The 144179-nt window shown below is 43.1% G+C and overlaps 2 protein-coding genes and 1 long non-coding RNA gene across 4 annotated transcripts in view; 2 read left to right on the top strand and 1 right to left on the bottom strand.

The window, feature by feature from the left end:
• Positions 1-38659, top strand: part of IGFBP2 (insulin like growth factor binding protein 2) — a 211979-nt gene extending 173320 nt beyond the window's left edge. The window contains exons 2-4 of the mRNA XM_063933955.1: positions 26583-26794; positions 31740-31880; positions 33350-38659. Of these exons, the coding sequence (XP_063790025.1) occupies positions 26583-26794; positions 31740-31880; positions 33350-33505 (509 nt within the window). The 3' untranslated portion in view covers positions 33506-38659. The remainder of the gene's footprint in view (positions 1-26582; positions 26795-31739; positions 31881-33349) is intronic.
• A 23001-nt stretch (positions 38660-61660) lies between these two features.
• IGFBP5 (insulin like growth factor binding protein 5) lies at positions 61661-95925 on the bottom strand. The gene is made up of 4 exons (XM_063933954.1): positions 94863-95925; positions 75247-75452; positions 75022-75141; positions 61661-66629 (listed from the first exon to the last, which is right to left on the bottom strand). Exons 1-4 carry the CDS (start codon positions 95191-95193, stop codon positions 66498-66500), a joined length of 789 nt encoding a protein of 262 aa, XP_063790024.1. The 5' UTR covers positions 95194-95925; the 3' UTR covers positions 61661-66497.
• LOC134944983 (uncharacterized) lies at positions 82330-122850 on the top strand. 2 transcript variants are annotated; one of them, XR_010182010.1, is made up of 5 exons: positions 82330-82478; positions 98537-98624; positions 115767-115812; positions 119904-120130; positions 121833-122850. It is a non-coding gene; the product is annotated as an uncharacterized LOC134944983 (long non-coding RNA). The 2 variants fall into 2 exon arrangements; XR_010182009.1 differs by having other exon boundaries at positions 82330-82498.
• The last annotated feature ends 21329 nt before the right edge of the window (positions 122851-144179 follow it).

The following is a 144179-nucleotide window of genomic DNA, read 5'->3' as shown; positions in this document are numbered from 1 at the left end:
GCTATAGTATGTACCAAGTATGTTTAGTGGGGTTATTTAGTAGAGGTGGAAGTTGTTGGACTTTTCTCACTTTTCTAAAATTCATTTGCCTGATTTATGAGTTGGATTTGACAGTAATGTAGCTTTGGTTCACTAAGTTTGCATATGAGAATGAGGAACTCCCCCATAATTGTCATTATTCTGTTTGTCTGCTGTGTGCCCAGAGGGCATACTTATGTGGGTGATGATTTTATGAGAAAAAAAAATTTTTTTGCTTCACTTGCCAAAGGGATTCCAGCCCTGGGGGTGAGATTTATAAACTACCAACATGTCCTAACAGTGAAAGCTGGGAAAACGGTTACGCCTCAAATTAGTGTTGCTTTCAACTCTCTCCTCAATGACAGATTGGTCTTGAAGGAACTTGCAGAGTGGGATCTGTGTTCCTGGAAGATGGGGTTAATTCGTGTATTCCTCACCATGATCATAAATATACATCACAGTTAATCATATGTCTTATTTAATAACCTTCAAAGACAGCAAATCAAACTTACAATTAACATTGTAGGTTGAATGAATACCCTAAACTTCTGTCTTCCATGATTCAGTCAGTTCAACTCAACATTTGCAAATCTTGGCTTGCAAATGTAATCCTGCAAATTACAAATACACTGCTCTGATTTGTGGGTTATTAGCTCTGATTTTCCTATAAGTTCCCAAAAAAGACTATGGCACCTTCTCCTAGATCAGGGAATGCTGTATCCGAGCTTTGTTATCTGCTGACCCTGTGCGCAGTCACAGCCCACTATACCACCGCCATGTAATCTACGTCACTCCAAAAATTCCAAGCCAGCGATTTTCTTCTGAAGTAGTGACTGGAAACTTGCATAACATATGGCTTTTCATTTTTGCATGATATATTTTTGTGCTGGATGGTAAGCAATGTAGATGGCTGCATGATGTGACGCTATAGCATTCACTAAACCAATGTTAAATAAAACTTTCATTATCAGTTTAGTAGGATAGGATGTGTTACTGATATTTGGTTGGACAATTTTGTATAGCAGTTATGTACTTGCTGAATGGCAGCTGTATCTACAGATGTATCCTCACTAAATTATACCTACAGACAAACATTACTTAGAGCGACATGATACATGTGATAAGGTGTAACAAGCTGTTATTGTATACCTCTATTGTGTAGCTTGTTATATGGTAGACATCTTGTCAGTGGATATCACAAAAATCCTCACATAACTGCAAATACAGTTATGTGAGGACACATCTGTATTTGCATAACTCTATAATAGTTTGCCAAATGTAATTTCATTTGATGAGGGTATGTCCCCAAAATCTGCAACACAGATTGCTTTGTATTAAAATTACCAATGTTTGCAACCGGTTAGATTTTTGTATTCTAAATAAGTTGGTTGAGATCTATCAGAACATTTATTTTTTTCATTACTGCATTGTTTCTTCTCTTGTTAAGTGTAGTTAGAAATGTAAGGTTCTCATACCATCATACCCCTCACACATGCCATCATAGCCAACACACATGCCATCATAGCCAACACACATGCCATCAGAGCCCACCCACATGCCATTAGAGCCCACATACATGCCATCAGAGCCCACGCACATGCTATTAGCGGGCTCACACATGCCATCTGAGCCCATACGCATGCTACCAGACCCCTCAAACATGCTATCAGAGCCTACACACATACTTTCAGATCCCTCACACATGCTAGCGGACCCCTCATACATGCCATCAGAGCCTACACATATGCTTTCAGACCCCTCACATGCCATCGAAGCTTACACACATGTTATCAGTCTTTTTTCACATGCCATCAACCACACCTGATGCAGTGGCTTCGGGCCCGACCACTGTTTTCATCATTCTGGGGGTCGCCGAGATGCTGTGCTGGCTGCGGAGACTGTCTGTCTGCAGTGCCAGCTCCTACACTGTGGCAGGAGCCAAGTGCTGCACGTAATGTTACAGTGCATCCCCCAGCTTCTGTCAGTGAGGAGGAGACAGCATTTTGCTTTCACCCCTCAGCAGGTGACTCCCGGGTGCGGCCTGCAGCCCCAAAGTGACACCACTGCATGATCTCCACAGGTCAGATAAGCATGTCCAATCAGAACTCAGCACATGCTCCTCTTATTGGCAGAACCTAAGGTGTTGATAGGTGTCAGTTGTGTGCGATGGAGGTCAGTTCACATGGCAGAAAATTTAACCAGGCTTACTAGTTTATTATCTGGTAGATAACATGATACAGTTTAACAGTGGGTTAATGCAGGTATGCACACATAACTGTACCAGCAGATCCAGCCAGTAGTTTATGGGGTTAATGCAACTGATGTAAGTTTTAGGGTTGCACACATCTATATATACACTCAGTGGTGGCAGTCAGGGCTGCCATCAGAAATTGTGGGGACCAAGACTGACAAAATAGTCAGGGCCCCACTACCCCCTCCAGGAAAAAAAAAAAGTTATATAAAAATAAATATATATTTAAAAAAATAAAAAATAAAACTTATATGCACACACGGAGCAACACCATATTATGCCCCTTGCACCATATTAAGTCCCCACAGTAATGCCTGTCACCATATTATACACCCACATTAATGGCCATACATGTACCTGCTCGTTGTCAGGGGCTTCCCCCCCCCCCTTCGCCCTCCCTTCCCATTACTGCCGCTGTTGGGAAGGTATGGGATGCTCATGACGCAAAAGTGCGGTCACAGTGAGATTTTAATCGCAAAGTGAGTGACAGGGAGTCAGCATTTGGGGGTAACAGGGAGTGGTCAAGCATATGCATGTGTGTCATGGCCATTCAGATGGTGTTTTGTGGGTGTGCATACATTATCATCTGCAATCACATATTCTACTGGAGAACCTTGTGCGTCACTGGGAGAGTAGCTGAGCGTTTACAGAGGTACTCAGGCTCTGCATGGTGGCCCAATGTGCGACGTTGTAAGCGATGTTTCTGCAGTTATGCGGCACCGTATGCAAATGATATGAGTACAGTGATCATTCTTTTGCACGGGTTAGCTTCTGCCCATATTAGCATACAATCATTGCAACAGGGGTAGGAAGAACAACCTGAATGACCCCCAGTATGTCTGAGCTGCAGATAGAACCTTTCCTACTGATCTCTGTAATGTAGCAGCCGTAATTGTGTTAACCTTTGTTTTACTTCAGTTATACACAGCGCCAACACCCTCCTGCTCTCTATTCCCAATGTAGTAGCTGCTATCCCCCCCCCCCCCCCCCACACACACACACAGTGCCCAATTGGTCAATCTGATCCTGGTACCATTTACCCCAGCAGTCCCCACGCCCTCGCCCACCTAGTTTTGCCACTGTAAAAACGCAAACGCATGTGGTTTAGAAAATACACAATGTCCCTAATGCACTGTCAAAGCAGCCAGAAAGGGGTTGTCAGCCCCAAAAGTGCAGAGCAAATTAATAGGTACAAAATCAGCACTGTGTTCTAATTAGTTAAAAAGTTAAATTCAATACATAGGTTGAATGAGATAAAAATAATTTTTAATATTATATAATAAAATATTAATAGAATGTATTAATATCTAAAATACACAGAGAGTGAGAATTATCACAGATTAATACAATTCTGCCACCTAGGATAAACTCCACATTTGGGATCCCAGACTAGGAAATGGGGCTAAGGGCAGTGCTGCAAGTATGGCGGTATGGGGCGGTACTGTGTACCGGTAAGAAATTCCCAGCCTGTACGCCACCTTGCAGACACCAGGTGTCGGAGAGAGGAGAGCGCAGAACGTGGCTCTCCACTCCTGCCCCTCTATTGCCTGCCCAGTAACTCCCCCTTAGTCTGGCGGCGGCGTGTATCACTGAAACGCCGGTTCGTGAGCCAATCAGAGCTTGCAGATCGGCAACTAATCAGGAGCCACCGCTACTGGACAGTGAGCTCTGATTGGCTCACGGAGCGGCGCCAGATCTGATATACAGACTGAGGGCAGGAGAGGGGCAGGAGGGGCGCGTGCTGCGCTCTCCTCTCCCTGACAGCAGCAGACAGTGCCGGCCCCAGGCAGAAGCAGCAACAATGGTGAGTTGCACTGCTGGGGGCATATCTGGCACTGTGGGGGCATGTGTATCTGGCAAAGTGGGGGCATATATGGCACTGTTTGGGCATGTCTGGCACTGTGGGGGCGTATCTGGCACTGTGGGGCATGTGTATCTGGCAAAGTGGGGGTATATCTGGCACTGTTTGGGCATATATAGCACTGTTTGAGCATATCTGGCACTGTGGGGGCATGTGACTCTGGCAAAGTGGGGGCATATCTGGCACTGTTTGGACATATCTGGCACTGTGGGGGCATATCTAGCATGTGGGGGCATGTGTATCTGGCACTGTGGGGGCATATTTGTATCTGGCACTATTGGGGGCATATTTGTATCTGGTACTATTGGGGGCATGTGTGTATCTGGCACTATTGGGGGAATATGTGTATCTGGCACGGCACTATTGGGGGCATATGTGTATCACACCCCCATTTTCATTGACCACACCCCATGTGGCATGTGGCCACACCCATTTTGAGGTCAGGCGCACACAGTACCACTAAGAATTTTTTTTTCTACTTGCACCACTGGCTAAGGGGCATATTCATCATCCATTAAATGACACAATTTCTACGTTCCACAGGGAATGTAGAAATTGTGTCATACATAAAACTCAGAAAAAATCATTTTTTCGGGAGTTTGAAAGGGAAACTGTTTGCCATCATGAGATGGCGAACAGCTTCCCGAATCTCTGCACAAGCTGCTGGCAGCTTGTGTAAAGCATGTAGCGGGGGACCTATTCAGATCCCTCACTGCTGTGCTCTCCATGGGGGGGTAGCCGGGAACACAGGGTGTCGGCAACAGGGGGTGCAGGGCGGCCATGCAGCAGCCTGCACGGCCATCCCCGAGTCACATAATGGTGCTGGCAACGGGGTTACGGGGCGGCCATGCAGCATACTTGCCTACTTTTGAAAAAGCATTTCAAGGAGATTGTGAAAGTAACACCTATCAGCGTGAACGCCGACTGCTACATTTGAGAGGCATGTCATGAAAACGGCATACATTCCAAACGTGAATTAACCCCAAATAGTAAGATCTACTTTTTAAAGAAAAGACACTAAAACTTTGTAGGATTTGTTTGTGTATTGTGTTTTACATAAGCTTCCATATACTGTAAGAAACCTTATTTAAAATGCATGTAGCCATAGGGATCATTGTGCCTTATACCAATGCAGGGAAATAGCACTGATGTTCCCATTTGAATGTATACATCTCTGATTTATTTTTTCTTCCAAAGAATATAACAGCTGCATAATGGGGATAAGGTTCAATCAGGGAGATTGCTGGACTATTCAATGGCTTTTTCGGAGTTTGATGAATGTCACAATTTGTACATTCTCTGGGGAACGTAGAAATTGTGACATTTAAAGGATGATGAATATGCCCCAAAGACTCAGTGTGCCTATACGTTAAGATAGCCCTGCAGACTTGCAATACAGTGCCTTATTTTCATCCTGTGCTTTTCAGTTAGCTTTATATCATCAATTGCCATTTTTCAGTGTCCTGGGATAGTCCTCAAAACTGCTCTCATGGTGCAGTGTGCATAGAGCAGACATTTGTTATATCCCTGGGCAATAAATCCATAAACATTTATAATATATTTATAAATAAAAACATATTATCTAAGATTGCAAACAGGCATGTGCAAGCCAATAATTGAGAGCTGCTTTTTGCAGTCTCTAATTGTCCCACCCATTAGCCTGTTTAATTGGGTTACACAGTTTTAGAATCCTCTCTAGTAGGTCTTATTATTGGACATATTTGGCACTGTAGGGGCATATCTAGCACTGTGGGGGCATGTGTATCTGGCACTGTGGGGGCATATTTTGTATCTGGCACTATTGGGGGCATATTTGTATCTGGCACTATTGGGGGCATATGTGTATCTGGAACTATTGGGGGAATATGTGTATCTGGCACGGCACTATTGGGGGGCATATTAATAATAATAATAATGATGATAATAACTTGGCTGGTCACACTGTAATATGGAGATCCGCAGCTTTGGGACCCAAGGTGAAACTAGCCTCAGCCTGGTCAGGATGAGGCAGAATTCCGTAGAAGAATTAGCCCAGCAACAAATGTGTATGGGCTACAAAGGACATAGTGAATAGCATACATGCCTAGTCTCCTTGAACATCTGGGAGTCTCTGCAAGTCTCTCAGCGCCTCCCACCGTCAGCCGCCCACTTCCTAAGTGAAGGGGAAGGTCAAAGTGGTTGAGGACATGTTGAATTGCGTCATTGTGACCCTGTCTCTGCTTCACAGTACTGGTAATCATGTCATTGTGTAGCGGGGGCAGGGACATCATGATGCGTTTGCATTGTCATGCCTACCGTGCTGCCTACTTTGCCATGCCACACCCCTCGCAGAGCAGGCCATGCTGCCTTCTCCCAGAATGGGGAGCCAGTAAGTCTGCAGATATGCACATGGCTACCATAGCATGCAGGCATTTGTGGGACTACAAGCTCCATCATACCTTGACAGTTTGAGCCCATTGGAACATGCAGCTCAAAAATTTTTGTAATAGTAATTAAAGAAAATCTTGACACTAATTGTAAAATGTAATGATGTAATTAAAAACTTCCCATATGTATCTTTATTAGTTTCCTACACGCATAAAACAGTCCAATATATTACACAAGACGTTCTCCTTGATCAGTCACAATGTTGACATTTTTGGCTTTAAAGGAGTTTTACACCTTAATATGTTTTTATTTAATGGCTTGTACTCACCATCATGGTGTACTTCTGTTTCCTTTACTCTTGTTTTATATTAGGCAAATGTTTTAATTAAAATTGATAATGTTGTATACATTACAGAGAACACAGCAGTGCAACATTAATAATCAACCTATTCCTGATAATATACATACATTATTGAAAAATACAGAGTTAACTCAGTATGGTAATACAATGTTTTATCAATGGTTACCAGGGCACATCTACAAGCCAATAAAAGAAACTGATTGGATGGTAGAAATCCCCTCTGTATTTATTGGCCTCACTCAGGAAATCATGTTGGTGGAGGGGGCTAGTGTAAAAACGATGTCACTAGCTCCTAGTAATAAGAGCTGCTTCCTCCACTGCTTATAGGCTTGGACAACAATTATGTATGGGTTCTACACATGTAAAGCAAATCTAAATAACATAGACAATATTTCCCCCTAATCTTAGTGGGTTTGTTTTTTAAATTCTGAATATTTTTAACAATTACCATAAAGGGTAATTTTGGGGGGATAAGTGACACATATCTTAAACCAGTGAAATACTTTATGCAGGTCATCTGCCATCTCTAACATCTGTGGACACTGATACGGTTAAACCAAGAACCAAAAGTTTGCTCATAAACAAGAAGTCACATGCCCGAGTTCTCTCTCTTAAAATGAAGAGTATGCTCCTTAGTGGGAGCTGGGGCTTAGTATGTCGCTTTTGCACAGGAATGTTAAATGTGCTGATGGCCATGGATGCATGCCATATTCTGTAATCACTGTGTAAACAACGGATAATCCAAGGATTGTATTGGCACTGAGCGGTGATTAGCTGTCCTTTCAGAAACTCACGAGATGTTGTGTAGGGCTGGCTGTGAGATAGGACCGAGCAGGTTCCTACAGGCTTGGCTCTTATAGATACACTCTCTAAAGAATGCAGCTATAGCGGAAGACTAGGCAGCATATACCATTACATGACACTTATTATACCATGACACTGCTCTTATATTGACTGGTCTACTGAGCAATTGCAGCTAGGGGTTCTATAGGCAAAGGTTAACTTACCACTTCATTGGGCCAGTCTTTGTAAATGTTCACATGTGCAGATGGAGCTATCTTCCAAATTGAAATCCATCCAAATAAGTTCCACGTAAAAAAAGAATAAACATTTTTAAAATAGTTAAAAATTATTATGAAAAAGGATTAAAGGTAAACCAACCAGATACTGTCTATTATTTTCTAGAATACAGTCGAGAAATAAGAGCTAGATCCTCATTGGTTGCTATGGGCAACACCACCACTTCTCATTTTTAGAAGTAGTAAAACTACCCCCTAGTTTTTTTTTATTTGACATTATACTAACAATAAAGCATTTTTTATTACTTTAATCTGTCATCACCATCCTTATTTGCCAATAATATCAGGGCCATTTTAACATTTAGGCCCACTGGGCAGATGCCTAGGGCCCTACGATTCTAGAAACCTTTTGTACAGGGATGGGCTGGGCCAGAGGACATCTGACTGCCTGGCTACTATTGGGAAGCAGGTTGAGAAAGCAGCAGCAAGACACCAAATGGCTTTCTGCTTGCTAATTGTTGGATGGTTGGAACTATCCTCCAGTTAGAGTGCAGCATTTTCTACCTGCCTCCAGCTTGCAGCCAGACAGCGAATGGCTATCAGCTTGCTGATTGGTGGATGGTTGGAGCTATCCAGCAATGAGAGTGCTGACAGTCATTCCCTGTATGGAAGCATGTGGAGAGACTGTGAAGTAAAGCAGGATGGCTAAACTATGATTTTTTTTCTCCATGAATGGGTGAGTAGGGACCCCAGTGCCTTGTTTTGCCCAGGGCCTTTAAAACTGTTAAGACAGCCCTGAATGACAGAGAGGTATTGCAGCAGTTCAAGTACCTTTTAAATGCGCTTCCCATTGAAAAGGAAAAACACTTTGTTGTTTTGAGTGAAATGCTAACATTTCTTTCACCGCCAAAAACAATTTTAAATGAAGATAGGGCTTTGAACTAGAGATGTGCGGCTGGCACTTTTCGTGTTTTGTGTAATTTTGCTCCTACAGTATTATTAACCTCAATAACAATCATTTCCACTCATTTCCAGTCTATTCTGAACACCTCACACCTCACAATATTGTTTTTAGGCCTAAAAGTTGCACCGAGGTGGCTGTATGACTAAGCTAAGCGACACAAGTGTGCGGCACAAACACCTGGCTCATCTAGGAGTGGCACTGCAGTTACAGACAGTATGGCACTATTCAAAAACTAGTCCCCAAACAGCACATAATGCAAAGAAGAAAAATAATTGCAATGAGGTAGTTGTATGAGTAAGCCAAGCAACACAAACAATTAGGCCCATCTAGGAGTGGCACTGCATGGCAGACAGGAGGGCAGATATAAAAAAAAAAAGGCCCCAAACAGCACATGATGCAAAGTAGAAAAAGAGGTGCAATTAGGTAGCTGGATGGCCAAGCTAAATGACACAAGTGTGCGGCACAAACACCTGGCCCATCTAGGAGTGGCACAGCAGTTATAGACAGGATGGCACAAAAAAAAACTAGTCCTCAAACAGCACATGATGCAAAGAAGAAAAAGAGGTGCAATGAGGTAGCTGGATGGCCAAGCTAAGCGACACAAGTGTGCGGCACAAACACCTGGCCCATCTAGGAGTGGCACAGCAGTTACAGACAGGATGGCACACAAAAAAACTAGTCCCCAAACAGCACATGATGCAAAGAAGAAAAAGAGGTGCAATGAGGTAGCTGGATGGCCAAGCTAAGCGACACAAGTGTGCGGCACAAACACCTGGCCCATTTAGGAGTGGCACTGCAGTTACAGACAGGATGGCACAAAAAAAAACAACTAGTCCCCAAACAGCACATGATGCAAAGAAGAAAAAGAGGTGCAAGATGGAATTGTCCTTGAGCCCTCCCACCCACCCTTATGTTGTACAAACAGGACATTCACACTTTAACAAACCGATCATTTCAGCGACAGGGTCTGCCACACGACTGTGGCTGAAATAACTGGTTTGTTTGGGCCCCCACCAAAAAAGAAGCAATCTCTCCTTGCACAAACTGGCTCTACAGAGGCAAGATGTACACCTCATCATCATCCTCCGATTCCTCACCCCTTTCACCGTGTACATCCTCCTCGCTGAGTATTAATTCGTCCCCACTGGAATCCCCCATCACAGGTTCCTGTGTACGTTCTGGAGGCAATTGCTGGTAAAGGTCTTCCCGGAAGACTTTATAATTCATTTTGATGAACATCATCTTCTCCACATTTTGTGGAAGTAACCTCCTACGCCGATCGTTGACAAGGTTACCGGCTGCACTAAACACTCTATCGGAGTACACACTGGAGGAGGGGCAACTTAGGTAAAATAAAGCCAGTTTGTGCAAGGGCCACCAAATTGCCTCTTTTTCCTGCTAGTATTCATACGGACTGTCTGACATGCCTACTTGGATGCTGTCACTCATATAATCCTCCACCATTCTTTCAATGGTGACAGAATCATATGCAGAGACAGTAGACATGTCAGTAATCGTTGGCAGGTCCTTCAGGCTGGACCAGATGTCAGCTTTCGCTCTTGACTGCCCTGCATCACCGCCAGCGGGTGGGCTAGGAAATGTTATCCTTTTCCTTGCAGCCCCAGTGGTGGGAGAAATTGAAGGAGGAGCTGTTGACGGGTCACGTTCCACTTGAGTTGACAATTTACTAACCAGCAGGTCTTTGCACCTCTGCAGACTTGTGTCTGCTGGAAAGAGATACAACGTAGGCTTTAAACCTAGGATCGAGGACGGTGGCCAAAATGTAGTGCTCTGATTTCAACAGATTGACCACCCTTGAATCCTGGCAAAGCGAATGAAGGGCTCCATCCACAAGTCCCACATACTTTGCGGAATCGCCCCATCTTAGCTCCTCCTTCAATTTATCCAGCTGCTTCTGCAAAAGCCTGATGAGGGGAATGACCTGACTCAAGCTTGCAGTGTCTGAACTGACTTCACGTGTGGCAAGTTCAAAGGGTTGGAGAACCTTGCACAAGACGGAAATCATTCTCCACTGCGCTTGAGTCAGGTGCATTCCCCCTCCTTTGCCTATATCGTAGGTGGATGTATAGGCTTGAATGGCCTTTTGCTGCTCCTCCATCCTCTGAAGCATATAGAGTGTTGAATTCCACCTTGTTACCACTTCTTGCTTCAGTTGATGGCGGAGCAGGTTCAGCAGTGTTTGCTGGCGCTCCAGTCTTTGGCACGCAGTGGAAGAATGCTGAAAGTGGCCCGCAATTTTTCGGGCCACCGATAGCATCTCCTGCATACCCCTCTTATTTTTAAAAAAAATTCTGAACCACCAAATTAATTGTATGTGCAATACATGGGACGTGCTGGAATTTGCCCAGTTGTAATGCACGCACAATATTGGTGGCGTTGTCCGATATCACAAATCCCCAGGAGAGTCCAATTGGGGTAAGCCATTCTGTGATGATGTTCCTCAGTTTCCGTAAGAGGTTGTCAACTGTGTGCCTCTTATGAAAAGCGGTGATACATAGCGTAGCCTGCCTAAGAACGAGTTGGCGTTTGCAAGATGCTGCTACTGGTGTCACTGCGGGAGGCCATATATCTACCCAGTGGCCTGTTACAGTCATATAGTCCTTAGTCTGCCCTGTTCCACTTGTCCACATGTCCGTGGTTAAGTGGACACTGGATACAACCGCATTTTTTAGGACCATGGTGACTCTTTTTCTGACGTCTGTGTACATTCTCGGTATCGCCTACCTAGAGAAGTGGAACCTAGATGGGAATTGATACCGGGGACACAGTAACTCAAACAGATCTTTAAGTGACTCTAAACTAATGGTGGATACCGGACACACCTCTAACACCAACATAGCTGTCAAGGCCTCAGTTATCTTCTTTGCAAAAGGATGCCTGCTGTCATATTTCATCTTCCTCACAAAGGACTGTTGGACAGTCAATTGCTTACTGGAAGTAGTACAAGTGGTCTTCCGACTTCCCCTCTGGGATGACGATAGACTCCCAGCAGCAACAACAGCAGTAGCAGTGGCAGCAACAGCAAGTGTACCACTCAAGGATCCAGGGCCGGTGCAAGGTGTCTTGGCACCCTAGGCAAAACTTCTGCCTACTGCACCTTCCCCATACCCACCCTTCAGGTGAAAGGCATGCTGCTGCTCTCCCCCACCCCCAGTCTGTGTGGGTGCCGGCTGCTCTCACCTTCCCCACCACCGTTAAATGTCTGCTGTTCTATCCCGCTCCATCTGTGTGCATGCTGCTGCTTATCCCACCTAAGACTGTGTGCATGCCTGCAGCTCAACTCCCCCCCTCCCCCCTGCACACACACACACACACACACACACACACACACACACACACACACCCAGACTGCTACTCTCCCTCTCTTTCCTTATCAAATGCAGAGAGTGCACAGTGCAGCCACCTTTACCTGCAGGCTGCATCGCAGAGTCTGTGAAAGAGCCTGGAATGAAGAGTAGCACCGTATGTCACCCCTGGCCAGGACTCCAGGAGATATCAAAGTTACTGCCTGTGGCGGGTGAAGGCGGAGCTTGTCAGTCGCGGCTACTGTAAGATGAGTGCTGGGGGGATTGCGGCAGCTGTAAGAGGTAGAACCACGGTACCTTTTTCAGGTAGCTGTAGTAGGCCGCCCATTCAGGTCACGGTGCCCCTAGGCAACTGCCTAAAGCTGCCTAGTGGAAGCTCCGACCCTGCAAGGATCCTACGGAGGAATCCCGGTTAGGAGAGGACTCCTCAGTCTTGACAGTGACATGGCCTGCAGGACTACGGACGTTCCTAACTGAGGAGGAAGTTGACGTTGAGGGAGTTGGTGGTGTGTCTTGCAGGAGCTTGGGTACAGGAGGAAGAAGGGATTTAGGTGTCAGTTGGCTGCTTACGCTCTTACCCAAAGTTTCTGAACTTGACAGTAACTTCCGATGAATGTGCAGCAGGTGACGTATAAGGGAGGATGTTCCTAGGTGGTTAACATCCTTACCCCTACTTATTACAGATTGACAGAGGCCAACAGATGGCTTGACACCTGTTGTCTGGATTTGAGGAGAAATAATTCCACTTCGAAGAGGTGGCTTTTTTGGTAGTTTGCCCAGGCATCACAATGGGCTTCTTCGTCCCAAGGACAACAGGTGTCTCCCCCGGTGCCTGACTTAAACAAACCACATCACCATCAGAATCCTCATCGTCAACTTCCTCCTCAGCACCAGCAACACCCATATCCTCATCCTGATGTACTTCAACAGTGACATCTTCAATTTGAATATCAGGAACTGGACTGTGAGTGCTCCTTCCAGCACTTGCAGGGGGCGTGCAAATGGTGGAAGGAGCCAACTCTTCTCATCCATTGTTGGGAAGGTCAGGCCTCGCAACCGCCAACACAATTGGACTCTCTTTGGGGATTTGTGATGCCATCTTAGAGCACACAGTTCTTTTCTGTGCTCTTTTCAGCTTAACTCTCTTTTAATTTTTCTAGTGGGAGGATGAGGGCTTCCATCGTCATGTGAAGCTGAACCACTAGCCATGAACATAGGCCAGGGCCTCAGCCATTCCTTGCCACTCCGTGTCGTAAATGGCATATTGGCAAGTTTACGTCTCTCCTCAGACGATTTAAATTTCTTTTTTTGGTTCTTTTTACTGAACTTTGGCTTTTTGGATTTTACACGCCTTTTACTATCACATTGGGCATCGGCCTTGGCAGACGACGTTGATGGTATTTCATCGTCTATGTCATGGCTAGTGGCAGCAGCTTCAGCACTAGGAGGAAGTGGTTCTTCTTGATCTTTCCCTATTTTTTCCTCAAAATTTTTGTTCTCCATTATTTTTTGGGAGTTATAAGAGACAATATTCGTCACAGGAATGACTGGAATTACTGATGACACAGGACACTACCAATGGTCTGACGCAGCCTAACAGGTTGTTAGAATTGTTATACTGCAGCAGTAGATATATAGCAGCAGCGTATATCGCCACTGGAATTACTGATGACACAGGACACACACTACCACTGGTCTGATGCAGCCCAACAGCTTTTTAATAATAATATAATTGTAAGTAATTTGTTATACTGCAGCAGTGGATATATATAGCAGCAGCGTATATCGTCACTGGAATTACTGATGACACAGGACACACACTACCACTGGTCTAATGCAGCCCAACAGCTTTTTAATAATAATATAATTGTAAGTAATTTGTTATACTGCAGCAGTGGATATATATAACAGCAGCATATATCATCACTGGAATTACTGATGACACAGGACACACACTACCACTGGTCTGATGCAGCCCAACAGCTTTTTAATAATAATATAATTGTAATTTGTTATACTGCCGCAGTGGATATATATACATAGGAGCAACGTATATCGTCACTGGAATTACTGATGACACAGGACACTGGATATATGGCAGCAGAGAACTACACTGCCTATATGGACTGGACTGATGCAGCACAACACACTTTCCCGCCCGAATAAACAGAGACTGAGCACACTGAATAGTACACGTCCTCTCACTCTCCGAGACTGGAGTGAAAATAGCCGCGACGCGCGGCTCCTTATATGGTATCCAAATCCCGCGAGAATCCGACAGTGGGATGATGACGTTTTGCCGAGTTCAGGTTTCCGAGTCAAGAGGGAAGATCCGAGCCTGGCTTGGATCCAGACTCGGAAGCCAAAGTTCGGGGGGGTTCGGTTCTCTGAGAACTGAACCCGCTCATCTCTACTTTGAACCTTTTGGTAAATTGACCATGAACCCTGTCTGAGCAACCTATGAATTAGACCTTGGTGTTTAAAAACAGATTGACTGCCTTCAACCTAAACAGAGCTGTCTAGCTGCCAGGTAAGGTTACAAGTGTTACAAGGTATGTGTAACCCTACAATGTTCTTTCTGGCATTTATAATTACCTTCTATCACCAGTGGCAGAACTATAGTAATATGGGTGTCAGGACTATGGGTGAAAAGGGCCTGTGAATTCCAGGTCCCATCTTTACTTTGACCAAACCAGTTATAGCATTTTGACCATGTGCTCATTAAATAAGAATAACTTTTTTATGTGTTGGAGTATTCAAGTAAATTTGACATTTATTTTTTATTTTTGGTGTAAATGCATTTTTATATAGTCTTGTTACTAAATTGGACCAAAAATATTAAGTACACTTTTCATGATTTTCAGATTTTGTCCTCTGCCTTTCCCATTTATTATAACGAATGTGTAGTCTATTGATGTAGTTCAGGGAAAGTTGTCAAGATAGAAATACAGGCGTTACCTACAGTCCTTTTTTTAACACTTTTTGACTTTGTTACAAATATTTTTTGTACCAATTTTTTTATTTTATTTTTTATTTTAAATCAGTATACTACTCTGTAGCTCCGAATCAATTATTGGTAACTTTGCAGATACATAACTGTTACAGCACCTGCTTGGTTGTAATTTCAGCTACAGATAGAGCATAAATCACTGAATTGTTGTTGTTTTTTTAAGTAGAGTAGAGGTAATCTGTTTTAACTCAGATCAGTTGTCCTAACTCCGGCAGTGGGAGCCTGGATGCTGACACACTGCAGTTGCCATATGCTGCACAGTATTCTATTGAACACCATGCAACATTAAGTGTGTGGCCAGGAAGCATTAATATTGGTCCCTGCCTTCTCTCTGGAGTCCTGGGCAATAAAAGCCAGTCTCCTAATGTGTAGCTGCTATTGTGTGTGACTACTATATATAGCCATCATAAAATACATTGCAGCAGTCCTGCCATACAGCTTAATGATACTAAAACAAAACCGGAAGGTACAAAACTCACATGCATCCATGCACTTACCATCATAGTAATACAATAAAATATATTTAACCTAGTAAAATAAAGCTCTACTTTTCCATAAAAAAATTAAGGGGGGAATTATTAAAGTGTTTTTTTTTTTTAAAGTTGAGTTTATTTTGAAAGATTTGACAGAAAGTAACAGAAACAAAATAGATGCAACAAAAGATATATAAAGTGTCACCCGTAGATCGGGATGCAGTCAAAAGGTTGACAATGACAATGTTGACCTTCATAATGTGACACCACAATTCTGACTTTTATGATGTTGACATTGTGATAATGTCGACATTAGCGGTAGGCTGCGGGTGGGAGGGTTAGAGCTAGGCTGTGGAGGTAGGATAGGGTTAAGCTGCAATGGGGGGATTTAGGGGTAGGCACTGGAGGGTTAGGGGTCAAAAAAAGACATGCATCCTACATGCTAAAAAAAATGCAGGGGGCTTCAGTGACAAATATATGCAAATCTATGATGTAACCATGCTCAGGTGGTCCTAAACTACATAATAATAGCCGGTACATCCACTGTAAGAGGACAGGCGATGAGGTCAGCTGAATCTTAAAGAATGTGGGATTTATCCTAGTTTTTTCCAATTGGAAAATATTAGGGAAGACTCAGAATCAGGCAGGAAGCGCAACGTGTCATCCGCATAGTGCAACGTTGTATGCTCTCTAACCAAGGTGGAGGCCTATAATGTTTTAAAACCCCAGGACAGGGGTTTGAATCAGGCTGAAATTGGGTAACCCAACAGTAATTAATATCATAAAGATAGGCATCAAATTGGTGTGATGTTTTTCACAATTTAGGTTCTGGAGAAGACCCAGTACAGACTGCAGACTGATGGAGGGTGTGTCCATAAAAACATGATATTAAATAAGATATACCAACACAACCTTGCACGTAGTCTGACATGGATGCGGTTAGTTTACCGGCAGTCGGGGTCCCGGCGGTCAGGATACCGATGCCGGAATCCCAACAGCCTGTGAAATGTTGGCGGTTGGAATCCCAACAGAAGCCCTGTATTCCCACTCAGCTGTTGGGGTTCCGGCGTCGGTCTCCTGAGCGCCGGGATCCACGAACACCTGGCTCTCATACCGAATCCATCTGACAAGGTTGTGTTTATATATTTTATTTAATATCCTTGAAATCCTTAATTTTCTACCAGTTTCATTTTTGTCTCCGAGGATGGGTGATAGTGGTTTGGGGTTTGCAGTAGAATTTCTATACTTAAGCTATAAAATAAAAACACAAGAGCTATTAATTATATTGAGAAATATATGGGAAATGTTAACAGCATATTACAGCACTAAACATTTTCTATCAAATATTTCAGATATCTCATAATTTGTATCTTACAGCAACATAGGAGCATAGACACACTGTTACTGCTATCTGTGTGGCATTGTTTATTCAGCTGAATCTGGATTCACTCCAATGGGACAGAAACTGATGGTAATGAATGACACATATATTCTGTCAAGCACTGTGTAATATCGGGACACTATATAAATAAAATATAATAATAGAAAAAATAATATTAATACTATGTATAATACTGAATATGGTTAATAGTATCAGAGTCTTCACTACAGGATGATTTGATGAAGGTATGTCGCCCAGCTGTCAGGACAGTGCCAGTTTTAGGGGACTGTCCTGCTATCCCAAGCCAGCCGGTTTGTCGTGTTTAGGAGAAGGCAGTTGGGGTAATTCAGACCTGATCACTCGCTGTTTTTTGCAGTCCTGCATTCGCCTAGTCGCCGCATATAGGGGAGTGTATTTTAGCTGTGCAAGTGTGCAATCGCATGTGCAGCCCAGCGGTACAAAAAAGATCTTAGATCTTCTGCAGTTTCTGAGCAGCCCAGAACTTACTCAGCCGCTGATTTCACTTCAGCCTGTCCGGGACCGGAATTGATGTCAGACACCCGCCCTGCATACACTTGGGGACCCCTGCGTTTTTCTAAACACTCCCAGAAAACGGTCAGTTGACACCCACAAACGCCTTCTTCCTGTCAATCACCTTGCGATCGCCCATGCGAATGGATTCTTCGCACAAACCCATAGCTTAGTGGCGATCTGCTTTGTACCCGTGCGATATGCCTGCGCATTGTGGTGCAGACGCAGTTCTGACCTTATCGCAGTGCTGCAAAAAACGCTAGCGAGCGATCTGGTCTGAATTACCCCCTGTGAGCGGGTGGCTGGGGCATGATAGTCTGCTCCTGCATAAATGCTGCCAGTCTGTTCCAATACATTACGGTATACAGCACAACCAAAGAGAATTCTGCAGCTCGCCCTTATCCAATTTATATATCAACTTTAGGAGAACAGAAATAGTTAAGACAATCTGGGGCAGGAAGAAAAGAACCATAGCATTTGGGAAACTTGCAACTAGTGAGACATTGTGAAAGAGTTTATATAACCTTATGTGACTGGGACAACAGTGTAATAACAAGTTACATGACCCCCTCTGGGACTGACATGTAAGATTTCTTGTTGCTAAATAATTTTGCCATCAATAAAACAAATACTATATAAATAAATAAATAAATAAATTATATTTCACTCTTACGTGACAACCAGGGACTTGATAGTTATCATTTGTTTGGGAAGCTGCTTACGTAAGCACAGATATGTACTCCGCCCTCATATTCCTCTGCAGCAGTTATGAAATGAGATCACAGATTTAGGATAGACAATATTATACAGTATATACATTTAAGATGCTTACCCCTGTACTATCCGTACCCTTTTTTTTAGGTTTTCAGTGATCAACATTTAGGGACAGGCTATCATTTATGATGATAAATTATCTGAGACCTGAAAATTGTTCTCTACTGAGACAGAATCCATACTAGGTTGGAATATCCACTTCTGTGTCACCCATTTTTTAAAATCTCATTGAACACGGCAAAGGATTAGCTTCCCATATCCTGGCAGCTGCAAAGTGCCTTATTGCTAAGCATAAGAATAACCTCCTACAACATTATCACTTAATCATCTCATCCGGTACTATGCTGCCGTAAATAAAATCCCTATTATCTTTGCAAAAATCACAGGACAAGCCTTTGGGTAGTTCTAGAAGCATTGGATCTTAAAAGAAAGCCAGAACCACATTCCTCATAGCTGACACAAGACTAAATCAACCCCAACATGTATTGCATGTTATGCTTCAGATAATATCACACCATACCAAGATAAGACCTACCTAATTAACACTGAGTAGACTGTGACTAACACTTATACTCAACCCAGGCCCATCAACATTTTCTACTGCGCATTCGTAAATCATCAGGAAAATGGCCGCTGCGCCACTTTCCCGATGATTTGAGCAGTGCAACCACTGCTGACATTGGATGCCAGAGGCATAAGTATTAAAGCAATTTTGGAGGGTTACCACCTGCGCACTGAGGTAATGTCAACCCCCTATTGGGTGTGGCGAGCTGCTGATGTTTGTAGGTGATCTAACCTACTGGAAAAGTTTGCAGAGTATAAAACAACACAGCGCTCAACCCCTGATAAGAACTAATGCAGTGTCGGTGTTCACTTTATCTATGTGTTCTTATTCATGATAATAATAATAATAAATCACAAGTGTAAATCATACTCTGTATTGATGTTGAAAAAATGCTGATATCAGTTTGATGTAACAATTAAACTTTTATTTCCGGAGTCACAGTGCTCCTTGTAGATACTTAGTAAATATAAGGTTAACTTTATAACTAATTGGGGTTATTTCAGTCCATGCAATTGCGTGAAATTTCTCCTGTAAAATAATTATCAGGAGTACTTGACCTCTTTCAAAGGTCCAAATTAATGTGTCCAGATTAACTAGCCGAAAAAAGCATGAAAACAACATAAAAATAAAATTAAAAATAATGAAAAAATAAAAACGAAAAATAGAAATAAAAAGGGTCCAATTGCTGATCGCAAAAGTCAATATTAAATGTGTTATCACTGCCCTAATTAGGGCCGTCTTTTAGTCCTGCTGATCGCAGTAAATTTCCTGGTATAAATGTCAATGGAGATGTGAGTTGGGGGATATATGTTCTGGGGGTGCGGCGTCCCGTAACCCTCAGGTGCATATACTTACCCTTCTTCCTCTTGTCGTCTTAGCCTCTCGTCCCCCGCTGTGTCCGTTCGTCTGTCCCTCCGTCTCTCTCCCCGCGGCCGGCGCAGAGCCCCTGTGTGCAGCCTGCACACCGAGGCACGGACCTTCGGGGCGACGGAATCACCGGCGGCTACGGCACTTCCGGGCACTGTCAGCACTGCTCCCAGAGGAAGGCCAATTAAGGCTGAAACGCGTTGGAGAAAAACGACACATCTAACACATCTAACACCTAGCATCATTCGAACACCCGCTGTAAAGATCAGCCGCTTCCAGATCCCACAGTCTCCTTCACTGGCCAGTGAAGTAGAGCCGCCGTCGGTGCTGCAGCGCGCCGGGGACCGAACGCCCGTAACAGGCTGACAGTGCCCGGAAGTGCCGTAGCCGCCGGTGATTCCGTCGCCCCGAAGGTCCGTGCCTCGGTGTGCAGGCTGCACACAGGGGCTCTGCGCCGGCCGCGGGGAGAGAGACGGAGGGACAGACGAACGGACACAGCGGGGGACGAGAGGCTAAGACGACAAGAGGAAGAAGGGTAAGTATATGCACCTGAGGGTTACGGGACGCCGCACCCCCAGAACATATATCCCCCAACTCACATCTCCATTGACATTTATACCAGGAAATTTACTGCGATCAGCAGGACTAAAAGACGGCCCTAATTAGGGCAGTGATAACACATTTAATATTGACTTTTGCGATCAGCAATTGGACCCTTTTTATTTCTATTTTTCGTTTTTATTTTTTCATTATTTTTAATTTTATTTTTATGTTGTTTTCATGCTTTTTTCGGCTAGTTAATCTGGACACATTAATTTGGACCTTTGAAAGAGGTCAAGTACTCCTGATAATTATTTTACAGGAGAAATTTCACGCAATTGCATGGACTGAAATAACCCCAATTAGTTATAAAGTTAACCTTATATTTACTAAGTATCTACAAGGAGCACTGTGACTCCGGAAATAAAAGTTTAATTGTTACATCAAACTGATATCAGCATTTTTTCAACATCAATACAGAGTATGATTTACACTTGTGATTTATTATTATTATTATCATGAATAAGAACACATAGATAAAGTGAACACCGACACTGCATTAGTTCTTATCAGGGGTTGAGCGCTGTGTTGTTTAATACTCTATAAGTATTAAAGCACATAGGTGCATGGTGTGAGCCTCCTTGGACCCAAAGACCCTTGTGTACTGCACCCATTATAGATACGCCCCTGGATTCAAGGTACCAATGAAAGTACAGTTTATGGACAATCTCACTTATTTTAATACATGTACATTTAGAGAGATCAAGCCTAATTTTAATCCATTCTTAAAGATCGAGGGTACAAACAAGGATGTATTAAGAAAGGAGGGTGCCCATGTGTAGTCTCTGTCAAGGCCCCCTCCTCTCTAGCAGGCAGTGCAAGGCAGTATGCTCTGGTACTGTGCATACACAGGTCTCTGTGAAAATGGTGTGGTGGCCATTGTTTCAGTTATTTGCAAATTCACATAGAAAATTCACTGGGAAAATGGCTGCCGTGCCATTTTCCCAGAGACCTGCGGATGCACAGTAGACTCTGGCCCAGGACCAGAATTCATCCCCTTGGAGCACATCTTTGTCTTTAATACTAAGCTCAAACATATCCACTCCTGATGGACCCCACACCCCCTTCCCTCCCCGTTAATTCTCTTTTATCCCCTTAGCATCCTCATTTATCACACATTTCACAATATACTGCTTTTTTTTCCTGACACATATGTTTATATGTAAATGTTTCTAGAAAAGGAAGGTTTGATAGCCTGTAGTTGGTCATGTAGTCTTGGTCTACATTAGATTTTTAAGTAGTGGTCTGACAATTGCTTCCTTTAGTGGCTCCAGCAAAATGCCTGAAAAAGGCCTGTCTGCAAAGAGCATTGAACTATTTTTGCAAATACAGGGTCAATTATTTCCATACACCCAAATACTGTAAACAGGTTGAGGCAGGGTCCAGATCACAGGCAGTGGGATGCTACATTTATGTAATTTTAGCACTGTCATTTACTTCCATTTGGTCAAAGCTGTTCCATAAAGACAGGAAGCCTATATTGGTAGGACTGGAAACTTGGTACTCCTTTTATGGCACTGTGGGGATCCCAGCCCGGATGGTGGATACTTTATTTGCAAAGAATTTTGCAAGCTCATTGCATCTTAACTGGTAGAGGGTTTCATCACGCTGCAGGCATGCTGGTTTGCAAAGCATCTCTACTATATGGAAATGCTGAGCTGGCCTATTGTTTGCTGTCATGATCTCATTTGAGAGTAATTCTGTTTTCTTGCAGGTGATTGTTGATTGTTATTTGATATATATGTTTGATTAGCTTTAACTTATCCTCTACCAGGTTCGTCTTCATCCATCGTCTTTCAATTATACGACCACTTTTCTTGAGTTCACTAATACTGTTGTCAATCAAAGGGGCTTGGCAGTGTGATTTGTGGATCGTATATGCACAGGGGAGATAATATCCATTGCGGCTTTTACATCCCTGCTATATTAACAGACTATTGAACAAGGTTCTTCACAGGCCCCCATTACCGCAGAGAGGTCCAGGTTTGCTTCAAGAGCCTGGGGAGTCATACGCCTCCTTGGACAATACCTGGAGAATTCCATGGGCAAACTTCTATTTGGAGGGGTTGCAACTGAGAACTGTATTGAGTGGTGGTCTAACCATGTGACTGGGTTTATATTTAGGTCAGAGACTTCTAATCAAATCTGTAAGACAAGATCAAGAGTGTGACCACTTTTATGTTTAGCAGAGGGAATAAGCGCTCATCATCAACCCATGCATTGATATTCCCAAGGGTCAGCAATCTTTGATGCTCCAGAATGTTTGCAATATATAACATGATATACACTTCATCAACATCCCTATTTACCTTATGTGCCCCTTCAATTTATATATGTGATAAAAATAAATAAAAAGATTCTAAACCTCCCCCCTCCCCCCAAAAACAAAAAAACATACATATTGTGATTGTGAATTACATTTCTAAGTTCACATCCCGGCTTTAATGAATGAGTCGGCTACATCTGTGCTCTTAGGAGATGTAACGGTCCATCATTTGTAGAGCATAAAATTACATAGCTGAATAGTGTAGAATTGTGATTGATTGATTGACAGACACCATCACTTATACCACATGGTCACAAATGAAACTGGGCGCTTTCTCAAATCTTCAATCAGTCCCAGCACTAGACAGTATGTTCTGGCTTTCACTATCAGAATCAGAATCAGCTTTATTGGCCAGGTGTACTCACGTACACTAGGAGTTTATTGCGGTACAGTGCATTGCCAAGCAACAACATGAAGGGGGAACACATAGCATAAGAAGGGGGAAAAACGTAGCATACATTACAAACATTACACGTATGAGTTCATACTGCACATTGCAATTTTACGATAGACTTGACATATTATGCATTTTAGACTTTTTATATATTGTTCAGCTGGTGGACAGCTAGTGGGAAGAAGCTTGTAATGGATCTGGTCAACTTCGCAGGAATGGACCTGTAGCGTCTGCCTGATGGAAGCAGTTCAAACACTTTGTGACCTGGGTGCTGCATATCTTCCACGATTTTCTCCGCTCGCTTCCTGACCCTTGACTGGTATAATTCCTGGACGGGAGGGAGGTCAGCCCCAACAATCTTTTCAGCTGTCCACAGACTCCACACCACCCTTTGCAGCCTCTGACTGTCACTCTCATTGACAGCTCCATACCAGACTGTGATCGAGGAACATAGGACCGATTATACGATCACTGTGTAGAAGATGAGCAGCAGCTTCTGCTGGATGTTGAATTTCCTGAGTTGCCTCAGAAAGAACATCCGCTGCTGCGCCTTCTTTATGACAGTGCTTATGTTGGGTCCCAATTTGAGGGCTAGGGAAATTTTTGACCCTAGGAATTTGAAGGAGTCGACCCACAAAACCACGCTGTCGGCTGTTACGAGTGGTTGCATGGCATTGGGTTTCCTTCTGAAGTACACCACCATCTCAACTGTTTTGAGGGGATTTAGGTCAAGGTTGTTCCTGCTGCACCACTGCGATAGCCATTCCACTTCGCATCTGTATGCAGATTTGTCTTCGTCCTTGATTAAGCCGATGGCGGTGTTGTCGTCTGTGAATTTTATAATTTGTACTGATTGCTTGGTCGAGGTGCAGTTGTTGGTATAGAGAGAGAAGCGCAAGGGAGAGCGGACACATCCTTGAGGGGCCCCCGTGCTGATCGTGCGCCCCCTAGATGTGAATGACCCGGCTTTCACCACCTGTTTCCTTGCTGTCAGGAAGTCGACGATCCAGAAGCATGTTGATTCTGGGACCCCTAAGGAGAGGAGTTTGGCTTGCAGGATACTGGGGACGATTGTGTTGAATGCCGAACTGAAGTTGACAAATAGGACCCTCGCATAAGAGCCCGGTTGGTCTAGGTGCTGTAGGATGTAGTGCAGCCCCAAGTTAACTGCGTCCTCGACACTCCTGTTCACTCGGTATGCGAACTGAAAGTGATCTAGGTGGGTGTTAGTCACTTCTCTCAGGTGTTTTAGCACCAGCCATTCTAACACTTTCATTGCCACAGATGTTAGTGAGATCGGCCTTTAGTCATTTAGTTCTTTTGCAGCTGCGCTCTTTGGAACTGGGGCGATTGTTGAACATTTAAAGCAGGAGGGAACCTTGCACGTCTCCAGTGAGGTGTTGAAGATCTTGCAGTCTTTTTCAATGTCCTCTCTGAGGCATCTTGGAGAGGACGTCCAAGTGGGTTGTGCAGGGGGCTGCGGGGCCATGAATCATGTCATTGTGGCAATGCCCCCTGCAGAACAATGGAGCAATTTGCAGCATAGACCAGTGTTGTGTTATCCAGCTTCATGACCACAGACATTACTAGGGAAGTGGACGGAATCTGGGAGGCTGGTCTACTTTCCCAGGATTATGTAAAATGTCCCTGAAAATCGTCTGTCTCTGGGACAGCAGCCAAGTATAACTTTAAATGGGAGATAATCTACCATTGTGAAAACCAGCCACTCATTGCCAATTTTTTAGGAGTTTATACTCTAAGAAATAAGTACTATTTACACCACATCAGGGGCGGATCCAGAACAAAACGACAGGGGGGGCACCACGATAGGGAAAGGCGGGTGGGGGGGGGGTTGGTCTTTTGTGCGAACTCCTGGGATGGTGGGTGTGGCCTCACAGGGAATTCTGTACTCACAAGCCACAACCTTATTTCATTACGCTGGGGGCATGGAGTACAGGCTTCTCCCTGTCACTGTGCCAGCAGAGCCGGATTAAGACCATGGGGGGCCCAGGGCACTTGCGACAATATGGCCCCTAATAAAGAGAAGGTGTATATATATATATATATATATATATATACACACACACATATATATATATATATATATATACATACATATATATATATATATATATATATATATCCCTCCAACGGCGGCACTCCGAACGGATAAATAAAGCTCATAAAAACTGCATGACTGTGCAACGTTTCAGCTCATTTATTGAGCTTTTTTCAAGCAGGTAACATGATATAAAATAACTCACCTCGTTTAAATACCCTCCACCAGTGCACTAATGGGACGCCGGTCCCTGTTTCCGGTCAAACCATACAGCAGCTTAATAAAACTAAACTTCCTCCCCAAGCAGCACACGCGGACCTGCTGCCCTGCACTCCCATCCCCACTGCAGCACAGCGGCCACACAGACAGGACAGCTGAGCTGAGCGACGGCTCAGCTGTCCAATAATGTATGAATGAAGCAGCCTGCCGCTCAGTCATTGGCTGGGCACGCAGGCTGCTTTATTCATACATTATTGGACAGCTGAGCCGTCGCTCAGCTCAGCTGTCCTGTCTGTGCGGCTGCCGCTGTAGTGGGAACGGGAGCCGGGGAGCGCAGCACCGCAGATCGGATCGGAAGAGAGATCCGATCTGTGGTGTGGCAGGGGGAATCGGGGTACATAGTGATTCTAAATGACAGGGGGGGGCACGTGCCTGGGTGCCCCCCCCCCCCTTCCTGAATCCGCCACTGCACCACATTTCTAGTGACAGCACTTAAGGTTTATTGATACCTGGGAAGTCCGTGGCAATGAATGGGTCTTGATTGCATTCCCTAAAGCAATGATGTTTTTGAAATCATTAAAGTGAAGCTGTCATTGCCACATAAGACCACAACATTGACTTTAAGATATCATATGCTCCAATAATGAATTAAAATTACAATAATTGTGTATATGTTGTATTGACATCTGCGTTTCTATAATGTGTGCAATGTGTGCAGTGCACACGGGCCCCTGGGTCCAGGAGGGGCCCCACCGTACATACTGCACACATTATTTAATACTCCCCTTTTCTGGAGACCAGCCTTGGGCGCTGCTCTGACGATTAAAATCACAGCCAAAATGGCCACCGCGCATGCGCTGTATCCAAATTGGACTCTGGAACATGGCAGGTGCCATGTTTCTGGAGACCTGCGCATGCGCAGTAGACTCCGGCACAGGGTTATCTATCTTCTCTCTCAGTACTTGTTTAATACTTGTGTACAAACCCTTGGGAGCACCACTGACCGTCACTATTTTTTACCTTAAAAGATAATATTTACCTAGGTGTATAAGGGATAAATTAGTGGGGTATACCCCAATAAGTGTCAGTCATTTCCAGAAGTCATTATCTATATCAAACGATCCTGTGCGGCTTTCCCAAACCACAACCCTATATGCACTGTGTAATACAGAAGTAGCCATAAGGGAGACTCATCCAGATTTCTTCTTGCACCTAGACATTGCAGAGGAGCGCTCAGATGGCACGCTTGCAGACAATAACTTGGATGCGGGACCAATGACAAATGGTGATATCCTCCCAAGGAAACCTATACGACTTCCAATAAAAGAACAAGCTGTTAACCGTGAAAGAGCCAATGAGCAACACAGATCCAAAACCAACAAGAACCTTCATGATGAGAAGAAGAACACAAGACATCCAGCTCCCAGGGTGAGCTGAAGATATAAAGACATTTCCAGCACAATATACTGTATAACATCATGTCTGCTTATTGTAACAAAGGTTCACAGGCCATCAGCCAGGTACAGGGAGTTCAATGAGTACATACAGATGTGTCTCCATACATTTAGCCTCAATACACCATGAGTACAAGATGCCTGGTGTCAGTAAGCCAAAAGGTCCTGTGCAACTCTGCTAGCTCCAAGCGTCTTTTTTTGCAACACCAGGAGACTACTGATTACATATATGACACTTGTATATTGTGTGTGACTGAGTCAGTATGCAGAACACAACAGATACTTTTATTGGATTAAAGCTGCAGCTGCTACATTGTGTCACGTCATGTACAGATTCAAAAACTTAGGGGTATGTTACTAAAGTGCGGGTTTTAGAAGTGGAGATGTTGCCCATAGCAACCAATCAGATTCTTGCTATTATCTTCTACTGTAGAAGATGCTAGTAGATAAGTAGAATCTGATTGGTTGCTACAGTCAACATCTCCACTTTTAAAACCCTCACTTTATTAAACATACCACTAAGTCTTTGAATCTGTATATGACGTGACATGATGTAGCAGCTGCAGCTTTATTCCAATTAAAGTTCTGTTGTGCTCTGCATACAGACTCAGTCACACACAATATACAGTGTGATATATCTAATCAGCAGTCTCCTGGTGTTACAAAAAAAAGATGCGTTTTCAGCAACAACAAAAAAAAGATGCTCAACGTTAGCAGAGTTGCAGTTTAGAAAATATACCCCTTAGTCACACACAGATATAAGTTTCCGCGTCAAATTAATCAGCAAAGTCTACTGGTGGACCTAGCCACATCCCGTTTCGACTAAGACGCATTTTCCAGCATAAAGAGATGCCCGATGCTGGCAGAGTCTCACGGAACCTGGCACATAGAGAGGGGCTGTTCGGCAGCAATTATGTAGGAGGACACATCTGCAGGTATGCAGGAGTATATACTTCAGTGATGTAATAAGATTATAGTACAGTGATGTCAGAAATGTATATACTGTAACTTCAGTGATATCATAGCATATAACTATGCAGTGATAACGGAGGTTTATATGTATATGTAACTGCAGTGATATCAGAGGGGTATATAACTGCAGTGATATTGGTGGTGTATGCAGTATAACAGTGCAGTGATGTCAGAGGGTATATAATTGCAATGTCAGAGGAGTATACACTGTAATTGTGTAGTGATGTCAGAGGAGTATATAATTGTGCAGAGCTATTATAAAGTATATAAGTGTAGTGATATCAGATGAGTACATACTAGCTGTGCAGTATATAACTGTGATGTCAGAGTGTATATCATTGTGTAGTAATGTCACATAAATATATAACTTCAGCAATGTCAGAGGAATATACAACTAAAAAGTTGTCAGAGGAGTACATATCTGTGCAGTGATATTGGAGGAGTATATAGCTGTGCAGTGATATGAGGAGAGTATATAAATGTGCAGTGATATCAGAGACGTATATAGCTGTGCATTGATATTGGAGGAGCATGTAACTCTGCAGTGATTTTGGAGAAGCATCTAACTGTGCACTGATATCAGATGAGTAACCAACAAACCGTGCAGTGATATCGGAGTAGTATATAACTAAGCAGTAATATTGGGGGGGTTGTATAAATGTGCAGTGATATTGGAAAGGTAAGTAAAAGGAACTCTGCAGAACCATATCACTCTTCCCAAAATGGGCGACGGGTCAATTACTTGTTCATAAGTAAACCCCCCCCCCCACCTCACCCCCACCCCCCCCAATGCCATCAGTCTCCAGCTGGAGTATAAAACTGCAGTGATGTCAAAAGAGTATATAAAATATGGTATGTACAGTATATAATAGCCATTATGTACTGTATATAGTTGTATAGACGTGTCCTTATGCAACTAGTATCTATATGACATATGGCATATGCCCGGTGTGACTGTGTAGCTCTGAGAGGAGTAGCATACTGTATTTTCCTATCAATTTTGCATCTTATTTGCATTGCAGAATCAGCGAAAAGCCACTCACAGTGTGTCAAGATTCCATCCTGCACTCAGATACTGCAATCTAAGACAGCTGGGTCATGATGGTTGCGCACTGTGGTCACTTATGATAAATACACAATTTCACTGCCACCACAAAAGAAATTACTTAAGTCTTTATCTTCTCCACACAATGATTAATATGCCACACTTAGGCCCTCATTACGAGTTGTTCGCTCGCTAGCTGCTTTTAGCAGCATTGCACATGCTAGGCCTCCGCCCTCTGGGAGTGTATCTTAGTTTAGCAGATTAGCGTACGAAAGATTAGCAGAACTGCTACTAAATAATTCTTTGCAGTTTCTGAGTAGCTCCAGACCTACTCACAGATTGCGATCAGCTCAGTCCGTTTAGTGCCTGGTTTGACGTCACAAACACACCCTGCGTTCGGCCAGCCACTCCCCCGTTTCTCCAGACACTCCCGCGTTTTTCCCTGACACGCCTGCTTTTTTTAGCACACTCCCGGAAAACGCTCAGTTACCTCCCAGAAATGCCCCTTTACTGTCAATCGTTTACCGATCAGCAGTGCGACTGAAAAGCGTCGTACGAACACCAGCAAAACTGCTAAATTTTTAGTTAAATAACTAAGCGCATGCGCACTGCGTACCATGCGCATGCGCATTTAGCAGCAAATCGCAGCATAGCGAAAATCGACAACAAGCGAACAACTTGGAATGACCCCCTTATTTACACAAAGGTACATAGCATCGGGCCTCCTAGGCTCACAAGTTCAATAAGAAACACAGAGAATACACTAGATTAAAATGTATTTAATCCGGAAAAAAAATATTTCCAAGGTTTGGTTACAGAAAAAGAATATTCCAAACATGGACAAACAGATTATACTGCATTAGAGTCAAGAAAATAAACAGAGAAATAAATTAAAAAATCAACCATTTTGATACCCAACCTTAAGTTACATTTAGGTCCATAGAATATAATTGTTTATACTGTATGTGAACTTACATAAAATAACATTTCTGCTGATTACTTCTGATTCTAACTGCTACACAGTGTATTAGAGACATTAGGCTGCGACTTTAACTGCACAGGAATTGGACTCGGGAATTCACTTTTTCCACATTTTGTTATGTTACAGCCTTATTCCAAACTGGAATAAATTAACTTTTTCCCTCAAAATTCTACACACAATACCCCATAATGACAATGTGAAAAAGTTTTTTTTTAGATTTTTGCAAATTTATTAAAAATAAGGAACTAAGAAATCACATGTACATAAGTATTCACAGCCTTTGCTCAATACTTTGTTGATGCACCTTTGGCAGCAATTACAGCATCAAGTCTTTTTGAATATGATGCCACAAGCTTGGCACACTTATCTTTGGGCAGTTTCGCCCATTCCTCTTTGCAGCACCTCTCAAGCTCCATCAGGTTGGATGGGAAGTGTCAGTGCACAGCCATTTTCTGAACTCTTCAGAGATGTTGAACCCAAGCTGGGCTCTAGCTGGGCCACTCAAGGACATTCACAGAGTTGTCCTGAAGCCACTTCTTTGATATCTTGGCTCTGTGCTTAGGGTCATTGCCCTACTGAAAGATGAACTGTCGTCCCAGTCTGAGGTCAAGAGCGCTCTGAAGCAGGTTTTCATCCAGGATGTCTCTGTACATTGCTGCATTCATCTTTCCCTCTAGCCTGACAAGTTTCCCAGTTCCTGCCACTGAAAAACATCCCCACAGCAGGATGCTGCCACCACCATGCTTCACTGTAGGGATGGTATTGGCCTGGTGATGAACGGTGGCTGGTTTCCTCCAAACATGACACCTGGCATTCACGCCAAAGAGTTCAATCTTTGTCTCATCAGACCAGAGAATTTTGTTTCTCATGGTCTTAGAGTCCTTCAGGTGAATTTTGTCAAACTCCAGGTGGGCTGCCATGTGCTTTATACCAAGGAGTGGCTTCCATCTGGCCACTCTACCATACAGGCCTGTTTGGTGGATTGCTGCAGAGATGGTTGTCCTTCTGAAAGGCTCTCCTCTCTCCACGGAGGAATGCTGTAGCTCTGACAGAGTGACCATCGGGTTCTTGGTCACCTCCCTGACTAGGGCCCTTCTCCCCCGATTGCTCAGTTTAGATGGCCAGCCAGCTCTAGGAAGAGTCCTGGTGGTTCCGAACTTCTTCCATTTACAGATGATGGAGGCCAATGTGCTTATTGGTACCTTCAAAGCAGCAAATATTTTTCTGTACCCTTCCCCAGATTTGTGCCTCGAGACAATCCTGTCTCGGAGGTCTACAGACAATTCCTTTGACTTCATGCTTGGTTTGTGCTCAGACATGCACTGTCAAGTGTGGGACCTTATATAGACAGGTGTGTGCCTTTCCAAATCATGTCCAATCAACTGAATTGGAGGTGGACTCTAATTAAGCTGTAGGAACATCACAAGGATGATCAGTGGAAACAGAATGCACTTGAGCTTAGTTTTGAGCTTCATGGTAAAGGCTGTGAATACTTATGTACACGTGATTTCTTAATTTTGTATGTTTAATAAATTTGCAAAAATCTCAAAAAAAACTTTTTTCACGTTGTCATAATGGGGTATTGTGTGTAGAATTTTGAGGGGAAAAATGAATTTATTCCATTTTGGAATAAGGCTGTAACTTAACAAAATGTGGAAAAAGTGAAGCGCTGTTAATACTTTCCGGATGTACTGTATACCTGTGCAGTGATATTGGGGAAGTATATAACTGTGCAGTGATATTGGATGAATATACATTACTGTGTAGGGATATTGGGGAAGTATATAACTGTGCAGTGATATTGGAAGAATATACATTACTGTGTAGGGATGTGTATGCAGTATGTATAATTTTGCAGTTATGTCACAGGAGTAAATATAATTTTGCAATGATATCACTTGTTACTCCTGCATTTTACAGAGTCTTTGCCAGCAACAACTTGACCAGGTGTTGGAGAGGATTTCTTCCATGAATCTTCCTGACGAGAGAGGACCCCTTGAGCATTTGTATGCTCTGCACATCCCAAACTGTGACAAGAGCGGGAACTTTAACCTTAAACAAGTTAGTGATATATAGAGATGGATAACGCTTAAACCAGAACAAATTGTTTTGTGTTTGTGCATTCACAGGGAACTCAACACAATGTGCATGCTATTAAATAACAGTAATACATACAATAAATCATGCGTAATAAATCATGGCTGTAGGTTTCTGTTCCTGTAAGATGATGTTAGCCTCCTATTCCTCCTCTCCATCGCCATAGATCTGCAGGTCCCCTATCTCCCCCATTTACCCTATATTAAAAAGCAAGTGTATGAATCATATTTTTCTGACATCAATTGATCACTGTTTTCTATTCAGGGGAATGATAATTGACCCTGAACATCACTTTCCATGTGACTCAGATAGGTACCCAGGCCATAATATGTCTAATAAACAAGAACTACTCCAAAACATTAAGATATCTAACAAACTATAGTATTAAGATAAAAACAAAAGTTATACTTACTTTTGCTGACTGGACATATCTCCGAATTTAGGGAGTATCGCCACTGGACCATTGAAGCTAAATAAAGTGTTGTTTTCCCGAAATAGCACTTATTTCTAATGTTGTAAGTTTGCTTTACTTGAATCATTGCCAATAGCTTCCTATGTCATCTACACATAGGAGAGAAGACATTTTGAGAGAGAAGCAAATATTCATGAGAATGCAAAATAGGTGTGTAACCTTGCAGTGGAAAGGAACAGCTAAACTATCTTTCCTGTGTTACCAAACTGGACGTATATACAATCACATACCGTAAACAGGAATAGAAACAATGCACTCCGCTGTTGGAATAAATTACTTATATCAGAAATTTTGTTCAGTCCTTGATGTAGGACAGTCAAACAGAACCTTATTCCTTAAGGGCTTTTGATGTCAGACGTTTTCAAATCCACTCAGATCGGTTCTTATACATAAATATGAGAAAATAAACTGATAGTGTATTATGGTCTTAAAAATTCTTATAGAGGGTAGGTAGAATCTATTCATGTCTCAGTCTGACATTGGTGACCACACCGCTATGTGCATGAGAAATTTGTGAGAGCCATAAGTTGGGAAATACGTCACATTGCAAATTGTTTCACATTTAGGGGGCTATTCAGTCACAGTCGGAAGTTCCGACAGGGTGGAAAGACGGCACTTTGCGCCAATAATCGGAACTTTCCAATACTTCAATATTCAATTGAAGTGCCATTTTTCCACCCTGACGGAACTTCCGATAAGTCGAAAAACACATGGATGAGCGGAATCCATGTGTTTTCGACCCCACCGCTGTCGAAAACGGTCTGTTTTCGACCATTTATTTTCGCCCATAAGAGAGGGATAGGAGTGGGAGGAATGGGAGGGGAAACGGCCCGCTACAGAATACTGAAGTGTCAGATCCTCTCCATCGGAGAGGATCCGACTGTGATTGAATATCCCCCTTACTGTATGGTTATATGTAGATTATCCCCAATTCATCTCTATTCCACTCTCTCTCTTACAGTGTAAGATGTCCGTGAATGGTCAACGTGGTGAGTGCTGGTGTGTTAATCCCACTAGTGGGAAGACTATCGTTGGAGCACCCATGATAAGAGGAGACCCAGAATGCCACCTGTACTACATAAACACAGAAGAAGAACGCAAGTCCCGTGCCCAGTAATTAGCTGCCTGGGTGGTCACCTGCACGCTTCCAGCTAATATCACAGTGTCTGTATTTATACATATAGGGTTGACATGACAGGATGGTTTTGAAAGTGGGCTGGTTGACTTCTTTGCCAAATCTTGTATCAGAACCTGGGCCACTTGTGCTAGAACAAAGCAGGACACCATGCCTGGAATTATTTGGAAGGTTCAATTTTCACAAAACCATCCCAATTTTAAAACTTCACCCCACTTCAGTGGGTAAATACACATAGTAAATTTGGCACCTTTATCTGCATGTCCAGAGGACCGAGCTGCTGCTGGGTTTCCAGATGTTGTTTTATTTTTAAAATTTAAAGTACTTATCCAGCAGAACTCAAATCATTATAACAACATGTTATAAAAAGAAATGAGGTGTCTTGGTAAAAGTGTCAATTGCATGGCCAAATTGTTTATTTCAGGATTGGAGGAAGAATGTGGAGGGGCTTATTAACCAAGTTTGTCAATCATAGATCAGAAACAGACATTTCATTCATGTTGCTCTTGGCATACTTGCAAGCTATATTATTCTGGATTTACTTTCATTTTAAATTATTTTTGCAAAATGAATTGCCAGTTTGGACCCAATTAACCCTCTGATGTGTTCATTTCATTACATGGAAATCAGCATGTGCTTAACACTGTCATAGCAAGTGACCCCATCATATTGCAACCTAAGGTTTACTGAACCTTCCACAAGATGCAGGGTTAATAAACTCAGCAATCCTTTAAGGGGTGAGGGGTATATGATTTAAAGTTTTCTTTTAGTTTACCAAGAAAATGATACCGCTGTTAACTTTATTTTCTTTTATCAAGCGCTGAGGTATCAGTCTCTGGTGTGCGTGTGTACGTGTATATTATTTTCCTTTCTATTTGGTGTTACGACTCCTCTTAATAACTACACCACTTGTTATACTATAACACTGCAATACAGTTACAACATGTACTACACCAGTTTTTAGGCTATGTACAGCACTTTTCAGCAATCTCTATGACAAGGTGTTAAGCAAATAGTATTAAACTGCATGCCCATTCTGGGGTGAAAGGGAAAATGATTCAGGGAATAGCTAATCCCCTAGCCGAGCACCTTTGTAAATGCTGCTTTTCATTTTCATGTAAACTACAGTTAGTGGTCAGAATCAGACAAAGACAAGTTTTCATTAAACTGCAAGCATGTTTAATTCATTCTTTTGAATTTGTAAGGTGACATATAATACAGATATATGATGTATCTTACCATAACAGGTTCTGTTAAAAACTGCAGTATAAGTATATACCTCTATATTTTAAAGTGTTAAACACAAAGCAGGGCTGCAATGATTAGTCAGTACTCAGAATGCAGTCTGGACCACTATGCCAGTTGTCAGTATATCAGCTATACTTTTCTTTTTACTTGTAGACAAGCTTGCTACAGTATACCTGCAGATCACTCGAAGAACAGTTACACGATTAGAATATGATTCAGTTATTTGCAGGACTACATATTATAGGGTTGATAATGACCCTCAGCTGTCTGTATATTTACAATGCACTTTGGTGGACTTACGTTAAAATAAAATGATTCAACAGACCAAAAATGGCTTGAGTAGCACAGACCACCATCTGCATAGCCCTTGTATACTAAATCATATTGTGTGTTCTAACAAGTCATTCTGTTGAACAAGGTCATTGTCAGAACCTATATATAATGGAATATCAAAAGGAAACCTGATGAATCTATATTCATTATTCTGATTCACATAAAATCAGAATGGTTCCCCCCCTTTTTTTTCTTCCAAAATTGCAACAGACATTCATTTACAGTATGTATGAAAGCTCTCATAAAGCAAAAATAGTTAATAATTTTGATCTTGTATTAAAATGTGTCATATTACATGCAAACCATTGCCCTCCGTTATAATAAGGTTTCCCTGCAGTGGGGTTTCATTAGCTTACTGGCAGGAAGTTTGAAGTGCCAAATATAAGCCTTCTCATCGTTATCTTACATATTTTTTGTGCTAATAAACATCTTACATTTATATATTTAGCATTGAATTGCTGCTTATTAATGATCATTCCAAAGATCTTTTATTATCTGTTTAAATATATTCTGTTAATGTTATGTTTGTGTGCCTGTCCTGTGTGCATCTCTTCTGTTAAATTTACTAGTACAGTCCCCTAGATGATAGGGATCCTGCCCATTCTAATTAGTCCTAGAAAATCACAATATTTAAAGGGACACTTTTCTGTGCATATCTATTTTGTTTTTGATTTATTTTGTGTTTGCGGTTGTACACATTATCTCCATGATACAACTCACTTGTATAATAGCTAAAATGTGCTTCTTATATTATGCTATCATTTGTATTATACCTACCGCTGCGTATTATTGAACCATAATGTAATGTACGATGCATTTTAGATATTAACCACTAGATGGCGTATATCTTGCTGCAGATTATTTCCCATTTTCTTATGTACAGTAGCTCATATACAGTAGTTCACAAAGTGAAAAGAAAAAGGTATGTTCATTCTTTAAGGGTGTATTGTGTTTGGAATTGGGGGGTATTTCCCTATGTTGCATTTCACATTTAAATAAAGAAATAAATATTTGCATGCTAACACAATTTGCTAATAATAATAATAATAATAATAATAATTATTATTATTATTATTAATAATATTATTTTTAATGATTCATAATATTAATAACAAGGCAATAGATGATTCTTTTTACTTATAATGTGTTGAAATAAATGTTTCCATACAGTAGAGGCAGTCATATTGTTGGCTGAACCAATTTGTAGCCTATCAATCCAGAAGGAACTAGTGACATCACTGACACATGAAGCACAAAGTGCCCTATAATTTAAAAAAGCATTGTATAAGCACATATGCAAGATAAAACATTCTACCAAATATGTAAATATGCATACATCTGAGTTTATAATATTAGCGACTCACAAAAAACAACAGAAAACACACTTACTTTAAAGCACATCATTAATTGAAGAAAATGTATTACAGGTTGAGTATCCCTTATCCAAAATGCTTGGGACCAGAGGTATTTTGGATATGGGATTTTTCCGTATTTTGGAATAATTGCATACCACAATGAGATATCATGGTGATGGGACCTAAATCTAAGCACAGAATGCATTTATGTTACATATACATCTTATACACACAGCCTGAAGGTCATTTTAGCAAATATTTTTTATAACTTTGTGCATTAAACAAAGTGTGTCTACATTCACACAATTAATTTATGTTTCATATACAACTTATACACACAGTCTGAAGGTCATTTAATACAATATTTTTAATAACTTTGTGTATTAAACAAAGTTTGTATACATTGAGCCATCAGAAAACAAAGGTTTCACTATCTCACTCTTACTCAAAAAAGTCCGTATTTCGGAATATTCCGTATTTCGGAATATTTGGATATGGGATACTCAACCTGTACTTAAATGTATCAATTACTATATCTTTCACACAAAAAAATCCCGAACATAACAACACATAAATGGCTCAGCCTAGAGGTTACACCAACGGCTTTCTTTAAATGCTCCAAGTAAACCTAAACGGATACATATCTAATATTGTACCAAGTCAAGATAAATAGATACACACATATCTGCCAGTTACGGTACCTCCAACATTGAACAATTCCTGCACACCTCTATGGAGTACAAGCCAAAACCTGCAATGTTAATGGAACGGCACATTGGGAACATCATGTTGAATTGAATCTCCTGCATAGACACACATATTATACTGCAACAAATAAACATAAATATTATCATTATTAACAGATTCTTGTATAGTGCAGCAAACTCCATTATGCTTTACAATTGTAAACAACACTGATAAAACTATGAAATAACAGACAGTCCTAAAGGTAGGAAGGCCCTGCTCGCAAGTTTACTATAAATACATACACATACAGTAAAATACTATAACAAATTAACATTAATACATACACATATAATACTGTAACAAATACACATAAATACATATACAGTACATATAATACTGTAAACAACTAACAACATAGACAAATGCAAATACTATACAATATTGTAACAATCCCACTAAGTCATATTAAATATACAGCTGTTTTATGTTTGTGGAAAACAATTAGGTTCAGGGTGCAGAATGACTGCCAATACTGTGTATAGATAACATTCTGTGTATATAAGACAGTTCTGGCAAAAAAACAATACCATATTTGTTGCTTCAGACCCACCAGAACTTTAAGGTGCAAAAATTGAAAAGATCCTCCCTCCCCCCCCCACCCCCCCCCCCCCCCCCCCCCCACCACACACACACACACACACACACACACACACACACACACACACACACACACACACACTCCCCCCATCATCTGCCCCTCTCCTTCTCCCAAGAGCAAAATTGTTGCTGTTACTAACATCTGGCCAGGATCTTGTTGCTGTTACTAACATCTGGCCAGGATCGCCCTCCATGTATCACATAATACTTCTATATGATCTACTGTAGCTGAGGGGCTTGTTGAGATGCTTAATGAGCTCATGTGCTGTTTCAGCTGGACTATCATACAGATATTGGGACCATTTATCCTGAATGGTTCTGATGTTGAGATGATCAGCTCTGTCAGTGTACCATGACGTATGACATTTCAGCATTGGCTGGTGATCTGCAGGTTCTCCCACTTCTCAGTCACACAGTAGAGATGCGATAGAGTCGCACTTTGTTTCATATCCCACACTAGATATGGAAATTCTTGCAGGCGTACATTAAACGCTCATCTGAATCAGCCACTTACAGTACTCAGCTCCCACTTTTATTACTCTTTCTTTCTCAAAATGCCTCAATGATTTTTTTTATATTCAAATGATTAAATGTACTATCTTGTGTTTTATTTGCTATGTACCATCTTTTTGTATTGTTTGAATCAATATATATTATGAGCGTTGCAGCATTCACAAGCGTTGAGTAACTCAACCAGGTCACCAAACAAAAGGGATTGTTTTCCACCTGCTCCTCTCTGTACCAAACAGTGTCTGGTGAAGGATGATTTATGTGGACCTAACACATGTATAAGTATAAAAGGAAACTTTGTCACAATTGTTTATTACTTAATAAACACTGAAGAATATATAAAATAGACCGTGTATGTTGTTATTCATGGTTCATATTTGCTTTATTTACAGATCTGTTTAGTACATTTCAGAAACCTCTGCCCCTCCCCCCCACCTAACTCCCGCACTGCTAAGTCCATAAAGTTCTTTGTAGTTTTCTGCTATAATTCTGTCATTCCATGCAGGCTATCAGCAGGTGACCGATCTATGGTTGTCACCTCTTTTACTGCTTCCTGACACGTGTTTTGGGTTCTGTGCCCTGATCATGCCCCCAGTGGTGTCATATGATCCCTAGGCCTTACATCTGCAGGACATTCCCATTCTACCTTAACTAAAATCTCTTACTCAATATGCATTTCACAGAATTTGGATAAACCAAGATAGGCAGGAATTTAGGACTACAGTATATCTGTTTTAATAAATGTGGGACCTAAACAGAAGCATCAACATCAATTGTATGACAAGAGGCAAGCATTACATCATATGTTATTTCATTATTACGGGTACCTTAACCATAACTCCAATGATGCACTATGCACCCTCTTGCCTGTGGACAAATCACCATATAGAGGTTGTAGTTTTATATGTTAAGCAACAGTTTTTAATCAAAAAGAGAGACTGTTCTTCCATGTTAGTGTTACTCAAGGAGCAACACTTAGATGACTATGATGTCTCAGCCAAATGCCACACTGCTGGTCTGAGGAGCCAACGATACTGCGCCCGACTGCCAAGGTAGGATTCAGCAAGAATTGGCACCTCTGTGTTCAATTAAGTGTTTATGGGGGTCCTTCCAAGGGCATGCTCCACCTCTGTTCCCTCCTATCTATCTATCTATCTATCTATCTATCTATCTATCTGTCTGTCTGTCTGTCTGTCTGTCTGTCTGTCTGTCTGTCTGTCTGTCTGTCTATCTATCTAAAAGCCCTCACTCACTCACTCACTCACTCACTCACTCACTGACTCATCACTAATTCTCTTACTTCCCGATATGTTAGGAAGATGAAATTTAACATAGGTATTCTTCAGGTGGGAAATAGGAAAACTAAATAATTTGAATTTTAATAAACCTCCACTAAGGGGATAAAAAGGGGGTTGACATAATTACGTCATTACTGATGCGTGGCTTGCGTTGCGGGAATGATAACACCCAAACAGACAATCGGATCAAAATTTGGATTGCACCTCCAGTGTGTAGAATTTAATAAACTACAAAAATGGTCCTGTCAAGTGTTACTGTATCTGCTACGGGTGCTCCTCGGGTAACGACAAGAACCATTGATTAATATTTACTTACATTAAGACATCTCAAATGTACTGCTCTATAGATTTACCAAATTTTTAATACTCATTTATATTTACAACTGTGAAAAGAACAGGTAGAACAGCTGGTGATTAAATAAAGCCTTGTATGTACCAAGATGGTATCAAATATATCTGATTAATATAGAAATAATTGTGGGGGAGGAGTAGGGCGTGGAATTGGACTGCACACCCTAATTCTAAACATATCTAGGAATAAATAGAAATAAAATAGGAATAAGCATATATATATAAATAAACTATAACTAAAAAATAAGTTATCACTTTGTCGGGATATACTATAGTTCATTGGAAAAACCTGACACTTGTCTTGCTTATAAGTAGGTTTGCCCTGCCAGTCATTAAACTATTAAACAACACTTTACATATGAGTCACCTTAACATCATTTTTTGATAATGTGCTGCACTTGACAACAATTTTATCCGGAGAGACAAAAACAAAGGAAAATTTATCTTACATACTTTTTATACAATATGATACAATTTGTAATGAAAAATAAACTTAAGTATATTTTGTCTTGTTTCCATGAGTTCAACACACATGAAATGCACATCAAATCTAGACTCTATACTCAAATATTATGGTGGTCATCAGATAAAGTCACTCAGGGTTTTTGGACAAGAAATTCTACAGGGGCCACTACATACGATATTGGGACACATAAAAACACAAAGTCGCTCAGTTCCCAGGTTATCCCAGTATCTAATTATCTGATGTTACTGTGAACTGACAGGTTGTACTTTGTCTTCCCGAGCAAGTCTGAATCCGTATAATCCCTGATACAGTCATTGCAAATACACCGCCAGGAGCAACCTGGGCAAAACTAAGCAATGGCTGAGCTGATTCATACAGTAATTTTGTAGATCTGTAGCAACTCCTAAATGATATACTGCACTCATCCAGTATTCACAGGAGAGAGACTATCTCATCGTAATAGCTCTAAAACCACACACTTAAAGTAGAAATCCAATTTTCAATTTTGTGTAGTGAAATAATATTGTAAAAGACTATTGAGACTAGATGCAAAATGATTGTGACCGGTAAGAAAATAATTTGTTTTGAATCTTGAAACTGCATCAGAGTGGTTTGAAAAGTCTTTAGAAATTCTTGAACATTAGGTAAGCTAAAAATGTGAATGGAATTTGCTCAAGACGTACAGGTGCCATCATTATCCATTTGGTTCAAAAATGTTGAAGCTTAGTTGTAACATTTTTGCATTTACATTTTTAAGAAACCATCAAAACCTAAAACCAGAACAGGGATGCAGGGAGGGCTGTGTGAGTGGTGACGTCGCCATGGGGTGCAGGCCGGGCCCTGGGGTGGGCACCATTGCTGCCCCATTGCCCCTGCATCTGGCTAGCAATGTGCCTGGAATGGCACACTGTGGCCAGTCGCGCTCCTGCAGTTCTGGTTGGAGCAAGGGGAATAGCCAGAACTTTGCGGGCCTCATAGCAACAATTTGAAGGGGCCCCTGTCCCAGTGCTTTAAGAGAGACACCTTGCCGCAGCAGTTGTTAAGGTTTTACCCCATAATATTACCCTAGATAATTTTCTGAACCATAGTAGTGCCCTTGTTTACATTATATCACATTGTAGGGCTGCCAGTACACATTATGCCACATAGTACCCCCAATTCCCATTATGACATAGTGTCCCCAGTAAGCAGCGTAACTTCAGCCCAGACGCCTAGAGGCAAGATAGATTTTGGTGCCCTCCTCACACACATACACATGGATGGGGGGGGGGGGGGGGGGTGTGGATGGCATGGACTGAAGGGGACATGGTGGCATATAGTGCAGCCTGGTGGGATGGATGGATGATATGGTGATATTCATACTGGGGCTTGGGGGGACATGGAGACATACACCTTGGGACTGTGAAGGCATGGATACATATATATTGAGGACTGGAGGGGACATGGAGACATACTCATTGGAGCCTGAGGACAACATGGTGACACACACTGCGGGCAGGGGACGACGATATGTAGAACCACATTGGGGCCTCGGAGGTTGGCAATTGCATATTGAAATTCATACTGGGGCCTGGGGGGACATGATGGCACACTGGGACCATGCACACACTGGAGACTGGGGGGGACAGGGTGGCACACACTGGGGACTGGGGGGACAGGGTGACACACACTGTGGCCTGGGGAGGGAGAAGTGACATACATACATAGGGGGGCCTGGGAGGCAATAGTGACTCGTATACTTGGACGTGTGTGTGTGTGTGGGGAGGGGGTACATAGTGACAAACACACGCTGGGGGGGAGGGGCACAGAGATATACTGTATACACTACAGTTGGGGGGGCATCTAGATACCTGTATATACACTGAGGAAGAAGGGTAGAGCAGGTGGTAAAGGGGGAGCACAGCACGTGGAGGGGTGCAGCATATGCCGCTATGGTAAAAGAGATCACCTGTTAGTGCTGAATGGGAATGCATCCGTTGGTGCTCCCCGTCTGTTCTGACTCAGAGCTGTCCCGCTGTCCTGAGCTGGGGAGAAAGGTGATGGGCCAGGCAGGGCAATTAATTATGTTAATTACAACATTATACTGAAGTGCCATTCAAAGATGTTATGTTGTCACAGTAATATTAAACTCAGGGGCATTTGTTAATCAGAGGAACACTGAAATAACAATAACTGGCTATACGTTGCATGCTTGATATTAGCACCGGACCTAAACATCTCAAAGTACTTAAAATGTTTGGAGGAGATACAGATGGAGCCATGCACATTGAGCGTGGCTGCATCGCAGGCGGGCGCACCTCGGCATGCCGCTGAGTGCACAGAGACACTCCCATTCACTCTTAATGGGGCGCCTGCATGTCTATGACACACGCGCGTCCCATTCGTTCCTGGCGGTGGTCCTCACCGGGCGCACGATTAGCATGGCTCCATCTGTACTACATGCCTTAATAGTGGACATAATTCAGGGTGGGTAGTATACCGTAGCTATCAGATTGTAGTAACACTGAAAGGCCTAGTACTGTTTCTTAACCACTTGCCTAACATGGTCGCATCAGATGTAACCACACCATGCTGGGCTTTGCCTGACATGGTCGCTTCTGATGCGACCAGTCAGAAACGCCCACTCAGAGAGACCTGCCAGCCCTCTTGCAACTGCCACGGCTCTGCCCCCAGTCACAGTGTATCTCGATCACTGCTAAATACAGTGATCGGGCAGCCCTGCAGCATATCCCCCCCCCAACCCCACCCAGTGGAAACCCTCCCTCCCTCTGTCCTGATCACTGTGTGCAGTGATCGGGCATCATCAGCAGCGCAGCTCTGCCCTCCCTCCTGCCTCCTCCTCCTGTCCCGATCACTGCACCCAGCAGAGATCAGGCAGGCAGCCCAGCATCACCATTCCTGCCAGCATTAAAACATAAAAACAAAAAAACACAGCTCTGGCTCTACACACCCCACCCCCTTGTCCCAATCACTGTGGCCAGCGTGATAGGATAGCCCAGCATCAAACCCCCCCCCCCCCCTTACATCTCTCTCCCCCTTACTGTCATCTAGAGCTATGGAAGCGATGGTTGCGAGGATCGCAATGTTTCAATGGTGACCGATGTTCCGACCGATGTAAGCTTTCTTTTTCTTGAATATTACAAATATATATATATTTTTTTTATACTAAAGACTTTGTAGACAATTTTAAAAACATGTTCTTCACCTAATTCCGTCATTAAAAATTTTTAATTTTCGGGGCGGTTTTTGTGAAAAAAATTTTTTTAGCCAGTTTAGTGGTTAAATAACTGATATACATTTATGTATCTGACTGTTATTGATGCATCAAAGAAAACTGAAAACAGTTACTTTGGGTGGGTTATTTTGTTTCTGTGCAGGGTAAATACTGGCTGCTTTATTTTTACACTGCAATTTAGATTTCAGTTTGAACACACCCCACCCAAATCTAACTCTCTCTGCACATGTTATATCTGCCCCACCTGCAATGCACATGGTTTTGCCCATTTGTGTGCTTTTTTTGTCTGCTAACAAACCGGAATAAGGCCCACTGTTTCCAGAGTAAAGCAGGGTTTACTAGTGAGGAAGCGATTCAGTCTAATAAAACGTCATTTTTGTTTAAAAACCTATGTGTTTATTGGGTCTGAGGTTGGGTTGCCTTCACCTCTCTACCAGGGAAGAAAAGGAAGTACACCTGTTGTGTTTGGACCAACCCAGACCACTGTTCATTTATAGGACACCCCAAAATGATGCAGCACTGTACTGTGGGGAGGTAGAGCATAGTATAAAGACATAAAAAAACATGCAAAATAGAAAACAAATTATGTCAAAATACAAAACATTGGAAAGGCATAGCTGTTAAAACATCAATAAATTCAGCATTAATGCAGTACATGTGTCATACTAAGAAAACAGTGGCGTAGCCGTGCACAGAGAGGCCCAGGACCAGCACAACCAGTCCCTGCTACAACTGACAACACAACATCACAGAACAAGAGCTGGGAGAAGGTATCGCAGCCTTATAACCTAAGGATACCAATCACCCAGCAAGATAGAGATAGGTGATATCGGGCAGCAACCATTCTACCCACCTAGAGTGGTTGCACACAAAGCCGCTGTCAGGGAGGGGACTGTCGGGACTGTAGTCTCAGACATCCGGATAGAAAGAGGGACCTGCCAGCTGCTGGCTCCTACTACAGCCGGCACCTACTGCCGCTGGCTCTGGTCCTGCAGCCCCACCGCTGCTGTCTCCTTCTGCCACCACCACTGCCCACTGCTATCACCGTTTTTTAAAGTTTTTTCATTTGGCGTCCCCACTTGCAGCGGCAAGTGAAGAGCTGCGAGAAGGTAAGTGGTGTGTCATGCAGGGGCAGGCTGGGACTGGAGACGAGAGGCAAAGCAGGGCTGGGGAGAAACATAAGGGGGTTCTGGCTGGATAAATAGAAGGGGGAGACAAAAAGGGACTGGCTGGAGAGACAAGGAGTGCAAGCTGGGGATAAAACGGGTGGTGGCTGGCGAGGCAGAAGGGAGGCTGGCTGGAGAAACAGAAGGGGGGTTTGGCTAGAGAGACAGAATGAGTGCTGGGTGGAGCTGGAGAGACACTAGGGATGACTGGCACATTACTAACTCATTTGCCACCCCATTTGTGCTACTGGGCATTTACTGGATGGGGGGAGGTATCACACAATATTTCACTCTGGGAGGGGGCCCTGCCTATTTTGTCAGTCCCGCGTGCCATATTTTCTGATGGCAGCCCTGATTGCACACTCCGTATTATGGCCATGGTAATGTATAGGGTGGTGAAATTAGGGGTAACAGTTGATTTACCAATGGACACAATACCGATGGTCATAATCCGAACACCCATTGGCCGTCAGTCAAAATACCGACATGCTCAAAATAGCGACATTCATTATGCCATGTTCAAAATGCCAACATGTTCAAAATGCCAACATGCGTTTTTAAGGGATTTTTTTCATACTTTACCATCCCAGTGGACCTGGAGGGGGAATATAATAGTGTGCCGAGGACAGCGAAGCACCGTGCCCGAAGCATGGTGAGTGTAGTGAGCCATGCGAGGGGATGCGGCACACTTAGACGCCGTCCATGTCGACCAATGTTGACATTGACACAAAACCCCAGTCGGTATTTTAACACGTCGGTATTCTGACCATGTCGGCATTTTGAACATGTCGGCATAATTATAGTCGGTATTTTGACCGTGGCATTTTGACTGTAGGCCAATGGATGTCAGGATTATGACTGTTGGTATTGTGTCCATCAGTAAATCATACTGATCTTGAATTTAGATTTTATATTGAGTTTTTATAATCACTACACACACATATATATATATATATATATATATATATATATATATGGGTTATGTCTGTGCACAGCATTCGTTTTTGGAGAAATATACTTCTAGGGACTGTTCTGTTTATGATATATGAAGACGGAAAAAAAAATCTTTGTTTTTGTTTGTTTATGTGTTCTGGCATCACGCAAAAATCTACTGGATAATTTTTGGTGGTGTTTTCACTATTGTATAGCTTAGTGACGAGAAAGAAACTGAGAATATACAGATGGAGCCGTGCTCATCTAGTGCAGCTTCATCGTAAACGTGCACTACCGGCGGGACTAGGCGATCCGTCGCCTAGCCCCGCTACAGGAGTGCATAGAGACGCTCCCATTGTAGTGAATGGGGCGCATGCGTGTCTCACATGCACACGCGTCCCATTCACAGCGATAGGCGAGACTCGGCGGGTACACTGTGGCGCAGATGGAGCCACAATTAGCGTGGCTCCATCTGTATGTTCTCCATGTGACATCAGGGAGAGGAGCAATAAAGCTAAAAACAGACACTTGAGACTCGGCGTGCTGCCAGTAGCGGCTCTTGCCACGGGCAAGCAGTACTTTTGCCCGGGGCGCCGCTGTCCCGGGGGCACTGCCGCCGTGGCAAGAGCCACTACTAACTAGGATGGCAGCGGTGGTGGTTTTGAAAAGGTCCTCTCTGTGAAGGGAATCTATACGCGCAGTGAGGTGGCGTCTAGTCTCCCTTCGCAGAGAGGACCTTTCTGTGCAGCGCTATGGGAGAGACGTCATGACGTCTCTCCCATAGATCAGAGGAGCGGCGCCGGCGGCGGAGACAGAGTGCAGTGGTCGGGAACAGGAATGGGGCTGGTAAGTATTTTTTATTTTTTTTACTAGGTGCACAGCTATTTGTGGACACAACTAATGGGGCACAGCTGCAGGCGGCACAACTACTGGGGCCACAACTAATGGGGGCACAGCTGCAGGTGCACAACTACTGGGGCCACAAATAATGGGGGCACAGCTGCAGGGGGCACAGCTGCAGGAGGCACACTAAGGGGGACACAAATACTGGGGCCACAGCTAATGGGGGCACAGCTGCAGGGGGACACTAAGGGTGCACAACTACTGGGGCCACAACTAATGGGGGCACAGCTGCAGGGGGCACAACTAATGGGGGGCACAGCTGCAGGGGGCACAACTACTGGGGCAACAACTAATGGGGGCACAGCTGCAGGGGGCATAACAGCTACTTATGGCACAGCTGCAGGGGGCATAACAGCTACTGGGAGCACAGCAGCAGGGGGCACAACAGCTGCAGGGGGCATAACAGCTACTGGGAGCACAGCTGCAGGGGGCACAACAGCTACTGTGGGCACAGCTCTACAGGGTGCACAACGCTACAGGGGACAAAACTACAGGGAGCAAAACTGACCACGCCCCTTTCTTATGAAGCTATGCTCCCATTTTTTACGCGTGCCGAAGGCGCGCACTAACCCTATTTCGGCGTCTCGGGGGGAAGGGGGCGCCAAAGGAAACTTTTGCCCTGGGCGCCACAAGGTCTAGAACCGGCCCTGCGTGCTGCGTATGCAGTGTGCAGGCTCCCCAAGTCCTAAATGACTGTATATATATATATATCTCCTATATAATAGCCCAGATCTGTGACTTTGTGACTCATTTGCTAACGCTGGGCGGAGTCACAACACTGGGCGGAGTTAGTCAAATGAGTCACAGATCTGGCCAAATCTATAGGAGACTAGGAGCAGAAGCAGATAGTATGGGCATGGCACAGGCAGGGGTGCATACCTCCCAGCTTTCTTCAGGAAGGAGGGACACACGCGTGGCGAAAAGGGGGCGTGGTCAACAAAAGGGGGCGTGGCTTCACGGGAGGGCCCCCGTTTTCGTCAGTGAGGGGGCATGCCCAGCGCTCTGTGAGCTGCTAACATGCCCCCAGGGGCTGATTATGAGTCCAGGGGGCCCAGGGCACTTGAGACAGGGGAGCCCTATCTCATTGATGTGCCTGCTGTGGGGTTGGGGGCGTGGCCTAATTGCGGGTTGCGTGGCCACGCCCCCTTATGCAAATTCCAGTATTTTTTTTTTTATGGAATTTTGGCCCCTCAGCTAGGGCGAAATCCAGAGGAGGTGGTCGCTCCCCCCTACACACCCGCACAGGCAGAAGAAAGCAGGGAGACTGCTGCCTCCCTGCAACACCACAGACCTGCCAATACGCAGCAGCGTGTGCTGACTGTAGCACAATGCTGCCGCTGTTGCTGGCAGGATGGGGGAGCTTCTGAGATGGGACAGAGCTACTCCAGCCAGGGGCCCCCTAAAACTGTGGGGCCAACGGTACGTACCCCCTGCCCCCCCCCCCTTAATCCGGCTCTGCTGCTGGAACCCCCCCCTTCATCCGTACCCCCTGATGCCCCCTCTCCCTCTGTCTCCACTATTCACCACTGCTCTGCAAAGCAGAACAGCGAGTACAGGAGCTTTCCAACTGCCCCCCCATCCCACCGTGGGACACTGCGACCCACGGGTGGGACAGCGGGACAGACCCCCAAAAATGGGACTGTCCCGCGAAAATCGGGACAATTGGGAGGTATGGGGGTGTGTGAGGGGGTATGCCGTACAGACAGACGGGCACAGGCTCACTGTGTGCTTGACCCCCCACATCAGCATACTCAGCAGGGGCTCTCTGGCGTGGAGGAGCGTCACTTTCTGGCAAACTCCACGCTTCTTAGCTGCAGTTTTGTGGGGCACCTGCCGCTGTGCAGGTTCCGTACTGCCTCTGTTATCTCCAGCCCCAGCAACCCCACCGCTAGCTGCAGCGCTGCCACCCGCAGTGAGGTGCGCCCAGCTCCTTCACACACTTTAGCCGGCGGGTGGCGTTGTAGAAGTCCGAGCTGCTTGCAGGCTCCGACCCCCTCCTCCCTCCAGCCGCGTCTTCTGGGAGCTAACCAGTCACTCCCAGTCTCCCCTTACCACAGTGCCCGGCAGCTGCACGAGGTCTGCGGTGTGTGACTGAGGAGGTGGGGAGGAATGCGGACGGGCAGAGGAAGCAGGACTCCAGCCTAAGAGAGTCAGCCATGCCAAGTCTCCACCAGCAGCAGATCCCAACAGGTTGGAGTGGAACAGCAGCAGCCAGCAGCAGTGACTCCGGTAAGACACATCTGTCTGTCAACACTGTTTTGTCCCTAATACCAATCTCTCCCGTGCCCTGTGTTCTGTCATGTCCCTGTCACCCCTGGCCTTGCCCTGTCACCCTTATCCTGGCCCTGTCACCCTTATCCTGGCCCTGTCACCCTTATGCTGGCCCTGTTACCCCTATCCTGGCCCTGTCACCCCTGTGCTTGCCCTGTCAACCCTATACTGGCCCTGTCACCCCTGTCCTGGTCCTGCCGCCCCTACCCTGGCCCTGTCACCCCTATCCTGTCCCTGTCATTTCTGTCCTGGTCCCATCGCCCCTGTCCTGGCCCCGTCACCCCTGTCCTGGCCCCGTCACCCCTGTTCTGACCCTGTCACCCCTGTCCTGGCCCCGTCACCCCTGTTCTGACCCTGTCACCCCTGACCTGGCCCTGTTACTGCATACCCTCCAACTACCTTTTTGGCAGGTACAGTACCCGCAGCGCCTCCAGACCCCTCCCCAATGCACCACACCTCCGCACCTTCCCCTCCACCACATGCGGCACTCCACCCCTCCCCCACACGCTGTGCCTCCAGAACCCCCACACCACCCACGGCTCACACTCCTCCGCCCCTTCATCACCCACAGCACCTCCAAACCCCCTCCACCATCCACCCCCAATATATGTCTCACCCCACACCTGCCCCCCTCCACCCGCAGCATCTGCAGACACCCTCCTCCATCCACGGTCCCCCCCTCCCCCACCCATGGCACCCCCGCACCTGCCCCTCCACCACCTGCAGCACTTCCGGACCTCCTTCCCCATCCGCCGCACCACCCATTACCTGCCCCTCCCCTACCCACGGCGCCTGCAGACCCCTACCTCACCCCCGGCACCCCCGCCCCTTCCCATCCCACAGCTCCTCCGGAACCCTTCACCCATCCGCAACATCCCCACACCTGCCCCTCTCCCACCCGTGGCACCCCTGCCCCTCTCCCACCTGCAGTGCCTCCGGACCCCTCCCCCATCTGCAGCCCCCACTCCTCTGCCCCTCCCCCACCCGCAGCACCTCCCGACCCTTCCCCATCCGGGCCCCCCCGCTTCCGCCCCCCCTCCACCCGCAGCATCTACAGACACCCTCCCCCATCCGCAGTCCTCCCCGCACCCGCTACATTCTGTACATCGTGCCCTGCAGGTGCTGTTCACGCCGTCGCAAGGGGCTGCGCCTCCTTCACCATCGCACGCCCTTTCATTGTGCAATATTTAACCACTAACAAAGGAATGCAGGTAATACTCCATATAATACAAATATTGAACCCCAGAAAGGCATGCAAGGGTTAAGGGGGCGTAGCCCCTTGCGACGGTGTGAAGGGCGCTCGTAGGGCGCGATGAAGCACCTAGTATATATATATATATATATATACAACACATACATACATATATTGCACACTCCTTCTCCCATGGGCAGCTTTACATGGCTTGCTCACCAGTTTACATGGCTTGCCCCAAGTCATCTTTTTGTGTTAATCCCTGAAGGGAAAAATACATATATTTAATACATTATGATCAATGTGTACAATATAAAATCTAAATCACAATAGAAGACGGCACTACTGTGTTTGTAAAACTAGTGGTGCTGAGCAATAACAGACATCCATGCGAGCAAAGATGAGGGTAAATGCTACTATATACGGTATGTATGTATGTATGTATGTATATATATATATATATATATACACATACTGTAGAATGGACGCACAGCCAAAATACGGGTTATTAAGTGTCATTTCATTATTTACTTTTAATTCAGGTGATACATTGCAGCTGTATTTAATACAGTATTTTATTAAATAAATGTGTATACTTTTTACTAGGCTATGGCCCTCATTCCGAGTTGTTCGCTCGCAAGGCGATTTTAGCAGTATTGCACACGCTAAGCCGCCGCCTACTGGGAGTGAATCTTAGCATCTTAAAATTGCGAACGATGTATTCGCAATATTGCAATTACACACCTCGTAGCAGTTTCTGAGTAGCTCCAGACTTACTCGGCATCTGCGATCAGTTCAGTGCTTGTCGTTCCTGGTTTGACGTCACAAACACACCCAGCCTTCGCCCAGACACTCCTCCGTTTCTCCGGCCACTCCTGCGTTTTTTCCGGAAACGGTAGCGTTTTTTCCCACACGCCCATAAAACGGCCTGTTTCCGCCCAGTAACACCCATTTCCTGTCAATCACATTACGATCGCCTGAGCGAAGAAAAAGCCGTGAGTAAAAATCCAAACTTCATAGCAAATTTACTTGGCACAGTCGCAGTGCGGACATTGCGCATGCGCACTAAGCGGAAAAACGCTGCGATGCGAAGAAATTTTCCGAGCGAACGACTCGGAATGACCTCCTATATTGTGATTCATGTGGCATTTGAAACACTGTTTCATTAATAAATTTAACATTAGACTCTCCTAGCGCTCCCTTCTTTTGCTTTTTTTGATCTTATTGATAATCTGTTGGGGCAGCCCGCCCACAACTGGTGAGCAGCTATCAGAGTTTAACTGGGTTTGTGTGTACTGTGGAGCGCCGATTCAACACCAATTTCTAGTTTGATACTGTAGAATGGAATGTGGAACTAGTTTAAGACAGTAGTTCTCAAACTGTGTGCCGTGCCACCCTTGGGTGCCTTGGAACACGTGCAGGGGTGCCCTGGGTTGGTGGTCCCAGGACCAATTCAAATAATTTATGGTCAGTGTAATAGATAAAAACAGTGCTGGTGGCTGTCATTCATAAAAGATATGGACAAACATAAGCAAATCCTGTCCCTCACCACACAATTGAACCTAAGGATGACATACAGTATAGTATAATTTATTTAATATTTATTTCTAAAATTCTCGATAAAAAGTTTAAGAAACAAGTGAAACATGTCCCCGTGCTTCGGGCACGGTGCCTCGCTGTGCTCGGTACACTATTATATTCCCCCCTTCAGGTCCACTGGGATGGTAAAGTATGAACAAGTCGGTTTAAATTAAAACATCATGATTAACTTATGTTGACTTTTTGACCTGTCGACATTTTAAATGTCGGTATTTTGATCTTGTAGGTATTTTAAATGTTGGTATTTTGACCATGTCAGGATTTTGACCTTGGCGGGACTTTGACCGTTGGTCAATGGTTGTCAGTATTTTGACTTTCGGGATTTTGATTGTAGGTAAATTGAGCGCATCCCCCCTCACCACATAACTGAACATGACATTGTCACAATTTCATTAATTTAATATTTTTCTGAATTTCTCAAAAAGAAACTTTTGGCCTAGGGAGCCGTGAAAAAAGATTTGGATACTCGTCTAGGGCGCCGTGATTCAAAAAAGTTTGAGAACCACTAGTTTAAGAGCTATTAGTTTGCTATAAGTCTTCACTGACCTCTAGTGGTATAAAAATAAAAGTGCACCTGTTGCCATAATCACAGCAGAGATGAAAATACTGTACACTTATACTTAGGATAGTGCAATGTAAAGCAGTGTACTTTGCTCAGAGAAGTTGCTCCATGAACAATCTTAGGTTACTATCCACTATTGACTATTTACATAATTGCCTGTTTGGCAAGCAGATATGTATTAAAGGTGCATACACACTTAATTTTCTCCCTTCCTGAGCGACGTCGTTCAATTTCTCGGCAAGTGTGTATGCCAGTGACGACGAACGATGCGTGCCACTGCGGGTCGTTAATGACCCTCGGTGTCAGCGGCACATGCATGCCCAATCTGGACTGTCATCCAGGAGCTGCATGCACGGCCCGACCGCAGCGTGACGTCACTGAGCGATATGAACTGATATATCTCTCAGTGTGACGAGGGGAAACACTAGACAACGTTGCTCACAGAGCAACGTCGTCTAGTGTGTATGCACCTTAAGACATCATTGGTTCCTATCTCCTATGAGCAATACATGTTTGAGCCTTTGCACCTTTCCATTTTTTAAGAACCCCCCCTTCCCCCCATAAAAATGGGTTAAAAATGGGTTAGGGCAGTGTATCTCATCCCCAGTCCTCAGATACCCTCAACAGGTCATGTTTTGTGTATTTCTCTAACCATGTACAGGTGAGTTATTCAGTTCAGCTGAGTCAGTAATTTTCCTACCTATTTCCACAGATAGACATCAGCGTTAAGAACCCCTAGTTTAGAGAATAGGCTCATATGTAATGTAACCCCCTATTAAATATTTAATCTTACAGATAAAGTTATAGGTGGTCATTCCGAGTTGATTGCTCGCTAGCTGTTTTTAGCAGAGGTGAAAACGCTATGCCGCCTCCCACTGGGAGTGTATTTTAGCTTAGCAGAAGTGCGAACGAAAGGATCGCAGAGCGGCTACAAAATAATTTTGTGCAGTTTCAGATTAGCTTCAGACCTACTCAGCGCTTGCGATCACTTCAGACTATTCAGTTCCTGCTTTGACGTCACAAACACGCCCTGCGTTCGCCCAGCCACGCCTACATTTTCCCTGGCACACCAGTGTTTTTTCGAACACTCCCTGAAAACGGTCAGTTGACACCCAGAAACGCCCTCTTCCTATCAATCACTCTACGGCCAGCAGTGCGACTGAAAAGCTTCGCTAGACCTTATGTGAAACTACATCATTCGTTGCAATTGTACGACGCACGTGCACATTGCGCCGCATACGCATGCGCAGAAGTGCCGTTTTTTTGCCTGATCGAGGCGCAGCAAACGAAAGCAGCTAGCGATCAACTCGGAAATGACCCCCATAGTTGGATGACAGTTATTACTCACCTGTGCAATTGATACTATTCTCTCCTATCCAGGATATATTTTAAACTGTGCCTGTAGAAATGTAATGGTTTAATCTTATTTTTCTATGAATCTACTTGTGAAGAGGCTGATATAGAGTTTGGTGTAAGCACATTTCAAGTTGGACTCTTTTTTTGCATCTACAGTATGTATATGTAGATTCGGAAGCATTTTGTCTATACAACTTCTTAAGCTTAAGAGAAGCAGAACGGAAGAGGGAGGGGGCATGCAAGTGTAGTTGAATTGCCTTGCGTATGCAGACCAAAACGCAGATGCATAAATGCAGGTCAGGAGATAGATTACTTTCAATTACTTGACCCATGTTGCAAAATATGCACCAATGATGATGACAAATGGCAGCCCCTTCTGATAGGGTCTAGATCCCTCCCATTGACACTAATACTTTTATTAGTGTAGCTTCTGCAATCTGCTCCTCTTAATGCATTTATTAATTAAGGGCCTTGATTCCAATTGGAGAAAGAGCACTATATAAATAAAATTATTGTTATTATTATGATTATTATTATTATGATTATTATTATTATTATTATCATCATCATCATTAATAATATGATTAATAATATCAGTTCATGGCAAGAAAGCAGATTCCCATTAAATTATTTAGCAGTTTTTTTGACAATGGATGTTTGTATTAAATTTAATTTAATTAGTACTTTTAATTTGTATGCGTGTCTATTTCACTGTATTTTACATGCAAAATTTGATTTAGTATTTATTAATAATACTGTCCAGATACAGGCAGACTGTCATATGTATATGACATCTCATTGACGCACTATGGGCCTAATTCAGAGTTGATTGCAGCAGCCAATTTGTTAGCAAATGGGCAAAACCATGCGCACTGCGGGGTGTGGGGGGGGGGGGGGCAGATATAACATGTGCAGAGAGAGTTAGATGTGGGTGTGGTGTGTTCAGACTGAAATCTAAATTGCAGTGTAAAAATAAAGCAGCCAGTATTTACCCTGCTCAGAAACAAAATAACCCCCCCAAATCTAACTGCACATGTTATATCTGCTCTCCCTGCAGTGCACATGGTTTTGCCCATTAGCTAACAAATTTGCTGCTGCGATAAAGTCTGAATTGGGCCCTACATTGGGAACAAATTGTGTACTGAAACTGTTGAGCATACAGTATTTGCCTACTCTCCCGGAACATGCGGGAGGCTCCTAAACCTTAGGTGGCTCTCCTGGACACCCAGAAGAGTAGTCAAGTCTTCCAGAGGCTGCCAAATGAAGTGGACGGTCCATGTGGCAGATGAAGTGATTCATGCTGAATCACACCATTGTTGCCCCGCCCCTGCTTAAAATGTTGGCAATTGTGGCATTGTACAGTGGGGGTGGTTCCACAATGACGTCAGGACATCATGCAGTCACGCTCCATACCACCCACTTCTGCCATACCAAGCCTTCATGAGCGCTTCTCATCCCCTCTGCGCACGTTGTACATATTACATGCATTCTGTAGAAGTGACATCTTATTAAGACGTTAAGTATAGTGCCAGCTTAACAATAGATCAGCTGTGGTGTTTTGACGATAACCCCACCCCCCACTCATAGGGGTCCCCCCCTCACATATCTACATGACCAGAGAGTGTCGGTGGGGGGAGGGGGGGCACTGTGGCATGTGTGAACTGGGAATTGTATGTGGCAGAATGTGACCTGGGGGCACTCACTACAGGGTATTTAAAACATTTGTGGTGCTGGGAGTGTCTGTACATTATACATTTTCATATAATTGCCAGCATATCATAATAATACTTTTAGTGGTAGGTGCCCCCAGAAATTGGTTGCCCTGGGACTTCCACACACCTTTACCTAGCCCTGATTAAATAAACCACAACAACTCTTTAGGCATTAGAATCAGACGAGGTGGAAGAGGTAAAATAAAATGGCAACATGCTATTCTAGAAGATGGAGCTTAAAAGAATCATAATCATGGAGATGATTCAGTATGATTTACCAAGAGTCAGGGTCCCGGCAGTCGGAATCAGCGCCGCAGAGCTCCTGAAGTGCCCGTTGGCTTACTTCACTCACCACACTATTATATTCCCCCTCGATTGGTGGCGTGGACCCACCAACCGAGTGGAAACAGCAAGCATTTGTCAGGATTCCGACCGTCGGGATTTCATCGGCTGTAAGGATTCCGGTTTCGGTCCTGACCGCCGGGCTTCCGACCATTGGGAAATTAAATGTGACCCCATGGAGATCATAGTCCCCGTGTTTTTCTTAATGGCAAAGTAAGAATTAAATAAATCTGCATATACTTTAATTATGTTGCGATTTTGGGAAGGGATTAGTCCGCTGGGTAATGGGGTATTTATTAGGAACTCCAGCCTTCAATTTTGCCCCATTGCGGGGTAACATTTTGACAATTCACATTAGGAGACATATAGTCTAGAAACTGCCCTTCCCCCACTGCAACTAACTTGTGGGGGCCACTACCAATAAAATTGTCAATAAAATATGATGGCAATGTTATCACTAGAGATGTGTGGTGGGCACTTTTCGTCTTTTGTGTTTTGGTTTTGGTTCTGGTTCCATGCTCGTGTTTTGGATCTGGATTGGTTTTTCCAAATCCACCCTTTCGTGTTTGGTTTTGGATCTGGATGATTTTTGAAAAAAATATAAAAACAGCTAAAATCACAGAATTTGGGGGTATTTTTGATCCTACGGTTTTGTTAACCTCAATAACATTAATTTCCACTCATTTCCAGTCTGTTCTGAACACCTCACACCTCACAATATTGTTTTTAGGCCAAAAGGTTGCACCGAGGTGGCTGTATGACTAAGCTAAGCGACACAAGTGTGCGGCTCAAACACCTGGCCCATCTAGGAGTGGCACTGCAGTGTCAGACAGGATGGCAGGTTTTAAAAATAGGCCTCAAACAGCACATCATGCAAAGAAGAAAAAGAGGTGCAATAAGGTAGCTGTATGACTAAGCTAAGCGACAAAAGTGGGCGGCACAAACACCTGACCCATTGAGGAGTGTCACTGCAGTGGCAGACAAATAGCACATCATGCAAAGAAGTAAAAGAGGTGCAATGAGGTAATGCAGCTGTATGACTAAGCTAAGCGACACAAGTATGCGGCACAAACACCTGACCCATTGAGGAGTGGCACTGCAGTGGCAGACAGGATGGCACTTTAAAAAAAATAGTCCCCAAACAGCACATCATGCAAAAAAGTAAAAGAGGTGCAATGAGGTAGCTGTATGGCTAAGCTAAGCGACACAAGTGTGTGGCACAAACACCTGGCCCATCTAGGGTTGGCACTGCAGTCCCACAGCACTAATGGCAGTTACCAGACGCGTGTCTAACGCCAACATAGCTGTCAAGGCCTCAGTTATCCGCTTTGCAACAGGATGACTGCTGTCATATTTCATCTTCCTCGCAAAGGACTGTTGGACAGTCATTTTCTTAGTTGAAGTAGTACAAGTGGTCTTCCAACTTCCCCTCTGGAATGACGATCGACTCCCAGCAGCAACAACAGCAGCTGCATTATTTTTCTGGAAATGCAGCAAAGGAGAGCGTACCTCTACACCACACAGGGCAAACCCTGTAAAAATTATTTGGATTAAATATTAATAACCCCTTTATTTGGAGTAAATAATACACAGCACAGGACAGCACCACTGAACTTACATGGCAGCACCACTGGACTGGATTTATACGGCAGTACCACTGGACTGGATTTATACGGCAGTATCACTGGAATTATATGGCAGTTCCATTGGACATATACGGCAGTATCACTAGATTTATACAGCAGTACCACTGGACGTATACGGCAGTATCACTGGACGTATACGGCAGTATCACTGGACTTATACGGCAGTACCAGTGGACTGAATTTTTATGGCAGTATCACTGGACTTATATGGCAGTATCACTGGACATATACGGCAGTACCACTGAACTTATACAGCAGCACAGGGACACCACCACTGGACTGATGCAGGACAACACAGCACCACTGCAATGGACTGGACTTATACAGCAGCACTGGACATATGACAGCAGAGGACACCACCACTGTGACTGGACTGATGCAGCACAAGACACCACCACTGGACTGATGCAGCACAACACAGCACCACTGGACTTGACTTATACAGCTACACTGGACATATGGCAGCAGAGGACACCACCACTGTGACTGGACTGATGCAGCACAAGACACTACCACTGTACTGATGCCGGACAACACAGCACCACTGCACTGGACTTATAAAGCTACACTGGACATATGGCAGCAGAGGACACCACCACTGTGACTGGAGTGATGCAGCATTAGACACTACACTGGACGGAGCAGCACAAGACAGCACTGGAATGGCCACCACACTTTCCCTCCAGCACAGACACTGAGGATGGAGACACGTCCTCTCGCTACACTCTCCGGGACTGGAGTGAAAATGGAGGCAATGCGCGGCTCCTTATGTGGAATCCAAAACCCGCGAGAATTCAACAGCAGGATGATGACATTTTGCCTCGTTCTGGTTTCTGAGTCAGGCGGAAAAACCCGAGCCGGGCTTGGATTCGGGCTCGGGTAGTAAAGTTTTGGGGGGTATTCAGTTCTCAGGGAACCAAACCCGCTCATCTCTTGTTATTACAAACTGTACTGTATAAATACTCCCAGCACCACAAATGTGTTAAACACAATGTAGTGCCCCCATTTCATATTATGCCACACAGAAAACTCAATTCACATATGCTGATGCTCACCCGTGCTGGTGATGCAGCTACAGTATGTGTCGGAGCCCTGTGGTGACCACCCCAGCCATCCTGTTATAATTTGGCTCTGGTTGAACAGGAAACCAAAAGTGAAAAATAGGAGTACAAGAGCAACAATGTCTATATCTACCTTATGTACATAGCAGCTGTTTCCTCCATCCCCCAGATGGTAAACTCACTTGGACTGGGCTATCTTTACATTCTGATCCATTTCATTGTATGTATTGAGATTATATGTATCCAGATAAAGACATACAGCAAGATACAAACTCAAAAAGTTAAATTCCAGGAGGATTTGGGGTATCTAGGAACCATGACATGCTAGAAAGCACTGCTTGTACACTGAGCAGGGATGGATGAGACAGGTGTTGTTAAATACCTGCTGCTCATGGTCAGGCTGTGTCCCGATGTACCACTGCAACCAGACAACTGCTTGTTAGTTGGAGACACTGTTGCTTGAATGCTGACATTACTTGCATGTCATGACACAGCGACCACTGGATAGCAGCCTGACTGGGGCTGGATTCAGTCCCACAGATAATGTGATTGCAAGCTATATGTCCAGGCACTCCCACACATTTGAGGACCAGTTTTTTTTCTCCAGTGCAAGCCTACCCCTTTTTGAATAATGAGAATATTTTATATTTACGAGAAGTAAATATTGTGAAGTTGAAATGATGGAACATTACCTTTATTTTGCCCCATATCCACTATTCCAGTGGTTCCCAAACTTGTCTGAATCACGGCGCCCTAGAGGATCAGAATTTTTTTCACAGCACCCCTAGGTCAAAAGTTTCTTACGGAGAAATTTAGAAAGAAATATTAAATTAAGTAAATTGGGTTTATATGTTATCCTTAGGTTCAGTTGTGTGGTGAGAGACACGATTTGCTTCCGTCTGTCCATATTTATTATGAATGGCAGCCACCAGCACTGGTTTTGCCTTTTACATTGACATACATAATCTGAATTGGTCCTGGGCCACCAACCCAGGGCACCCCTGCAAGTGTCCCAAGGCACCCCAGGGTGCCACGCACACAGTTTGAGAACCACTGCACTATTCTATAAAAGCTTTACCAACAGCCTGAAGGGAACAGTCACGCAGTGAAATGGGTCTATGATTATTATTATTAGACTCATCTGTGCCTTGCAATTTTTAGTATAATTTTTAAACAGTTTAGAATGTAAAAGAACAATTGTGTATTCTTTTCACACCTTTCAGAAATCAACCTCATATAAGAAAAGTGACCCGACCTAAGCATTGAACCATGTTTTGCATCCGAACTCATAGATTTATAAATAGTTATTTTTCTGGAAGGGTGTAAGTGCCATTAAAGTGAATGAATATGTTTTTTATAACTTTTAGAGCACATTCATTTATATTTTTCATGAATTTCAGAAGTAAATGCTTGCAAAATAAATACAGATATTAATTAAAGAAATAGTTACCAATTCTCTACTGATGTTGACCCCCTTGTGGATGCAGAGAAACATATTTACAGTTTGCTGAATTTATTTAGCTAAAGTCAGCAGGTTTGGCTTTGTTATCCCTTACACAAGAAGCACTACAAGGAAAACTAACCCGATTTGAAAATGTTAGGAAATTTCATTGAATTTTTAGAAAGCTGCAGTAACTAATGGTAAAAATGGTTTACATGTATTTCCCGATAAACCATAACAAACTTATTTAATTCCACCCTTGATGTGTCTTGTATACAATAAACTATTGCATTAGTTGACATAACCAAAGAAATAACCTATAAAAAAAACTGTCCTTTGTCTTTAACTTTAAATTATATTCTACAAATTTATATTCACTAACGTACAGCAGTTGTTATCTTTAAGAAGTTTTAATTTGCATGTACTTTAAACCTGCTAGTTTATTTCTTAGTAATGAGGGTAATTAAATACATTATAAAAAAATTGTATACATAACTTTATTAAATAGATGCTTTGCCATGACAAATAAAGACAAAGATAGAATGAGTAACATAAATTATAAGATGAATAAATAGTATACAGCAATCTTCACTTTTTTTAAAATAAAGTGTGAGATTTTTTTCCCGTCTTTTATTAAGTACAAAATGTTAAACAGAGAACTTACAGTTTCCATTGTGTTCAGAAATTTCACAATTTTTTTTATCTATATACTTTTTTTATTATTAATATTTTTTTTATTTTTTTTTTACACCGGTTAAGATTATGAATAACTGTAATGTAAAGATTGAAATAAAACCCAAACAATTAAAGAGATACAGGATCCTGTAAAATGAATGCTGTGACTACTGAAGTACAGAAAAAAACTGAGTGTTGCTATAAAAGACAGAAAACTGTGTTAAGGGGAGATCCTGTGTCGATAAGTCACGGCATCTGATGTTGTGATTTTTTTCTCACAAACTGAGAAGCTGGTGGTACACTGACTCAATATGAAGTCCGCTGGTTGAAGAAATGTGAAAGAAATTATTTTAAAAAAATAGTGCAAAAATACTCCTGAAGTAGTGGTTTAAAAAATGTAAAAAAACAAAACAAAAACAAACAAACAACAACAACAAAAAAAGCACAAAACAAGGCTATATTGCCACTTTGGCAAAAGAATAACTTTCACAAAATGTGTTACTCCAACTGGAAACATTCTTCAACCAACATGTGCACGTTTATAACTTGAGGAAAATATTTATTTACAGTTTTTAACTGGGCGGCATCTACCCCATTATTTATATGCTCTTTCCTCATTATCCACAGCTCACAGAAAAGGTTTTACATATTTTTAGCTCCACTGATAGGAGTTCTAAATGGATCACAATATTTTTCAAGTACTGAAGTGCTGAAAATTGTTGTTTGACTTTAAACTATAATTCATTTATTACATTCATTTTTATCCTGATGGCATGTTTAGAAATTAAGGGGAACAACCGTACAACAATATTCAGCATGCACAAGAGGGCGTTTGAAGGACCACCTACCCTAATATGCAAGCTGGACAAATATTAAAAGGACATTTTCAAAAGTTTGAAAACATATATGAAATGTTCTGAAAAGTTTTCAGAACTCGATATGTTTGCTATAATCCTTAATTTACTATGCAGCAGTGTGAAAGCTCGTCATTTGTACCACCCAACATTTTTACTTGGGACAAAGCCCTGCCCCAATCCGCCCAGAAACTTCCACTTTCAGTCAAAACTTTTTTCCGTGTAATTGCCACCCCTTTCAAGGTATATGAATGGGATTGCCCCATCAAATTTGAGACAGTTGGGTGGCTTTAGTTATTTATTAACACCTTATATAAAACAGCTCAACTTCTAAAAACTCTCTGAAACTATTTTAGGTAAGGCAACTTTACATTTTAGATTTAGTAGTCTTTAAAATACAAAAAGGGCTCACTGCTACAATGTAAACCCTGAAAAAATAAATAAATGGTCAATTTCTGAGCAGGTGGCATGAAAGGGGAAGCCACTTTGATCTAAAAACCTAGATCTTTGAAGCCATGATGTTTAAAGGCTTTATTTCTCACAGCCCCCACACATGAGAGGTTACTCAGATTCAATTAGCTGTGGTACTCTCTGCAGTGTTTTAATTTCCAGGCTAACAGCCTGGACTTACTCAATTACTGCCCGTAGTAAAACCGTGACTAGTACCGAGGGTGCACTTAATTCAGGTCTCTGCTCACACCCTCCTGAGGTGCAAACACAAATAAACATTAATTAGTGCTTCTAGGGCTAGTAGGTGGTTTAAAGTGGATGGTAACTGCATAGCTCTAGGCATTTAACATGGCGCTTATGGCTTACAGTGCTGTAGCAGTGGACTTACCACGGGAATTAATTGAATAGCTCTGGGCCACTGAACATGGGAGTTAGCGATAGGTCTTGCTGTTAGTTGACTCTACCACCGGGTTTTTACTGAATTCAAAGTCGGGTGCATCTCAGCCGATACAAATTAATTGGGCCAGGAAACTACTTTATCACATTTAATAAATTATTCTTCAAATCCCAGCAGGAGATAATAAGTACAATGCTGGCTGTCAAGTATTAGATAGAGAACAGAAACAGAACAACAAATCCTGACTTCTACATTTCCACTATAATAATTTCTAACATCACAAAGTCCTGATACACTTACTGATCACCAACTTGCTACTAGCGGCAAAAACTAAATAAATAATGGAAGGGGACCAAATATTTTATTCTTTAAACTAAATGTTTATATGAAAACAAGTTTGTGATAATTATAGGATAAGCCACATCATTTAATGTATTCTTTTTTCTAGAAAATGATCAGGTTAATTATGTGATTTCCCTTTAGAACACGTTGCTTGTATAATACCCCATTTCTAGGTATATTTATCTTTCTTATCATTAAAATTGCAGAAAGATTTTTAATATAAGCAATGTGGCTGAAGAGGGTGAGGCCTATTTTTGGAGTATACACAAAGACAACTGGGTAAGTTGCACTGTGCTTTTTGCATTGACAAAACCATGTTGCAATGCAATAGGTGCAAATACATTTATTTGTTTTTGATTGCAAGGTAAATATTGGCTGATATTGCATGTAGCCCATACATGCTGGAAGGCTTTATTTTACACTGCAATTTAGATCTGAGTTTGGAAACTCCCAAATCAAAATGTCCCTGCACATTTTAAATCAGCCTCATCTACAGTGCAACATGGTTTTGCCCAGGTGTAAATTTACTTTATTTTTGTCTTTGCTTGCTCCCAAGAATCAGCCGCTGCATATGTTTTGCAAATGGTCAATCAGCTGATGCTAAATGTACTTACTAAAAACAACTAAAGCAATGCAATACCTCTAAGACACCAGCAACCAATGCTACTGTTATTGTGGCTCATTCAACAACATGGTTTTATTTTCAAAATTGTACTGTTACTCTGATCAACCAATCAGAAGTTTGTTCTCACTTCCTAAACTGCATCAAAAATGTCAGCCCTTAGAGGATTAGTTGGTGTGATTTATGCTATATCTACGCATATTGCACCACAGTGTTAAATAAGCCCAACTGTATGGTTGATTATTTAATCTTACTATCATTCAAAATTGTTATTTGTCTACAAATACATGGTACGCCTTACAAAACAACATCACATACATATTCCATCTTCAGTTTTAGTTGCCTGCCATTGGTGATGTAAAAATTATTAAACTAATAATAAAGTAAAAATAAGCACAAAAATAAAATAAAAAAAATAGAGCACTACCTCTGTCAAAGTGGCAGTGGGTGTAAGAAAGGAGTAGACATACCTCAGCAATGGGCTGAAAAGCTCTTTGAGTTATACTAATGTCCCCATATACATTTAAGTAGGTGTTGGGATCTTATTAAAATATACTAAAAATGCTGGCGGAGGAAAAATTATTGGATATTAATTGCAATTTTTTGCAGTTTTGATTTAGTAACACTTTTCCATAGTGTAAAAAAACAAAACAAAAACATCATTTGTTGGAAGAGAACAGAACAACTACAAAAAAAGCGGTCAGGATTTTTTTTCTTTTACATAATACAGCACCTAGAATAACTAGCATTGTGTTTAGATTCTCACATTGAATTTTTGATAAAGGCGACAGTTCACCCAATGTGTTTTGTCTGATTGTGTACTATCTAAATATTGTCGACGTCAAGCTGGACAAAGCTTGTCACAAATTCAGAGGTCCAGAAAATAAAAGTTCAACTTTACCCTTGGATACTTCAAGGAGGGCAGAATAATAAAACTGTTCTAGAACTTAAATTTCAAAATAGCAGGAGCTGTATGTTCCATTGGTAGTTTAGGTCACCAACCTCAACCAAGATCAAGTAAGGCATAAGCCGTGGTATTTGCCACTGGTCTCTAAAGTTGCACAGATCAGGAATACAAGCTTTAACCAGAACTAAAATACATTTGTTTGTTACAGGAGTGAAAATACAAAGTTTCAAGAAATATTGTGTCACACAGTACTGAGAACATTCAGAATTTCAATAGGAATAAGCTAATTTCCATTAAACATTTCAATAGAGAACTTGCTGTGTTGGGTTCCGTCAGTTTCTTTTTCTTTCTTTTTTCCGCAAAGTTCACTTATCAACTCATTGTCTTGCATTTTTCCATACAGAGATAAAAGGCAGCAAATGAAGGAATGCCATGCCTTAACCATGAGCAATGCTACTTATTGAGTCTAGAGGATGCCATCCAAAATGGCCATCTGCAGTCAAGATTGGAACCACCATCTCTGAAATCCTTCAAATCCTCAAACTGAACCCAGTCCTTTTTAGTCCTTAACATTTAATTCTGAAGATAATACTTTATATTCAGCCATCATTTTCTTTAGTTCTAATGAATATTACATCATCCATCAGTGTCATTTGCCTTTATCAATGCATTCCTCTGAGAAACAAGTGGCAGGTTCCATGGGACTGGTTTCATGTTGGTCATTCTGTTCGTTATAAGTCTCTGTTTTCCTGACTTTTACACAGTTCTCTATCAATCTAAAACTTTAACTAGTTCAGCATGAAAAAGAAATGTAAAAAATAAACAAAAATGCTTCCATGTGGCTTTGTAAGACTTAGAAAAGTGTCTAAAGCCTTCATTCATTTAAAGCTTGAGTCATTCAAACTTCCATTGCCCAAGAGCCATCAGCTAAACCCTCCTACTCAGTGAGTAATTCAAAGATTAACTCAATTATTTTCAGATGCATTCAAAAAGTTGCAACCTGTCCTTATAGCTTATATTTTTCAACAAACTATTGAAACGTCATTAAGGGAAACAGCACCAATCATACTACAGAGGGGGCAGGGGAGTGGGAATTTGTATTTTTATACAACTACTTTAGTGCTCTATTGCCCTTGAATTATTTGAAAAGGGGACCTGGACCAGCGGGTGATGCCTTCAACAATGATACAAAACTAATAAAATGGGCAATTTAAAAAAAATGGGGGTAAACAACAGTTTACACCCAAAAGCGGTAGTTATTGATATTTTAACAATCTATTGATACTATAGAAACAGAAAAAAAAGTAAAATTAAACAAAAAAATATATTATATAAAAAGAAACAAAAATGTCACAGCTTTTAAGCAAATAAGGCATAAGACTTACTGCTGTAGAAACAAGCTATTAAAAACCGAACAATGATTCTCTACAGACCCAGCTGTGATTGAGTACATAGGGTTCTAATGGCTGAAAAGAAAAGTCTTTGTGTAGAGTGGGCTGGCATCAGGCCTCATATATACCATGCCTTATATGACATGGAGTCAACGCTAGGAGAAAATAATTATTGAAACATATAGCACTGCCATTTTCCTCAAGCAATCATTTTTGGAAATATGGAGTGCATCTTCACAAGTGTCCTGTGCTCGTCTAAATTGGAAAAAACATTCTAGAGTATTAAAGTGACAGGTTAGCAATTTCTAGAGCTTCGGCCAATCAGTGAAAAACAAACCAGAATGTCACCTCATTGTTCATCTCCCCTCAACGCATTTCACCAACACTTTTGATTTATCGAGAGTAACATGTAAAGGTACATGCTGGAGCTAATATTGGGTCTGCTGACTGATTGGACTGATCTCTAGCATATCTGTTCAGGCCTTTTGGTGGGGCAAGCCCTGAAATTTACAGACCACCGAGTGGATTACTCTTTTTGAAACAAAACAAACATTTCCGACAACATACATAATTCTCTCAGTCAGTTGATACGAAAACAGAGACAGCATGGAGCTAACACAAGCTTATTGGGACTTTCCCATTGTCAAAAATAAACAAAAGAATAATAAAAAAAAAAATTGCAACAGATCTTCTCTGGGGGGATACCCCCAACCTTCTCTCTACTTCTCCAGAAAAACAGATTTCACTTTTCTGTTGCCTCAAGCTTCACACTGTGGTTTAAAAACTCAATAGACAATTTCCTTTCCTTGGCTTCTTCATCATTGTCTTTTTTTTTTAGTTTTACTTCTGAAGTTTTCAAGATTGTTTTTCGGTATTGCCGATGAGATGAGGAAAAAATACAAGTTAAACCAAAAAAAAAAAAAAAAAATTCCTCTGGGATATCCCAGGACAAAAGATGCAAAGACACAAGTGATCATGTCCATCCGGCTGCTGTGGGTTACTGATCAGGAGATCATTCAATGTTGCTGCTGTCAAAGCTGTGGCACTGCAGATCACTGGCGGCGTAATCACTACCAGGAAGTTTAAGTCCATATTTATCTACACACCAGCAGATTCCACGCTTGCGGCCTCTAGAAGGTTTACACTGCCGGAAAAAAAGACATTACTTAGATTAGTTGAATGTATGAACTCGGGTTAAAAGACATCCCAATCCCTCATCTACTGACATACTCTGTGCTTCTAGGGGACCCTGCTCCTTCCACTATATACTAGAGATGAGCGCCTGAAATTTTTCGGGTTTTGTGTTTTGGTTTTGGGTTCGGTTCCGCGGCCGTGTTTTGGGTTCGAACGCGTTTTGGCAAAACCTCACCGAATTTTTTTTGTCGGATTCGGGTGTGTTTTGGATTCGGGTGTTATTTTCAAAAAACACTAAAAAACAGCTTAAATCATAGAATTTGGGGGTCATTTTGATCCCAAAGTATTATTAACCTCAAAAACCATAATTTACACTCATTTTCAGTCTATTCTGAATACCTCACACCTCACAATATTATTTTTAGTCCTAAAATTTGCACCGAGGTCGCTGTGTGAGTAAGATAAGCGACCCTAGTGGCCGACACAAACACCGGGCCCATCTAGGAGTGGCACTGCAGTGTCACGCAGGATGTCCCTTCCAAAAAACCCTCCCCAAACAGCACATGACGCAAAGAAAAAAAGAGGCGCAATGAGGTAGCTGTGTGAGTAAGATTAGCGACCCTAGTGGCCGACACAAACACCGGGCCCATCTAGGAGTGGCACTGCAGTGTCACGCAGGATGGCCCTTCCAAAAAACCCTCCCCAAACAGCACATGACGCAAAGAAAAAAAGAGGCGCAATGAGGTAGCTGTGTGAGTAAGATTAGCGACCCTAGTGGCCGACACAAACACCGGGCCCATCTAGGAGTGGCACTGCAGTGTCACGCAGGATGTCCCTTCCAAAAAACCCTCCCCAAACAGCACATGACGCAAAGAAAAAAAGAGGCGCAATGAGGTAGCTGTGTGAGTAAGATTAGCGACCCTAGTGGCCGACACAAACACCGGGCCCATCTAGGAGTGGCACTGCAGTGTCACGCAGGATGGCCCTTCCAAAAAACCCTCCCCAAACAGCACATGACGCAAAGAAAAAAAGAGGCGCAATGAGGTAGCTGTGTGAGTAAGATTAGCGACCCTAGTGGCCGACACAAACACCAAGCCCATCTAGGAGTGGCACTGCAGTGTCACGCAGGATGTCCCTTCCAAAAAACCCTCCCCAAACAGCACATGACGCAAAGAAAAAAAGAGGCGCAATGAGGTAGCTGACTGTGTGAGTAAGATTAGCGACCCTAGTGGCCGACACAAACACCGGGCCCATTTAGGAGTGGCACTGCAGTGTCACGCAGGATGTCCCTTCCAAAAAACCCTCCCCAATCAGCACATGATGCAAAGAAAAAGAAAAGAAAAAAGAGGTGCAAGATGGAATTGTCCTTGGGCCCTCCCACCCACCCTTATGTTGTATAAACAAAACAGGACATGCACACTTTAACCAACCCATCATTTCAGTGACAGGGTCTGCCACACGACTGTGACTGATATGACGGGTTGGTTTGGACCCCCCCCAAAAAAGAAGCAATTAATCTCTCCTTGCACAAACTGGCTCTACAGAGGCAAGATGTCCACCTCATCATCACCCTCCGATATATCACCGTGTACATCCCCCTCCTCACAGATTATAAATTCGTCCCCACTGGAATCCACCATCTCAGCTCCCTGTGTACTTTGTGGAGGCAATTGCTGCTGGTCAATGTCTCCGCGGAGGAATTGATTATAATTCATTTTAATGAACATCATCTTCTCCACATTTTCTGGATGTAACCTCGTACGCCGATTGCTGACAAGGTGAGCGGCGGCACTAAACACTCTTTCGGAGTACACACTTGTGGGAGGGCAACTTAGGTAGAATAAAGCCAGTTTGTGCAAGGGCCTCCAAATTGCCTCTTTTTCCTGCCAGTATAAGTACGGACTGTGTGACGTGCCTACTTGGATGCGGTCACTCATATAATCCTCCACCATTCTATCAATGTTGAGAGAATCATATGCAGTGACAGTAGACGACATGTCCGTAATCGTTGTCAGGTCCTTCAGTCCGGACCAGATGTCAGCATCAGCAGTCGCTCCAGACTGCCCTGCATCACCGCCAGTGGGTGGGCTCGGAATTCTGAGCCTTTTCCTCGCACCCCCAGTTGCGGGAGAATGTGAAGGAGGAGATGTTGACAGGTCGCGTTCCGCTTGACTTGACAATTTTGTCACCAGCAGGTCTTTCAACCCCAGCAGACTTGTGTCTGCCGGAAAGAGAGATCCAAGGTAGGCTTTAAATCTAGGATCGAGCACGGTGGCCAAAATGTAGTGCTCTGATTTCAACAGATTGACCACCCGTGAATCCTTGTTAAGCGAATTAAGGGCTCCATCCACAAGTCCCACATGCCTAGCGGAATCGCTCCGTGTTAGCTCCTCCTTCAATGTCTCCAGCTTCTTCTGCAAAAGCCTGATGAGGGGAATGACCTGACTCAGGCTGGCAGTGTCTGAACTGACTTCACGTGTGGCAAGTTCAAAGGACATCAGAACCTTGCACAACGTTGAAATCATTCTCCACTGCGCTTGAGACAGGTGCATTCCACCTACTATATCGTGCTCAATTGTATAGGCTTGAATGGCCTTTTGCTGCTCCTCCAACCTCTGAAGCATATAGAGGGTTGAATTCCACCTCGTTACCACTTCTTGCTTCAGATGATGGCAGGGCAGGTTCAGTAGTTTTTGGTGGTGCTCCAGTCTTCTGTACGTGGTGCCTGTACGCCGAAAGTGTCCCGCAATTCTTCTGGCCACCGACAGCATCTCTTGCACGCCCCTGTCGTTTTTTAAAAAATTCTGCACCACCAAATTCAAGGTATGTGCAAAACATGGGACGTGCTGGAATTTGCCCATATTTAATGCACACACAATATTGCTGGCGTTGTCCGATGCCACAAATCCACAGGAGAGTCCAATTGGGGTAAGCCATTCCGCGATGATCTTCCTCAGTTGCCGTAAGAGGTTTTCAGCTGTGTGCGTATTCTGGAAAGCGGTGATACAAAGCGTAGCCTGCCTAGGAAAGAGTTGGCGTTTGCGAGATGCTGCTACTGGTGCCGCCGCTGCTGTTCTTGCGGCGGGAGTCCATACATCTACCCAGTGGGCTGTCACAGTCATATAGTCCTGACCCTGCCCTGCTCCACTTGTCCACATGTCCGTGGTTAAGTGGACATTGGGTACAACTGCATTTTTTAGGACACTGGTGAGTCTTTTTCTGACGTCCGTGTACATTCTCGGTATCGCCTGCCTAGAGAAGTGGAACCTAGATGGTATTTGGTAACGGGGGCACACTGCCTCAATAAATTGTCTAGTTCCCTGTGAACTAACGGCGGATACCGGACGCACGTCTAACACCAACATAGTTGTCAAGGCCTCAGTTATCCGCTTTGCAGCAGGATGACTGCTGTGATATTTCATCTTCCTCGCAAAGGACTGTTGGACAGTCAATTGCTTACTGGAAGTAGTACAAGTGGGCTTACGACTTCCCCTCTGGGATGACCATCGACTCCCAGCAGCAACAACAGCAGCGCCAGCAGCAGTAGGCGTTACACGCAAGGATGCATCGGAGGAATCCCAGGCAGGAGAGGACTTGTCAGAATTGCCAGTGACATGGCCTGCAGGACTATTGGCATTCCTGGGGAAGGAGGAAATTGACACTGAGGGAGTTGGTGGGGTGGTTTGCGTGAGCTTGGTTACAAGAGGAAGGGATTTACTGGTCAGTGGACTGCTTCCGCTGTCGCCCAAAGTTTTTGAACTTGTCACTGACTTATTATGAATGCGCTGCAGGTGACGTATAAGGGAGGATGTTCCGAGGTGGTTAACGTCCTTACCCCTACTTATTACAGCTTGACAAAGGCAACACACGGCTTGACACCTGTTGTCCGCTTTTCTGTTGAAATACCTCCACACTGAAGAGCTGATTTTTTTGGTATTTTCACCAGGCATGTCAACGGCCATATTCCTCCCACGGACAACAGGTGTCTCCCCGGGTGCCTGACTTAAACAAACCACCTCACCATCAGAATCCTCCTGGTCAATTTCCTCCCCAGCGCCAGCAACACCCATATCCTCCTCATCCTGGTGTACTTCAACATCTTCATCTTCAATCTGACTATCAGGAACTGGACTGCGGGTGCTCCTTCCAGCACTTGCAGGGGGCGTGCAAATGGTGGAAGGCGCATGCTCTTCACGTCCAGTGTTGGGAAGGTCAGGCATCGCAACCGACACAATTGGACTCTCCTTGTGGATTTGGGATTTCGAAGAACGCACAGTTCTTTGTGGTGCTTTTGCCAGCTTGAGTCTTTTCAGTTTTCTAGCGAGAGGCTGAGTGCTTCCATCCTCATGTGAAGCTGAACCACTAGCCATGAACATAGGCCAGGGCCTCAGCCGTTCCTTGCCACTCCGTGTGGTAAATGGCATATTGGCAAGTTTACGCTTCTCCTCCGACAATTTTATTTTAGGTTTTGGAGTCCTTTTTTTACTGATATTTGGTGTTTTGGATTTGACATGCTCTGTACTATGACATTGGGCATCGGCCTTGGCAGACGACGTTGCTGGCATTTCATCGTCTCGGCCATGACTAGTGGCAGCAGCTTCAGCACGAGGTGGAAGTGGATCTTGATCTTTCCCTAATTTTGGAACCTCAACATTTTTGTTCTCCATATTTTAATAGGCACAACTAAAAGGCACCTCAGGTAAACAATGGAGATGGATACTAGTATACAATTATGGACTGCCTGCCGAGTGCAGACACAGAGGTAGCCACAGCCGTGAACTACCATACTGTACTGTGTCTGCTGCTAATATAGACTGGTTGATAAAGAGATGTCTATGTAACTATGTATGTATAAAGAAGAAAGAAAAAAAAACCACGGTTAGGTGGTATACAATTATGGACGGACTGCCTGCCGAGTGCAGACACAGAGGTAGCCACAGCCGTGAACTACCGTACTGTACTGTGTCTGCTGCTAATAATATAGACTGGTTGATAAAGAGATGTCGTAGTAGTATGTATGTATAAAGAAGAAAGAAAAAAAAACCACGGTTAGGTGGTATACAATTATGGACGGACTGCCTGCCGAGTGCAGACACAGAGGTAGCCACAGCCGTGAACTACCGTACTGTACTGTGTCTGCTGCTAATATAGACTGGTTGATAAAGAGATGTCTATGTAACTATGTATGTATAAAGAAGAAAGAAAAAAAAACCACGGTTAGGTGGTATACAATTATGGACGGACTGCCTGCCGAGTGCAGACACAGAGGTAGCCACAGCCGTGAACTACCGTACTGTACTGTGTCTGCTGCTAATATAGACTGGTTGATAAAGAGATGTCTATGTAACTATGTATGTATAAAGAAGAAAGAAAAAAAAACCACGGTTAGGTGGTATACAATTATGGACGGACTGCCTGCCGAGTGCAGACACAGAGGTAGCCACAGCCGTGAACTACCGTACTGTACTGTGTCTGCTGCTAATATAGACTGGTTGATAAAGAGATGTCTATGTAACTATGTATGTATAAAGAAGAAAGAAAAAAAAACCACGGTTAGGTGGTATACAATTATGGACGGACTGCCTGCCGAGTGCAGACACAGAGGTAGCCACAGCCGTGAACTACCGTACTGTACTGTGTCTGCTGCTAATATAGACTGGTTGATAAAGAGATGTCTATGTAACTATGTATGTATAAAGAAGAAAGAAAAAAAAACCACGGTTAGGTGGTATACAATTATGGACGGACTGCCTGCCGAGTGCAGACACAGAGGTAGCCACAGCCGTGAACTACCGTACTGTACTGTGTCTGCTGCTAATATAGACTGGTTGATAAAGAGATGTCGTAGTAGTATGTATGTATAAAGAAGAAAAAAAAAACCACGGTTAGGTGGTATACAATTATGGACGGACTGCCTGCCGAGTGCAGACACAGAGGTAGCCACAGCCGTGAACTACCGTACTGTACTGTGTCTGCTGCTAATATAGACTGGTTGATAAAGAGATGTCGTAGTAGTATGTATGTATAAAGAAGAAAAAAAAACCACGGTTAGGTGGTATACAATTATGGACGGACTGCCTGCCGAGTGCAGACACAGAGGTAGCCACAGCCGTGAACTACCGTACTGTGTCTGCTGCGACTGGATGATAAATGATATAAAATATATATATATATCACTACTGCAGCCGGACAGGTATATATTATATATTATATAATGACGGACCTGCTGGACACTGTCTGTCAGCAGAATGAGTTTTATTTTTATAGAATAAAAAAAAAAACAACACACAAGTGAAGTCACACGACGAGTGTTTAACTTTTTCAGGCAATCACAATATAAGTATACTACTAACTATACTGGTGGTCAGTGTGGTCAGGTCACTGGTCAGTCACACTGGCAGTGGCACTCCTGCAGCAAAAGTGTGCACTGTTTAATTTTAATATAATATTATGTACTCCTGGCTCCTGCTATAACCTATAACTGGCACTGCAGTGCTCCCCAGTCTCCCCCACAATTATAAGCTGTGTGAGCTGAGCAGTCAGACAGATATATAATATATATAGATGATGCAGCACACTGGGCTGAGCCTGAGCAGTGCACACAGATATGGTATGTGACTGAGTCACTGTGTGTATCGCTTTTTTCAGTCAGAGAACGGATATATTAAATAAACTGCACTGTCTGGTGGTCACTCACTATATAATATTATGTACTCCTGGCTCCTGCTATAACCTATAACTGGCACTGCAGTGCTCCCCAGTCTCCCCCACAATTATAAGCTGTGTGAGCTGAGCAGTCAGACAGATATATAATATATATAGATGATGCAGCACACTGGGCTGAGCCTGAGCAGTGCACACAGATATGGTATGTGACTGAGTCACTGTGTGTATCGCTTTTTTCAGGCAGAGAACGGATATATTAAATAAACTGCACTGTCTGGTGGTCACTCACTAGTAAACTCTCTGCACTCTCTACACTTCTACAGTACTCCTCCTAGTCCTAAGCTCCAGTAAATCTCTCTCTCTTATAATCTAAATGGAGAGGACGCCAGCCACGTCCTCTCCCTATCAATCTCAATGCACGTGTGAAAATGGCCGCGACGCGCGGCTCCTTATATAGAATCCGAGTCTCGCGATAGAATCCGAGCCTCGCGAGAATCCGACAGCGTGATGATGACGTTCGGGCGCGCTCGGGTTAACCGAGCAAGGCGGGAAGATCCGAGTCGCTCGGACCCGTGTAAAAAAAACATGAAGTTCGGGCGGGTTCGGATTCAGAGAAACCGAACCCGCTCATCTCTACTATATACCTCTCAGTTTGTGGCTTTCTGCTGTCTCCATTCCATTCCTCACATCAAAACATTACCATCGACACAGGGTCAGATTAACAGAGGAGGGGGCCCCTGTGCAGACTCTGGGTGGACCCCCACCTCTGTACAGCTCAGTAGTCTCTGGCATTGTGCTGAAGTCTACTGCGCAGGTCTCCAGAAATATGACACCCACCATATTCTGGAGACCAATTAACCTACTGCGCATGAGCGGTGGTCATTTTTGCTGTGATTTTTACTGTGACTCTGGAGAGGCAAGTATTAAAGTATGGGTGCAGTGTGTGTGGTGTGTGCTCCCCCTCGACCCCGGGGCCCGTGTGCACCTCAAACATTGCACCCATTCTAGAAATGCCAATGCCTTGACACATGTAGTTGAGGGATGGATGTATTAAATGCCATTATGTGGGAGAAGTGGTAAACATATCAGTTATTTGAACTATATTAGATTTAATTCAGCATTACATTTCACTAGGAAACTGAAAAGCTACCTCCACTGTATGCAGGTGATGTGTGCATTTTAACGTGAATAGGAAAATAGCTGAAAATAAAAGTATAACAGAATTACAGGTTTATGAATCAAAGTCGATGGGATGTGATAGATTCTCTCATATCCGGTCTTTAGGTCGACAGTAAAAAGGTCTACAGTCAATAGGCCGACCACTATTGATCGACAGTCATTAGGTCAGCATGGTCAAAATGCTGACATGACAATGGTCGACACAGCATATGGGCAAAATAAGTTTTTTTGTTTATTTCATTTTCTGACTTTTTCGCAGTCTACCATCCACGCGGTCTACGATTGGGAACGGTAACCTTGACTGAAGCATGGCGAGAGGACACGGTACAATAATTGGGGGTTCATGTGCTAAAAGCTAAAAATTTAAAATGTACACCCAAAACCCCAAAGAACTCATGTCAACCTTTCCATGTGTCGACCATTTTCATGTCAACCTTTTGCTTGCGTTGACCATGTTTCTCATGTCAACCTTGTGCCTGTTGACCTTTTTGGGGTTGACCTAGATACTGTTGACCTTTTTACTGTTGACCTAATGAACCATACTCAAATTCTCTTACTTGTTTCCTTTTGAAGAATCCTTTCCGGTCACAGTTAGGGATGTAAAAAGCTCTTGGGTACACGCGAGGTGCAACCTTCATGTCCTGCATTACAGTTTCCATTTGCCTACGACAGGGACCCTGAAAGAAATGGCAGCCATTAGACACTGCAGTAGATGGAATCAGGAATACCATTTGTATCCGGTTAATGCTCCCCTACCCAATCCCTATTCAAACCTCACTTACTATCTCAATGATGTACTCAGGGGAGGAGTGCGTCTGAGATTTGCTCTCCACAGATACCATCCTTGCGGCAGACTGTTTCTTATGCCGATAATTGTTTAAAGCTATAACCTTGTGATCAGGGACCCCTCGCATTCCTTTACGTGGCTTTGGGTTATAGTTGTCATCTGTATCTGATGTAGTTGGGTCTTCCTCCCTTGATTCTCGCTCTACAAGAGATTGGAAAAAAATAATACACTTTATTGGATGTGGATATTTCTTAACAGGAATTAAACACATACATGTATAAATTGGCACAGCCCGGAGTATCATAGTTTATAACTACTGACAAATAAGTATTTATTTCTTACATACAAATCAGGAGCACCATTTATCATAAGCAACAAGTTTGAAATGTCATGAGTTTTATCACTCGTTGATAAATGAGTTGATAAAAAGTTACTAGAAAATAGAAGTCACATTTATGGAAATCACCCCAGTTCTGGTTAAGATGCTGTACTGGCACTTTGAGGCTTCACAGTGATCTCAAGTTTTACTTTAACTTCTAATAAACTGAAGTTTAAGCAGTCTTTTCATGGAGTAGTGAAAAACCATTTTTTTTACTGCTTCGTCCTATTCACTGAAGGGGTTGCCAAGGAGAATCTCAGATTTCACCAGCGGTGCCCCTGATTAGCATTGGGCGGTCCGAGGGGATCCGATGATGCGATTCGTGCTGAATCACGTTATTGTAGCTCCGCCCCCCCCCCCCGCCCCCCCAGCTAAACAATGCCTATTTTCTCGGCAATGTATAGCGGGCCGGGGCCACGATGACGCGATCAAGATGCAACGCACCTGGACTGCCCACTTCGCTGTTGGCCACGCTCCCGACAGCCAATCTTGCTGCCGGCCACGCCCCCATGCGCCTGCAATTCTGCCTCCGCCTCCGAGGAGGCAGCAAAGTAGGCAAGTATGGCACATACCCTCCTAGATATTGTAATTTTTAATGAAAGTGTAGCTGTCAAGGGAGGCAATAAGCCTAAAACACCGATAAGAAGATAGATGCAGCCCATGAGTAATCAAGGAGCCATAAGGCACTTGGAAAACACTATATTACAGCTTTTTAGTGATGGCTACATGTATTCTGTACAAGCTATTAATTTATCATTGTTCTTTTTAAATCAAGTGTACCAAACTGGCAAAAGACATGACTGCTCTTGTATTAATTTAAATGCAATTGTTTTTAGCCATAAACATTACTATTTAACCAGTATAGCTGATAACAGGCATGTGTTTCACTATCCTTAGCTACCACTAGAGGGTAGTAAAACCCAACATCTTATGGAACTGCTCGAAACCATTGCATTTAGATCAGATACAAAGGAGTATATTAAATTAAAGGTCAATTTGCAGTTTCAGTCCATTTTTAGGTAATTTTGGTGCATTTGACAACCAGGTAATTACTAAAGGCAAAACTGACTTTAAATCACCAGAAATTCAACTTCACACACAAACAGAACTTCAAATAGACTATCGGTACTTCCCTATAGACATCAATAGAAAAAGCTCATTTACTAACAGTCAATTTGAAAATATAACCTCAATAGCACATAAAATAAACCCAAAATCACCATATTCAATAGAACCCTCAGAACCAATAATATTTGATTTTTAATCATGTGGTCTGAAAACTCAATTTGATGGGAAAAAAAACATGCGAAAGAATCATGTGGGGCACTCTGGCTGCATAAATCCTGGCTTTTAAAGGCACAACATTGATTTAAAAAAATGTGGATATGCAAATTAAGGTGTTTGTGGGTAATACAGTGCATGTGACATGTTTTGCCCAATAGGAATGCATTCATATAATTATGTTGATTTTGAGTCGAAAACAGAATGTAAATGAGCTATTTGGAATAGAAACACTGTAGTCGATTTTGTGGAGATGTTGGTTCTATTCAGGTCAATTAAATAGACCCAAAATTAACTTTTAGTAAATATACTCCCATTTGTTCACTTTTTGTGAGTTTTGTTTTATAATACGTCTCCCCCACCAAGTAACCTCACCAAGACCAGGTTCTCCTAAAAAGTTAATCACAACAGTCAGGAGATGAAAGTACAAACATTTCCAAAATAAGCTATAACAGTTCGAATGCCCAACTAAGAACTCCCTGACTGGATGTAGTCATCCAATACTTTATTGGTTCAACTCCCCTTCCCCCACAACCTGATCCAAGTTCCTGAATCTCTACCAGTCTCTCTTGCCTGAACACACTGACAAATTACTATGTCACAGGCACTTGTTGGCATAAGAGGCACTGGCTATGTGGGGGAACAGCTACAAACACAGCAAATAGAGTGTGCAGTTAATCAGTTTCTGTGGCCAGCAAGTGTTAATTCTGAAACATCTACCCGCCTACATCAATTTGCAGCTCAGGTTCCAGTGACTTTCTGCCTGGAACTATTTTTGTTTGAGCATAATCCAATAGCATTAACCGTGTTCCGATGTCCTTTTCTCTACCACCTCTATTCCCTGGCAGAGATTTTCTCATCTAGGTCAGGCCCAAGCAGTCACATGGAAACAATAGTGTAGCCTGCTGTAAGGCTGTGTCCCTATGGCTCATCACAACAGGGACACAATAGAAGAGCTTGCAGTGATTTTATGCAAAAAAAAACCCCAAAAAAATAAATAGAGGGAGATTCTCTGTTTCCTCTTTTGATCAGTATCGGAATGATAGGTCTACAGTACACTGTCTAGATAGTCAATATGTCGACATCATATGGTCAACATGCATTAGGTCGACACAGTCAGAATGTCGATAGGGTCAAAAGGTCGATATGTAAAAGGTAGACAGTCCTTAAGGTCAACAGGTTCAAAAGGACAACAGTACAATGGTTGACACATATATGGTCAACACAAGTTTTTTGAGGGTTTTCACTTTTTTTTTAACTTTTGCTTGATTTACCATCCACATGGACTACAAATGGGAATAGTAACTTTGCCCGAAACATAACGAGCAAAGCGAGCCTGCAAGGATGTACGTTCGCTACAATTGGAGTCATGAAACGAAGAAAATGACACCCAAAAACTTGCATCAACCTTTTCAGTGTCGACCATTTCAATGTCAACCTTTTGTACCTGTCAACCTTTTCTACTGTCTACCTTTACCATGTCCACCTTTTGACCCTGTTACCTACAGCTGTGTCCTCTTACATCCTTGCTGCAGTCACCCTAAACAACCCTTTAAGTTGCGCCACGATGTGACAGGACTCGGTAGCGCCAAGGATCTTTTTTGCGTTTTATGCAGTTTCTGATTATTAAAATGATATGCAGCATGCTTATATTCTATGTGTAACTGCATCAGTACCTGCATCTGAAATCACTGTAGAATAGCACTTTGTATGCAAATACAGTTGCAGTCACACACACAGAATATAGGCATGCTGCATTATCATTTTAATCAGAAGCTGCTCATTCATCCTATTAAATTACATTGCGTCTAAGACGCTTGGCACTACCGAGTCATACGGCACTCACGCGCTATGTGTAAAGTGACTTATAGCGCACAGAGCAAATATGTAAGAGGACACATCTGAATGCATGTCGACCATATGTGGTCTACCAGCAGCGTTTCTAGAGAGGAGGGGACCTGTGTGCAGACTCCGTGTGTGGGCCCTCTCCTCACCTGTAGCCGTCACAACCACTGCTAGCACTCTCAACGCTGAGACTCTGGCACAGTGCCAGAGTCTACAGCGCCTGCGCAGGACTCCGAAAAATGGCTGCCGCGCCATTTTTCCAGAGTCCTGCGCATGCGTTGTAGACTCTGGCACTGTGCCAGAGTCTCTAGCGTTCAGTGCGCTAGCAGCGGCGGTGACGGCTACGGGAGAGGAGGGGGCTCGCACACAGTTGCGGATGGACGCTGGAAAGGTAAGTATAGAAGAAATGGGTGCAGTGTGGGCCCCCTCTGGACCCAGGGGCCTGTGTGCACCGCACACACACTGCACCCATTATAGATACGCCAGTGTGGTCTACCTAATGACTGTCTAATTCCTGTAGATCTTCTATTGTATATTATATCCCTTTTTAACAATACTCTCACTTTAAACAGCAGCTTTGGACTGTTTTTTTTTTAAAATTTAAGGTCAAGAAAATACAATTACAGATCCCTCACAATATGGGTGCAGCAGTACAGGTGCGACAATACTCCCAGGCTGAATAGTAAAGTGTTGACCTATGGATGGGATTAGATGGCTGGGAAAGATAATATAAATAGAGAATAGCACACATCACTCTGCACATAAACGGACTATAATGAGGATGACACTTCAGTGGAAAATGTTTAAGTAAATACTCCCCATGTACCACCTGGAATTTTGAGACAGACACATGAGCACAGCTGCTAGAGCTCCCAAACACGTCATCAGTGTAGACTCAGCAACCTGCCTGTATCATCATCATCTTATATCCCAAGGCTTCTTTTCTCACACCCCCATAATACCACTAGTTCCAACCAAATGGTTCAGCACACAAGGGGCATGTATCAGAGGTGGATGCACATGCTATCACGGCTGTGTTTTCTGGAGGTTGCCCATCTGCAACTTCATGCAAATGCGGCAACAAAGCCCTTCCCTGGTGTACATCCATGTGCATGAATGTGCAAGGTATGAGATGCCCACATTCAGTGTCTATGGATGCTACAATACTGCCTGCTGCATCTTTACATGGTCACACCATCGAAACTTACACCAGCAGTTGCAAATATTCCATTTTAGTATGGCCTCTATTGTGAATTATTGAGTATGGCTCTGAATCAGGCCCAAGATAGCAGCCTCCTCTTTGTGTTAGTGATAGCACATTCATGGACTCATGATCCTTTATGGCCAGCTGCCAACTGGTCCTAATTTCCAAGGAAAGAGATAAGCTTTATAAATGCGTTTCTAGAAAAGTCCTGGTTCTCTAGAATTTAGAAGTTGAAATGCACATAAAAAAAGGAGTTGCCCTGTTTTCCGATTCAATGACATAATGATGCCGGCTTGGTCTTTCAGTGTATACAAGCCTTGAAACAGTTCTTCATTATAAATGTACAACATGCTTTGTAATATGGGGAAGGATTCTGCATTTAAACTTTTTGGTCTACAAACTGGAAGATCAGATTTAAAGAAAACATGATTGTTCCCACAAAATATACCTTGCACCAGTTGTGCCCATACATTCTTTTCCATCTCTCTCAGCGGAATTACAATTTAGCAGAAAACCTGGATGTAAACAATATTCAGGAATCCAGCGCTGCATTAACCTTGGTGTGTGTGTGTCTGTATCTGAGTGTGTGTGTCTGGTCTGGAGAACCTTGGATTTATGGTCCTTCAGGGAGAGAATCGGTAAAACCACAGAAGGTCCTCTATTACATGTGCATGACCCCAAACCAGAGAAAAGTAACATTGTTACACGTGCTAATAAGAGTCGCACAATCACCCCTTGTTCACAATCTGGCTTCTATTCGCAATTACGTGTTGAAAAGCATGGACTGTATGAGGCTCATGTAAAGCTAGACAAATCCTGCATGTCTCAGTGTATTCTGGCTGTTAACCAATTCTTCTCTTTGTAGGCTTCTAGGAATGCTCAGCACCCCATTTTTAGCTGGCACCAGAGTCAAAGTGGCAGTGACCGCCTTTTATGGCTCTTAAGGATAGTTCTCAAACTTTTATTGATTCACCACAACTAATTTTGAGGTGCGTTACTTCAAGTGGTTACCAGATTTTCCACAAAATTTGTATTAAAAAAAAGATCAAAATTGTGTCTGGTTTTATCTCCTGCCCTCTCTCTCTTTCTATAGGACCTATTCACCAATGCAATGGAACCATTCAAATTAAGGCTCTAACTTGCCAGGATTTGTGGCTGCAGACTTAAGGCTGGGGCCACACATAGCGGCCAAGTGGGTCCGCTTGGCCGGGAGGGGGGATTTGTGTGCACACGGATCCTGTTCTGTGAGATTCCGCAGAACAGGCTCCAGACAGTGACACACGGGATTTCAATGGAACACAGTGCAACATAGCTGCACTGTGTGAACACATACATTGAAATGTATGTGTTCTCATTGAAATCCCGCCGTCCTGTCATCCGACCAGACCGATTGGATCCAGCAGCGGCGGCGGAGGGACTGCGGCACATGTGCAGTCTCCTTACGGCCAAGTGGGTCCCACTGAACGGGACCTGCTTAACCGCTATGTGTGGCCCCAGCCTAAATCTACAGGAGCAGTTCACTACTGACTACTACCACGTTCAAATCCAATGGTTGTGGTGAAAGTTTACACTGCCAGGTTCAGTCACTGAAGTGTGACTGCGCATTCACAACCTGTAAGGCATCTAAAGATGGCATCACTTCCTGTGAAGAGATGGATGCTGACTTGGATCTCATTTGATGTCGCTTTACAACAAACTATATTATAATGAGAGAAAGAGGGACCCAGGTTATTTTTCAGAGATCCTTTTATACCAAATATTGACCCATGTTCCCCCGACAATAACTAGGGTTATTTGTTTGGTGGAAAGGAGATATACTGCAAGTCACCATAGTCTTCTCCAGATGGAGTTCTGCTAAACTGTTTATTACGGACAGTAGTGCCAGGGGAACGGTTTTCAAAACAAGTACTGTATCATTTTTAAATAAGTAGATTTTAGATGTAGCTACACATTAGGGACAAAGCCAAGTTCCAGATAACAGATCCCATATCTGTGATTTATATTTTAAATGTATTAACGTTAAAATGTTAATTAGGTTTTTCAAATGATCTGAAAGTCTTATTTTATGAGGATTTTTGTTTTTAAATTTCCCTAGAGAAAACCTTGCCAGCACTCTCTTGTGACAGCGAGTTGATTAACTGCTTGTGAAAAAAGCCCCGGGGTCAGTTAATTGGGATAAAAATCAAACAGGCTTATCCTTGTATTGCCAATTTCACTGTGGAAATCAGCTGTGGAAACATGACCTTTCTAGTATCTGGCATTCTCAAACAACCCTCCCCCCGACCCCACCCCCATTTGTGTCTTCTGTATACACACCTGCCAAGTCATCCCCCATCAGCAATCACCTGCATTCTCTCCCAAGCAAATAGGCTGTCAGTCTGCTGTTACCCGAGGGGTGCTGCAGTCACAAGGAGGTGTGCCAAGTGCATGCAACCCAACGACTCTCAAGTTGCAGCTAAAACAACAACAATCATTTATCATCCATTTAGGGGTGCAGCATCATGCATTAGGTGCATTGGTAGGTTCCCTAATTCCTAGGTAAGGTCCCAGCTTTTTAAAATTCACACTTTTATATGTTCCTACTTTTCTGTGCACTAGATTCAGGACCAGATTTATCAAGCCTTGGAGAGTGATAAATTTCACGGTTTTAAAGAACCAACCAACCTGCTCCTAAAAGCCATGGTACAAGCTGGGTTTGAAGAATGACAGTTATGAGCTGATTGGTACTTCACCGTGCACTTTATCTCAATCCAAGGTTTAATAAATAGACCCCATAATCTGTTATCCTTACTCCTGCTATCAATAGCATCACTTTAAACTAATCACATATCTCTCAACATTTAAACCAAACTTGCCTACCTGACCCTCTCCATGAGGGAGAAAATGCTCTGTTCCTGGACTTTCCTGGTAATGTATGATTGCCATCACCTGTGGTGAAACACCTTTCTTATCAATTAACTAGCTCACCACAGGTGATGGCAATCATACATTACCAGGAAAGTCCAGGAACAGAGCATTTTCTCCCTCATGGAGAGGGTCAGGTAGCCAAGTATGATTTAACTGGACAAATGAAGTCCTGCACATACATTACACGCTCAGCCTAGCTGAGACCATATCCACTTTTGATAAACCCTTACCTCGGGGAGTTCACAACTTGGTACTACTGTTATGTACTTATGGGCTACTTTATTCTTTCTGTCTTGCTTTGTCAATACCAGTCAGCTTTGTTTTCTGTTATTATAATGAAACTGCAACTTACAAAAAAGAAATACAAGTAGAATATTTAACAAATAGTTTGATGAGTCCAATCATTTGGTGTGGCTATCGCTGGTTGCATTGTTGGCCTGATTCACAGTTGTACATTTTGCGATTAATGGTAAAATGTGCATGTGTCCCTGCCGCAATGCGCACGTTCAATGCGCACGTGTCCCTGCCGCAATGCGCACGTTCAGTAATCGATTTGTGATTACTCTTGTAGTGAGAATTCATTCATAAGAGATTGACCGGAAGTGGACGTTTTGTGCGAGCTAACGGGGAGTTGCAGCAATAGCAAGGGTGCCTTGGGGCTGTTTTCTGGTTGTGCATAAGCCCCCACTGTGATATTGTATGCAGGAGTCACATTTCCAGCATCTCAGTTGCAGCGGCCATTCTAAGTGACCATAGATTTACTTGAGGAGTCGATATTTTCCATATATGCGTCGATGCTGAAATGTGTATGCAGTTGCGGGCAGCTGTGATTGGCTCTGGTGGGTGTCTGTACAAATCCCAGTGGTTGTTCAGTCAGCATATTTTTGCACATCCTCTCAAAATAATAAATCTACTGCAGCAATACTGAATCATGGACTGCTATCAAAACTCATTATTTTACTTGCAATTTTTAATGCTAGGGTACATAGGAAAGGAATCAGTAGCCTGCTACGAGCTGGTACGAGGCATGGTGGTGAATGCATTTGGTTAAATTGAGTATCCTTTATCCCCCAACTTCCCTAACACAAGTGCAAGCTAAAACTAGATTTTCCAATCATCAGTAGGCAACCAGCTTAAGACAGCTCAATATTCACAATAAAGCATGGGTAAATTGTGCTGGGCAATAATGTATTGGCCATCCAGATGCAGGGATTAATATGGGTATTTATCAAAGCATGGATAGAGATAAAGGGGAGAGAGATAAAGCACTTACCAATCAGCTTCTAACTCTCATTTTATAAGCAGTGTTTAAAAAATGATTGGTTAATGCTTTATCTCTCTCCACTTTATCTCTGTCCAAGCTTTGATAAATCTCCCCCTTGTGGGGAAAATGCCACATAATTTTCCTTAAACACAAAAGTGGGTTTTGATACAGTAAATATCATACTTTTCTCTATGAAGTGGGCAGAATGTGGGAGGGGTGCCCACTCTTCCTGGAGTGCGGATGACTACATACCCCCCAACTCTACCTTTTTGGCCGGTACAGTACCGGTTTTTTATGGTCTGTATCGGGCAAAAAGGGCTTTGTACCGATTTTTTACTCACTTTTACACCCCCATTACCCATGTCCTTGCCCCATTTCCTAATTTGTATCAGTTTTCGAGTGTACAATGTTGGAGGGTATGTGACTGCACGTAAAATTGGGTGCCCCCAACAGAAACCGGGAGAGTAGGCAAGTATGGTAAATAACCCTTTCAATCACTTATCGCAAATGGTGATGGAGGATAAAACTAGTGTAGTCCAAGCCTGGACAATCTGTTGCTCCTGGGTGTTGAGTGACTACAACATGCTACAGTACATGCTTACACTGTTACTGTACATCCCCTGTATAGTATATCCAAGGACTGGAAGAATATCTCATCTGCCAAATCAATGATTTTTCTGACTCCAGGTCTGGGAAACATATTTTTTTTCCTTTTCAAAGTTGTCATATAAACCCAGCCTTTATTTTTCAAATAAGAATAAGAGTCTGACTTTACTAGCTGTCCTTTCTTTAGATACAAAAAAAAGATAATCCTTATACAATGTTAAGCTTTGCAACATGTTTTCAATAAAACATTGGCCAGGCAAAGTCAGGACTAATCATGTGAATCCATTGTCAGCTGCAGAAAGCGGGCTGGTGTCCTCCATAATGCTCCTTTCAGGAAATAGATCGGAGCATAACAAGCAGGGGTTAAACAAACCACAGGTTTCCCCTTACAAATCTGTCTGTCCTCAGGATCTTCACTCATTATAATGCTTTGTCCTGACGCAGCAGTTTCTCCCTCCCCCTCCCACCTTGTAATGTTCACTTCCTCACATCCCTACTTCTTTCCAGGAAAAAAACTGCTTGTTTTCAAGTGTAAACTGCTGCAGACCCCCAGATATACTCTGTTTCCCTTTTTACCTATATGCTAAACACCCAAATGTTCACTTTGTTCTCAATAATTAATAAAAACCTGCTGCAGCAGCAGCGGAATCACCAATATTGTGAGCTAAACCAATATTTGTGACAATATAGTACCATATATCCTCCAACTGTACCTTTTTGTCAGGTACAGTACCTTTTTTCTATGGTCTGTACCGATTTTTGACTCTCCATTATTCCATTGAAAGCATAGGAAAAGGGGCGTGGTCATGCCATTTTACCCATGGCCACGCTCCCTTTCCTGGTTTGTACCAATTTTTAAGTGTAAAATGTTGGAGGGAATGGTACCATCTATCCCCTAGAACAGTGCAGCCCAAGTACATATTACTTTTCAGTTATTTATATAGTCCTTAGGCCAGTGGTTCGCAAATGTGGTCCTCAAGGCACCCCAACAGCCCATGCATAGATGGTATAATCAAACTGACTAAGGTACTAATTAAGGGGATGTAGTTATGTGATCGATGTTCACAATAACTCCCTCTGCATCCCGGCCACTCCAAATACAGACAGTCGGCATGCCGGCTAGAAGGGACTATTACCACTAGTAGGAATAGAACATGCGGCTTTGTTCCGCTCGCCCCCCTCCCCCACCCCACTGGCATCCTGCAGCCGGGATCCCGCCCACCAGTAATGCGGCACGTTAAAGTATGTCTACAGAATAAATTAAATGAATTGGATGATTGACCAGCTTTGAAATGAAAAGAAAAAAATAGCGGTAACTCATATTTTTTTATTCAATTCAGTGTAATTCATTGAGATTTATAGCTGTGAAAGGGTTAATATGGTACATCCCTTAAGGACAGCAGATAAATTGCAGCAATGGCGAGGTTAACAGTCTTCTGTGTCATTTTCCCATCAAATCTTCTGTTTTGGCAAGCACCTGACTAATCCTTGATTACTGATACAAAATCTGAGCCCGGGGCTATGTTCACAGTTGCCAACATTTTAAAATAGTTTCCAAGGACACTTCACAGCTAATCTGGCGGACTCGGGATCACTACAATCCCCGTCATGTCAGGATTTCGCTATCTGATTAGAACACACTTTGTTGTAAATTTCTTATCTTCAATAAATATTAACTTCTTAAGCTCAAACATGTAAGAGAAGATAACATAAGGATGCTGTTACAATTCCAATGGTCGAGATCCTGGTGCCGGAATCCCGACACACAATGGAATGACGATGCCGGAATCCCAAAAGTAGCAAGGACAATGACGCTGGAAACCCGACTGGGCGGGTAAGTACTACGTTGGGGATAGGGCATACTTGCCTACTCTCCCAGAATGGCCGGGAGGCTTCCGAAAATCGGGTGACCCTCCCGGCCCCCCGGAAGAGCAGGCAAGTCTCCCGATTCGCGGGGGTCCCCCCTGCCCGTCCGCCTACTTAGTGTGTAAAGTGGGCGGTCCGGGCAGTCGATGACGCGATTCTTGCTGAATCGCATCATCATAGCCACGTCCCCTGCAGTGTAATGCCGGTGATCGCGGCATTACAGAGCGGGGGCGTGGCTTAAAGGAGGTGTCATCGTGACCCCACCCTTGCTCCGCCCCCATCCCGCCTCCAGCCCACCCCCTCCTCTTCGTCACAGCCTCCCCTGCCCGCCCTGTGAGCCGACCTGGCTGCTCTCTCCCGCAGAGAGCAGCCAGAATGTCGGTAACTATGGGATAGGGAGATTAGGTTTAGGCGACCCCTGGGGGATTTAGGGTTAGGGTGCGGGGGGGGGGGGTTAGGTTTAGGCTGCAGGGAGGGGTTAGGTGCCTCCTGGAGAAGTTAGGGTTAGGCTGCGGCGGAAGAGAGGGTTAGGGTTAGGCACCTATGTGAGAGGGTTAGGGGAAGGTAGGGGGAGGTTTAGACTACTTACCAGCCCTTGATGGGATTTCAAGTGTCGGGATGCCACTGTCGGTCTCCTGACCACCGGCATCCTGACAGCTGGCATTTCATACCCAACCCATAAGATATGTGATTTTATTGTGCAGTTAGTCCATGTTGAAAAATAGGGCCAAAAATCAGGACTTATATCTCTTAAAAATACAAGGCTATCACAGAAAAATTGGGTACAGTTGGTGACTAAGAACATTCTGTGTTATATATTTGTTCATACTACCATAAGAAAAGGAAAAAATAGTGTGGGAGGTAGATTCTGGCCTGGGAAACCTCTGCGATAGAATCAGACCTCTTTCTTTAATCCAGGATCTCCACAATGAACCTTGAAATACGCTTCATGTGTTGGAAAGGTATTAATGATGTTCCTGTTTAAACCAACCGTGTAAATAAGCAGATCCTGCTGATTATATGGCCTTTCCTTAACTTCTTTCATTCTTGAGACCTGGCCCATAAGTAACCCATGAATAGTTTAAATCACCTGTAAGGACCACTAAATAATAATACAGGTTGAGTAACCCTTATCCAAAACGCTTGGGACCAGAGGAATTTTGGATATGGGATTTTTCCGTATTTTGGAATAATTGCATATCATAATGAGATATCATGGCGATGGGACCCAAGTCTAAGCACAGAATGCATTTATGTTACATATACACCTTATACACACAGCCTGAAGGTCATTTTAGCCAATATTTTTTATAACTTTGTGCATTAAACAAAGTGTGTCTACATTCACACAATTCATTTATGTTACATATACACCTTACACACACAGCCTGAAGGTCATTTAATACAATATGTTTAATAACTTTGAGTATTAAACAAAGTTTGAGTACATTGAGCCATCAAAAAACAAAGATTTCACTATGTCACTCTCACTCAAAAAAGTCCGTATTTCGGAATATTCTGTATTTAGGAATATTTGGATATGGGATACTCAACCTGTACCCCTTTTATACTAAAATCCCGGTTCAAACCCAGGACAGACCCTGTTTACACCGCTGCTTCGACCGGGGTTATTCCGGAGCCTGTCCTGTTTACACTGCACACAGGTGCAATGCTAATTGTTCTGCCGTTGCTTGAAGATGTCTTCATCTCTGTATGCTGTAAACGGGACCCAGGTCACCTTTTTACATTGACCCATTACGTGGGTTGTTCCCAAGTTCCTGCTTGTTATACAGGTTGGATTCCCAGGTCACTCGATGCAGATTATGTTTCGGGGACCTTTTTGTACCGAGCTACAACCTGGGTCGACCCGGCAATAACTTGGGTTATTGTGGCGGTGCAAATGGGGTATAAATGACATTATGGGTGGTAAAGTACTGCTGCTAATAGGATCGTCCTGGGCCATCCTATTAGCCCCGATGCTGGGATCCTTTTTTCCCGATACCGGCACTTATCGGGGATTATGCTTTGGGTGCCTTAGACACCGGAAGCATAAGCCTGGATAAGATGCCACCCGAGCTGCGATAACACATGGGAATGGGGACTTATCCACGATCCCATGTGTTTTTATGCAATCACGGGTCCAATTTAGGATGATCAAAATGGCTTTTAACTGGAAACCGCGATAATGACCATCAGTCATTAATCACGATATCCGGCCGGTTTGATTGCCCAAAACTGCATGGGGTTAATAGGAAACCATCCCTATAGGTCTAATGTAGAGTGAGTACTATGCCATATCGGTGTGGTATGGAAGGTCGACCACACTTAGGTCAACAGTGTCTAGGTCGACCACTATTGGTCAACAGTAACTAGGTCGATAGGGTTTCTAGGTCGACATGTTCTAGGTTGACAGGTCAAAAGGTCCAAAAATACCTAGACATTGTCGACCTAAGTGTGGTCAACCTAGAGACCGAAAACCATGCCAGATTGCATAGGTTACCTTGCCTGAATTTCCATTGCAAATGCTCAGAAATAGAAAATAAACATGTGAATATTCTGACCTGCAACCATTTGGCATATATCAAAGCTTATGATATAAGTGATAAGGGTGTAGGAAGGGGCATCCTCATATAGTATTAGTTCCATAATGGCATAATATGCCACTTTTATGTGTACGGTCCCTTTGGGGAGTTTATGCCCATTTACTAAAAACTCCATTATGTTTCTATACCGAACCAACGCTCTCATTTTAAAAGAAGCTTCGCTGGGGACATGAATTCGTCTCGCTGGTGTAGGCCACAGATTTGGCACATCTGATATGCTATCCCACCACCTACCCCCAGCCACTCATTTAAAGACACACCTGTTTGCAAATGTCTCTTTACCCTCTTTAATATTACAAGATACCTTTTTTCATAAAGGTACAACTTTTTTTTTTTTAGAAGCTTAAAGGCCTTAACATGAAATCTGTTGCTATTTAAGCATGTTGCAAGACGTCTCCAGGATAAACACAAATTTGGGAAGATTTGTGGATCCGTAGTCTAGTGTAGGGTTAGGAGACTCCTTCCTCTCCGACTCTAACGTAACAGGGATGGGCAGTGCATGCTGGGAACACATCAGAGTAGCCAAAGGCTCCAACTCCTGCATTTGTAGAGATCTTTGACAGTCAGACCTAGTAAAACATGTGATTGACAGGCTGCACAATAACAAGGGGGAAGGGAGTATGGATTATGCGCTGAACTATAACAGTGCCACAGCATTCCAGACTGGAGTAAACTATCAAAGCACATGAGTGGACAACTGTAGACTCTCAAAACCACATGTTACACCCCCACAGATATTGGGCTTGCCTACTACCCAACTATGCATATTTAGTACATACACTGTCTGTCGTTCAGATGATCAGGACTTTTCTCCTGAAGAGACAGCTGAGAGATACATCCCAGTAACGAAAGCTCCTTCAATACCATGGATACCTGCAGCAGGTGTGTGTGGCAATGGAGTGTTTCTAAGGGGAAGGTACAATACCTTGATCACAAACTGCAATGTGACCGTGGTACCACCAAGATCCGGCGCACACTATGACTCAGGTCCAGCAGGAAAATGTTGGATGGTATGTGACTGCATACCTCCCAACTGTCATGATTCTGCTGGGACAGTGCCAATTTGAGGATGCTGTCTTGCTGTTCTGAAATCTGGGCAGCAGCTAGGCAGGTTTGTCCCATTAACAGGTATGGGTGCTGTGAACAGGTACTATCACACTTGCCATTGGTGTAAATAGCCGTGAATGGTTGTAGGGAAGAGACAGGGATAAGGGACACCCATGCATGCTTCAGTGCTAACATTCGGCATATTAAATCACTAGTGACATCACTCACCACTTCTTATGAATGGATGCCTCCACTAACTTGGTGATGGAGGGGCCCTTTGGGATGTAGTGTAGACGAGATATACCCTAGCACCTTACTACCATGTGAAATTGCAGGTTGTCCGTGGGGGGTGCTCAAAAACCAGCAGCATCCACAGAGCTGGATCCTATGTCTGTTGTATATTTTTAGATTACTTCCTAGAACTTGTGTAGTGTCACCATACTAGTCCACTTCAGCTACTTAATAGGGCAGAGACACACTAACCTGGCCACAGAACCTTCAGCAGTCTAGGTAATTACCAATGTTTTCATAAGCACTGGTTATGAGGTATGTTGGCACTGTGTACTCGCTACTGGTGAGCCTGTTAACATAGCAGTGAATTAACAGGAAGGGTGGTAGAAGGAGTTTGAGACTGGGCATTAGGACTGTTCCCAGAAACATGGCAAGCCAGCATTGTGACGTGGCCATGGATTAAGATGTGATGTTCCTGTACCCACTGTTCTGTGTGTTTGTGTAAATAAGGAATATGTGTGTCACAAAATGTGACTGATTGACATATACAGTATATTCGTGCTTATATAACGACTACCATCATTTCCAATGACCAAATGCAAAAGAGTTCTTATAAAATTACTTTTTGTTTCATATCTAATTCCCCAGCAGGCATTAGGCACAAATGACTATGGCGCACAGCTAAGCATTCGCACATAATAATAAACCGGACGTTTTACATACTAAAGCTAGACCGGCACAGGAAACCAGTGGTTATGTTAATCCATAAGGTCCATACACACAGAGCAATCTAGCTGAGCGATTTTTACTATATAGTCAAAATCGCTCAGAAAGTTAGTGCATATCGCTCCGTGTGTACACAGCCAGCGATAGTGATGCACGTCCCCGCCAGGTCGCTGTCGCTGCTAAAAATAGACTGTGCAGGCAAGTCAATTTTGGCTAGGTCGCTGGAAAAGAAAAAGCATCCCCTTGCTTAAATGAGTTAGGCAAAATCGCCCATAGCCAAAATCGCTTGCACACTTAGTCAAAATCGCTGGAAAAGTTAGTCATAATCGCTGGAAAAGTTAGTCAAAATCTCCTACTGACAGGTCAAGGGAAAACGCTCAGTCAAAATCTCTCATAGTTAAAATCTCTCCGTGTGTATGCACCTTTAGAGAAATATATATGAAGCAAGAGGGATAATTTGAATTGAAAGAGATACAGGTGGATGCGGCTTAAATGAAGACTGAGATGTGTATGTGTAGCAATAAAGAGAACATTTATACAATTAAACAATTGTTTGATGCTCTTTCTACTGTATTGTTATGTCACATCACAAATTTTAATCTGTCTTGCGCCACGGTTCTTGTTTATCTGCTACATGCATTACCCTCCTAGTAGTGAATTAAGGATTGTTGTGTCTGCTATAACGCTAATGAGTTTGCACCAGCAAAGGCTAAAATCCAGATGTGGCCTTTCCCCCAAACCCCACTCCTTGCTGTCTTTGGTACAGGACAGAGGCAAACCTCATGGTACAAGCAACCTTTATACAGATTATTAGTGCAATCTGTATGGACCAAATGCACTTCCCTGCCTTCAGGCCTTATCAAACATGTGCCCTATTGCACATAAAACTAGCAATAACATATAAAAATAAAAATGTATATAGAACATTACAAATTGTTAATCAGATTTCCCTAGCAAGCATCTTATGGTACTAGTTCTAAAACCTGTCCTAAGGCAGTTCCCAGGAGCACAGGTGAAATACTGCCCCTACTGGACAAAAATGAAGATTTTCCATGGCAGAATTCTTGTTAAATTTACCAAGCAACAACTTCACCATCACAATCCAACTCTTAAAAATAATAGTGTAGCGTTCTGCTCGGTAAGAATAGGTCACAAACATATTATATAAATGTCCTCCCTCTTTAGTAAGCACAGCTGTACTGGTGCTAATCATCCAATTAAATGACACCCCCTACCCCACCCCCCTTATTAAAAAGACATCAATTTCAAATCAACAAGAATGTAAGCTAGTAGGGCTTTTTTATGATACATTTATTTATATTGCACCAACAATATTAGGAAGCGCTTTACTGAAATGTTTAATCATTCACATCCGTCCCTGTGTCACAGAGCTTCTAATCTATATTGCTTAACATATACACACACATTAATATAAACCTACCACTGTGCTTTTAGATTGTGGCAGAAAACCACACAAACACGGGGTGTGCCATGATTGGAAAAAAGCCCATGGCCCAGGCACTGTGATGCTGAACACTTAATCACTGTACCACCCATTGTCGTTTCCAGGTTTTATATTAAATCAGTCTTGTCAGAATTGTCCCCTGGCCGATGCCACCCGGGTTTTCACTTAATAATACCCATGCACATTACATAAGCAACTTGTGCCAGCCATACCTAGGCTCTGCAGGGCATGCTGCCAGCAGCAATGTAGGTGAGACCTGTACAGCAGGGAAAAGTAACCCTTTCAGCGACATAGAAGTCCATTGATCTAGTGATACTGCATCAATCATCATTTGTTTATAAAAAAAAAAAAGATAGGACCCTGTGACTCCCCAGCTGTTGTCTCATTGACAGCAGTTCATGCTGTGACCTGTAGTTCCACAACAGCTGGAGTGTGATATGTTTAACTCTGACGCAGAACTAAGGTATGACTATATGCAACATAAAAAGTAATACTCATTATTTTAATTTGCAATATATAAAATGATGATCAGGCAAATCCTGAAGGTCACTAAATCTGCCATGAATCTGGAGACAGTCCACTATAGGACAACAGATTTTAGTAATTAGACATGGGGCTGCCCCGAAAATAATACGATTATATAAAAGGGAGACATGAACACATCTTAAAAAGGTCATTGTTGGGGAGGAGAGGAATAAGAGTTGGAAAACATTGAGTAGGTGGATCCACAGAAGTATCATAAGCCAAACTGAAAGGAGTGTGGTGTGGTCCCAGGCAGCACTGAGAACACTGACAGGCGTGGACCCTGCAGTCTTCCAGGGGTGTATACATGCCAGTTATGACAAGAACAGGTCATTAACCAATTGTCCTCCATAGATCACAAAAATACATTTCTGTGGACTTTGTAATAAAACCCTGTATGTTAGTGACCCTTAAGGTCAGGATTTGTGCCCCTAATGACAGGGTGACATTCTGCCGTCAGTACCATGGAATGTATACATTGCAAGGTATTTATAGGTATGCTACACTGGCAAGTGACTAAACAAAAGCCTTTCACTGACTGAAAGGCTGAAAATTCCTCACTCTTGTGGTGACAAATGGTTAATCGGAACAAATAAATTGTGTGTGTTGTGGGGGTGGGATCATTACCACTGCTGTAAAAGTTTGTAACTGTCCCATTTGTAACTGTCCTGAGAGCCAGTGTTAAATGCTCCTTTCAGAGTGTTGCATGCAAACAGTTAAACATTTTACATAACAAAAGTTCCCCAAACCATCCAGAGCACTGTAACTTGGCTCAGCCTTATATTTCAGTAATATGGGATTGGACTAGAGGAGGGGGGACTTGTGGCAGATTCCTTAGGTATTCGCAGAAGCTAAACATTAAGTGATGATGCAACACTTTGTGTAGGAACCTTTCTAGATAAGCACACAAGGAGCGTGGAGGATGTCTACTGCGCAACAGTATAGGTTGGTAGCTTACTGTACATCTGTATACAATAAAATAAAACACGTAATGCTTTAGAATGCACATCTACAGTATATTACTCACCCTACATATCAGGCATGCAGAACAAAAGCATGACAAGACTGGTATGATTAACCCTCCATAATGCCTGCATTACGTGATGCACAAGAAAGGATCTCATTTACCTGACTGGTCATCACTCAGGGTGCAGTACTCCCAAAAGACAACTTTGAACACTGCAAAAACTTATGTTTACATATAAGCAGTAGCAGTGATAGTAATGAAGGCTGGGTACATACTGGCACAAAGTCCACATAGGTGGCACTAGCATAGCAACTTGCCATGCACTTGGAAAAGGGTGTGAGAAGTTGGGGAAGACTATAGCTTGTTCTAAAATCTGTACTATTAATTGCTACAATATTGCAGCATCAGTAAGTTTTACAAAAAGACTATCCAACCTATTGATTGACAGCTGTCAATCACTTTCCTAGAGCTATTGAAATATATTTGATTGACAGGTCTGCTAGGCAATCATGTTTTGTATGCTTGCATTGTAGGTGCTGCAACATTTTGTGTCTCCAAATAAACATAATAATAATAATAATAATAATAATAATAATAATAATAACAACATCAACAACAATTGTGCATAGTACAATCTCATATACTGTAAAAAAAAAATAAAAAAAAGAAGACACCGTTAGGTAGCTGGGTGCACTTACCTATGTTAACCTGGTCCCTGTAGATCTTCTCATTGAGGCAGACCCCTCGGCCATGGAGCAAGGCGTGCAGTGGCTTCTCTTCACCTTGCTTAGGGAGACAGCGGAGCCCCCCGGCACAGCGCTCAGTATACACCCCGCAGGACTGTGCCTCCGCCAGGGCGCATGTCATACAGCAGCCGCAGCCAGGCTCCTTCACCAGCTCACAGCCCACAGGGGTTGGTGGGCACATAGACATAGCCTTCTCATCACAAGGCTCACAGTGCACAAAGGAGCCCAGGCACTGGCACAGCCCCAGGCACATGGTCAGGATGAAGCAGACAGACAGGATCATAGTATAATAGTGCTGAGGTGCAAAGTGCAGCAAGCACGGGAACGGGATCTCCCTGCTAAATAATCCCCCAAAAAACAACAACAAAACCAATTGCAAACAATTGTGCACGAAATCCCCTAGACAACTGTGCAAGGTGAAACCTTCACTTACACCACAGCAAAACGAGGGATCTACTTCCACTCAATCCACTGTACAAAACAGTCAGAAATTGCAAAAATAGATCAAAAGCAAAAATGAGAAAAGCCCATGCACACTGCACCCACTAACTGCACACACCTAGAAAGGTGCTGTCCTCAGATACCAAAACTAACAACCCTTCTATACTGCAGCCAGTCTATATTGCAAAGTGAGCAACAGGTTCAATATATATAAATATATATACACACTATATCACAAGCTCCTTTTGGGGGGTGCGTTTAGCAAACCAAAATGCAACAGTAATCCAGTAATATCGTTGGAGATTGCTGCAAACAAAAATATCATGCAATGGTGTAAATCCCTCAAGTAATGAAAAAAAAAATATATATAATAAAAAAAAACTTTATCTGTTAAACCTGCAGCCTTATTAAATTAAAACACCTGGCAAAGATTTTCCAAAGTAATGCAAAAGGAAGAATACAAAATCAGAATGAGTTTCGCAGAAGTATGCAAGTCATAAGGAAAAAAAAATACTTTGTAAATCTCCCAACAGTTAGTACCCTGCAGAAGTTTCTAAAGAGACTGATTACTGTAGAGCAGGCTGTCTTTTAAATAGACTACTTCTGGCTGCCTGCCAGACTTTAACTGCAATTCGATATCACGACAGCCAGCCTGAATAGCTGCCAGTAACCAGGCAATATAGTGAAGCAGAATATCACCAGGTCTCTCATTGTGAATTAACTCCTCTTTCCCCGCAGCTGGGACGAGGGAACAATGCAAACAAGACGCTGACTTTAACTTAACTTCTGAAAAGGCAAAAATTACCCTCAAACTTTCCGCCCCTCCCAAACATTTTCTTTTAAGGCTGGGTGGAATGAACTTGTAGAAGTTTCATAGAAATAAGTGACTGTTTTATTGGCACAGAAACTTTTCATAAACTTTATCAAACTACTTTGCTGCTGGAAATCACCAAGCAGCCTGTGAGAGTAATCTTTAAAACAGATTATTATTATTATTTTAATTTTATTTTTTTTAGCAAAAAATGTGAATTATGTGGTCTCCGTGGAAGGAATTAGGAGTGGGTTGGGGGGCAAATGTCGACAACATTGCAAATATCTTATTCACCTTGCATTTCTGAGCATCATAAGCTTTTGCTTTACCAATGGCATTTTTTTTCTTTACAAGATTTCCAATGCAGTTAGAGCCTTTTTAAGGTCCTTCTTCAGTTCTGCTACTTAAGCGTTAATTTCCATTATACTACTCTAACAAATTTCCCATGGCCAGTGGGCATCCGAAAATAGTGCGTTAATGTAGCACAATTGGCAGTGACGTGGGACGAGGGACTGTCAGTGAAGACAATATGCTTGTTGCCAACTTATACTGGACAATTGATGAGGTCCCTGTACAGGGGAGGTCTTCAGTATGCCGGCTGTCGGAATCCCGGCGCACAGTATACTGGCGCCGGGATCCCAACAGCCGGCATACCGACAGCCGGCATACCGACACATATTCTCTCTCATGGGGGTCCACGACCCTACTGGAGGGAGAACCGTGTTTGCAGCGTGGCGAGCGCAGCGAGCCCGCAAGGGGCTCATTTGCGGTCGCCACACTGTCGGTATGCCGGCGGTCGGGCTCCCGGCGTCGGTATGCTGGAAGCCGGGAGCCCGACCGCCAGCATACCATACTACACCCCTGTACAGTATTGTATGTTTAGCTTTGTACAGTTACAAGGCATTTTAATGCCATATTTCAAAAAAATCATAAAATATCGTACAGTAGATCTTAAGAAAAAAGTTTACTCAAATCTAGATTTCATGAACTAGTTTCCAGAATCAGTCAGACTCAAGTTATGAAGAAATACCCCTAGAAATGTTTGTCTTTTTTCATATAGGATGCCTGCTTAGCAATACTACATACACAGTATGCTTGTTTATATAAGTGTGATACAGTTTACCAGCAGTCGGGATGCTGGCGGTCACATGACCAACACTGGCATCCTGACAATGAGAATGCCGATAAGGGACGGGGTCATTATTTTACTCCCCCACTGTCCCCTACCCTAACACTAACCAGCCTGGGGTGGCGGCTATGGCTAAGATTCGGGAGGTGGTAACTAGGGCTAAGACTCAGAGGGTGGCGGCTATGGCTAATTCCCCCTTCCTCTAGTGTCTAACCCTAACCCCCCCACCGGGCCCTAACCCTAACAGTGACCCTGATACTTACCCTTGTGATGGTGGCAGTCGATGTTCCAGTGTCAGGATTCTGAGTGGTGTTGGGATTCCGGCGTCGGTCACATGACCGCATTCCCTTTAAATTGGTGGAAACTGTTCTCTGTGGGTCGAAGGATATGTAATGGCTAGATACAATTGTATTATGATCAGGTCCAGAGGTCATGTCTGTCAGTTTTCAGCATTTTTCTCAAACTAAGCAGTATGCAGTTCCACAGGAGGTTGGTCTGGTGTCAAATCAAATGATTTTTACCACCATTTTTGTAGGGTGGCCATGCACTGTCTGTAGCTTTAGAGATAGAGTGCATGGCCATCTGTACAGGCTGCAATGCTCAGCTTGCACCTGTGCATCCCCCCACCTGTGCACCTCCCCTGCATTCTCTACAAACTTGCCGATGTTGAGCAACTAGTGGGAGGTTCGGAAGAGGCATAGTGCACCTAGGTGGGAGGTGCAGGGGGCATAGCAAAGTATTTATATCATCATGGCCCTACCCTCGCTATACAGTACAATGCCACAATTTGCGGCTTTGTAAAAAGAGGGGCAGGGTCACAATGATGCAATTCAGTGCAAATAATTATCTTAAGCTGCCAGAGTGAAGTGGGTGACAGTGGGAGGCAGCAAGTAATGTCAGGAAGAGTCACTCGAGATTCTGGAGTCTCTCAGACATTCTGGGAAAGTAGGTAAATATAATTTTCCACCTACTCTACACGGCTTCCTACAGAGTGCTGAATCTGTCTTTGCACCCCTTCTGTATGTCTCTCATCTGTACCTGTCTCCACCTGTGTTTCTACCTGTTCCTTTGTGTGTATGGTATGTCTCCCATTTGTTCTCTACCCTATCTCCTACTCCTCTCCCTCCTTTTTTCCCCATCAACTACCAGTTACCGCTGGCCACTTGTACCACGGCCTCTGTAACCTCGTCTTCCTCTTCTCTCCTTTCACACCTTTCCTTCTTCTGCTTCTGCTTGATGTTATAGCCAAAACCAGTACTGCAGATCAGAAGTGATGTAAACAGACCGAGGTGCAACCATGTCCAACAACACACAACTGAACATAAGGGGGCAGGTAAGCACAATTTTATGATTTTAATAACTATTACTGATTATCTTAACAGGAAACTTTTGGCCTAGGTTTGCTGTGTAAACATTTCTGAGACTCTAGGTCACTATAATCTGAAAAAGATTGGGTATACCTGGTATTGTTGAGTGTAATAGTATTGTGTTGTGGTTCAATTTGTTGAGAATAGAGTCTTCATACATCCCATCCGTCCCATATCACTAAGAAGTCCAGGGCACTACCCAAAATTCAAAAGTTTATTGATGTTTAGAGACAGTAGGCAACTATGGTAGAGTGTACTATGTCGGTATAGAGTGTATGTCCACTAATCGGTTCATATTGGGGGTGTAAAGTGGTTGGGTTATGTTCTGGGTGCAGTGTTCAATGTCTGTACATCATGTACTAGAATTATATTATGATCCTATCCAGTGGTAGGATCATGTTGTGGGTGCAGTGTCCTATGTTTTTACAGAGTATAGTAGAATTGTATTAGGGTCATTGGTGGTATAGTGTCCGATGTCTTTAGAGAGTGTTATAGAATTGTATTATTGTCAGCCCAGTGGCCAGGTCATGTTGAGGTATAGTGTCATATAGTTTTATAGAATTTTATTATTATAATGTCCAGTAACAGACTTGTTGGCAGGTGTAGTGTCCTATGTCTGTATATAGTTTAATATACTTGTTTTATTATTAGAATTATCATGTCCAGTGGTCAGATCATGTTGGCAATTGCAGTGTCCAATGATTGTACATAGAATTACAGTATATTATTATCATGCTGATTGGTCAGGCCTGTTGGGAGGTGTCCTTTTATTTGTCTGTTTAGCATGTAATAGAATTGTACTATGATCATATCCAGTAGTCATGTCATGTTTAGAGGTTTAGTGTCTTATGCCTGTATATAATTTATTGGAATTATAGTATTATCATGTCCAGTGATCAGGCGATGTTGAGAGGTACAGTATAGTGTCCTATGACTGTATAGTGCATAATAGAATTGCATTAGGGCCATGTCCAGTAACCAGGTCATGATGTAAGAGTAGTATCTTATGACTATATATAGTGTAATAGAATTGTATTATTATCATGTCCACTGGTCAGGTCATGTTGGAAGGTATAGTAACCTATGATTGTATAGAACTGTATTATTAACATGCCCAGCTTTGGGAGCTGTAGTGTCCTATATCTGCACAGATTATAAGAGATTTATACTAGGATCATCTCCACTGGCCAGGTCATGTTGAGAAATATAGTTCCATGTAAGTAGGTACAGTATAATAGAATTGTCTAATGATGATGAAGCAGTCCGATCATGTGAAGTGTAGTGTCCTATGTCTGCAAATGATGTCCAATACTCAACACACACAGATATTGCTTGCAGGCGTAAGCTAGGTACACACCTAACAGAGTTGCCAACGACTACACAAATTCCAATGACCGAAATGATCCCGATAACACCAGATACAATAATCGCTTTGTTTCAAGTGATCAGCTGGAATTTAAATTGTTGAGGTGACATTTTTGTATGCAGGCTCAGGCTGACCTCCATACACACTTCAAATTCCGAATGATACCTTTTCTGACGGGACCGACAGTGACAGATCTGACCGTCGGACCCTGGTGCATGGAATACACTAAACAATTCTCGGCCCAACGAGGTCAGCCTGAGAATTGTATAGTGTGCACCTAGTATTACAATTTTCAGTAAAATTCTCTGTAGTGGTCAATACAAATCACCACTGCTCTCTGTTTTATAACATTCTCTATGATGAGTACAATTTTAATGAATTAAATAAAACATTAATTAATTAAATAATTAATTAATTAAATGAATAAGCGGATAACATATATGGCTCAGAAAGCCGCTTTGATCCATCAAAACAGAATGAATATTTGTATCACAGGCAGCACATGTTCCTGCTGTTTTTAGCTGTCATTTTCATGGTATCTTTTTTTTCTTGCTGGCCTTAATATGACTTATACAGTACATTGCTCTGGTCTTTATCCATTTTATGGTGCCTGTTATCATAAAACCACTAAATCTCTCTATATAAAACTTTCTGATATAATCTGATTATAAGCAATTTAAAGCCTGTTTGGGGCTTCTCTTTAATGCATATTTTATGTATTACTGAAGTTCAGAAAGTCAGAAACATGTTTTTTTTACATACATTGAAACACACCCCCATGAGATAAATGTTTGTAGCTTTATAGGTGAAAGCAGTAATTCCAGTGTAAGCTCTCAGAGGTCAGGAGAAAGTGCCATACAATGCTTATAAAGTCATTTGTACCAGAAAACTTCAAAGATTTGGGACTGAGAGAAAGCACAGCTGTGAGGAACATTTCTATATTTATATCACAATGGGTCAAGTGATAGTAAGACATTAGACATGAGATTTGCAACCTACAGGAACTACTATTACCATCATACACTGCTAGCATGATGCCCAAATGCTGGAAGCCGCAGTCTGCTTATCTCCGCATTGCCTTCTGGTGACATTGGCTGAGTTGTCGCTGTATGGATCTGGAGAGAACCATACAGATAGAATAAGTAGTGTAATGATGGAATACAGAAGTTTTCTATGTGAGAAAGCAGTGATTTGGTCACAAATGTTTAGGCTTTCTTTAATTTTCAAACCAGCAATATCTATCCACGAGCTGCAATACTTAAGTTTCAGCACTAGAAGGCAGCCTTATCTATGATAAAAGTTTAATACGCTCCTTTATCAAATGTCTCAGACTTTCTCTGTAAGTCTAAACATTGCATAACTTTAATTTAATACCAGCTTTTCTGCACAAATGTTTAACGGCATTGTTTTGTGATCTGTCTGCAATTATCTTGTGGCTGTTTTGTGCTAATTTATCAGACAAGAAGACGTATGTAATTATTAGGAAGGCAGTGTGCTGCGTATTGGAGCAACAGTGATATGATCACAGACTATATTTCTTTTTATACACTCTTTTATCATTTGGTATTTGTTGTATTATGCTAACCTTTGTGCAGCATTATTGAGTAATTGTACAATGAACTGTGTGTGATTTGTGAATATTATGTGATTCAGATTACAATTTGCGTTTGCTTGTTACACTATGCAGCCAGGGACGGATCTAGACTTTTCTTTAGGGGGGGCGGTTTACTGTTTAATCTTGACTCCTCCCTCTACAGTCCCAACTCCTCCCATCTGCAATCCTAACTCCTCCTCTCTCAATTCTGACTGAACTTTTTGAGTGAGACTGAGATAGAGCTTTGATATTCTTCTATGTACATGTGACTGTGCTATGGGATAATTGTAATTATTAGCCCTAGTACCCACACACCAGCAAGTGAGGGGCAAATGCTCTGTAACCCTTGCTCTCCTGGCTCCTCTGTGCTGCTGTGGTATAAGCTGCAGCACATCGTTCTGCCTCAGGCTCTCCCAGGAGAGCTCTCTTCTGCTCAAAAGTGGGCGTGGTTATGACTGTGTTAGGGGGGGCGAAGGACCCCTTCGCCCCCCCCCCCTAGATCCGGCCCTGTATGCAGCACATATACAGTATTATATTATGACAACATTGCATGGAATTATTCAGTTAGGTCAGACCTGTGCATGATAACATGCAATGAATATATTCTAAAGGTTGATAGAGTGTGAGTTACGGGCCTAATTCAGTAAGGATTGCAAACTCTGCTAATTAGCAATCCTTTTGCAAGGCTGCCCTGCATGCTGACTGACACCCCCCCCTCCCCCCTTCAACAAGCAGAAATTGTGAACGGATCACAATTTCTGCTTGTTAGCAGAATAGAGGATGCTTCCTGCCAGCGCAGCTTTGCTGCGCCCACAAGAGGCCCGCCGCCATGTTCCCGATCGTGGCAGCTGCATGTGACATCACGCAGCCGCCGCGATCACACCCCGCAGCCACCCCCCTGCCCCTGTAACCGCCTCTGCCTGATTGACAGGCAGAGGCGATTACATTTCTGCACCTCCCCGCAGAAAATGCGGGCGCATAAGCAGGACGGGCGCTGCGCATACGCCTGCATCTTTTTCTCAGCTTTTGCAGTTGAATCGCATACAGCATTGCAACCTGAATTAGGCCCAATATTCCCTAATACCTACTTCTGCAGAGTCCATGCCAAAGTCATTGGGGCTGCTGCAGACTGGATACTACACCAGTTTGCATTGCGCATCTTGCGTGATTTCACTCTTCACATGCTCAGAAAGTGAATGCATGCATATAGTATTTGGTAAGGGGATGCAGTCCCCATGCTGATGCCGGAATTCTAAACGATCTCAATACCGGCAGCCGAAATGCTGACCACAGGCTCTATTCCCACTCGAGGCGATACCCATAGAGGGGGAATAGAACCTATGGCGAGCGCAGCGAGCAACCGAGTCCGCAATGGCTTTGTTGCGCTCGTCCCCCCATGGCATTATGCTGCCGGGATCCCGATGTCGGTATGCTGACCGCCGGGATCCCGGCAGCCAGTCACGCGGACCCAACAGATCTGCATGCATTTTGTACATTTCTGTCAATATGACCGGAGAAGTGGAACAGGGGAGGAAAATTCTGTTCTGTGCCATGAAGAGGTAGAGGTTAGTGAAACTTCCAATCAAACCCATTTTACTGTTTCAAGATCCTCATAATCTGCCCCCTAATTAACAACCGTGAGGAGCCACTTAAAGCAAACTGTTCTTACTGCTGTGCGACAGCTAGTGGAACCAATGGGGAAGACCCAGTATGAAGGAGGCTAGCAGAGACTTGGGATCTTCTTGGGAATGAAGCCTGTTCCCTTTGGTGAGAACAAAAGGACTTGAAGAGATACCTCCTCCCAGTATTTGTATGAGTGACATTACCCTGAACATTCAAAAACGTGGAGAATTGTGGTGGCCCTGCAGGAGAGCTGAACCAGGCTATCTGGACGAGTGGCCGACTAGCCACAGACAGAGATTGTGTGGGGTCATTAGAGTAAGAATATGGAACAGCTGACAATGCAGCTGACTTACTCTACTAGTTGCACAATACATGCCAAGAGCTGGGGGAGAAATTGCAACAGTACATTTATCGCCTTGACAAATTGATTCACTGTATTGAGAAATGAGGGACCCTTTTGAAGGAAGTGAATGATCACCACCTGAAACAATTGTTACAATAGGCATTTGGATCCTTTAGCCATGAAAGGATTGATCTTGTGAGGAGCACCACTTAAACAGGAGGAAGCTTTTGTGGAAACTAGAGAAACATAAACAGAAAAATCAAAGTAGTGCAGCCAAAACCAGATGTTGCCTCACAGCATCTTATAGAATAAGAGAGTGAACATATTGCTCATCTGATTGCATTACAGGAGGATAATCAGATGATACTGGAGAATGACAGAGAGATTAAAGAGAGACTCCCTACATATGTAAAAGTATATAAATTGCATCATTTAGCGGGGAAATAGAAATACAGTTTTAAAACTTATGATTTATTGATGGCCGTGTGGTCATCATCATCATCATCATGCTGTCAAAATAACGGGTCTATTTTTATGTGTAGGCCTGGAGCTGGAGCTCCATCTGCCACATTGCTAATCTGGCCCTGCATGTGCATCTCAAGAAGCCCAGTGGGAAAGCACAAGACACTAATTGGAGGATTGGTGAATGCTTTACATGTGGAAAGCAGGACACATTTCAAGGCAATGCTTGCCAAGACTGTGAAGAAGAAGGTACCTTTCCTACTAATGTAAGTGAGTAGCCATTTGAAAACTAAGAGGGAGGATCTGCCCTTTGATGAGCATTTGCCCTTTGATGAAAGTCAACGCCAAGAAAGACTCATGGGCCCTTTACTTCTAAATAGAAGAGCCCGTATTGCCCTCTGCTAGAGAGCACTTCGCGTTGACCATTTGGGGACTGAGTGAGTTAAGTTACCCTTACTTGGAATACATCAGAGTACCTGTAAAATATCTCAAAGTTGGTGTGGACAAGTAAACCACTCCTACTTGCATTGGGGGGAGCAGAGTATCAATACCCTTTGCAGATGCACCCTCTGTTCTTAGTAGGCTACCTAAAGAAAAACAACAAAGAAAGAGCTTCACAGATGGCAGCTCACCACCTTCGTCTCTTACTCAGAAGGAAGTGAAGTGAGGACGGAAGATAAGGATCATCTTAGTGTGCAAATATTACAAAGGAGTCCTGCTTTTTTAATGGGAGATTGGGATTTAGAATTGGCAGTAAGTGTGGAGCAAAAAATAACAGATGATAGGCCTGTAAATTACAGCCACAAAGATTAGCTCCAGGAGACTTGAGTTAGTAAATCTGGAGAAGGTAAAACAAAATTACATTGAAAGAGGCTGTATTTTAATGGCCTAGACCCGCCAAGCTTAATGAGCTGTAATCTTTTCTTGGACTTTGCGAGTACTACTGTAGGTTCTTTGCAATTATAGCAAGCTGGTGTAGCTTCTTACCATCTTGACTCTAGGTTATCCCTCTCCAAGGGGTAGCTTCTCCAAAGTAAATCACTACGCCAAATCAATGATTTATTTCTGGAAAGATGGTGTGAGGAGAGCAGGGATTAACCAACATCTTAGCAACACTTCTAATCAGCTCTCTGACCCAGGCAGCGTATTCTGTTGGAAAAAGGACCCGGTTCCTTCAGGGGTTCTTTATATCACTCAGGCAATACTGTTGAAAACAATACAATGCACATTTAACTAAACTTTACCCTCTAAAACTATAAATCACACATTACCAAGAACCAGGTGAGTTACCATGAATAAAGTCCCACGTATTAAATGCAACTAGGCAGGGTAGCATAGAACACGTTCCGTACTCATTTCACAGTCCATGGCTAAATCTATGGGTTTTCCCAGTAAAACAATCCACCGGGGAAAACCTGACAGAGTATCACCTCTTATTAATTTCCCAAGAATAACACACTACCTCTAGCATTCCACTGTATTTTACGCTATCTTCCCCCATCTTGGTCAGGGCAGATGTCCATCCATAAGTGGAATAGCAGGTCTGATTGGGAGACAATACCAGGCTACATCCCCCAGATTTCCTCCTTCAGGATATCCCCTGCTATCTCCAGCTCACAAAAGTCTACTAGAGTTCAACCTTGGATGGTGAACACAGAGAACAATGGAGCTGTAATCCACCGTTTGCCTGTTTTTCTCACACTGCTTTGTGAGTTAATTCAGGAGGTGCTTTTTCAGTCCAGTGTTTCCTCATGAGGACTTCTTGTGGCCTTTCAGAATATTGTTTTTACAAGTAGCACCCACCTGACAATATTTAATAACAACAACATGACTCTCTACTCATAGACAATACAGAAGGGCATTGTACAATAATAGCACTTTCTAGTTAACATGACCAGAATGACCATTGGACACACTTAACCTTCATTTAGAAAATGCACAATGACTGGCTTTTGCCACCGATGGACTGAAACCTGTGGAAAGAACTACAAAAAAAGTGAAGACCAAACTGATGATGGCTCCTGTGAGCCATATTCTGGTCTGATAATGCCTTTTTTGTGGAAGTGACCATTGATGGGCTTGGGGGAGTTTTGTATCAGATGCAGGAGGAATGGCTGCAACCAGTGTACTTCATTAGTAGAAGCCTTTATCCAAGTGATGGAACTACCCTGTTGAAAAAAATTGAGTTTTTGACTTTCAAGTAGGCAGTTATGGATAATATACATGATGCTTTGTGTAGTTCTTACAGACAACAACCTACTCATCTGTATCCAGACCACCGCAAAATTGGATGCTTTTTGGCATAGATGGTTTAAGCCATCTATAAGTGAAGAAACAATTGGTCCTCTTCATGAAGCACAAGTTTGATGCCCCTTTGAGCTCTGTATGACAACCACAGTTGCCTTGGAGAGGAGAAGTCTTTAGAGCTCCTTTCCAACCAGCTCTCCTGACTAAGGTATGGGTACACATTGGAAAACCCTCCTTGTTAGGACAGCTCCATTAAAGAACATGTCCAGCTACTGACCACTTAAATTGATCTGTACAGACTTTCTGTCTGTAGAACTGGATGAGCGTAACATAGGGACTTTTCTTGTAGTGAGAGATATGTTCAGGCTTTCCCAATGAAGGACCAGAGGGCAATCACCATAGAACAGTGGTTCTCAAACTCGGTCCTCAGGACCCCACACAGTGCATGTTTTGCAGGTAACCCAGCAGGTGCACAGGTGTATTAATTAATTACTGACACATTTTAAAAGGTCCACAGGGGGAGTTAATTAAGTCACTTGTGATTCTGTGAGGAGACCTGCAAAACATGCACCGTGTGGGGTCCTGAGGACCGAGTTTGAGAACCTGTGCCATAGAAGTTCTCCGTCCACTACAGTCAGCCTGACCAGATCTATTCTGATCAAGGTCGGAATATTGAAAGTAAATTGATCTAAGATATTTGTACCGTCTGCAGAATTAAGAAAACTCATACCAAGGGCTGTATGTAATGAACCCCGAGTTCATTGGCCTTGAGGGTTACCGGCTGAACTCAAACGTTTTTTTACAGGGACAATCCCCAACAATGCAAAACCATACCTTGTATTTCTACACAGAAGCTAAACCCTAGATTCAACTGCACCATTCTCAAACTGATGGGCACTCTGGGTACCTCCATGAAGGCTCATTGGAATCAGTGCTTGCTGGTACATGCTTAGATTTACTCCAAAAGTTAGTTCATTGAATTTTGTTTGTAAATGTTTGGGAGAGAGACACTTTTACCCATTAATGTCTGTTTTTTTTATAGATAAAGGTGGTTCCCTGGTGAGGCCACACCTGAAGTATGTAGAACAATTCTGAAGGGAGTTAAAAGAGGCTTATTGACTGGCTAACAGGCTGTGAACAAATCCAGTCAGGGTTATAAGACAAAATATGATCTCAGAATGTAGGAACACATCTTGAAACTTGAAGTGACCAAGTGCTGATCTGGTATCTAGCTATTCCTGGGGAATTACACACTGTAAAATAAGTGGAGAAGAGAGCCATATGTGGGTGGTGCAAAGTTACTAGATATCCCTTGTTACTAACTGAAACCTGAAGAAGGAGCCTGGACATATAAAGATATACAACCATCAGTAACTTCTTCCAAATGGATGAGATATCTGGTTACAAAGAGTTTATAGTGAATAACTAGAGCCTAGTTGGGGAGGAGTCACCTGTGAGTAGCCTAAGAAAGGTGAGAGGGATTAGGGGCCACCTCTACTCAGGAAAAACTGGGAGAAGACAAGTTAATTGAATGGGGTTGAAGAATCATAGAACTTGATGGCAGATAAGAACCACTTGGCCCATCTAGTCTACCCTAAACATATGTATACAAACACACTAGGGTTAATTTTTGTTGGGAGACAGTTAACCTACCAGTATATTTTTGGATTGTGGGAGGAAACCGGAGTACCTGGAGAAAGCCCATGCATGTATAGGGATAATATACAAACTCCACACAGTTAGGTTGTGTACACATGGTGAGAGCCTTGCTATGGCCGATTTTGACTATGCTATTTCCCTTGAACTCCCCGGAGCCCAGCACCACCGACTTTGACTAACTTTTCTTGAGATATGGACTATGTGTGCTTACGATTTTGGCTTATGTGAGATTTTAGCTTATGTGAGATGTAATTGACGTGAGGATGAACTAGATAGTACACGATCTAGCAAGGATTGACTTGCCTGCACAGTCTATCTTTTCTTGCGATGCTGACCTGGCGGGAACGCGCATCGGGATCGAATCGGGATCGTAAGGTGACTTTCACCTTGCGATCTGCAATAACTTTTCTTGAGATTTTGACTATATAGTCAAAATTGAAAGAAAATATCTCACCGTGTGTACACACCTTTAGGGCCATGGTGGGAATCAAGCCAAGGACCTCAGTGCTTTAAGGAATGTAACGCTAACCATTATGACCCAGTAGTACTAAAAACTAATATCCCTTCTGATTTGCGAACCATCCTTACGTGTGAAATAAAAAAAATGTCACCTTTAGTCTTCTTACCTAATGCTTCATCTAGAGGTGAATAATTGCTTGGTCGTAATGTTCATATGTATTTGGGAGAGGATAGCCAGAGCAATCCTATGTGGGTTTTGAGAGGAATCCACTGACCCCCACTAAGCTGAAGCTTGACATTATGCCCACTACAGAGGTAGATTGTATTGTTTATCCTATTTGGAATCCCATGGTATTACTTCAGTGCTTCTATTACAGGGTCCAATGTGAATTTGGTGAAGTTATACAATATTGGGTAAATGTATTAAAGCAGCACGGATCGGAGCAGGAAGGGACATTGACAAGATGTACAAACATCTTGTCTGCCGAAGCAGGGGAGTGAAAACTCCCCACTCCGTCGATGCCCACCTGAGCGCACAGTGCATTAGCTCAGTGTTGATGCGTTGTGTCCTCCTTACTAACCGGCTCCATAGTGCATTTGCGGGATCGCTACTCACGTGAGATCCCCTGTGCAGTACGGAGCCAGCACCCACCGATATCGATAGCTGCAGGTGTCGCTGATTGTTCTTACATTGCACTCACATATTGGTCTGTTATCTTATAGCTTCCAGTGCTGATATCACAGGGGCGCATTTTAACCTGCCATTGTTTTCTTTCATCGGTGCATCAGCACTGAATATGGATGGACTTGTGCCAATTCACCAGGGGGAAAGTATAACCCCTGTCACTGCTGGAGTTGGCTGTGAGGAGGGGACATTGGAACTTATTCAAGATGGCGATAATTGGGCGCTACTCCAAAATTGCCACCATAGCCACCTGTGTCAGGGCACCAGAGAACTCTTGACATAGAGTAGAGAAGGGGAAGACCCCTATGCTTTGGGAAAAGATCCCATGAGAGAGGAGTTTAGATCAGTTGCTTTGGACTACAAGACCCAGCCTAAACTGCCTGGCTACCATTACTGTAGAGGAGAGGAGAATCAAAGAGCAGCAGTTAATTCTCTAGTGGCATCTCAAGACAAACCAGGACTGTTTTTGAGTCACATGCAGCAGTGTCTGTTGGTATTGCCCTGTTTGCATGTTTATGCAAATATCCATGTGGCTGAATGTGCAAGGACTGAGGCACCAACTGTTAGCACCCATGTATATTGCAATACTGATTGGTGCATAATTATGAGCCACCATCGGTCATACTATCGAAATTTGCACCAGCCTTAAACTTGCCTCCTATGCTTGCTGCCGTGCATCTGTGAACACATTGACACGCCAGCTATACTCCCGCTAATACGCCCACAAAATGGAACATTTTTGCATACACTACTAGCCATCCCCAGTCACCAGCCAAGAATACCCATCACTTTTCTGCCACATTTCTGATACCGTCTGACCAGATCACAACTGCACCTTTGTGCTTACACTTTATGTAATGCATGCACCATAGAGGTTTTCATAGATTTTCATGCAAATGTTCAGTCCTTGCACATTTAGATGTTTCCTTGTACACCAGGAGAAGTGCTGATACTAGCATTAGCTAAAATTTGCAGGCACCACTACAGCAAAAGATGCAAAAGCAGTCACATCAGCATAGGACTCAGAATCAGGCTCATATTGTGACTGCACTTAGTGGGGTTGGTGTGGGGAAGCAGTTCTTTTCAGTGTATTAAACTGTCATCCACTCTCACTCACAAACCAGCTTGAAGATTCAGTTGGAGGTGCTGCGCCATGAAGATGAAGTGGTTTGTGGAATGTCCATAAGGATAATTCCGGTGGCACCCCACCTTTGTAAATACTGATCCAAATAGGGTAATTCTATGTGTTTGAGCCAGGTGATTCTCCTCTTGCCCCTCCAGGAAGAAAGAAGCTGAATAATTGAGGACCATCCACTGGAAAAGGTACCACATCGATAAGATAAGAAAAGGGAACCCAAAACCTGTGCCCAGATATATGAATTATCTACGACTGGGTTACAACCTTTTTCTATGGCGTAGTGATCATCACCCAAGAGTGGGTCACCACAACTTTAATAGAGAATGTAACTGGGGCCCTTGCCACGGTGGCTATAGTGTAACTATTACTTTTGCCTCTTTACTAAAGCATCTCTATTTTACATTTAACTGAAATACAGGTTGGTAGCATAAAATTGGTATATCTGAGTGAGTGATTGGCTGACAGTCTTTTAGGTAATTAAAAGAGAGATGTATGAAGCAGTGAAAACAGTGAAGAAGTTGCCTCCCCAGCCATTGACCTCACCGCACCTCACTGATGTTAGTTGTCCCTAATATAATAATGCATGTTAGTTCTTATAATTAACATATATGTTACTGATTCCAAATACTATCTTATATTTTAGCGGTGCCTAATATTTTCATGTTCAAGATTCATATAATTATCAAGCATATTTAGTGGTGTCTAGTATTTTTATGAATGTCCGAAGTTATCATTATGCATCATTATTATTGGTGCCCAATAACAACGTGTGTTAATGATGCCAGTAATATTATGAATTTTAGTTGTTTCTAATGCTATCATGTATATCAGTGGTGTCACAAATTATGCACATTTGTGTTTTTTTTTACTATCACCATGCATACTAGTGGTACCTATTACCATAATTGTAGTGTGCGTAGAACAGGTGGAACTCCTGTGATATCCTGCCATAGCAAGGTATCACTCAAAGAGCTCCCTGCACATGTACAGTTACAGCTGCAGAGGAGCCATAGCTGCTGTAGAGGCTGGAGTTGCTTTACACCAAGATTCATCCAGAAAAGAGGGAGCGCAGCTGCAGGAGACAAAAAAGAGGTCATGTGTTGCTGGCAGGAAAGTGTAAATACTCAAGATTAAATAGGTGTAAATCAATTGTTTCTCTCCATGGATGCCACTAGATGGCATCCAACAGAGCAATTCAGTTGTTGCTCCATTTGGCCATGATGAGCCACAAGGAGACACGTTTCAGCTCACAGCCCTCCGTGTTGGCAAGCTGAATCGTGTGTAAAGACACTCATTTTAGCATCTAAACCCACACAAAAAAAAAAAAGTATTGAAAATCTTCTGTCACTTTAGGTAGGAGATCGGGCATGATAAACAATTGAATCATGTATCTAAGTGCACCTCACAAGTTTCAGAAACTGCTGTTGATGTGCACTCCTGAAAAGGGGGTGCGTCCTAACAGAAGGAGGCAGAACCTTGCAGGATTTTCATTCCTGTGAGCCACTCCCCCCATTTTCATCATGCTGGGGACATGCCTCCTGTCCCTCTCTCCTGAGAAAGATGCATGGCATTAAATTCACAACATGCTCTACCAAGCAGAGCAGCAGGTGAAAGGGGGCCTCCCAACCTCCCTCCACACTGCAGGACACTGTGACCTGTGGGTGGGATAGAAAAGTAGGGCTGTTGTGAGGTTCAGTATGTTTAAGAGGAGGAAAGCTGTTAGACGGCCTGAGCTGGTGTGCTGTACCTGTGAGGTAATGGATCCTTGGTTGTGCTGAGAAAAGGACGACGGGAAGGAATAGTCAAATTCCTGTGGGAACAGAGGAGTGGATGATGGTAAGACTACGCTCTGTGATTTGTGACAGGAACAGCCAATCCAAGCAGCGAGCACCCAGCTGTGATTGGCCTGTCCAAATGGCATGCAGTCAAATTAAAATACCCATTAGGGTAGTAAAGGCCATCTTCTCGCTGTCCCCTGGCACTACCAGCACTTGCCAGTACCCACTGGTAAGGCTCAGTCTATTTTTGTGATTTAATGAGTGTCAACTTTTAATTCGTCATGTTACAGTATATGAGGGAGGTATAGCTGGTAGTGTTAAAGACATAGTTAGATGTTAGAACTGCTTTATAGAAAATAGGCACAATAACATTATTTTACTGTGTTTATTAATAATATTGTTACATACTGGTTAAAGGTACTATGATGGGGATATCCAATTACCCGCGGAACATTATATTAATAGGATTGCCCAGGGGCTATCCTATTAGCCTTGATAAGCCAGCATGAGCTCCTGACAGCTCCTGGTGACTGCTCCCCCGTCATGTGACCACTGCAGGGGAAGAGGGAAGGATGCAGGTCGCAGCACTGCCCCAGCTTCCCCGCCCGGGGTCACAACACCGAGTGCTGGCTCCCGGTACCTTGCCTGCAGTCCCGGCCTGCTGCAGCGGGCATGGGACACTGCAGGTTGCCGCGGTTATCAGGAATTTTGTTTTTCAATTGAAAACGGGGCTGTTTCCAACAAAAACACGCAGATTTCACTGAACCAGGTGTGTTTTTTGGAGAAAGGACATTTTTTTTTATAGGCCATCTAATAGGATAGCCTGTAAAAAAAAAATTGGTGAAACATCGGAAAAAATCGTGAAAAACAAATGTTTTTTCGTGCCTGATGTTTTACCGTGGGTAATAGGATACCGCCTGATGTATGTCTGAAATTTTTGTAACTTGCTTTACATTGATTGTTCTGATAGAACAAAAAGTAGAGGTTTTACACAGTTCGCCAGGTAGAGTCCTCTTTTACACACTGAGAAAGGTAGAGTTCCCTTTTACACTTTGCGCCAGGTAGGGCACCCTTTTACACATGCCGCTTCCCCCAGCACACATTACTATGAACCACCCTTCATCAGCAAATATTAATATGACCCCGCCTCCCCAGCACAGTAGTGTCCGTTAGTCACATTACACTGCACAGTAGTATTCGCTAGTCACATTACATCGCATAGTAGTGTCCGTTACTCACATTACACCGCACAGTAGTGTCCGTTAGTCACATTACACGCATAGTAGTGTACGCTAGTTACATTACACCGCACAGTAGTGTCCATTACTCACATTACACCGCACAGTAGTGTTCGCTAGTCACATTACACCGCACAGTAGTGTCCGTTAGTCACATTACACGCATAGTAGTGTCCGTTAGTCACATTACACTGCACAGTAGTGTCCGTTAGTCACATTACACGCATAGTAGTGTCCGTTAGTCACATTACACTGCACAGTAGTGTCCGTTAGTCACATTACACGCATAGTAGTGTCCATTATACATATTACACCACACAGGACAGCCGCTTATACATGTTACGCCAGAGTAAAAGCCTCTAATACACGTTACGCCACAGTAGAGCACCTTATACATGTTATGCCAGGTAGAGCCCATTATGCACATTATGCCAGGTACAGCCCATTATACACATTATGGGGGTCATTCAGACCCCGCCACATTAGTGGCCCGCAGTGCAGTTTGCCAGTGGCAGCAAACAGTGCATGCGCAGTGGGCATATACATTGCGGTCGCATCCCGATGGATGCAACCCCAATGTGATTGACAGGCGACAGCGCAGCAGGGTTAAGGCGATGCGGGGGTGGCGCCGGAAAAATGGGGGTGTACCATTTTCGGGGCGACTGCATGATGATACACACAGCCGCTTTGAAAAAAAGGCTGCTGACAGTGCCTCCAGGGGTCAACCTTACATCAGATGCGTCGGCAATGTAATTGCGAATGGATCGGGAGGCGGTGATACGCGTGCTGGGCAGCCTTGCTTTGTGCTGGGCGGCCCTGAGCATGTGCAGAGATGAACGCAGAACTGGCTGCGTATGCAGTGATCTGCATTCATCTCTGAATGAACCCCTATGCCAGTCACAGCCTTCATTCCCTCCACAGTGCGGCCCCACTACCTGCAGGTGTTCCTGGCATGGGCGCTGCTCCTCCTCTCCCTTCACCTCTGGTTTTTTGCAGGCTCCGTTACTCCAGTGGCTCTGTAGGATGTTGTCAGTGACCCCGAGAAGGGGGGGAGGGAGCGGGTACTGATTACCCAGGCCTGGGACTGATGTTGGGGCGTGGCGAGGGCCCTGGTATGCTGCGCTCCCACCCCCCCTCCTACCTTACTGGGCAGCAGCAGCAGCTCTCATCTTGGCAGGACATGCAGTGTGCTGTGCTGTAGTGGGGCAGAAAGGCTGCTGTTCACCTGTCTGCTCCTGTGTGGGTGGGGGCCGGGGGGGGGGTGATCACACTGATCACACTCCCCCCTTGACCCTGGCTGAGGGCTGGGGGCTCAGGAATCAGGCACTGCAGACTGCACCGCCCCCCACCCTGCTCGGCACTGGAAAAAAATTTTTTAATTACTTTTCCCATAAAGGGGCGTGGCCACGGCTCCCGCGATTAGGCCACGCCCCGAGACTTATAGGCAGCACGGGATGTGACAGCGGCTCTGTGTGTGGCCTGAGGCCGCACACTGCGTGCTCTCTCTGGGGAGGACGAGGGGGAGGAAGCCACGCTGTAAGCTGCCAGCGCCGCTACCTGTCATCCACTGTGACAGGCGCAGCGGCAGCTGGCAGCAGCAGGGATGTAGAGCAGGGCGAGTGCCTCTTCAGCTGTGTGCCTCCCTGCACTGCATCCCTATGCTGAGCGGCTAGCGTCGGCTCTGGTAGTACCAATATATGAAATATTGTTTTACTGATATATTAATGGCAGCCTCAATACCAAGAAAACACTAAGCACCTTTCCCCCTTCTCCTGGTCTGACCAGGGCCGGATTTAGGGGGGGGGGGGGGGGGGGCAAGGGGGCGACCGCCCCCCCCCTAACACAGTCATAGCCACACCCACTTTTGAGCTGAAGAGAGCTCTCCAGGGAGAGCCTGAGGCAGAGCGCTGTCCTGCAGCAGCCTATACCACAGCAGCACAGAGGAGCCAGGAGAGCAAGGGTTATAGAGCATATGCCCCTCACTTGCAGGTGTTTGGGTACTAGGGCTAATAAATACCATTACTCCACAGCACAGTAACATGTACATAGAACAATCACAAAGCACTATCTCAGTCTCACTCAAAAAGTTCAGTTTTTCAGGAATTGAGAGAGGAGGAGTTAGGATTGCAGATGGGAGTAGTTGGGACTAGAGAGGGGAGGAGTCAAGATTAAACAGTAAACTGCCCCCCCCTAAAAGAAAAGTCTAGATCCATCCCTGGGTCTGATAGCCATGGTCTGTGCTTGCGTAGAAATCGATCATTTACGGCTAACCATTGGTAGTTTTCTGAAGATGGTTTTAAATCATAGGCCATTAATGGTACAGCTGTTGGCCATTACCACAGTATACCGTACAGCCATTGTTAGTTTGTTTCCCCTTCAGTGTGCAGCCACATGCTTTGTTTACATACTGTACCACGCTACACCTCTGCCTGTTATAATAATGTATTTTGGTTAAACTTATAATCAACATGGATGTTACTGATTTCAAATGTTAATAGAAAGGTTTTTTTTTACAGAGACGTAAAAACGAAAGAGACTATATGACTAATCTGCGGCACACTGGTAAAGTAATTAATTAAAAATTTACTTTTAATAGTTTGTTTTAAAATACTAGGCTTTTTATAGCATATAGAAGTTTATACTATAACAATGAACACATCTAGCATCAAAATTGCTTCATGGAGTAGCGAATATATGAGGATTAGGTATCCGGAAGGTAAATTTCCTCAAATCACACTGGTAATAGTTATATAGGGGGAAATATGGACGCTATAACCACCACCTTTTGTCATATATAAATATGCATTCTTAAATAATGCAGAAAAATGTGAATGTTGGAGTTTGTATGTATTCCCTTTTTATTTTTATATGTTATCACTTTTCTTAAAAGTTTAAGGTGAGGTATGTATTTCCATCCAAAACACACCACCTGTAAGTAGTGTGGATGATACACCACTTTTGTGTATAACAAAATAGACTGAAAATATGAAAAATTAAATGGAACATTGACCATGCATTAAATGAAGCATGAATGGTGCAGCTATACACTGCTAATTGAGATCTGATCAACAGAGCTGCCACAGAACAACACAGAAAATCCTGCAGTCTTATCAGCACCACAACAACAAACCACTGTCTGAGATTATAGTTTCCCAGACTGTCATAAATGGTGTGGTTATATAATATTAAGATCTCATCGGCAAAGCTGCCACAAAGCACCCTGAGAGTATATTCACTCAGAAAAAAAAGAATGTTAATGATGAAAATATCGCAACCTTAGTTTGATAATAATCCTCAAATCATTCAATGTGGTATAAATGTTGCTTATTGTGTCTCTATTGAAAACACATGGAACTCACTGGGAATACCTTCCACATTACATTAAACATAGTATGCATAATGCAGATTGTGTGTTTAAGATTGAACAATAGAAACTCGGGTATATGGAAGTGATGAGTCTTCTGCTGTCCTGTATCTACCATAGCATCGAATAAAGGATGAGAGAGACAACAAAACTGCCACCCTTATTTGAAATAAAGGAGAGGAGCTTGCTTTTGCTTTCTTCTATTGCTGCACTGGAAACCCTGACGCTATAATTTGCAATGCAAGGTATTCCGGCTGCTAAGATGAGAGAGTCTGCTCCTGTATAAAAAAAAGAGACTATAACACAAGTGCAATAATGTTAAACATAATGAGTTTGAATAGCCTTGGTAAATGATTCCGCCAAGTCTGTAAAGTAAGAGGGGCTACCGAGTCACGGTGGTGAGAGAAACGACCGCCGGCGTCCGTATCTCCAATGATTTCAAATGTTATCATGTATTTAAGTGGTGCCAAATATAATAATTTTTTGTTAGTATACTTAATACAGGGCGAGGCAAAAGAATCTTCCAGATTTTAAAGGTTAACAAAAAAGGCATGGTAAATGGTATTCAAAATTTTGGTCCATTATCTAAAAATGCATAGAATACAGTTTGTTTTAAATTGGTTTTGAATATGATATTGTCCAGATGGTGGCCTTCCATCACGATACACATTTGTTGATTTCTGATGTTTTGTGTATTCCATGCACTTTTAGCTGAAGTAGTAATATTTTGTACAACATTTACAGTACCATACCTTTAAAATCTAGGAGTTTTTTTTTCTTCCTTACCCTCAGTGACGAGCTGGGCAGGGTGACAGATGCCCTCCGGGCCAGTCCCACTTTAGGCAGGCCCGGTGCAAGGTCTCTCTGCACCCTAGGCAAAGCTTCAGTCTAGCACCCCCTAACCTGCAAAGCCACCACCACCTCCCATGAATTGCATCATTATACATATATACAATATACTTTCACTTTAAAAGTCCTTGAGAGCTGTCAATTCTTTATATACTGTGGGGATATTTAATTGGGGTTGGGTACAATTACATTTTATTTTCTTCCATCTCCCTATCTGTATGTTCATTACTAACCCGCATAAATAGACATCCTTCAGTTTTTTGCTAGATGAATTCAGTGGCGCGGTGCCCTCCAGTGGGAGGCGCCCCTAGGCAGCCGCCTAAAGCTGCCTAAAGGTAGAGCCAGCCCTGACTTTAGGCTGGCCACTGATCCCTCCAGAGCTGCAGCATAAGCTGCAATGTTGCCAGATGCACTGCTGGCCTGCACTATCCTACTGCCGCCGGCTCCAGCATGTGTGGCTGCTGAACCGAGCAGCTGTTAATCATATTAAGGCCGCTGAACAACTTCCCAACAGCAGCAGACACCTCAGCCCGGCGTGTGTGGCTGCCGAGAGGAGCAGCTTTTTTTTTTTGCACAATTCTCCGAGTGCCGCTCCCTGTTTTCTGTAGAGAGAAGGGGCATGGCGGAACTCACAGGATTTCCAACCAACAAAAACACCTGACCACTGGATAGGGTATCAGTGTTTTAAATGTGGTAATCCTGTGAGTGCCGCCATTCCCCTTTCTCTATGTAACTGGAGGGCACCAGCAATGTTGAATAACTTTGTGGAGTGCCGAGTGACACTATTTGGATATATATATATATATATATATATATATATATATAAAACACTCACTTCTCCAGCGATGCAGAAAAAGTAGACAAGCCAGCACTCACGTGTAGATGAAAGAAAAGCAGGATTTATTCCTTAACCAAACGGCATGGTGAAGTACAGCAAATACAGCAAACACAGCCCGACAGCTGTTTCAACCGACTGGTCTTCCTCAGACCAGTCGGTTGAAACAGCTGTTGGGCTGTGTTTGCTGTATTTGCTGTACTTCACCATGCCGTTTGGTTAAGGAATAAATCCTGCTTTTCTTTTATCTACACGTGAGTGCTGGCTTGTCTACTTTTTCTGCATCGCTGGAGAAGTGAGTGTTTTATATTTATTGCTGCCTTGCACCACCATTTTTTGCTTTATATACATAGGCTTTAAGTGCTGTCGTGATTTCATATATATATATATCTCCAAATATATATATATATATATCTATCTATCACATGTGAACATGTTACATTTACACACGCTTACCATGCAGGAGCTGCAGAAGGTAGATGAGGGTAGGACTGGGCGCTGTGTCATTAGGCCATCCCCCTTGCTGCAAACTGATAAAGATCCTCCGATATACCGGGGAAGTAACTCACAGGAACAGTGGGTTATCACTATTGCTGTCTCTGCAAGTTAAATTTAGTAAATAGCGGAGAAGGATGGTGTTGCATTAAACAAATGCTTTATTCCAAAATTATGTGTTTTTTTTTTTATTGTGAAATATCTGGGGATGGTATTACCATAACATGGAGTACCAACTTGATAGTTAAAAAATAGGTATTTCCTAAGGGGTTCCAATGGATTACTTTGAGGATGGCCTGCCACACGTTGGGCCAGTGCTTTGTGCATGCCCCCCAGACTGCCAGCCAGCCCCTGTATTATCATGCTTGTCAGTAGTTCCTAATATGATCATGATTGTTGTTGGTTCGACATGTGCTTCATTGCTTTATTTTGTGATATAGAAGGCACAACTATAGTATACAGTATGAGGATGCTGTCTGTGACCCATTTCTAAATAATATGATCATATACTTACCATTGATGTTTTATCCACAAGGTAAAGGTTGAATAAGTATAAAGCAAGACCTTAGGGAATACTGTTGAAACATGACCACAGGAGCCAGTATACATAATGCATGAGCCAAAACAATCAGCAAAACCACTAGCATTATACAGCTTTAATGGGAATAACACATTGTATTTAAATTATACGTATTTTACACTTTTTTTACAGTTCCCCACAGTTTTGCAAACTTCATCCATACGTTGCACTGAATTCCCAGTATACTGGAGCTCTCTCTGTGTCTGAAATAAAATCTAACTTACAGTCTCATGCTAGCAAAATATAAGGTGAACCCGGAAAATGGTTTGCAAATATACTTTATTTATCAAAGAGATGTCATTGGTTTCATTTTATATGCTGGAAAAACCCTAAGTAACAAGAAACCACAAAAGCTGTGAGCTGGGTCCTTTGTGACACAATCCTGTAGGAATCGGGAAGCTGTGTACCAGACAGTGCAACTGCAAAATTAACTAATATTAGTTCTTATGAGACACACTGAGTAAATATTGTTTCTCTATTGTTATTCATACTTCATATAATTTCAGTTACTCATTCCTTCTCTTGTCCAGGAAATACAGTGTAAAGCCAAACATGCCAGAAAATCAGTGTGGGTGACGTACAAAGACTTCAGTTGAGGAAGACAGTGAGGTCTCTCAGTATGCTGAGACTGGCAAATGAGGAATGACTATCAGACAGACCAAACATCCCAACTGTATAATTTAATGAGACAAGACCATGTTACCTTCACGAAGTGACTGTAGTCATTTGGGTGAACCATTTTTACGTAAGGCACAAGGTATGTACATATATACATTTGTGCGCACAATTTTTTTAAATAGAAAAACAGGAACAAGGAGCAGAATAAAAGGCGGCCCTGTAGATGGGAATGACAGCTCAAAGAAAAACTGGAGTCTCTGTAACTACTACCCACTAGACATAGAAATTTGCCTTTTAACCATGGGATTCAAACTGTGTTCAAACTAATCACCAGTCGGCATTTCACTTTGAATTGTATAAATGCCAAAGACAATTGCGGTTATCATTATTTTTTTAAAGCGTTCCAGTCACGGGAGAAATTGAATATCTTTCAGGATAACAATGTATTTGACCCTAAAGTTGTCAATTATTCGATTGGCACTTTTATTACATTGGTCATAAGAGACTGTCTACCATGTTTTCTAAAGAAATGTACAGATGTAGCCATGCTTATTGTAGCTGCGATGCGGCCACACGGGCACTCCCGGCTTGCTTAGTCGCACCTGCACCTTAGTACGCCAGGCTGCACCTTTTGACACTCAATGCAATCTCAATGGGGAGCGGGTGCGACTAAGACGCACGTGTATGCCAGCACGCGTGCACATTGCAGATAACGAGGCGCATCCGTGCCTAGTCAATGCCACAATGAGCGTGGCTATATCGGTATCTCTTTTGCTAATATCACCAGAGAAGGGAAGGCAACTATTAATAATCTACTGTACATAACAGTACTAAAGTAATTATCAAGGCTGCAGACAAGTGGTGGTATTGTTCTTTTGAATTGCATTGATTACATAGAAGAAGTTAAAAGACAAATGTATTTCCTTTTATCCAACTACGGGATATAAGAAAGTATATTATAACATCAAATTAGGTTTGGAATAAAATGTGATTAATGAATCTACTGCTCCTGTTTCCAACATAAGATGATCCTAAGTTTGATGTAAGCGAAGGAAAGGCCTATCATCTTATCCTGTGATTCCATAAGCCACCTGCTCTTACAATATGCATGTTGATCATTTTCTTTAACCAACTGTGTAGTATAATCCCTCTTACATACAGTACATTACAGCACAGATGCTTTTTATTGACATTATACTTCATAAAAATTACTTTTTGTTTGAACATTCCTTCTTTTTTTTGTAGCTGTAAGGCACTGCAATGGGGTCTAATATAGCCTGATCATATGCTAATATGTTTTTGCATAAACTTAAATCCAAATATATCACAGGTGACCCTTATTTCTGACAATTCATTTTCTTTTATGTAAAATGCATACAGTAGATGATTTATATCTTTTATTGATTAAGGAGTAGATTCATCATTACATATAGCAATAATCCTTAGTGATAATTATGTTTTAAACTCGCTGTGAGTTTAAAAAACCTTTCAGAGGCATTCATCATGCCTCCAATACTTAATTATCACAAATCCTGAGGCGAATCCAACTGGGTTAAACCAGTTTGCAGTGACTTCCCTGAGTTTTTCTAAGAAGTTGTCAGCGGTATGCCTCTTAGTGAAACCAGTGATACACTGTGTAGCCTGCCTCTGAATGAGCTGGCATTTGTGAGATGCTGCTGTTGGTGCTGCTGAAGGCAATACTTCTACCCAGTGGACTGTCACAGTCATGTAGTCTTTAGTTGGCCCTGTTCTGCTTGTCCACATATCCGTATTTAAGTGGGTAGTGGGTACAACGGCATTTCTGAGGACACTAATAATGTTTTTTAAATGTCTTTGTACAGGCTGGGAATTCCTTTTTTAGTGAAGTGGAATCTAGAAGGGATTTGGTACCGGAGACACAGTACCTCAATTAACTGTCTAAAACCCACTGCATTAATGGCGAATACTAGACGCACATCTAATTCCAGCATATTTGTTATGGCATCAGTAATCCGCTGTGCTACTGGGTGACTGCTGTCATACTTGCTCCCCCTTGTAAAGGATTGTTTAATAGTCAGCTGATTTGTTAAATTACTACGAGTAGTCTTCCTGGTCCCCTTCTGGACAGCAGCAGTAGCAGGCATAGCACTCAAGGATACGTCTAAGGAAGCCTGGATAGGAGAGGAGTTAGTCATAAAATTGGATGCAGGACTACTTCTGATCTTGACTGTGGATGTTGATGATGCAGGTGTTGGTGGTGGAGATTGCAGGCCCTTGGATCTAACAGAGAGAAGGGAGCAGCAAGGTGACGCTGGACTGGCTGTTTTGTTTTTACAATTACTTTTGATGAATGCACTGCAAGTGATGTACAAGGGAGGTTGTTCCTAGGTGGTTAAGGTCCTTTTTTTTATTTTTTTTATAATTCTACTTATTCAAGATTTTGTTAGATACATACAGATACAGAAAAATACAAAAAGTGTATCACAGTCATAATAAAATATCCATGAACATAAGGGTTACACAGCAAATCCATGTGAGTAGAAGCAAGTACTGTAGAAGCCATTCAAATTTGCTGATATTATCCTGTGTGCACAACATTAAACATATCAAACAGGTAAGTATAACAGTTAAAACAATTATAACAATTATCCTGACATATATTGAAATAAAAAAAAGGACACTAGACAGAAGGCAAGAAGGAAGGAGGGGGGGGGGATAGAATGAGGGGGAGGAGATTTTCCGGCAAATCCACCAAGCTATTGCAAATATATAAATTTGTATATATCACATAATATATAAAGTTCACAAGTATGAAATAAAGGAAAGTTATGTAATATAAAGTCAGTTAAATACTGTTGATATATGCAATTTTGTATGGTTATCCAGTACAGCAATAAATAAAGACCATTTTTGGTAAAACTTGCGTGTACCTGAGTGCATATCTAACCCTGCATACTTTCTATCAAAGTATAATATTTGTAGCAGTTTCTGTTTAACCTCAGCTAATTGTGGGGCAGATTTTTTTGTCCAGTGTATCAATATACACTTTCTAGCTACTGTAAGAATCAAAATAAGAAGTGGAAGTGTATTCTTCCTGATAGTACTCATTGACCAAACATGAAAACTCAGTCCCATACAGGCTATAGGATCAGGAGTGAAATTGGTGTGAAAAACTTAGATTAACAAAAGAGACAACTTTACACCAAAATCTTTTTAGCTTAAAACAATCCCACACACAATGAGAGAAATCAGCCTTCATCTTTCCGCACTCAAGACAGCATCCATCTTCATCAGTTACCATATGTTGTCTTTGTTGTGGGGTAATATAAGCTCTGTGTAAAGTTTGGATATAAACTTCCTGGAGGTAGCTAGATTGTAGTGCCTTTAAAGAAAAATGGTGAAGGCCTATAATATCATTCAACTGAGAGATAGCCGGGATGTCACATTTCCATTTATGAAGTAATACATCCCATTGTGGATGATCAACATAATATGTTTTCATGAGTATTAAGTACAGGTATTTCACTTTATATTGTTTATGCAACACATAGTTTAATAATTTATCAACATTGGTAACCTGAGACAGGAAGATAGGAGGAGAGCTAGCTAATGGACCAGGTGCCTTTATGGAAGTTAAGTAGTGTCTCATTTGAAAATACATAAATCTATGTGAGTGAGGTAAGGAATAACGATGTGATAAATCCAAAAAAAGTGAGAATAAACCCACCTGGATCAAAGACTTTATGGGAAGAATCTAAACCTTTAACTTTCCAAAGGTTAAACATAGAATTTGATAATGTGGAGGGAAAGGAAGGATTACCCCAGAGTGGCAAAAATTGTGACACATAGGGGTTTCTGCTGCAAATTTTATTAATATGAATCCAGGCAGCATATGTATCTCTGAATAAGATCTGGGACTTGACCACTACTGGAATATTAGATAATTTTGACTGAATCAATGCTCCGGGTGCAAATGGTGAAAAAACTTGTTCTAAAATAGTGTCAGTATAGGTAGAAGTATTCAAAATCCAATCAGCAATGTATCTAAAAAAATACAGCCGATGAATAAGATAGCAGATCAGGCCAACCCAATCCTCCATATACTTTAGGGGTTTTTAATTTGGCTCTAGCAATCCTTGGCCTCTTATTTTGCCAAATACATTTTGAAAACAGGGTATCTAGTCTAGTAATATCTGATTTCTGAATAGCAATTGGTAACATCTGCATACAATAAAACATTTTTGGGAAAATGATTGACTGGATAATAGCTAGTCTACCTAACAATGATACAGGTAGGTCGTTCCAGGCATCTAATTTACTAGCTATTTTCGTAATAATAGGCGAAAAATTAATTGTGTATAGTTGAGCTAAGTTGGAACATATCTGTACACCGAGATACTTAAAATGACCAGGGGCCAAAGTTAGCGGGACATGAAGAGAATTAAAAAATTCTGGACTAGCATTCCCTAATAATAAAATTTCAGATTTCGACAAGTTTATCTTATACCCGAGATTAGCCCAAAAGAGTCAATGAGATGTAGTAAAGCCAGCAAAGAATGAAAAGGATTGGATAGAAATATAAGAGTATCATCTGCAAACAAAGCAATTTTTAATTCCTCAGAGTTAATAGTAATCCCATGTATAAGAGTGGAGGAACGAATTGCCACAGCTAAAGGTTCTATAGCAATATTGAAGAGGAGAGGAGATAAGGGGCAACCCAGATGACTACCCCTCTCTAAAGTGAAAGGAGAAGATAGATGACCATTAAAAGCTACATATGATTTAGGGGAAGTGTATAGAGTTTGAAGTATATAAATAAAATGGGATGGGAAACCAAAATTTTGTAAAGTTTTAAAATGATGTGGCCATAGAACTAAATCAAAGGCTTTTTCTGCGTCTAATGTAAGAACCATATTAGTAGAGAGGTTAGACAAAGAGGAAGAAGAAGAAGAGGAGGAAGGATTAGAAAAAGAAGAAGAAGAAGAGGAAGAAGATACATGTTGTATAGCTGCTAGCACTCTTCGTACATTTACTACAGAATGTCTTCCAAAAACAAATCCTGTCTGATCTTTGTGGATCAAAATAGGTAATATAGGCTAATCTCTCTGCTAATATTTTTGTAAATATTTTATAATCAATATTTAGCAGAGAGATTGGTCTATGCGAACCCGGTAAAGTTAAATCACGGCCCGGTTTTGGTAACACTTTAATAAAAGCATCTGAAAAATACAAGGGAAGGAAACCTTGATTAATAATAGTATTATAACAGTCCATTAACGATGTATGGGCCCAATAATTTGTTTGAGAAACCATCTGGACCCGGTACTTTAGCTAATTTTAGTTTCCCAGTAGCCTAAGACACTTCCTTAATGGAGATAGGTTCAATCAATCAATCAATCAATCGTTGAGCTAACGAGTCAGGAAGTTGAGGTAGAGATAGTGAATCCCAATAAGACGAAGTGTGAGAAGATATAGTAGAAGAAAGAGGTGAAGGAGTAGAGGTATCATCTCGAATTGACTCATTCTGGGCCAACCTCGGGGATGAATAAAGATTTAAAAAAAAATTCTCATCACATCAACAATTTGAATATCAGATTAAGGCAGCAAACCATCTGGTTTGAAAAGAGGGTGAACAACCATTTGTGGCCTAGACCCTTGCAATAGGGTGGTGAGGAGTCTTCCTATCTTATTTCCAAATTTATAAAATTTAGAATGTACATTGAAGAGATATTTGTCCCCATTAACCTGAAGAAACTCGTTATAATGCAGTTTCCTGATACTTAAATTTATTCTCAGAAGAAGGGTGTAATTTAAACAATTGGAAGGCGCTAGACAACCTATTTTGTAATTCCAGGTAAGTATGTTTCAGCTGTTTTCTATTATTTGCAATAAATGCTATAACCTCTCCACGAATTACTGCCTTTGCAGATTGCCAAAAAATAGGGGGATTAAAGATAGCCATTTCAGCACTCAAAGAACTATAATCAGTCCATACTGACAAGAGTTTATCACGTAGGCTTTGAGACTGATACAAATGAGAAGGAAATTTCCACACGGGTTTGGAAACAGTAGACCTACCAACACTTAGTACCATACTAACTAGGCAAATGATCAGACACAAGTGGGGGATCAATCGTAGTAGATATAACCTTCAGAAAAATATGAGTCGCTATCAATATATAATCAATCCTTGACCATGTATTATGTGTTAGCGAAAGACAAGTAAAATCTTTTTCTGTGGGGTTAAGAACCCGCCACGTGTCAACCAGATTAAAGGTTTTACTAAGAAAAAGAACTCCTATCTTCGGTAATGAAAGTAATCTGTTTGGTGGAGGGGATCTATCCATAAATTGAGAAGACACTAAATTTAGATCACCACATAGTATTAGTTTGGATTGATCATAATTGTGCAACTTTGTTATAAGTTCAATTAAAAAAATCTTTTTTATACTGGGTAGGTGCATAAACATTACAAATAGTAAAAGCAAAACCATTCACAGTTATTCCCAAAATAATATATCTACCCTGAGAATCAACATAAGTAGAATCCACTAAAACATTCAAAGATCTTTTCGCTAGGATCGCCACACCACATGATTTAGTATTAAATGATGCAGATCCTAATAGACACCAGTTCAACATTTGTAATATTTTCACTTCGTTTGGCATTAAATGTGTTTCCTGTAAACATATAATATCGACATCTTTTTTTTAAGGTATGTCATTAGTCTTTTACGCTTAGCTGGGGTATGGGTGCCCCTTACATTAAGTGAACCTATTCTAAGAGACATCAGTAAAGAACAATAATTGATAAATAATTGAAGACTGCCGGAAAAATAAAGAAAAAGGAGGGAAGGGGATAGGCAAAAACATAAGGGGGGGGGGGGGGGTTTAGACGATAGACAAAAACCCAAAACATAAAAGACGAGCAGAAAAATAGAAAAATCAATGAAGACTTCCTGAAAGAACCTGGAATTTGCATCACCAGGACAGCAAATAGCAGGTGATATATCAAAACAGTCATGAGTATGAAAGACGGCAGGACCCCGGAACCCCTGCCTAGCTCACTGAAATTAGAAACACCAAGAAAAACGCAAATAAAATACATCTAGCTACAGTAGTTAAGTGTAGTATGAAGAAAAATGGTACTTAAAGCAAAGTAAAGTAGAAAAGTCAGCTATGACCTCTCACTCTAATATACTGATAATTAACTGTAATGCACATCTATGAACAGTTATTACTCAGAACATCTTGCACATAGAAATACTGCAAGAAAGCAAACAATGTAAACAGAAGACAACAATATATAGAGTATCCTAAATAAAGGATCAACACACGTATAGTCAAACAGTAGGTGGGTCTGTAATGTCTCTCGACCCAGTCTCCTCAGCTTCTTCGTTCATATATGCTTCAGCATCTGCAGCATTAGAAAAATCCAGGAATCCCGATTCTGTAAAGATTCTGAGTCGTGCAGGGAACATCATATAAAATTTACGGTTTGTTTGAACCAAGGCTGTACACACAGGTGAAAACGACCGAAGAGCTCTAGAACGTTCCACAGAGAAGTCTTGAAACAAACGTAGGGAATTGCCATCCCAGATAATAGCGTTAACTTTTCGAAATGCAGCCCATAAAGCTTGCTTGTGTAAATAATTCAACGTTTTGAATATGACCACTCTAAGGGGTAAATTTACTAAGGTGGGAGATTTTTAGAACTGGTGATGTTGCCCATAGCAACCAATCAGATTATCTCTATTATCTGCTAGAAGCAGCTAGATTAATGGTAAGTAGAATCTGATTGGTTGCCATGGGCAACATCACCAGTTCTAAAAATCTTCCACCTTAGTAAATTTACCCCTAAGTTTCTGTGGGGTTTGCTGTTTCAATTCACAACGTCTGTGGACTCTCTATTACAATGTCTGTGCAGGCTGAATCAATATTATGCAATTTAGGGAGCATGTTACGAATAAAATGCTCTAATTGCTGTCCCTTAACGTACTCAGGCAAGCCAGTGATCCTCAGATTGTTTCTCCTGGTCCTATTTTCAATATTATCTAGCTTCTCAGAAAGGAGTTTGTTATCAAGTTCCAATGTACGCATCGTTTTCTGCATGTTATGGATATCATCCATGTTTCTCCCTATATGCGTCTCAACTACTGCCATGCATTCAGTGAGACAGCCAAGTTGTGCAGTAATGTATGTGACAGCTTTCTGGAGTAAAGGTGCCATAGTGGTTTGTACAGCAGTGACTAAGTCAGTATAAGAGAGAAAAGAAATACCTTTGCGGTCAGCGCTGCTGTTAAGATCACTTTCTGGATCTGAAATCGGTTTCTTTGCAGCTGGCGTCCCCTGGGCGCTGTCCAGGCCCGCCGCCATTTTGTGCTCCCCGTGGTGCTTCTCCTGGCATTGTTGTGGGGCGGGAGCTTGCTTGGCCTGGCCCGGAGACCCCAGGTATAGTCCATCTCCTTGTCCGGGCGACGAGGAGACCAGCAGCGGTGTTTGCGTGTCTCTGACAGGTTTAATGCAGGGTGAGCTGGCATGGGGAGTGGAGGTGCAGGGGGAAGCTGCTCACTCTCCCATGTCGGAACCGGAAGCCGGTTAAGGTCCTTACCCTTACTTACTATGGCTTTACAAAGGCTACAGAAGGCTTGACACTTGTCTGGATTTGGGTAGAAATAATTCCACAAAAAAGACTTGGATTTTTTTGTCTTTTGCCTAGGCATGACAGTGGTCTTTTTCATACCAAGGGCAACAACTGTCTCCACTGGTGCCTTTTTTAAACAAACATCATCCTCATCATCAACATACTCATCATGAACATTGTTACTAGTGCCAGCTTCACATATATCCTCCTCATCCTGATGTTCTTCTACAGTGACATCCTCAATTTCAATGTCAGCATGTTGGCTTGTGCTGCTCCACCCTACACTTGCAGAGGGTGTGGAAATGCTGGAAGGAGCATCCTCTTCCAGTACAGTATTGGAAATGTCAGATTCACACATGGCACCTGCAGATACACTTGGACTCTCCTTGGGGATTTGTGATATTTCTGAGCACACAGTTGGCTCCTGTGCCTTAACAAGTTTATTTTTTTTTAAATCTTCTGCTGGGAGAAGAGCTTATATCATTCTTATGAGATGCAGAACCACCAGTCAAAAATAAAGGCCAAGGCCTTAGCCTTTCCTTTCCACTTACCCATGTAGTGAGTGGCATATTGCCAATTTTATGTTTCTCTGCTACTAACTTTACATGTGATTTTTTTTTTAGCACCTAAAAATTATATTGCTTCTTTGATTTACATGAACGGACTTTCATTTTACATGCCCTCTATGCCAGTGGGCATCGGCCTTAGCAGATGACGTTGACGGACTTGCATTGTCAGGACTAGTGGCAGCAGCTTCAGCACTAGTACGTGGTTCATGATCTACTCTCAATTGTTCGCCCTCCATTTCTATGAACAAATGCAAAGTAGGGCATAGCACACATCACAATTTGTACCAAAATCAACAGTGTCACACAATACGTGTATGAGTCAGAAATAGTAATAAAACACTGTGGTTTAATTTCACCAACAGTGTTGCACAATACGTGTATAAGTATGAAATAAAATATATCACTGTGGTACCACCTTCACCACAGTGTCACACAATACGTGTATGAGTCAGAAATAGTAATCACTGTGGTTTTAATTTCACCAAAAGTGTTGCACAATACGTGTATGAGTACGAAATAATAATATACTGCAGTCTGATCGGCAGTGTCACAGTACTTAAAACTACTTAAATAAAAATTATGTAGTACACTGGGGTACAGCTTAAACAAAAAAAAAATATTTTTTTAATTATATTTTTTTATGCATTTTGTTTTTAGTGTTTAATATTTAAATTTTACACTGGGTGGAGCCCCTGGATGGACGGACAGGGCACCAGTGGACTGATACAGTAGAGATGAAAGAGCACCCATGGACTGATACAGCAGAGCTCACAGAGCACCCCTGGACTGATACAGCAGAGCTGAAAGAGCACCCCTGGATTGATACAGCAGATCTGAAAGAGCACCCCTGGATTGATACAGCAGAGCTGAAAGAGCACCCCTGGATTGATACAGCAGAGCTGAAAGAGCACCCCTGGATTGATACAGCAGAGCTGAAAGAGCACCCCTGAATTGATACAGCAGAGCTGAAAGAGCACCCCTGGATTGATACAGCAGAGCTGAAAGAGTACCCCTGGATTGATACAGCAGAGCTGAAAGAGCACCCCTGGATTGATACAGCAGAGCTGAAAGAGTACCCCTGGACTGATACAGCAGAGCTGAAAGAGCACCCCTGGACTGATACAGCAGTGCTGAAAGAACACCCCTGGACTGATACAGCAGAGCTGAAAGAGCACCCCTGGACTGATACAGCAGTGCTGAAAGAACACCCCTGGACTGATACAGCAGAGCTGAAAGAGCACCCCTGGACTGATACAGCAGAGCTGAAAGAGCACCCCTGGACTGATACAGCAGAGCTGAAAGAGCACCCCTGGACTGATACAGCAGAGCTGAAAGAGCACCCCTGGACTGATACAGCAGAGCTGAAAGAGCACCCCTGGACTGATACAGCAGAGCTGAAAGAGCACCCCTGGACTGATACAGCAGAGCTGAAAGAACACCCCTGGACTGATACAGCAGAGCTGAAAGAGCACCCCTGGACTGATACAGCAGAGCTGAAAGAACACCCCTGGACTGATACAGCAGAGCTGAAAGAGCACCCCTGGACTGATACAGCAGAGCTGAAAGAGCACCCCTGGACTGATAAGCAGAGCTGAAAGAGCACCCCTGGACTGATAAGCAGAGCTGAAAGAGCACCCCTGGACTGATACAGCAGAGCTGAAAGAGCACCCCTGGACTGATACAGCAGAGCTGAAAGAGCACCCCTGGACTGATACAGCAGAGCTGAAAGAGCACCCCTGGATTGATACAGCAGAGCTGAAAGAGCACCCCTGGACTGATACAGCAGAGCTGAAAGAGCACCCCTGGATTGATACAGCAGAGCTGAAAGAGCACCCCTGGATTGATACAGCAGAGCTGAAAGAGCACCCCTGGATTGATACAGCAGAGCTGAAAGAGCACCCCTGAATTGATACAGCAGAGCTGAAAGAGCACCCCTGGATTGATACAGCAGAGCTGAAAGAGTACCCCTGGATTGATACAGCAGAGCTGAAAGAGCACCCCTGGATTGATACAGCAGAGCTGAAAGAGTACCCCTGGACTGATACAGCAGAGCTGAAAGAGCACCCCTGGACTGATACAGCAGTGCTGAAAGAACACCCCTGGACTGATACAGCAGAGCTGAAAGAGCACCCCATGACTGATACAGCAAAGCTGAAAGAGCACCCCTGGACTGATACAGCAGAGCTGAAAGAGCACCCCTGGATTTATACAGCAGAGCTGAAAGAGCACCCCTGGATTGATACAGCAGAGCTGAAAGAGCACCCCTGGATTGATACAGCAGAGCTGAAAGAGCACCCCTGGATTGATACAGCAGAGCTGAAAGAGCACCCCTGGATTGATACAGCAGAGCTGAAAGAGCACCCCTGGACTGATACAGCAGAGCTGAAAGAGCACCCCTGGATTGATACAGCAGAGCTGAAAGAGCACCCCTGGTTTGATACAGCAGAGCTGAAAGAGCACCCCTGGATTGATACAGCAGAGCTGAAAGAGTACCCCAGGATTGATACAGCAGAGCTGAAAGAGCACCCCTGGATTGATACAGCAGAGCTGAAAGAGCACCCCTGGATTGATACAGCAGAGCTGACAGAGCACCCCATGGATTGATACAGCAGAGCTGAAAGAGCACCCCTGGATTGATACAGCAGAGCTGAAAGAGCACCCCTGGATTGATACAGCAGAGCTGAAAGAGCACCCCTGGATTGATACAGCAGAGCTGACAGAGCACCCCTGGACTTATTCATCAGAGTCAGAGGCGTCACTTACTTTGTGTGCACCCGGTGTGGTGCCGGCAGAAAGGGACGTGGCTTGCCGGGAAAGTGGACGTTGCTTCGCGGAGGAGCGCGACTTCGCATCCCAACCTCCGTTTTTTGTCACTTGCGGGGTTCAGGAGGTGCGGGCTACCTCCTGCAAAGTGTTGTTTCTGCAGTGCAGGTAGAAACAGCACATAATGTAACAATGCAGCACTCAGCTCCTGTCACTGAGCAGGAGCTGGCATTTTGGTGTCAACCCTCGGTGGGTGACACCCGGTTGTGGGTCACACCCCCCGCACCCCTCTTTTGATGCCACTGATCAGAGCTGAAAGAGCACCCTTGGACTGATACAGCAGAGCTCACAGAGCATCATTGGACTGATACAGCAGAGCTGAAAGAGCACCCCTGGACTGATACAGCAGAGCGGAAAGAGCACCCCTGGACTGATACAGCAGAGCGGAAAGAGCACTCCTGGACTGATACAGCAGAGCTCACAGAGCACCCCTGGATTAATACAGCAGAGCTGAAAGAGCACCCCTGGACTGATAAAGCAGAGCTGAAAGAGCACCCCTGGACTGATACAGCAGAGCTGAAAGAGCACCCCTGGACTGATACAGCAGAGCGGAAAGAGCACTCCTGGATTGATACAGCAGAGCTCACAGAGCACCCCTGGATTAATACAGCAGAGCTGAAAGAGCACCCCTGGACTGATAAAGCAGAGCTGAAAGAGCACCCCTGGACTGATACACCCCATGCCAGATATACACAGTACTGATGGACACCTCCGTCCAGTACACTCTCCACAGCCGGAGTGAAGATGGCGCTGATCATGAGGACCTTTATAGAAACCAAAACCCGTGAGAATCAGACAGCGGAAAGATGATGTTCAGCCTCACTTTGGGATCCGAGTCAGGTGGGAAAACCTGGGCAGGACTCAGATTCTGGCTCGGTTCGCAATGTTCGTGTGGGTCCAGTTCTCGGACCCGCTCATCTCTACTTACAAGGTTAGGTTAGGTCAGCCACTTTTATGGTGTAATAAATATTAAGTTATGTTATGTATCAAGTTATATTTATAGAACTTTAAATCTGTCCGAATGTTCTCTCATTCTCGTGAGAGTAGCCTGAGATGTACAGTAAATGCAAATATTATATACAGTATTGTTCTCATGGCCAAGTCTCCATAAAAATGATATTTTAAGTCCTCAGTACTAGTGCAGGAGCTTGTATTTATAAGTAAAATCAGTGTGTGTGTGTGTGTGTGTGTGTGTGAATATATATGAATATATATATAAATATATATGTGAGTGTGACTGTGTGTGTATATAATAATAATAATAATAATAATAATAATTTTTATTTATATAGCGCTCTTTCTCCAACAGGACTCAAGGCGCTTTACAGACATCAAAAACAATGCACATAGGCCCTCATTCCGAGTTGATCGCTCGGTAATTTTCTTCGCATCGCAGTGAAATTCCGCTTAGTACGCATGCGCAATATTCGCACTGCGACTGCGCCAAGTAATTTTACAATGAAGATAGTATTTTTACTCACGGCTTTTTCTTCGCTCTGGCGAACGTAGTGTGATTGACAGGAAATGGGTGTTACTGGGCGGAAACACAGCGTTTTCGGGGCGTGTGGATAAAAACGCTACCGTTTCCGGAAAAAACGCAGGAGTGGCCGGAGAAACGGGGGAGTGTCTGGGCGAACGCTGGGTGTGTTTATGACGTCAAACCAGGAACGACAAGCACTGAACTGAACGCAGATGCCGAGTAAGTCTGAAGCTACTCTGAAACTGCTAAGTAGTTTGTAATCGCAATATTGCGAATACATCGGTCGCAATTTTAAGAAGCTAAGATACACTCCCAGTAGGCGTAGGCTTAGCGTGAGCAACTCTGCTAAATTCGCCTTGCGAGCGATCAACTCGGAATGAGGGCCATAATACAGAGGATTTGAGTAATACAACAATAGACAAGCAACACAGACATAAAAGAAAACCTTAAGCCCACAGAAAGCATAACGCAGGATTGGTGCAGGCATTTTGGGTAATAACTTCCAAGGGTTGTGTATTCCACCCTTATAGGTACCAAGTGCAGCAGCCGTCTTGGGCGCTAAGCGTAGGATTACCCAGGGTGGAATAGTCCACCCCTAGAAGAGATGACACAAAAATAAGATTTTACTTACCGATAAATCTATTTCTCGTAGTCCGTAGTGGATGCTGGGGACTCCGTCAGGACCATGGGGAATAGCGGGCTCCGCAGGAGACAGGGCACATCTAAAAAGCCTTTTAGGTCACATGGTGTGTACTGGCTCCTCCCCCTATGACCCTCCTCCAAGCCTCAGTTAGGTACTGTGCCCGGACGAGCGTACACAATAAGGAAGGATCTTGAATCCCGGGTAAGACTCATACCAGCCACACCAATCACACCGTACAACTTGTGATCTGAACCCAGTTAACAGTATGATAACAAAACGAAGTAGCCTCTAAAAAGATGGCTCACAACAATAGTAATAACCCGATTTTTGTAACAATAACTATGTACAAACATTGCAGACAATCCGCACTTGGGATGGGCGCCCAGCATCCACTACGGACTACGAGAAATAGATTTATCGGTAAGTAAAATCTTATTTTCTCTAACGTCCTAGTGGATGCTGGGGACTCCGTCAGGACCATGGGGATTATACCAAAGCTCCCAAACGGGCGGGAGAGTGCGGATGACTCTGCAGCACCGAATGAGAGAACTCCCGGTCCTCCTTAGCCAGAGTATCAAATTTGTAAAATTTTACAAACGTGTTCTCCCCTGACCACGTAGCTGCTCGGCAAAGTTGTAATGCCGAGACCCCTCGGGCAGCCGCCCAGGATGAGCCCACTTTCCTTGTGGAGTGGGCCTTTACAGATTTAGGCTGTGGCAGGCCTGCCACAGAATGTGCAAGTTGGATTGTGCTACATATCCAACGTGCAATCGTCTGTTTAGACGCAGGAGCACCCATCTTGTTGGGTGCATACAATATAAACAACGAGTCAGATTTTCTGACTCCAGCTGTCCTTGAAATATATATTTTCAATGCTCTGACAACGTCCAGTAACTTGGAGTCCTCCAAGTCGCTAGTCGCCGCAGGCACCACAATAGGCTGGTTCAAGTGAAAAGCCGAAACCACCTTAGGGAGAAATTGAGGACGTGTCCGCAATTCTGTCCTGTCCGAATGGAAAATCAGATATGGGCTTTTGTACGACAAAGCCGCCAATTCTGAAACTCTCCTGGCTGAAGCCAGGGCCAATAGCATGGTTACCTTCCATGTAAGGTATTTTAAATCTACCGATTTTAAAGGCTCAAACCAATGAGATTTGAGAAAATTTAGAACCACGTTCAAATCCCACGGTGCCACTGGAGGCACTATTGGGGGTTGTATATGTAGTACACCTTTTACAAAAGTCTGTACTTCAGGCACTGACGCCAATTCTTTCTGGAAGAAAATTGATAAGGCCGAAATTTGAACTTTAATGGACCCCAATTTTAGGCCCATAGACAATCCTGCTTGCAGGAAATGTAAGAATCGACCCAATTGAAATTCTTCCGTTGAAGCCTTCTTGGCCTCACACCACGCAACATATTTTCTCCAAATACGGTGATAATGTTGTGCGGTCACATCTTTCCTGGCTTTAATTAAAGTCGGAATAACTTCCTCAGGAATGCCCTTTTCTTTTAGAATCCGGCGTTCAACCGCCATGCCGTCAAACGCAGTCGCGGTAAGTCTTGGAACATACAAGGTCCCTGTTGAAGCAGGTCCCTTCTTAGAGGTAGAGGCCACGGATCCTCCGTGAGCATCTCTTGAAGTTCTGGATACCAAGTTCTTCTTGGCCAGTCCGGAGCTACCAGTATTGTTCTTACTCCTCTTTTCCGTATAATTCTCAGTACCTTTGGTATGAGAGGCAGAGGAGGGAACACATATACTGACTGGTACACCCATGGTGTTACCAGAGCGTCCACAGCTATTGCCTGTGGGTCTCTTGACCTGGCGCAATACCTGTCCAACTTTTTGTTGAGGCGAGACGCCATCATGTCCACCTTTGGTTTTTCCCAATGGTTCACCATCATGTTGAAAACTTCTGGATGAAGTCCCCACTCTCCCGGGTGAAGGTCGTGTCTGCTGAGGAAGTCTGCTTCCCAGTTGTCCACTCCCGGGATGAACACTGCTGACAGTGCTACGACATGATTCTCCGCCCAGCGCAGAATCCGTGCAGTTTCCGTCATTGCACTTCTGCTTCTCGTGCCGCCTTGTCGGTTGACGTGGGCGACTGCCGTGATGTTGTCGGACTGGATCAGCACCGGCTGATCCTGAAGCAGAGGTCTTGCTTGGCTTAGGGCATTGTATATCGCTCTTAGCTCCAGTATATTTATGTGAAGAGACTTTTCCAGGTTTGACCACACACCCTGGAAGTTTCTTCCCTTTGTGACTGCTCCCCAACCTCGTAGGCTGGCATCCGTAGTCACCAGGACCCAGTCCTGTATGGAATCTGCCGAAAGGAATCGCTTCGTACGAAGCCACCATTTTTCCCAGGACTCTCGTGCATTGATGTACTGACACAGTTCCTGGTTTTAGGAGGTTCCTGACAAGTTCGGATAGCTCCTTTGCCTTCTCCTCTGGGAGAAATACCTTTTTCTGAACCGTGTCCAGAATCATGCCCAAAAACAACAGATGTGTTGTCGGAGTCAATTGAGATTTTGGAAGATTTAGAATCCACCCATGTTGCCGAAGCACTACTTGTGATAGTGCCACACTGGCTTCCAGCTGTTCTCTGGACTTTGCCCTTATTAGGAGATCGTCCAAGTACGGGATAATTAATACGCCTTTTCTTCGTAGAAGAACCATCATTTCGGTCATTACCTTGGTAAAGACCCGAGGAGCCGTGGACAAACCAAACGGCAGCGTTTGAAACTGATAATGACAGTCTTGTATCACGAACCTGAGATACCCTTGGTGTGAAGGGTAAATTGGGACATGTAGATAAGCATCTTTTATGTCCAAGGACACCATGAAGTCCCCCTCTTCCAGGTTTGCTATCACTGCTCTGAGTGACTCCATCTTGAACTTGAATTTCTGTATATACAGGTTCAAGGATTTCAGATTTAGAATAGGTCTTACCGAACCGTCCGGTTTCGGTACCACAAATAGTGTGGAATAATACCCCTTTCCCTGTTGTAGGAGGGGTACCTTGACTATCACCTGCTGAGAATACAGCTTGTGAATGGCTTCCAAAACCAACGTCCTTTCTGAGGGAGACGTTGGTAAAGCAGACTTTAGGAACCGGCGAGGAGGAGACCTTTCGAACTCCAGCATGTACCCCTGAGATATTATCTGCAGGACCCACGGGTCTACTTGTGAGTGATCCCATTGATTGCTGAAATTTTTGAGCCGACCCCCCACCGTTCCTAAGTCCACTTGTACAGCCCCAGCGTCATGCTGATGGCTTTGTAGAAACCGGGGCGGGCTTCTGTTCCTGGGTAGGGGCTGCTTGCTGCCCTTTCTTACCCTTTCCTCTGCCTCGCGGCAGATAAGACTGTCCTTTTGGTCGCTTTTTATAGGAGCGAAAGGACTGCGGCTGAAAAGACGGTGTCTTTTTCTGTTGGGAAGGAGTCTGAGGTAAAAAAGTGGATTTGCCGGCAGTTGCCGTGGCCACCAAGTCCGAAAGACCGACCCCAAACAATTCCTCTCCCTTGTATGGCAATACTTCCATATGCCTCTTGGAATCCGCATCACCTGACCACTGTCGCGTCCATAAACTTCTTCTGGCAGATATGGACATTGCGCTTACTCTTGATGCTAGAGTACAAACATCTCTCTGAGCATCTCGCATATAAAGAAAAGCATCCTTTAATTGCTCTAGAGTCAATAAAATACTGTCCCTATCCAGGGTATCAATATTTTCAGTCAGAGAATCCAACCACACTACCCCAGCACTGCACATCCAGGCTGAGGCTATTGCCGGTCGCAGTATAACACCAGTATGCGTGTATATACTCTTCAGTGTAGTTTCCAGCCTCCTATCTGCTGGATCCTTGAGGGCGGCCGTATCAGGAGACGGCAACGCCACTTGCTTTGATAAACGTGTGAGCGCCTTATCCACCCTAGGGGGTGTTTCCCAGCGCGCCCTAACCTCTGGTGGGAAAGGGTATAATGCCAATAACTTCTTTGAAATTGGCAATTTTCTATCGGGGGTAACCCACGCTTCATCACACACATCATTCAATTCCTCTGATTCTGGGAAAAATACAGGCAGTTTTTTAACCCCCCACATAATACCCCTTTTTGAGGTACCAGTAGTATCAGAGAGCTGCAAAGCCTCCTTCATTGCCGTGATCATATAACGTGTGGCCCTATTGGAAAATACGTTTACTTCCTCACCGTCGACACTAGATTCATCTGTGTCGGTACTCGTGTCGACTGACTGAGGTAAGGGACGTTTTACAGCCCCTGACGGTGTCTGAGATGCCTGAACCGGTACTAACTGGTTTGCCGGGCGTCTCATTTCGTCAACTGACTTTTGTAATGTGCTGACATTATCACGTAATTCCATAACCAAAGCCATCCATTCCGGTGTCGACTCCCTAGGGGGTGACATTACCATCATCGGCAATTGCTCTGCCTCCACACCAACTTCGTCCTCATACATGTCGACACACACGTACCGACACACACAGCAGCCACACAGTGAATGCTCTATTGAAGACAGGACCCTCCTAGCCCTTTGGGGAGACAGAGGGAGAGTTTGCCAGCACACACCAAAAGCGCTATACTGTATATAACAACCCTAGAAGGTGTTGTTTCTATATATGCGCTCTCAATATATAATTATATCGCCAATTTATGCCCCCCCTCTCTTTGTTACCCTGTTTCTGTAGTGCAGTGCAGGGGAGAGTCGTGGGAGCCTTCCTCACCAGCGGAGCCGTGCAGGAAAATGGCGCCGAGTGCTGAGGAGAATAAGCTCCGCCCCTTTTTCGGCGGCTTTTCTCCCGGTTTTTTTAATAAACTGGCCTGGGTTAAATACATACATATAGCCTTAATGGCTATATGTGATGTATTTATTTGCCTCTAAGGTACTCTATATTGCTGCCCAGGGCGCCCCCAGCAGCGCCCTGCACCCTCCGTGACCGAGATCCGTGAGCCGTGTAGCAACAATGGCGCACAGCTGCAGTGCTGTGCGCTACCTCTATGAAGACTGAAGTCTTCTGCCGCCTGTTTCCGGACCTCCGTTCTGCCGTTCTTCAGCGTCTGTAAGGGGGATCGGCGGCGCGGCTCCGGGACGAACCCCAGGCTGACCTGTGTTCCGACTCCCTCTGGAGCTCAGTGTCCAGTAGCCTAAGACTTCAATCCTCCTGCAGGCAGGTGAGTTGCAAGTCTCTCCCCTAAGTCCCTCGTTGCAGTGCTCCTGTCGCCAGCAGGAGACACTGATTAGAAACCTAAAAAAAAACTTTTCTAACTAGCTCTTTAAGAGAGCCACCTAGATTGCACCCTCTCGGACGGGCACAAAAACCTAACTGAGGCTTGGAGGAGGGTCATAGGGGGAGGAGCCAGTACACACCATGTGACCTAAAAGGCTTTTTAGATGTGCCCTGTCTCCTGCGGAGCCCGCTATTCCCCATGGTCCTGACGGAGTCCCCAGCATCCACTAGGACGTTAGAGAAATGGGGGTGATTTCAGAGTCCTACAGTTTAGAGTAGGGTTCCAACAAAACCACAAGGTCCATGTATTTTTCATCCCATCCACAAGTGTACCATATGGGGCAGCCATGTTGGGCGCACTTTGAAGGTTACACTGTGGGAGGTGAGCCATACAAGGGCCAAGTTCATATATGGGAAAACTGATGCTTATGTAGTAGTATGATGTACCCTGCATGTAGGGCACAATGGCAAAGTGTGCAATCAGTGGAGGTAAACATTACAGGAAAAACACATGGTGGGGTGAAGCGAGCAATGGAAAGAAAAAAAAACATAATAGCAGGTAACTAGTGGCAGAAGTAGGAGTGGGATAACATTTTGATCAGATCTTAGTTCGGGTGGGTAGGAGAATGAGGGGGGCATACTCAGACGCAATGGGGATGTCCCTGCTGATCCTGGTCCTGGTGCTCTGCCCCCACAGTTCCCTGTTCATCTTGATGGTTAGGCCCAGGGGCAGACTTGATGTTCTCAGCCAGAGAGGTGGTAAGCCTGGTCTTGGTGTTCTCATGTTTGAGGCGAGGAGAGGCCACATAAAGTTCCAGAGTTTTTAGGTTGTAATGCAGTCCTTCTGTTAATTTGTAAGTTTGTTTGACTTCTGTTTTCCTTCGGTTTAACACAGGTATAACACTGCTATTGATATTAGCTGCCACTTAATAACTAGCCACTTTATACACTAGCCACTGCAACGTCCTTATAGGTCTGACGTCCTATACTATACTGGTTAAGTAAGTCTACAAACACATGCTCTTTGTGATTAAAACCCCCTCCCCCACACAGCAACCCTCCACCAAAAGGTGATAATCAACTACCAAATGTGAAATCTAAGCCCCAGTCAATCACAAAGTTTTTGCTGACTACAGATATTAATCCACTTAACAATTTACCAAATATATCTTTTTAGCAATAAACACACAGTGATCAGCTCTCTGCTGTAGTTACCAAATATATCTTTTTAGCAATAAACACACAGTGATCAGCTCTCTGCTGTAGTTACCAAATATATCTTTTTAGCAATAAACACACAGTGATCAGCTCTCTGCTGTAGTTACCTGTTGGTGAAAAGGAGAGACAGGAGTCAATTCCAAATATCAGTTGAAGATGCAACCAATGAAACACAGGTATAACACTGCTATTGATATTAGCTGCCACTTAATAACTAGCCACTTTATACACATATATATCTATATATCTATATATAAATAACATTAAGAAAATACCCTCATCTTGCGCTCATTGGTCTATTAGCAGCAACCCAGGGAGGAACCTCTGTTAGTAGGAACCTATACAATACATACACTTACATACAATAATTCCAGAATTCGCTAGTATATAATGAAATTGGACTGTATCCTATTTTCAACAATTATATGTGGTCTATATGGAACCTAAGGAAGCCCCATTCCACCCATAAACCTATGAGAATGGTCCAACAGTTGGATATAATCATACTTGGATAATAATATCTGATCACTCAAATTTTAATTTTGATATTTATCGTTGGAGACATAAATTTATCCTTCGAACAAAGCCATACTGGAAATTAGTCTGTACTTACCCGTTAAATGTCCCTCGATACCTACCCCTGAAGATGTCCTCAGGACGATACACATAGGGTTTTAACAGCCAAAAGTCAGTTGTCCAATTCAGTGAGGATCCTTCCCTGAGCTCACACCCTAATAAGGTGAAGGAAGGTCATTATAACACACTCTCCTGCATTGGTTTTGGCTTATTGATTCCAATGATGCATGTTAAACTACAATTTTAAAAGTATTCCTGAATTATTTTAAATTGAAAACAAATATTTGTTATCTTTTATTGATTAACCATTTGACTGTTTTCTTAGGTGTTCTTTTTGGTGAGAGGGTATCTCTTAAATGACTACCTTTCGGATCAGTATTGGGCTATAAGAAAAGCTATATATAAGGAATTCCTTATTTTCCAAGAACATCCATTATATTGAAGGTCATTCAATTGTGGACTGTTGAAAATAGGATACAGTCCAATTTCATTATGTACTACTGCACTCTGAAATTATTATATATATATTTATTCTGTAAGAGGCTGACATAAGATGTATCATGGCATTTATCAGGGTCTCACTACCTAGGGGGAACAGGCGGCAGGCTTGTTATGTGACACTGATTTACTGACCATGAGTACTGTGCATATGCCTATGTTTGTGGTAGGGGGATCAGGTTCTACCACTCTGAGGGGTAAATGTATGAAGCAGTGATGAGTGGAGAAGTGAGCCAGTAGATAAGTTGCTTATGGCAACCAATCAGCATTGAAGTAACTTTTATAATTTGCATACTATAAAATTATACAGAGCAGCTGCTTGGTTGCCATGGGCAACTTCTTCACTGGCTCAATTCTCCACTTTTATCACTGCTTCATACATTTACCCATGAGAGAGGGAATCTGTATTGTTTAGTTAGTGCCCAGACAGGCTAGGTATTGCTTTTATGTTTTGATATTTTCTGTACTGCACATTAAAACTAGGTATGGCTAGATTGCACGAAAACCATGGACTGCTATTCTATTTCCTTGCTGCTGTGTGTTTGGAAGTGCCCATCTACCCCAGGAGAGGGCAATACTACTTTGAGCTCCTCACAATTGGTGGCAGTGAATGTGAGCAACACACTAAGATTGCAGCCATAGGAAAAAATATGTTTAATGTTGAAAGTGACAGACACTGATTTGTTATTGTGGACATCAACTCGTATACTGTAAAATCCAGGGTGGTGGCATCAGCAGATGCTTAGGGAAGCCAAATTATGCAACTCTTGAGGAACACCAAAGCAACAGAAAATTCTCATTGATAAGCTCAGTGAGTAACATAACCAAGAACGCAAGGCCTTAAAAGTGGTGGTGCAGCATTTGGCAACAAAACTTCCACTAATGTTCCAACTAACAATCGCTCCATACGGGCCAGTCATTTTCTGCAAAAGATGCCCCCAAAGGATGATGTTGAAGCTTAGCTAACCACTTTTGAAAGAACAACTGAGAGAGAGTTGGCCTAAAGATCAGTGCGTAAACCTTCTGGCACCCTTTCTATCTGGAGAACCAAAAAACCTATTTATGCCTGACTGATGCCAAAGACTGTCATAAATTGAAAAAATTAATTTGGTTGGGAGCCATGGTGTTTTTTCGTGCCCAATGAGTTCATTTTTGGGAAAACCAAACAGAAAAGTCTCCCTGCTTGCCAATGCATGACCTTATCCAACTTACCACAAAGTGGCTTCAGCCACAGTTTCTAACAGAACCACAGAAAGAGTATTTGTGGATCAATACCCATGGTCCCTACCTACAGTTCTGCTCAAGTGGGTGAGCCACTGGACCCCAAAAATGCAGACCAATCTGTAGAAGTGGAGTAGAGGTATGTGGCGGCTGAGGAACATTTAAGTGTCTCCCATCGGGCCCTAGTGTCTTTCTCTGTTCAAATGGCCTGCACCGCAGACCGACAAGCTGAGATAGACAAATGTGTTTAGTCACTATAGAAGGCAACCGGGTAGAGGCTCTGTTAGATTCTGCTAGCCTTGTTACTCTTATGAAAGCCAAATTGGTGACCCTTCTAAACCAGAAGAGGAAACCTGTTGGTGTGACTTGCATACATGGGGATACTCTGTATTATGTCACTGCAGGAGTGAACGTAAAAATGCAGTGTGGTTCTGCTGTAGTCCTTGTGTTGTTGATTCATGGTTTGATGAATGATGTAATATTGGCGAGAGACTTTGCCCACTTCTTGAAGCTGTGGGATAGCCAATTTGTTGCAGGAGAAAATAACCGAGACCCATTTGAGAATGTCACTGATACAGTGGCAGTGGGAATGTCTTCTGAGTCTAAAAGGTTCCTTTTTTTTAAGCATGATTGGGGAGCTAGGAATGATTAGAGCAGTATCGTGGCTCAGAATGATGTACCTCCTACCGAAATAGGAAATGTTGTTGAACCAGTTGATCATCTCACTGATTTTGAACTCAGAAAAGAGATCTTTGCCTTAGAGCAATTAAATGACCCTATTCTCTAGTAAAAGCTAGAGAGAATGTAAAAGTGATTGTTGGAAAAAACACAGATCCTGATAGTAGGTTGTCATACCCTCACATGGCAGTTCATCAGAATGTTTTGTATCAAGTAACTAAGAAAGGGGAAAAGATTGTGCAATAATTGGTAGTCCCCAAGGCATATAGAAGAACATTGTTAAACCTGGGTCATGGTCACATAACTGCAGGTCACCTAGGAGTGAAAAAAATATCACTGAGAGAATTTGACAGGGGTTTTCTGACCTGGGGTCCATAAATAGGTACCTGACTATTGTTTATCATGCCCTGAGTGTCATTACCATGCTACAAGGCTACATTTGAAAAGACCACTTGTCTTGTTACCCATCATTGAGGTTCCGATTTAAAGAAAAGCTATGGATTTGGTTGAACTTTAAATAAAATTTGCCTGGGGCCATCAATATATATTGTTAATAATGGATTAAACTATCTGATACCTGGAAGCGATACTATTGTGCAATACGGTACAT

This window comes from Pseudophryne corroboree, chromosome 7 (assembly GCF_028390025.1).
Source record: "Pseudophryne corroboree isolate aPseCor3 chromosome 7, aPseCor3.hap2, whole genome shotgun sequence".
Lineage (NCBI taxonomy): Eukaryota > Metazoa > Chordata > Amphibia > Anura > Myobatrachidae > Pseudophryne > Pseudophryne corroboree.
The sequence above is the reverse complement of the archived record's forward strand: the minus strand, read 5'-3'. Positions and strand labels throughout refer to the sequence as shown.

Excerpts from the sequence above, each read along its gene's own strand:
- IGFBP5 (XM_063933954.1), bottom strand. The coding sequence starts at position 95,193 with ATGATCCTGTCTGTCTGCTTCATCCTGACCATGTGCCTGGGGCTGTGC. Across the intron at positions 75,142-75,246 it reads CTGAGTACATCATTGAGATA|GGTCCCTGTCGTAGGCAAAT; the intron begins GTAAGTGAGGTT and ends CATTTCTTTCAG. Across the intron at positions 66,630-75,021 it reads GATTCTTCAAAAGGAAACAA|TGTAAACCTTCTAGAGGCCG; the intron begins GTAAGAGAATTT and ends TTTTTCCGGCAG.